Source organism: Eschrichtius robustus, chromosome 1 (assembly GCF_028021215.1).
Source record: "Eschrichtius robustus isolate mEscRob2 chromosome 1, mEscRob2.pri, whole genome shotgun sequence".
Taxonomy (NCBI): Eukaryota; Metazoa; Chordata; class Mammalia; order Artiodactyla; family Eschrichtiidae; genus Eschrichtius; species Eschrichtius robustus.
Genome location: NC_090824.1, coordinates 156,499,216 through 156,643,394, shown reverse-complemented (window position 1 = coordinate 156,643,394; position 144,179 = coordinate 156,499,216). Strand labels below are relative to the sequence as shown.

Here is a 144,179-nt window from a genome sequence, read left to right as displayed (position 1 = left end):
GATAAAGAAGCTGTGGTATATATATACAATGGAATATTACTCAGCCATTAAAAAGAACAAAATAATGCCATTTGCAGCGATATGGATGGACCTAGAGATTGTCATACTGAGTGAAGTAAGTCAGACAAAGACAAATATCTTTCTTTCATATCAAATATGATATTGCTTATATGTGGAATCTAAAAAAAAATGATATAAATGAACCTATTTACAAAACAGAAATAGAGTCACAGGTGTAAAAACAAGCTTATGGTTACCAAGGGGGAAATGTGGGAGGAGGGATAAATTGGGAGATTGGGATTGACATATACACATTACTATATATAAAATAGATAACTAATAAGAACCTACTGTATTGCACAAGGAACTCTACTCAGTACTCTGTAATGACCTTTGTGGGAATAGAATCTAAAAAGGAGTGGATATATGTATACGTATAGCTGATTCACTTTGCTGTACACCTGAAACTAACACAACATTGTAAATCAACTATACTCCAGTAAAAAACAGAACTTGTTATAAATGTGGACAGCTAACCTTGGACAGGTTAGCTGGTATTCAGAGCAATAAAAATACATGAACTCTCCCCTACTGAAAACTCCCCTTGCCAAAAAATAAAACATGACCCAGATTCTTACAGTGGGTATCTGTTCCCTATCATTTTGGCCACACAAACCTGGGGAGGAAGGCAGTGTTTGCACAGTATTTTTTATAATGACATCTCTTGGTTTGCTGGTTCAGAATCCATTCCTCCTCTTTTTGGTAGTAGCAACTCGATTTTATTTCCCCCTCACAAGTTTGTGGTGCCCATCTCAGAACTCCAGAGCAATGACAGATCTGGCCAGCCAGCCAGCCACTGCTTCAGAGATGGGCATGTGACACAGGCTGAGCCAATCATCAAACATGCTAAGAGCTTTTTGTGCAGAGGTCAATGGAAGGTTTAGGACCAAGGCTTGATTTCCTGGTGGTCATCTTGCCACCACGTGGGAAGGGCCTTCCTGAAAGAAGCCGACAGAGTAGAGGGCAGAGCTGAGAGGTGGGGAGAGTCCTGATGACTTACCTGTACCCATTCATGATTGTTCCCTCTCCCTGCCAGAGGTTACCCATTCTCCTGAGTTTTGACTTCATTTGAGTTAATCATTCTCTTTCTTTTTAAATATAGTTTTGAAAAAACCCACCTAGATAGGTCTCCCTGAACAGTTATCATTTAATTTTGAAAATCTGAGTTGCAAGTACACACCTAGCTATCATGAGATATTGCCAGAGTTAGATGAATTCTCCCAGGAGAAGACAAAGAAAACGGTCTGCAGGTTGTAGTCTGACTGCGGCTTCCCTGGGAATTTACCAGAACCTCTCCTAGGCAATGTCATGAGTGAACCCTGGAGAAGACATGGTGGCAGCATAGTCGGAGAATTGGTAGGACAAGCGTAGGAGGCAGGTGTGAGACGTGTGGCAGTTATGTGGTCGGGGAGTACACTGCTCTCTTTTTATCTGCTTTTCACCTCAGCCTAGGAGTAGATCAAATCAGACCATGTCTGTGGGGGAAGAAATGAGTCTTCAGCTGGTCTAGGTGACCAGCCTTACAGAGGAGAGGGGAACTTTATCAATACATGGTCCAAGATAGGTCATGTACAGATTAGAATCTGGGTCAGGTTCACCTGGTTATGAACAATGGCAGGCAGCATTGGATGAAGCCATCGTCATGTCTGTCTCTTGGGTTACACTGCTTCAGTTCTGACTGGTGGGCATCTGGAGCACAGTAGACAGCCTGGAATCTCCCTGTACCATCCACCCAAGGATTCTGTTTGCCTGCCTTTTGCAATAAATCTCCTCTGTCCTCTATCTTATGACTTCCTCTTTCTTGGTTTGCTCCCTTGTGGAATCCATTTTCCAATAGCTCCTTGAGAAAGCGTGCATGGGAGGTAAAATTTTTTGAAATTTTTCATGAAAATTGTCTTCCTCCTATCCTCCTATTTACTAGATGATTTGGCTAAGTATAGAATTTTAAGTTGAAATTCATTTTCCCTCAGCATTTTAAAGATGTTGCTTCACTGTCTTCTTGATTCCAGTGATGTTACTGAGATGCCTGAAGCTGTTGATTCCTGGTCCTTTGTATGTGGCTTTTTTCCCCCTTGAAGCTTGTAGAATCTTTTCTTTGCCTCCTATGTTCTGGAATTTCACAATGATGGGCCTCAGTGTGTGTAATTCATCTGTTGGTCTTGTTTGTTGATCAGCCTTTCCATCTGGAAATTGTGTTCTTCAAGTCTGGGGAATCTTGAATTATTTAGTCGATAATTCTTTCCAATTCCTTATCTTTGTTTTCTTTTTCTGGAGTTTCTATTATTCAAATGTTGAACCTACATGGCTTGTCCTCTAATTATCTCTACTAGTGTCCATCTCTGTCCTTTATGCTTTGTTTTCTGTGAGTTTTCTCCAATTTTATTATTCTTTCTATTGAGTTTTCCATTTCTGTCATAATGTTTTTGATTTCCAAGAGTTCTTTTTGGTTCTTTGAATTATTTCTTTCCTTGTTTCATGGATGCAATGTCATCTCTTTTTGAAATACTAATGATGATTAAGAAATTTTATTTTTTGATGTCTTTTCCCTTCACGGTCTGTTTTTCCTTCAGGTTATTATTATTTTTTTCCCTGTTGGTTTTGGTCTTTATCTTTCACGTGAGAATTTTTCTTTAGTTGTTTGCCATTAACCATTTGTTCCTGATTAAGAGCACAGATTAAAAGGCTGTTTGGAAGCTCTGAGTGTGGTATTGGGCCTTGCTGTGTCTTAGCCAAGGTTTCCCCCAAAGCAGAGCCCAAGAATTACACAGAGGAAGCTCATTTAGGAAGTGATCCAAAGAAGCAGAAATGAGGGATAGTGGGAGGGAAAAAAGCAGAGAGAAAGCCAGTATAAGTGTTAGATATGTCACCCAGCTGGCCATTGCTGCGGTGACTGGTGCTGCATTCCATGGGATATCCTGAGCCTTGTGGGATGTGTCTCAGAACTGTCCACTCAGGGGATGAAAGAGGGAAGCCTTTGTCCTCAAAGGTAGCCCCACAGATGTTATCGTCCCTGAATTTCTGGGTTCACATGCCTGAATGCTGATACTGATTGGTTCTGCAGACCCACATAGACATTAAAGCTGCTTTGGGACAGAAAGCAAGATTCAGGGAGGAGATAGGTGTAGATATAGATATTATAAGGAATTGGCTCATGTGATTATGCTGAGAAGTCCCATGATCTGCCATCTGCAAACTGGAGACCAGAAGAGCCAATTGTGTCGTTCTAGTCCAAGTCCAAAGGCCTAAGAACCAGGAGAGCCAATGGTGTATGTTTCAGTCTGAGTGTAGGAGAAGACCAGTGACCCAGCTCAAAAACTATAAGATGAAGGGAGTGAATTCTCTCGTCTTCTGCCTTTTTTGTTCTATTCAGGCTCTCAACAGATTGGATGAAGCCCAATATCTGCTCTACTCAGTCTACCAATTCAAATGCTAATCTCATCCAGAAATACCCTCACAGTCACACCTAGAAATAATGGTTAATATCTGGGCATCCTGTGGCCAGTCAAACTGACACATGAAACCAACCATCACACTTGCTCTGGGAAGCTGTATGGAACTTGATGGAACAGTGGCTGCAACTCTGGGTAGAGTAAGAGGTGAGGCCAAGAGGATTAGGAGCAGTGCACAAAAGGTGTCTGATACATTGATCCTGAGCGTCACTGAAAGGTGACCTGGTTGGACCATTGTTAGGAGTTAGGAGGTCCCCCTGTGTCAGATGCTGTGGGCCTTCCTCATAGACTGAGTAGATTCCTCATAAAGAGTCTTCCAATCTCCGACTGAAAGGTGAGTGTCACATTGCCAGCATCCTAAGAGCCAAATGGGGCAAGACAATTGGAGTCGCCGAATTTGCTGTGCATCTGGCCTCTGGTTCCCCTCATCTCCAGTGTGGTACCTATGCCCTCCGTGTGCCTGGCATCCTTCAGACCAGAGACTCTCCTTGCAGGATAAATCTCCAATCTTCTGCTGGGATCAGGGATAGGATGTGGGATCTAACTGCTTCTCAAACTGCTTTCACTCAGCTCTCCTTATTTTAGCCTTCCCCTCCACCCTCAGTCCCAGTGGTCCCCAGTTCTGGTTTCTGAGCCTTCTGAGTGTAAGTCAGGTTGGATCTCAGCTTTCTCAGGCCTGCTAAATTTTTTTTTTTTCCTGAGTTGTACACTTTTTTTAAAATTTTATTTTTAACATCTTTATTGGAGTATAATTGCTTTACAATGTTGTGTTAGTTTCTGCTGTATAACAAAGTGAATCAGCTATATGTATACATATCTCCCCATGTCCCCTCCCTCTTGCGTCTCCCTCCCACCCTCCCTATCCCACCCCTCTAGGGTGGTCACAAAGCACCGAGCTGATCTCCCTGTGCTATGCAGCTGCTTCCCACTAGCTATCTATTTTACATTTGGTAGTGTATATATGTCAGCGTTACTCTCTCACTTCGTCCCAGCTTGCTCTTCCCCCTGCCCGTGTCCTCAGGTCCATTCTCTACGTCTGTATCTTTATTCCTATCCTGCCCCTATGTTCATCAGAACCTTTTTTTTTTTTTTAGATTCCATATACATGTGTTAGCATAAGGTATTTGTTTTTCTCTTTCTGACTTACTTCACTCTGTATGATGGACTCTAAGCCCATCCACCTCACTATAAATAACTCAATTTCGTTTCTTTTTATGGCTGAGTAATATTCCATTGTATATATGTGCCACACCTTCTTTATCCATTCATCTGTCGATGGACAGTTAGGTTGTTTCCATGTCCTGGCTATTGTAAATAGAGCTGCAGTGAACATTGTGGTATATGTCTCTTTTTGAATTATGGTTTTCTCAGGATATATGCCCAGTAGTGGGATTGCTGGATCATATGGTAATTCTGTTTTTAGTTTTTTAAGGAACCTCCATACTGTTCTCCATAGTGGCTGTATCAATTTACCTTCCCACCCACAGTGCAAGAGGGTTCCCTTTTGTCCACACCCTCTCCAGCATTTATTGTTTGTAGATTTTTTGATGATGGCCATTCTGACCGGTGTGAGGTGATACCTCATTGTAGTTTTGATTTGCATTTCTCTAATGATTAGTGATGTTGAGTATCCTTTCGTGTGTTTGTTGGCAACCTGTATATCTTCTTTGGAGAAATGTCTATTTAGGTCTTCCGCCCATTTTTGGATTGGGTTGTTTGTTTTTTTGATATTGAGCTGCATGAGCTCCTTGTATATTTTGGAGATTAATCCTTTGTCAGTTGCTTCATTTGCAAATATTTTCTCCCATTCTGAGGGTTGTCTTTTTGTCTTATTTATGGTTTCCTTTGCTGTGCAAAAGCTTTTAAGTTTCCTTAGGTCCCATTTGTTTATTTTTGTTTTTATTTCCATTTCTCTAGGAGGTGGGTCAAAAAGGATCTTGCTGTGATTTATGTCATAGAGTGTTCTGCCTATGTTTTCCTCTAAGAGTTTTATATTGTCTAGGCCTGCTAAATTTTAAGTTACCATTCATCCATCTATTTTCCAGCTTCTGAAACTGTGTTGCTCTTTTCTCTTGCTTTGCTTTCCTAATGAGTTTATGAAAAGAAAGAAAGAAAGAAAGGAAGGAAGGAAGGAAGGAAGGAAAGAAGGAAGGAAGGGAGAACGAAAGGAAGGAAGGAAGGGAGAAAGAAAGGGAAAAGAAATCTGTTTAGTGCAGTTTTGGGATGGAGCAAAATTAGTTGCATGCATACCATCTGCCACCTTTAGCCTGGAACTGGCGTGCACATATACACATAGCTGCCTCCTTTGTGTCTTTCCTGCTTTATGTTAAATGTCACCTCCTCAGAGAGGCCTTCCCTGACCACTCAACCTGAAATTAGGCCTTCATCGTCATAGCACTTATCACTACCTGGTATTTTCTTAGGTATGGTCTTCTGCCCCATTAGAATATAAGCCCCACAAGAGCAGACACCTCAGTCCATGTAGCATTCCCCAGCTTCTAAAATAGTACCTGGAACATGGAAGAAACTCAATAACTCTGTTTGGAAATATTTTGAATATCCAATGAGTTTCAACCCTGTGTGTGATGTACCCTGGGAAAAAGAAAGAAAGACTGCCATGTGTGAAGAAGGAGCAGGGTGTATCCAGAAATAAGAGAGAGGCTGCATGTAAGTCATGTGAGTACGAGCAGCAAGAGAAACTGCAAAGCGCAGGAGCAGAGCTGCTGGAATCTGAAAAGGCCTGTATTTGAAAACTGTGTCTCTGACTTGAGTCAAGGTCATCCTGGGTTTCGGCTGGGCCTCCGCGATGAGTTGGGCTGAACCTCTAAGGGAGACACCCTAGGCAAAGGTGGACACGTGGGACAGGAAACAGGGAGGAAAGCATATCCTCCTCACTCTTCTTTAATTACTACAGGAGGGGAGGAGGACAGAAATGGGAAACAGACCTGGGGAGCTGCAGGGAAGCAGGGAGCACGGCAGGAAGCTCTGTTCTGCAGTGTGTGAGGCCACACAGTACATGGGAAATGGGAGCTGCTGCCCATTTTATGTACCAGGGATCCTTACCATCAACCAGGGACATTTCGGGGGCCGTTCACATCCCTGTAGGTACTGAGTGTTGTGTGACCTTTATTTCAAAAAAAAAAAAAAAAAGTTACAGGTGTTCAGTGTAGCAAATGCAGATGACACAATAAAAAAAAATTTTAAAGTTACCTTTCTAATTAGTGTCAGCTTTTAGCTTAGGAGATTTAGTTTATGTTTTTTCTTTTCTTTCTTTCTTCATTAAAAAGGTAATACATTCACATGGTTCAAAATTCAAAAGTCACAAAGCGGTATAGAGTGAAAAGTGCCCTTCTCACCCGATTCTCCAGCCTCCTCTGCGGTCTCCTCAGAGGTGAGGCGTGTAAACAGATCCTAGTATCCTTCCAGAAATATTCTCTGCCCATCCAGGTTTTCTTTTGGGCACGATTAAATAGGAACAGAAATACTCAAGAGTGGGACTTCCCTGTTAGTCCAGTGGTTGAGACTTCGCCTTCCAGTGCGGGGACGGGGGCGGGGGCCGGGGAGCCGGCGGGGGTCAGGTTCGATCCCTAGTCGGAGAGCTGGGATCCCTCGAGCCTCGTGGCCAAAAAGCCAAAACAGAAAACAGAAGCAGTATTGTAACAAATTCAATAAAGACTTTAAAAATGATCCACATCAAAAAGATCTTAAAAAAAAAAAAAAAAAGAACTACTCAAAGCACACATACGCAGAGGCCTTTCCTCTAAGTCAAGGCTAAGGGCTGGGCTCTTCATTTTCGCTGGTAAAGAGACAGCAGTAATAGGACCCAGCGGGGACTGGGGGAGGGAGGGATCTCTTCTCGGTTCATTGGCAGATCACTTAGCATGAAAAGGAACTGTGGTGGAGATAGAATGTGGTCCGCCAGGTGTCAGGTGCTTTTTATTTATTTTTATTTAGGACGGAGCTAGTCTAGGTTTAACGAGGATGGCTAAAGACATGGTGTAGATGTGGCAAAAGAAATTATGACTGTCATGTGTGATAGGGAAAAAAGTTTCAATGTGGCAGAGAACGGCGTTCTCTGAAGAAGGCGCTGTGTGGGATGTAAGCTTGGGAGAAGAAAGCTGTTTTCTGTAAGACACCCAAGGTGTATCTTCTTAAAGGGGAGTCACTCCACAGTTGAACTGTGGAGGTCCGCAATCAAACAAGGAGTAAAACAAGAGAGCTAGATGGTTCCCAGGTGGCATGCCAGGAGGTTGACAGCAATCGGGTGGGACCCAGGTCTGGGGATTAAGTTAGTATGGGTCTGATATTCCCCAATTGGAGGGAGGCCTGATTCTGAAGGTGAAGCACTTCCGTGAAGTCGGGGAGGGAGCAGCTGGCAAATCAGACAGCTCCCCACAACAGGAGATCCAACTGAACCAACTGAACCTATCTGGCAAGGGGGCAGTCTTCAAAAAAAAAAAAAAAAAAAAAACTGGGAGAGGCAGAAAGAACGGTTCTGGAGTCAGACAACTGGGTTCAATCCTGGTTCTAATACTTCTTAGCAGTGTGAACCTGGGCAAGTTAAACTCCTTGTGCCTCCGCTTCCTAATAGAGCTAATACACAGAGATAATAATAGTCTCTCACAGGGATGTTGCGTGATCACCTGAGTTAACCACCAATGAGGGCTTAGAACAATGCCTGGCTCATAGCTAACTCAATATTTTTCAGCCATACCTATTTTTAATAAAGACCTGTTCAGGCCAGTTTTGCTGGCACAGAGGTACTTGGTGATGAATCTGGACAAGCAGAATCATAGATGGATTTCAGGTAGTGATAGGAGGGGAAAAGGGGGGTGAACAATAGCATAGCAAGAACACATCAGGAAGAATGAGGAAAAAGGGTTCAGGGTGGGGCTGTTTCAGAGAAAACAGCCTGTTGCAGGTCTACAATGTTCAAAGCTACATTGTATAAGGGAATTCTCTTGGAAGTTAAATGGAGAAAGTTTAATTTCAGTTCAAGGAGCATTCTTTCTGTGTGTCCACTTGGAGCTCAAATTATATTGCTAAGGAGGATGGCCAGTCTGCACAGAAGGAACCCAAGATCTATGAGTCAGGAGACTTGGGTTCTAGTTCTGGTTCTGCCCTAAGTAGCTGATGCCGTATTGAATCAAGTTAATTAACAACTGTGTCATTTTGAAAAGAAGGGGCCAGACCTAGTTCCTAGGCCTCATGAGTATTTAACACTCTCTTATTCTAATCCAAGAACAGGGTCTCAAGAGAATTTCAGAGTTGCTCACCTTTCCCCAAGACTCCTTCCCTCAAATAAATCCGTTAAGACTAAGAGCATCTAGCGTTCCTTTCCTTTCTACCAGGTCCCAAAAGGAGCAAGATTTCTAAAATGCTGGTATTGGGAGAGAGCCACTTTTTCTTTTCCCATCCATTTCAGGAAGGTTTAGGTTTTCAGTTATTCCTTCGTCTGCCAAGAGTTGCTTCTAGATTGAAGTAGGAAGAAGTAATGAAAACAGCAACAGAAAAAAGGTGAGATTTGCTTAAAAGAAGCGAAGCTTGTTTTGCCTGATTCTCTGGGAGAAGGTGGTTGGCAGGTAGACTATGATTGTTCAGGTTCAAACTATCCCTTTAACAAACACTCCCTAAAGGGTGGACTCTGGCCCAACCAGGATTATGAGATACTGATTCATAATGCCGATGGACACCGTACATACTAATAGCCTGCCTCTCACAAACGGGCAACAAGAAGCTTACAAACCCTCAAATAAATGGCATCTCAATTCGGATACTGGGCTAGGGGGATGCGCTGGTTTAAAAAAACTGGCCCTAACTCTGTGACCCTTAGGGAAGGACTGGTTGTTTAGAAGAAAAATCTTGAGTTCTATAGCTCCTCAGATATGGCTGCTTGGCCAAGGGCTATGAACCTGCATCTTGTTTGCTCGTCATCCTGTCAATCATTTTCCTTTTTTTAAAAAAAGAAGACAAAAATCTTAAGTCGAAAACACCGAATTCCAAGCTTTTTCCAGGGGCGAAGCCCGTATCTCTAGGGCACTGTACTAATAATACTGGCCTGGCCTACCCCGCTCCAGGAACCCCCCACTAGCCTTCCCCGAGGGGTCCGCACTGCGGGGCGCAAACCAACAGCCCTGCTCCAAACCCAAAGGTTCCACCACCACCAGCCAATCGCCAGCTGGGATCCCTCAAGAAAACCAGAAACACCTACGGAAGGTGAATGGCATTAAGACCAACCTATCCGCGGGGATGCAGCTGAAGGGGTGGGGTCAGAATTAGCTAATAGCATTGAAGTGGTTGTTGTTAGGCGGGAGGAAGACGCCTGCAAGCGTGCGTGGGGCCGCTCCCGGGAAGGGGTGGAAGGAAGCTCGCAGAACCAATGGCCGCGGCGGGCGGGCGGTAGTGCGCCTGCGTACTGCGACCTGGGGCTGCGGGCGGGAGGCGGGGAGGGTGGGGGAGGGAAGCCGGCAGGAACGCGGCGGAGGCTGCTGCCGTCGCAGCAGCCGCCGCCGCCGCAGCAAAGAGGCCATGTTGTGTGGTGTGTGGGGTGGGGGGGGGGGAGGCCCGGGCGGGGGGGAGGAGGAGGAGGGAGTAAAGCCGAGAGAGGAGACGAGAGAGAGACACCACACACACACGGCACAAGATGGCCGGAGAGGCAGGAGCACCGCGAGCTGTCAGGCGTTTCGCCGCGGCCGCGGGGCCCGCCGGCTGGCGGGGACTCGCGCCCGGGCGGCCCGCAGGCCCGCGGGAGCGAAGCGGCCGCGGCTGGGGCGAGGCGGGCCGCGCGCCGGGGTCGGAGCCCGCGGCAGAGGCGCCCGGGGCGGCCGGGCCCACGACGCGGAAAGCGCCGCTGCGGCAGCGGCCGCGGAGGCTCCCCGGGGCCCGGGCGGCTCGACCCGGTACGGGCGGAAGGCTCGGGCGGGCGGCCGGCGCGGGACTCGGGTGCGGGCGACCAGGAGGTGCTGACCGCGGCGCTCGGACCTGGTGAGTGGCTCCCCGGTTCTTTTTATTGTCCTTTGTCCTTGGGAGGAAAAGCAAAATGTCCTTGAGCGCGCGAGCAGGAGGGGGCGGCGGGCCGGGCCTCGCCGGCCGGCTCTAGACCCCTAGCGGCCCCACAGGCGCCGCTCTCTGGCTCTCCGGGCGGGAAGCGCCGCGGGGCCCGGGGCTGGGGGCGCGGGGGCCCCCGCTGAAGACCAGGCGGGGGGTGGCCTCGTTGCCGGGACCGGCCCCTCCGGGAAAGGGGCGGCGGCGGTGACCGCGGGCGGGAGCCTGAAGGGGACTGCGCGAGGAGAGCCCTTTTCTGTCCTGGTGAGTTATTTTGATATTTAGGATAAAAAAAAAAAAAATCCTTTTCAGGTTCTCCGACGGGGGAGCTTTTTAACCCCTTTCCGGTGAGGTGGGAACTCATCTTCGTTTTCGAATTTAAAAGAACAATGGAATCCTGACTACGTTTCAACAAAAATAAAACTTGTTTTTTTTTTTTTCTTTTGGGTGTTGGCTTTTAACTCTTTCAAAGCCGATTTTGAAAACGGCTGCAGTGTTGCAGATGAGAAGGTACTTGCTGCTTGTTCAAACCTTTATTGACGTTAAGGTTGTCTTTTAAAAATGCAAGTTGGAGGAGTGCTTCTGGTATTTCAGAAATTACGAAGACAAGTTTACTATGTCGTCAAGGTTGTTTAATGGAAATAGATTTTAATTACGGTGCTAGACGATGACGTTTGATTAAGGTAGTTTATTTTACTGAGTAATTACGCCAAGAATATTTGACATTCTTATGTTTGAACAATGATTAAATCTACTGTTCGTTACTTTTAAAAAGGTCATAAGGAGCCGTTATCTGTAACTTATCACACCTGAATGTTAGACCGTACTTGGGTCAGTTCCTAGAGTTTTAAAAGTTTAAGTTCATCATTTGATGATTTTAAAAAATAATGTGTATTGTCACAAGCCATGGTCGACAGAACTTTTACAAAGGAATATTCTGACACCAAATCTCTTTGTGAAGTTACTTTCTCGTAGCGTAAATATTAAAGTAGGACTGCTCGGTAATGGGCGATGAAGAGGAGCCATATTTGTTGCATTTGTTGCATGCATAAAAATCCAGATATGCTCAAAACGGAACAGTATTTTAATAGTGTATTTTGGTTTTTAAAAAATTTGCAGAGTCCTCTGTATAGTCTAGGAATTTAAAAACTTGTCTGAGAGGGAATTTGAGTTTAGTGATTTGAAGAACAAACCACAAATGCACAAACCTTTGTGTATTTTAGAATATATTTGTCTTCATCCTGCGGTAACTCTGGTGTTGTAGAGGTGCAGATCTATGTAAAAATAGTGTTGGGCAGATTTACGTAGTACTTATAAAATCAAACATACTGGTGTAATGGACTGTGTATCTGAGGGTATTTTTGTCAGTGACATTGTTTTATTTTCCTAATAGCATTCATATAGTGCTATACGTTACATCAGTTGCGCATATCTTGATTTTAGAGACTCTGTTGTTTAAGTAACAATTTTCGTTTTTCAAATCAACATTTCTGAAAATTTTGAACACTGCAAGTCGTTTTAAATTAATATTCTGAATCTAGTTTTTTTTAATAGCGAAATGCAGAATAATTACTAAGCAGTTTAACCTCATAAGATCTTTTTACATGAGAAATGGGGGAAGGGAGAGACTGAAAATGTTCTGGACCCCAGTTTGAAATTGAATAAAGGTCGTAGATACTACATGTTTTAGATTTGCTTTAAAGACAAAGCTAATATCCCACTTGGTGAGATCAGATAACTTGTGGTTTAAAAATTTAAAGTAACCAGTGGCCATTTTAACTTCACTAATTTTTCCTGGAGGAGTTAATTTTTAATTGCTCATAATTGTAAAAGGTATTTCTAGATGGTAGAGAAAATTTTAAGTTGATTTCAGTCTTTAAAAATGGTAAACTTTTCCTGTTTTTGTGTATTGCTTGCCATCAAAAGAAGAATAAAAATGAAAACAAGGTCATAATCTTAAATCTGTCCAGAGATGTGAATTTTTTGTTTTTAATCTCAATGCCTTAATCTTTAGTGTTTGTCCATACAACCAAAAGATGAGGAAAATAAAGATTGATAGATATTAAGATAAATAACTGCAACCTTAAAATGTACAGGTAGCGTGTCGATGAGCCATTTCTTGAATTTGTCCAATGATCGTTGTCTCTGGAATATTTTCTCATTGTTTCATCACACTGAAACTTTGGCCAAGAAGTGTTTAAAAATCAAAACATTGATAATCATCTTCCTTTTTTTTTTTTTAAGGTAACTTACAAGATTAAAATTAAATTTGGTTGATGATGGTTCTGAACAAATACAGCTCTTATTTGAGGTAAGAGTGGGTAAATTTTTATTACTTTGACATAAAAGTAAACTTACTAGGTTTTTATTTTCTTTGATAATATATATTTTTAGTGAATAGTGATTATGAGTATGAGTAAATATCTGAAATAATTTTACAATATCTTTAAACCTTTTCATTGTATGAAAAGTGTATCTGCATAGCCATTGTAACTTAATGTGCCTTTTGAATAGTTTAAAATACTGAAGGTCCTTTAAGCCTTTGTTTAGTTTTGGGAACAAGAAAAGACTGATTATACTTTGAGGAAAACCATAACCCAAAGATATGCTTTTTCTTTTTTGCTATCTAATATACTGTGCAAACAATTTAAATCTTTTAAATATTTAAAGAAATAAATTTTTTGGGAAATTTAAGCTGTTATTATTCATACTAATGGATTTTAGGAAAGAATGCTTTAAAAATCGGGTTTTGTGAGCATAGATGTTATTTTTTCTTTTATGTAATAAAAAGTTTTAAAACACGTATTAGTACTTGGCTATTGGTGGTTCCATCAATAAATTGTTTAGAATATTGTTTTTTTTCCCCCAAAAGGTATGCCATTTTGAAGACTGAGACCGTGGAATTTTATCCTTGAGGATAAAGGAAATCTTTGCGATAGTCTGTGTTTTATATAGCAAGTAAGTAAATGTTTTTATCCAACATCTGAAATCTAATAGCTACCAACAGGAGAGTATCACTAAAGTTTGTCAGTGCGACATAAACTGTAGACCTTATCTCGAAAAAGGGATGAGAAAAAGCCCATTAAATTTTTTTCCTTACGTCAAAACAGTTTTGTGTTAATGTTAAAATAGTTGATAAATATAATTTATGTCAGCAGTGAGACATTCAGTATTTTTTAATTAAATGGTGCTTTAGAATTATGGTTAAATCAGTAGTTGAGTCATCAGAATTACGTATCTTTACAATCTGAAGTGTACATTCTTTAGCCATTGTTTTGGTGATGCAGATTACGTTTTAGAAATGGCCTAGAATTTTGTATTTGCAGATCTTATGATTTATCTTAAAAGAACTATATTTCAAAAACTTAATAGACCCTTTCATATTCTAGTTATTATGTAATGGATTTAAAATACTCATTTTACCTGTTTTTATGAGTCTTTTTTCCAAACAGGTGCAAAAATAAGTTATCTTACAGGAAACTAGAATGTGACTAAAGAGACCTCTAATCTATAGCTTAGTCTTTTTAAAGCATAAAAGAAAGAAATAATTTCAACATGTGTATGGTATTTTGACATCTTAAAATTAGATACATGAATGAAAAAAATATGTACAGAATTTTCAGGAATTACTTCTTACTCTTAAGTTAACACTGAAAGGGCAAGTTACCGTCAAGCAGTATATATTAGGAAGGGATTTATCAGAGGAAATATATAATGAGATATCTTGGGAAGTGTTAGGAATAGCCAAATAACCAATTAATTAATGTAAGGGCAGGTTTACCTTTGTCCTTGTAGTTTTTGTGGAAAATTCATCGTTGGTGTTGGCTTATTCTGTTGACTCAAATAGGTGATAAAGGTAATATTTTTATTGCTTTTGCTTTAGCTTAATTTTTGCTTTTCAGCCCTTTTGCAGTTTGATCAGATTTGTGTTTATTATAGTGTACAAAAGAAAACCAAATGTTAGACCTTTAACAATTATGTTTTAAAGATATACATAAAAAAGTTAAGACATCTTTCATCCCAAGGTCATTTAACATAAATGCCAAGGTTAGGGTTTCCTCTTTGTAAATGATCGGATATTAGGTTGGCATTCAGATGTAGTTGGGCACTGTTATAAAAATTGAGAATTGGGCCTCTTAAGACACAAATGTATGTGAAGTTTAACCTAAGTTTAAGTATAAATTGGCAGTAATTTATAATGGCCTACCAAAGGCGTAATTTGAACCCATAGAATAAAAAATGAATGGTTAAAGATTAGAAACGTTAAATGAAAATTTTTATCTTTTTTAGTCAGGTATTAATAATTATAAAAATAACTTAGGTGTTGTAGTAACTCCTAAGTTAATGTAATGGAGTATAGTTTTCCTTTTATCACCAACAAGATAAAGGATTATAATAAGTCACATTTTAAAAAGACCTATATGTACTTCGACCTTCATGATAATATTTAGAGTCAGTGTTTTGAAATCTGCTGAGCCAAGCCTGTAAAATTGGCAATATTTTTGGTGGACAGAAATAATGGACACATGGGGGCAAATATAACCGAAGATACTATTGTTTTAAATTACTGTATTTCATAAATACATTGTTTAGTTTACTACTATTTTCTGCTTAAGAACTGAAGTGATAAATACTTAAATACTTGTTTTTATTTTAGCATTTTGAATTCTTGAATCATAAAAGTCACCTGATCAAGTTGGTGATTGGCTTGCATTGCGTTTGTTATTATTGGTAATAACTGTTCAAAAAATGCCCTGGAGTTCCACAGAAGTGAAAGAAGCCATGCCCCATAGTTAACAAAAGGTTTTCATGAACTACGACATAATAATTAGAGGTTGGATTATGTGGAATAGGTAATTTTGAATATAAATTTTCTTTAAAGTTTCGTCTACTGTTCACAGTTTCTTGATTATTTAAAAATTTGGACTGCGGACAACCAATTATTTTACCTTTTCTCCTCTGATTTTCTTCTTTGTTGAGAGGCATAAGGGGAGAAATGTAATTTGAGGACATCTCCATCTTCTGCATTAATGAGAGGTGTGTGATAGAGTGGAAAATATAACTGATTCAGCAGTCAGGAGACCCAGCTTCTAATGTAAATTAGCCCTGTAATCTGGACGTTTTATTCACTGTGGACCTTAGTCTCCTAATTTGTATAAAATATTTGGAGTTTCCAATCTCTTAAGATACATTTTTGCTCCTAAATTGTGTGGTAAAAATAATTAGTGTCTAGTTCTCTTAAACTGGAAGGTAGTTTTTGTAATTTTTGCATTGCAAATCATGGATGTTATTTCTTTGTTGAAGTTATTTGAATAACATGAAACCTGGGCGATAGAGTACCTGACTTTCCTAATTTTAGGCGTTCTAAAATATTAATAAATAGTATAAATGCAGGCGTAATGGAAAGCTGATCTTAAAAAGCAGTTAAGGTGTGAAATTGTCTTTTAAAAAGATTTAGAATGCTGCAATGAAAGCATTGTTTTGAATTTTTTTCCTAATAATTTTATTAAATAATTTAAAGATTAGTGTATTTAATGTAACATTTGCAGGTGACCATCGTGATTATAAATGATGATTTATAGCTTACATGCTTGACGTAAGCTATGTAATTTCCCTTAAATCTATATTTCAAAGATAAATATCCTCATCTTACCCACTGCCTTTCCCTTCCAGATTGAGCGGGTCAGTACAAACTTTTAATTTTCAAATTGACTTATTTCTGAATATAATTAACCTTTTACAACTTAAATTCAAGGATATTCTGAACTTTATAAATACAAACTATGTGATTTGATTGTTTACATAGCTTTCAAGTAGCATGTTTCCTACAATGATTTGATTTATACATTGTGTAAAGCTAGATAATCCAGTGTTTTGGAAAACAGTCTTTGTTTTTTTGAAACTATACCACTTATTTGAAATTGAATATTTCCCAAACAAGCAATTATATTCTTAATGTGTGTATTACATGGTAGTCAAAATCATTTTAATTTAGGTTATCAAGCTAAATATTTTGCTTAACTTTAATGGTTTATGAGTTGTGACAGAGTTTTCTTATGACTGTTAATGACTTTATCACTAGTACCTTATTTTTGTGGACGGTTTCTTGTATTTCACAGTGCTCTCGGATTTTATTCTTAATTAAAATGTAAAAATTGTTTTAAGGACTTTAAAAGGTGACAAAACCAAATCTAAGAAGAGCACAAATGGGCTAGTAATGATAATATTAAGACTTGACTAAAGCTGTCTATGCCTTTTATTATAAAATGACCAGCAATCAAAGTTGTTATTTATATTATACCTATAATTTCATACTACATGAGGATCCTTGATACTGCAAAATATTAAAGATAGATAGGAGTATGAGCAAAATTACCAACTTTTGTAATCTACTTAAGGTGAACTTGGCTTACCCCCCTTTAAAGGAAGGCAGAGTACTACTTTGTCAATTTTTGGGAAGGAGATCGAGTGGTAGATTACATTGGTGTCAGTAATTTTTGTGGTGGTGCAAAGTGTGATCCAAGTCCTCCTCTGGTTTTGATGCAGTGAGCACCCCGAGCCACATACTTGTACTGGTAGGTAGCCTTTTTATAAGCCTGTTGTCAGACTAATGTGATGGGTTTCCCTCAGACATTTCTTTCATGGGTATTCCTTAAGTCATTTCTGCCCTTCTCTTAGGGGTTAAATTAATTTATTTTACTTGATTGATTTAGGTTTTGTCATTGTTCAGTATAACTGTCTTCTTTATAAGATCAGATTAAATTTGGAAGCTTAATAATAATGCTGTGTTTCTTGTAAATTGCTTCGTTTTATCAACTTGTTGGGAGGATATTTTAGCACCTTGCTCTTAAAATAAATTTTGAAGCAGATCTTACAATTTCTTGGTTATGACTAGTCAAAATGATTAAAGGGATTTAGATTTGGTAAGATAATCAGGAACTTGTTTTATAATTTGAAAAATTGGAAACCTTGGTCATGGAAAAAGCATTTAGGTAGCTTAGTTTTAGCTTAAATCCTAAACTTCTTTTGCTTTCTAAAAATCCTTAAATTGATACACTTTAATATTGAACTATTGAACAAAGCTTTTTGGGTAGTTCTACCTATTATTGTGATTATTATAATCATACTTTGGCACAGGAGTGACTGGAAAAAGTATATACCTGTATTTTCAAAAATTTATTTGAGATACAGGACACATTTTCCATGTTTATGAGGTATTTCAGTCTAACCAGTGAAGAGTAATGGTTATCAGTAACCAGATAAAAGTAATTTTTATCATGCATATATTTTAGAAAGGGTTAGTGTTGTGTAGGTCAATATAATAAGTAGAGGAAAAAATTTGAAATTAGGCTTAAGGTTTCTGTCCTAGAATAGAGTTGATTAAAGTACATGATATTATGAAATAATATAGTAATATTGAAGAGTGAGAAACATGGCCTTGCCAGGTTGGTAATGGAAGCATTCCTTTAGAAGTCTGGAAAGCAGATTAGCTGAAGGACCAGAAGATAAAATAGTTCTGTACTGTTAAGGAAGGAGTGATGTTGGCTCTGTTAAACAGCTATTTTGCAGCCATGGCTGCCTGTTAGGGAGCCCGGATTTTTATCTAGGAAGTTCTTGGGGCCTGAGACATAATGTGTTTTTATAGTAACTTTATTCTACAGGTGAGCCCTGTGAACAGCCAAACTTAAGATCCTCTGGATCAGAACTTTTGATTTTCTGCTTGGACTGTATTTATAAATACATGTATATCTCGGTCTTCTGGCTAGTGATCCTGATAAAATGTTGAAGTTTCCAAATCTGTTTTTGTCTTTTTCTGTACATACAATTATATTCTTTTTGATTTCTACAGAAATATGAATCCTGAGGCTGAATTATCTAAGGGGCCAGTACAACGAAATAGATGTTGGTGGAAGAATTTAGTAAGTTTTACTCAATTTACATGTTTAATTTGTTTTTTAATTTTAAATATGACTTTGGAAATTTTGAGTAACTGAGTCAGAGTCTGTAAAAATATAGAGGGATTTAGTGAGGCTCAAAGCAGTACAAAAATAAATCAACATGGTTAGATGTATGTGAAGTTTATTATTAAAATCTTGCACGTTAATTTACTCCAACCTTTTATTATTTTCTACTTTTTTTTACTTAAGCTCAGGCAAAGTTAAAATGGAAAAAACCCCACATTTGAACATGCTTTTAATACTGCACCCTAGGACTTCCCTGGTGGTCCAGTGGTCAAGACTCCACGTTTCCACTGCAGGGAGCGTGGGTTCGATCCCTGGTAGGGGAACTAAGATTGCGCATGCGCTGTGTGGCCAAAAAAACCACAAAACCCTGCACCCTAGATCTGGGTGTTGGTAAACTCCCCCCTATTTTTATAAGTAAAGTTTTATTGGAACACAGCTATGCGCTTTCATTTACACATTATCTGTGTTTGCTTTCCAACTACAGCTACAGAGTTGAGAGTAGCTGTAGCTAATGGCCACAAACCCTATAAAATACTTAGTATTTTTTCCTGTTAGGCAACCTTGCCTACTCTTTCCCTGGATCCTTCCTTTTTGTCAACTTCACATGTGTAAAACTCAGAAGCCCTTAGGTTCTCTTGGTAATAGAGCATACTTTTTAATGGATTTCATTGTTAGTAGTTCAAATAAATGAAGTAATTATGAGCTTTCCTTAAATTTGAAAGCCCAACAAAGTTTTTTTCACACTGGGGTTTTTGCCTTGATATTAGAAGGTTTGGTTATTACTACTACCGTGGAATTTCTAATTCCCCATCTGAGAAATAGTGGGAAAAGAGTTAGTGGTAAGACTGTAGAAATGAATTTGGATGAATTCTCAAAAGGATTTATTATTGACAAAACTTTTTAGGTATGATAATTATTTAGTAGTTTCATAAAAGTAATTTTTTGAATCACATTCGGGAATCTAGATTCTAGATGATAATCTTTGCTTCTAATTACTACTTCAACTTCTATTGTATAAATGGCTACTAGGGCCTGTAAAATAGTGAAGGTTTTTTTTCGATGGGGGATGGTGAGAGCAGAGATGAAAACTTTCCTAATGTAGTGTAATTTACTGACTTCATGCCTTATATTTTAAAACGATTGCCTGGCACATAGTGGATGCTCAATAAATACTTGTTGATTTATTGTATATACTTGCTATTAAACATTATCAACTAGTGTTTTGGGTCTAATCTAGTAAAAAGTGAAATTCATTATTTATAATGCTTTAAATACTAATTTTTAGGTATGCTTGAATGCCAAAACTTTGACTCAGTAAAAACTTTAAAGTTACAAGAAACCACAACTTTCAATCTTTCATAGACATGTAGTCAAGTTTTAAACTAAATGGGATAATGGGGAAGATTTGATTTGATTGTAAAAACCTTAAGTAAGATGACTCTTTCTTAGCATAGTTGAACAACATAGTTTAACAACGTTGTGAACAACAGCTGGCTGGGTTTTTTGTAGTTAGTTTTTATGCCCACTGTATTTAGGACCCAGACTTGTTAATACATTTTAATCCTGTTGAGGAGTCAAGCTATTTTTGGTAATAAGACAAAATATGTGAATTAACTATTAAATGTTTTCAAATTTAAAAACAATATGAAGAAGATTGAAATTATGTCTTAAGTACCAAGAAGCTTAATTACATGATGAGAATCATCATGTAAACATCAATTTCTGCTTCTTATTGTAATTTTGTTCCCATTTGTCCCACTGGTTTTACAGTAACAAATTGTAGTATTTATTAGAGCCACTCGTTTAAAAAATTAAGAATCATTAATCTTTTTCCTTCTACTCTTTCCCTGTCCCGCACATTTTTTGTTGCTATTAAAAATGGGGGTTTGCTGGGAAGTAGAGGTAAGGAAATTGAACCCCTCTTAAACACATCCAGTAATGAATCACTTGCTTGCATTTCAAATAACAACTTATTTTACAATATCCCAGTGTTTCTTTGAACAAATTTACTGAATTAGAATTTAAGACCTCCTTGCTCAATTTTATGTTTTTAATTTCTGGATGTACAGTATTTGGGGATTTTAAGCAGTAGCAGGTACTTATTACCTTCTTACCATAGAAGTCTTTTCTTCCTGGAAATTATCTTAGGACAAGCAATTTGTTCTGAAAAACAGAGGGTATAAAATAGTGAACATCATAGTGGAAAAATTCTCCTAACTTTTCATAGTATTAGCTTGAAGCTTGTATGTTTGATGATGGAATTCTAGATCAGACCATCATCTCTTCAGTATGTTTCCAGTGATTCACAAATCTGGAAAGATGTGGAGTAGTAGGGCTTAGATACTAAACCCTACTCAGTTTTCTGTACTGATCTTATTTTAATGCAAAATCAAATTCTCTTTAAAGCAGAAAGTGTTTTGTCTTTTACAAGTTGACCCCATGATCCTATAGAGTTTTCAGAGATATCATGGCCGTTGGAATATAAATTATTTTGATTCATTAAGGTTAGTTTGTAGGTCCTCAGGTACTTTGGTTACTGTGGTATATTGGAGGTCTATTTATTGAGGTCTTTCTATATGCCAGGTAATGTAAAAGCTATAAATGTACTAACTCATTTAATCCTCACTACTACTGCCACGTAAGGTAGGTACTACTGTTACTTCTATTTTACAGATGAAGAACTGGATTTTGTTACCCAGAAAATTTCCAAGCTCAAAGAACTCATGCCTGCTTTCTTTTTCACTTTTTAACTTTGCTTATTTGCAAGAAATTGGAATTCCATGAAAATAAATGGATTTATTCCTAAATCCTTTACTGTTTTAGGTGCTTTGATATTTGACTGAGCACTTTTGCTTATTAACAGAATTCTCACTTCTGGGTTTTTATTGGCTTTATAGGAGTGCAGATTGATCATAGCTTTCTTGTAGCATTCTTTTTCTTCTCCCCCTGCTTTTTTTTTTTTTACCATGTTAAATATATGACAGTATATGTGATAGCGCGACCAATATGCTAGTATTTTTTAATCTCTATTTTTGCCACACAAGCTTGTGCATTTTATTAATTAGTTTTGATATGGTTTTAATATCATTGGGCTTTCTTTTGAAATTTTTTTTAAAAATGTGGTTTTAAAAAGAAATTTCTTACAGTGTCTGCGATGAGTTTTCTACCTCTTACCTTGTGGCAGAAGAATATAAAGCACGGAGTTTATCACTTAATGTACTAGATTGAATAAATTGCACCTATAGCCATTGAAATGACTGTAGCTTGATATGAATGCATTAATGTCACCGTTCATCATAATAGTATTTACATTCCCAACTTCATTGAGAGCTTGATCCTGCATTGTAACAGTAGAGATCGGGGAGAAATTGGTTTATAATTAACTCTGCAAGAGGAATGATGGTATTTTTATTTTTATACTTTTATATAGAAATATGTCCCTTAATTGTAAGGAATGAACAAGTGGAAGATATTTTACTGATATGGGGAATAAATGAGTTATTTTTAGTTCTCCTTTTAAGCTGGAGAGAAATCGGCAAAAAATGTTTTGGGAGAAATAGCTTTCGTTTGATGTTCATTACTAATGTTGTGACGCTCATTTTCAGTATTTTTTTTAATGAGTGGTGGTGTCTCTTGGTTAATCAAATGGTTTATTTAGTAGATTTTTGTATTGTATATAATAGACAAATCCTCATTGTAGTTTTAGAATCAAGGTACTAACTATCTAATGAGCAAAAAATGCCCTTATATTTAATAATCTCCTAGTCAGTCACTCAGACTTTATTGCTATAAATTTAGTTGGAGAGCTGCAAAATTTATAAAGAAGATGACCAGGGTTAAAATTTATTTTTCTAATTATGTTTTATCATGATGAATCAGGACCATTTATTTAATGGTAAAATATCCTGGCTTCCCTTAATCTCCTTACTTCAAATTATTTAAGCAATGAATTTTTTTTAAAAAATGAGGAACATTTGATGTTTTTGCAATGAGAATATTTTATTTGTATTGAATTTGAAATCTGATAGCATTTTATGGCAAATATCAAATTAAGGCAGGGAGATCATTTTGTTTTCTAGTGGCTACCTATTTCCTGCATTCTCATATATGTAGCTAAAGATGCTGACATCTGTATTGGCCATTTGTGTGATCTATGCAAAATTAATTAAGATCTGTTGGACTGGAAAACTGTTATATGATCCACTGCTTCGGTTTTTTTTTAATCCTTTAAGATTCTTTTCCATATTTAGTTTTATTTGAAGAAGCTTGGAAAGTTTTCTGCATTGAGATTTAGAATCCATAGTGTTGCTGTAATTTAGCTTTCCAGAATTTTTGAATTTGAATTTTTGTTTTCACTTCTCATGTAGACAGTATAACAACATTACATTTAACTATTAAAAATTTGACTCTTCAGTGCCACATTTTTATGGTTACTGTGTATCTGTGACAGTAAAAGAACTTTGTTACTGGTGTGCAGTTTTGCCATGATTCTCTTATTGAGAAGTTGTATGTGCAGCACATACTCAGTTTTATAGTTTAAAGCTGTTATAAAATTATTAAAGCTTTGTGTATGGTAAGAGTATCTTCAAGGTGGGTGGATGTTCTCTGAAGGAATAAGATTATTGATATTCCAACAGCATTTTTTTTCTTTTAATGTTTTCATCAAGCACCCAGTCAGCTTGAAGAGTCTCAAATGGACCCTACCACTGAGAAATCAAGATGGCAGTCCACTATGGGGAATTGAGAAAAATGGATTAATACAAGAGTGCTGTGATAATATACAACCAAGACAGGGTTCTTTTAACATGGATTTCATGAAATGAATGAAGATATAGGTTTCTTACCCAGCACAAATGGACAGTGAATTTGACTTTCTAGAGACTTTGTATCATTAAGAACATTTTTGACATTTGGAGAAGAAAGATGGCACATTAACAGATGATAGTTTGTATGCCTGGAATTTTTTGCAGTTTGATTTGTATGAGTATGATCTTGTGGAATGTTAACTTTAATAAAATTTCTAACACTTTAAAATTTCTCAGTTTGGGCTTTTTTTTTTTAAGCTGAAGCTTCATTAAATACTTGGTGTCACCTTAAATAACACTTTGACCTTTACAGTTGCCCAGCAGTAAAGTGTACTGAATAAAGCTGGTAAAATGGAAATGGTGTACTGGAAAATGTTTTACTTGGTTAATATTTGTCTTTTTACAAAGTTGTGGAAATTTATTTGTGCTTTAAAAGATGGTTGTCCAGTTAAAATGCTATTTTATGCTTTCTTGAAACATCTTACAAAATAGGTTAACCAGTGGGTAATAATAGTATGTTTAATTTGCTGTGCGATTTTAATGAACTTTTAAAACAAAATGCCTTTTGCCTCAAAATTCAGCATGAGTGATACAGTATTTTTCTGACTTATTTTGTTTTGATGGAAAAGGTCCCTTTTACCTATGCTTATTAAGTATTATAAATAAAACATCTTGAAGAATATCTGAACATTTAAATTAAACTGAATCCTCCTATTGTCTTAATATTAGGTGAAGAGGTGTTGGATTTATAAGGGAAGATAGGGAGGTCCTTAGAGTATTCACAAAAGGACTTAAAATTTTGGTGGCAATAATGTCTGCAATAGATTTTATAAAATAGGATTGATAATTGTATTTTTCTTACTCTGTACATTTAGGAATTTAGAGTAAATGAACCACACTATGTCATAGATAACTTACGTTTGAATCCTAGGTAAATACTGGTTTCATTCATTGATGACTAGATTCAGTTTCAGTTACTATTATGGGGTGTAGTAGGCTTTATTTTGATAAACCAAATGAATTGTTGATTATATTTTCCCATTATACAGAGAACAAGTAATAGTGCAGCTTTAATTTTCTTTTGGTGAGAAAGTGTTAATCATACCATGTTTGTGATTAATGTCAAATACCAGGGTATACACGTCGATGATCAATATATATGCAGTATTTGTTCTCATTGGCTGATTTGAGTTGGTTGGTTTGTATAAATCAAAAGAATTTGGATTTTGATTTTGGTAGAGAATTATCTTGTAGAAAGTATGGGATTGAAGCTGGGTTTTGATTATGGATTTTACATTTACCTAGGTGCGACGTTGTTGCTTTTGTTGGGTATAGATCTAAAATGGATTTCTCAGTGAGGGAAGGACATTGTTCTGGCAGATAACAATGTTGAGTAAGGAAAGTTGATTTGAGTTTTTTTGGATGTGTAAATGTTTTCTTGGGGTGCTTGTTGAGAAAGTGTTGAATAATTTGGTTTTGGCATTAGTAAATTTGTTTCCTTAGATCTCACGGTTTTGATATTTAGGAGAATTTGCCCTGTGACATTACTTTGATAACTTTCCATCAGATATGACAGATTGTTATTAGTTTACCATTGTTGAAATGGGTATATACTTAGAATTTGATTTGAAATACAAGGGAATGGTTGAGATATATGTGTTGTGTTGGTTTTGGAAGTGGAGTTTCTTGGTTTTTTTTCATGGTAGTTCCATGCTCTTGAATTTAAGAACATTGTTTTGCCCAAATCAGTGTGATATGAGAATTTTTTGGGTAAGGTTTTGGCAAGGTTATATAATGGGTTAAAGAATTTTGTTAAAGTACGAAGAAAATTTGAGATTCTTGAATAAAAACTAGTTGCATTAATTTTTGCCCTAATGCAACTGAACACTAGGGAGGCGCTCTTGAGTTGTACCCCTTTCTTCCAGTTGGGATGGAAAATTCCCCCTTAAACTTAGTCCTTAGATAATTTTTGGGCTTCCTAAAGAAGGCAAGACTTGAATTTAATTTATTAAGTTGAGGTTTTGCTTTTATTTAGAAACCATTTTACCCATGGTGGGGGGTAGTTTTTAAAAAGATTAATACTTAAGCTGAGCTTTATATTCTCTAAGAATTATCCCTCTTTCAAAATGGCTTGATAAAATACCACTTCCTGTCCAGAGAGGAAGTTATTTTAGCTCAAGGACTGAAATATTTAGCAGATTTTTAGACAAAAGGAACAAATTACATTTCTCTCTGGCTTAAAAAGGGTGCTTGAGCCAGAGGGGGTTAAGAAACCCTCCCCCCTCCCCCTGATGGGGTGGTCTGGAGGGGCAGGGAGGGGTGGGGGTAGGGGTCCTTAGGCTCCCTGGGATGGAGGATCTTTTTTTTTTTTTTTTTTTTTTTTGGTGGAGATGAAGGGGTGGGTCTATGGTACATCACCTGAGTTGTGGGGTAAATGTAGAGAGTGTCAATCAAAGGCAGAGCTCTCAGAGCTGGGAAGGAGGCTCTAGATGGCGGCTGTGCCTTAGAGAGAGCGCGCTCTGCTCCCTGCCTTCGCCTCACTTTACGCAACTTTCCCTAACTTTCAGGCAGCCTCAGGGGGCCCCCGCAGCCCCCTGCCTGTCCTAGTGACTTACTGGGGTCGATTCGAACCTTTTTTAGGGAGAAAAGCAGCTTTAGGGAGCTTTCTTTTCGTGCCTTGTTGGAAAGAAGCAGCCGTACTGAGAGCCCAGGTCGTTGTTTTTTCCAGCTTAGAAGCCATGGCGCACCTCCATTTTTGTGCGCTCTCCTAATGAGGTTTTTTTTCTTCCGGACCCGTTTTAGGATTAATTGTTGCTGTATTTTTTTGACCAGTTAACATATTTGAGGATAATTTTATTTATTTTTTGTTTTTTAACGAGAATTTTGTTTTTATTTTTAATTATTTGGATCTGATATTTTTCTACTACTAGATAGGACTCTTGCTTTGGACCTACTACATGGATCAGGTAAGTCCATGATCATTAGTGATAATTTAAAAGATTTATATGTTTATGTTTGCTTTATTTTCTGTAAATATGAGAAATTCCTGGATGACGCAATAAGATACAGAGATTGTTATTTGTATCCAGTGTGTTACTTTGAGAAACTTTCCTTATTGATAGTGATGATTCTCCCTGTTCGGTTTAGCCTGTTTTTATGTGGTTTTTTTTTAAAGAAAAAATAGAAATATTTTGCTTTTTGGTGCTTACCGCTGTTGTGTTATAACAATATCGTTACATCGTCAGGACTTTGTTCCTGATAATAAAAACCATCGATAGAAGCTGGGACCTTACCTTTCTTTCAACTTTTGACAGTAAATACCTGGGCACAGGACTTCAAAGCAAACACAGATTCCCCCTCCCCCTTAATATTTAAGAATTAAAAGATGATGAGAAATAAGGACAAAAGCCAAGAGGAGGACAGTTCGCTACACAGCAATGCATCGAGGTATGAGCTATCAACTTTCTTCCTTTTTTCTTTTTTTTTGGGGGAAACCTCAGCTTACATTGTTCACCTTGACAGACAAGGATAGCTATCTGTTTTATTTTAAGTATTTTACTAATTTGGATTCGTTTTTTAAAGCGTGACCTTGAGATTGCTAATATGCCACACCCTAATTTTTTGGTAGCAATTTATGAAAGTTAAGTTGTGACTTAAGGCCTCTTACAGCAGTCAAAAGGTAAGGTACCTTTATTCAAGGGGGCCTTTCCTGTAAACTACAGTTTTTTTGTCAATAAATTTCAGTTTTTAGGTTTTCGTGCTGTAGGAAAATGACCTTGTCGGTTTAGCCATTGCTGCATTGCACCATTTTACATACAAGGCAAATTTTTTCTTTGAAGAATCTAGGATACCCAAACTTGTAACTGAAGGCCATAGAGGAGCCTTGTGGTAGTAAATTATAGTAAATAGACATTTGAGAAAGTTATATGAATGAAAAAATGTACATTTTAAAATGAAATTGCAAAAAGGACCCTTTGACTGATGCCTCTCAGTTTATATTTTTATTTGACTCTATTTCTTTTGATACTCTTGACATTTTAGGAAATTTTGATAAGATTTATCAAAACCTTTACTCTCGATGATTACAGTTCCTGAATTTATGAGATCAGACCTGTGATCACAGAAATCTTGGAATACTATTAATATGCTTCTATTTTGTGTTTGCTACTGATTATAATTGTATATTTTATATTTAAAATACTTTATGGTTTGCATTTGTATGCTTATATTCAGACAATACTCTCTGGTTTGTAGATGTAGTATTTTATCCTTGCATTTTAGTTGTAGTTGCTTTAAATTTATTGATTTATTTCGACAGAGTCGCCTGGAATGCTTTATCTCCTGAAGCTTACAAATGTACTGTTTGTTCAAATCATGATTTGTTTCACATTTGTTGGAGTTCACCATATTAGTGACTAAGTAATAAAGCCTCTAAGATGTTTTGTTGTATGAAAAGCCTCTAAGATGTTTTGTATGATCTGTATATTAATTTTTTAAAGTATATATGAATGCATTTCTTGATGTGTGTTCTATGAATTGTCATGTTATAAATTTTAAATCATGCATTTAACAAGAATTTGGTTATATGATTTTCTCCCCAGCTTTGCTCTTTTATAATTTTATATAAACAATATGCTTTATTATTAGGTTAGTGATTTGAAAGTTTTGAAAATGGTTTATTAATAATGTTAAATTTTTATGTTTTATAAGACTTAAAATATTTTGACCCTTGCTTTTTTAAAAATACCTTTCCAAATTCTTTTGCAAATTGAGTTGTCACATAGTTTGGATTACTGTCTTTGGAATTGAATTGCCCATGTAATTACCTAGGTTAGATTTAGGACAGAAAACTTCTCTACTGATTCTAAACTGATTTTTCTGGAAAGTGATGGTGATTTGAACAAATAGGAATCCCCAGGTATCTTTGACAAATTATTAAAGATTCAATACCTAAAATTGGTACTCCCTTGAGTGTATGATTTGCATATCTCACATGGGTTTTGGCTTTCTCAGGCAAGGTTTGTGGTTAACATCGTTGATCAGACTCTGCTTTCTAATTTAAAAAAATTAAGCGGTGTTGTTATTCTTTCTTTTAATGATACTCTGACCTGGAAAACTACATGGAAGTTGCAGTGCATTTGTCTCCTGGTAATGAGGTTGCAGCTTAACTAGAGGCATGCACTGTACTTTCGAATGTGTTTTTTTGTCACGTATATTTTGATTCATATAACTGATGAGTGTCAAAAAATATTTGAGAGACTCCTTGAAAATAAGATGGAGTGTTAAATTACTGTTACCCTAAATTGCATACCTTAATACATGCACATAATTATGACATCACTTCCTTTTTAAAATTGTAAAGCTATATAGAATGTTAGTGGTGTTTTATTGTAGTAGATTAATGTTATTTTTAAGTGAGCTAAAATTAAGGTGACTGTTAACAGTAGCTAGAACTTGGTTCTTTAATCCATCAGACTTTCTCCATAAGGACCTAGTTTCTATGGCATAAAGTCTAGTGTTTAGGGAATACTACAGAAATCAACTTTTGCAGCCTGAGCCACAGGAGAGGAAGGGAGGAGTTTGCAGGTCAAGTAAACTTTTTGGTCTGAGATTTACTTTAGGACCTGAAAGAATTGAGTGTAAATTTAGGTATGGCTGGTATTCTCCTGTTTTTGGAAATAATGGCAATACTTAATAGTCATTATGTAAGTTTGTTGTTCTTTTGAAGTTAATGCTTAAGTATAATGTTATACTTTGTATGTCATGATTTTTGAAGGTTAAAAAGTTCACTTTCAAAAACATGATTTTAAAGATACTTGGTATCTGTAAATTTTTAAATATTTGAAACAAAGTTTTTGTGATGGACATATATAGAAATGCATACCACACACACTTATCTAAAATAATTTGTGGTTTGGGGTAACTTCAGTAATATCACAAAATGGAAAGAGAAGGAAATGTGAATGGAACTCTGCACACAAAGAGCTCTGTGTGTTCTAGGACGCTGCGTTTTCAATTTATCATAAGGACTGAAACAGTTTATTAAATTTATCTCCAAAACGTCTGCCTCTGAACCAGATTTTATTTTGATAACCTGAGGTGCGGGCAAAATCTTTTTAATCAGCCTTTTAGTTGTTACTCTAAAAGGCTGGGGATAGTTAGAAATTGGCATAATGCAGTTGCTTGTGGAGTGGAACAGGGGGTTTTTTAAGTGGCAGCCATTTTATGATGCTGATAATTCTTAGGAATCGGGATTTTTTGAGAAGATTGAAAATAAAGCGAATTGAAACCTGAAATACCGAAGTATCTCCCCCCTCCCCCTTTTTTTGTTCTTTGGTACTGAAATAAAGGGCAGCTTGGTAGTTAGCGCCGGCAGCAGCTCTCTGAGCCCCTGGCATCTTGGTGCAGGTCCAGCTCAGTCACAAAATGGCTGTTCCTTTGTGCCGCAGCGCTGACAGACATACTGCATTGCACTGTGTACTCGCCAAACAGCAGGAAGTTGCCGTGCCGAGTTCAAAGGCCGGCCGGCGCCGGCGCCGACTGCTGATTGGCTGTGCGCGCGCTTGGTAACAGCGGGTCAACAGCGGCGGCCTTTGGGCAGGCTCCGCCCTGCGACGTCAGGCGCCTCGCCGCCGGGAGGAGCGAACGCAGTGACGTTCGGCTGCGTGCGCAGCCTACGTCGTTCCTCTTCTCTGCCTAGCCGGCCGCACGCCAAGGGGCACGGGGCGGAGGCAGGGGGCGGAGGCAGGGGGCGGGGGCGGGGGCTGAGGGAGGGGAAGGGAATGCTGTCTGGGGCTTTCCGGTGGGCGACCTCTCCTGCGCGATTTCGCCCCTGGCGGCGCCCTCCGCCCAGCCCTGTGGCCGTCTCCACCCTGCAGCGTCTATTTTTTGCCCATCCCTAAGAATGGTTTTCCTCTTTTAGAAGCGGCTTCTGCTTTTGGAGAAAGTGAAAGGCATTAATCGGAAACCTTCAAGTCGAAAACCTGCCAGTTTTTATCATTTTCGCTTTCCTTTCTCATATCCTAGCGGGTCTTTTTTTTTTTTCTTTTTTCTTTTTTGTGTTCACTGTGAAGAGATTAGTGAGTTTGTTACCATTGACCAAAAGCGTTTCACTATCAAGAGGAGATATTTTTATTTTAATTGAAACTTGTTAACGGTGTTACAGCTGTTGTTTAATACATGGCTCATAAACAAAGGGAAGATTATTTGAACTTGTCCCCGTGCATTTTTACTTGGTACCAAACATTTTCTCAATTGGCATTTGATGGAGAAAAACTCAGGTCAGTATGTGCAAAGTGATTTATTTTTAAGATTAACAACGGGATAGTTAAGTAGAAAATAGATTTTCACCTGATCAGTAACTATTAGATTACTAATATTAGGTTAACTTAAACAACAGAATACAGCAATAGGTATCCATAACTACGCAAACAAGTGTTAGAAAACAACTCTTCTTAAGTGTTAAAGCACTTGTTGAAGAATAGTGACTCCCAAAGCTTGGCCAGTAGTGGAATTACTTGGCAAAATCTGAGGAAACTTCTCAGATCCCCCATTCTGGAAATTTTAATTCAATCCTGGTAAACTTGTTAAAATGCTGTAATGATGCTCATGGTCTGCCTTGTTTGGAAACCCTTGCAAGGATTTCTGGTTAAAAAAAAATCATAGCTTGCCAACGGTGACTGTAATTTGGTCACAAGTAATGAATTTAAGTAAGAAGGAAAGACTGTATTGGTGTTTTCGTAATCGTACCCTGGTGAAAAGTTTTTTCTAAGCTTTTGGAGTGTTTTTAGCAATAACTGGAATGATCTGTCATATAATTGGCAATAGTTCAGAAATTTTTTATTGAGTAAAGTATGATACTTTGAAAGAGATGTTTACCTGGGCATATCGTGAGTTTCTGAATAAAGTTTATAGAAGATAAAATTCACTACATTATTAATTGGTTTTGTAGGTTCACATAGTCTTGGTTCTTTACGAAGAATTCTTTGTGGAAACTAGGTGAAATTGGGTTTTCAGTTTGTTTTATAGACTCGTTCATCAGAGCTTCTGTAAGTGATTTTTAAAGTATATCCTCATATATATATGATGAAATTTTTAACAGCTTAGGGACAAATACTTAAGAATTTGATGATCATTAACATATTAACAACTTCTGAAGGTGGATATAAAGCAAGAAGAAGAAAGGTTCTTTCTGTGTATTGAGATTGAATTCTGGTTAGTTGTATTAAAATTTTATTTGCTAAATACCCTAAATTAAAAGATAGAATTGAGTAACACTGCAGTCGTGTTCCAGGATATAAACTGCTCTGTTGTAGATGTAATAAATATTGTTACTATGTGAGTTAAAATGAATGTTATGATATAGCAGTATATCTGTGAACAATTTGCATGCCACTTGGAGCCAATTAACTTTTTAAAGAACCAGAGTATTAGGTCTGTTCATTGAGCTTTCTATGGGTTTTCCTCCTGTGTGCAGAATGTAATGAAATGGCAAGAAAAGTGCTGATTAATCTTTCCTCTTTCTTTTGGATTCTTGTTTTGAAAACCTGCAGTTTCCAATTGATATTTGGCTCTTTGGAGAGTAACATCTTTTGTAAAGGTTAAGTGGTTGCAGGAAGGTGGGCAAACAGTATTTCATAAGAAGCTTTAGTTATAAAAAGTTTTAGCAAGTTATTGTTTGAGAGATGAATCTGGAAGTTTAGTTGAATTTTACCTGACAGTATGTGAAACTCACAGATTTTATAATTGATTGGTTTACTTACCCCCTCCCATATACAGCAAACCCCTGACAATTGTGAGAGATACCTCCTAAAACCACCTATTTCCAGACTCCTATCATTTCTCCCATAAAATGTGGCACAGTCAACTTGCTCCTGACATAAAAATTAAGTGACTGCTCTGTGTGACATTTGGTAAGTTTACCCTGGGCATGAGCATCATTTTTTTAAGGTCTTTTAGCTTTTTTTTTGTTTGTTTTGAAAACCTTAGAACTCAGTTGACTTTCTTAAGGAGGGCGTTTTAGCGAAGAAACAGTGTTCTTTTTAATCACCCAAGAGTTATTTTATATACATATAAAAACAACTATGTTGGCCTACTTAGCTGATGTTTGGTACTATAGCTGAATAATCCCTCCTGCATTTCAACCTCATTGATTGGGCATTGAATTCAAATTCATACCTTACCAAAATTGCCTATTACTACTTCTTTGGAACTTTAGTGTTATTAGTATAAATCCAGAACAACAAAAGTTGACACAATTCACCAAATGCCCAGGGTCTGTTTTATGTTTATTTTGTTTTCAGTAATTTAGCACAGTGTTGGAGCACATATTTTATATGTTATGACCTTGCCCCTAATCAGTCTAAACTAATTGATAAGGGAAGTCTGGGGGGCAGAGGCCCTTTTATTAAAAGCTCCTATACTGGGTGTATTGGAGGTGGGGGGACAAGGCTTTGCTTGGTGAAATAAATCATGGAGAATGTAGGTGTATGGAAGGCACTCATGCTGCATTTCAAAACAGTTCCAATTTAGCATCTTAACTGTTAACATGTTTGGTTAAGTCACTTTTTTTTCTTCCAGTTTTATGAGATATAATTGACATACAGCACTGTATAAATTTAAGGTGTACAGCATAATGATTTGACATACATCATGAACTGATTACCACAATAGGTTTAGTGAACATACATCATCTGGTAGATACAGAATTTAAAAATTGTTTTCCTTGTGATGAGAACTTTCAGGATTTACTTTTTAAACAACTTTTCTATATAACATACAGCAGTGTTAATTATATTTATCGTGTTTTACCTTACATCCCTAGTACTTATTTGTCTTATACTGGAGGTTTGTACCTTTTAGCTATCTTCATTCAATTCCCCCTCCCCCCAGACCCCTCACTACCGCCCCCCCCATCCCCCAACCTTGCCTCTGGTCCACAAATCTGATCTCTTTTTCTGTAAGGTAGATTTTTTTTTTTTTTTAAATTTAGTGGGAGATTTTTGAATGAAATTGATATGGGCTAAAGTCTTTTTTTTCTTTTAACTATTAGCACCTTTAATTATTTATTTATTTATTTTTTGGGGCTGTATTGGGTCTTCGTTTCTGTGCGAGGGCTTCCTCTAGTTGCGGCAAGCGGGGGCCACTCTTCATTGCGGTGCGCGGGCCTCTCACTATGGCGGCCTCTCTTGTTGCGGAGCACAGGCTCCAGAGGCGCAGGCTCAGTAGCTGTGGCTCATGGGCCCAGTTGCTCTGCGGCATGTGGGATCTTCCTAGACCAGGGCTCAAACCCGTGTCCTCTGCATTAGCAGGCAGATTCTCAACCACTGCGCCACCAGGGAAGCCCCAGGTAGTTTGTTTTTGAAGTATACTTGACCTACAACATTATGTTACTGTGTTTGGCTGAGGTCACCATTTTTGTTATTTTAGTGATAGCTTCTGGAGAGTCTCCACAGTTTAGGGGAAAATGTGATTACTCTGATCTTGATGGGGAGAGTGTTGCAGAAGAGCAGCAGCTAAGGCATCATTCTGAAGATAGTCTTGATTTTATACTTAGGATTCAGTTCTGATGAGTTATTTTGTAATTTGTGAAGTCTTTAAGTGTTCCTTCCGTGCCGGGCAAGAGCTGTGTACAATGATGGGCACTAGTGCAGCATTTACTTTAGTACTGAAAACTTTTCTTCCCAATTTAGGCTAATGAAGTACACTGTTGGAATTTTCTCATTTCTAAAGTGTGGATATGGGACTTCCCTGGTGGTCCAGTGGTTAAGACTCCGAGTTTCCACTGCAGGGGGCTCGGGTTCGATCCCTGGTCGAGAACTAAGATCCCGCATGCCGCGCGGCACGGCCAAAAAAAAAAAAGTGTGGATAATGACAGTCTTCACTGGGTTATGAAGATTAAATCATACAATGCCTATAAAGTATTTAGCAAAGAGAGACTGTTACACTGAAAGTACTCAGTAACTGCAAGCTGCTAGTAATATTTTATTCCTAGTGCTTCATCTTTCTTTCTTTCTTTTTCTGTTCTTTTAAGTCCCTCTTTAAGAGCCAGGCTGCCTGTGAGGTTCTGTGGCTGGTGGCCTGGCCTCCCACAGGAGTCTGGTCTATTTAGGCAAGTTAGGAGAGAGGTTTGTTAAAATGATTTTAGGAGGCAGGTCCTCTTTTTTAGTTAGTTGAAACCTTGGGTGTATTTTGCAGTTAATCCTATAATTGTTTTTATTTTTTAAATTTATCCCCCTGAGAAACCCAGCCTTTTGAAGGGAGCATATGATTCTTTCTGGACTAGACCAGCTTGTGTGAGTCATAGCCCTCCTCTTGGCAGTAACTCTGAGTAGATGCCTTATTTCCTCCTTCTGGAGCTGGTAATTATTGCCCTGGTTTACCCTCTACCTCATTTCCCTCTCAAGCTGTACAAGAGTGAATAATTAATACCAAGGTGCAGTGCTGTTTGGATATAAATGTAACTGCAGTAATATTTACAACAAAATCTAATTGGCTGTAGCTTGCTTTTACTAATCAGTCTTCACCATAGTGGCATTTGATTTTAACATAATGCCTAATGTCCAGTTTATTCTGTTAGACCTATAGTCTTATGATTTGTGTTTTGGGTTTCCTCTACTTTCATTTCCTTTACTTTTGGTTTCTGAGTTCGTTGAATTCTATTTTTTGTTTCTACATCAGACCTTGGAGAGCTTCTAAAAATACCAATGTCCAGCCCAACCCCTGTGATTAATTTTTAAAAGCTCTCCATGTGTTTCCAATTTGCATGTGTTTCCATATGTTTGCATGTTTCCCCATGTGTTTCAAATCTTCTGATGGAGCACTTGTTACATTCTTTTCTAATCCTTTGTCTCTCCATTCCTTGTCCTATTTTCTCAGTTCCCTTTTTAGGGCAGCTTGAATTTGGAGGTCTGGAAGCAATGGGGGATGGGGTGCTGATAAAGGGGAGTTGTATGCTTGATGGAAGAGGAAAAGTTTCCGTTTCAATGTCATGCCAGATCCTGCTGTAGCATACCTTTGAAATGTTTATACTGATGGGATTTTTTTTTTACTTAATTAATTTATTTTTGGCTGCGTTGGGTCTTCGTTTCTGTGTGAGGGCTTTCTCTAGTTGCGGCGAGCGGGGGCCACTCTTCATCGCGGTGCGCGGGCCTCTCACTGTCGCGGCCTCTCATGTTGCGGAGCACAAGCTCCAGACGCACAGGCTCAGTAGTTGTGGCTCACGGGCCCAGTTGCTCCGCAGCATGTGGGATCTTCCCAGACCAGGGCTCGAACCCGTGTGCCCTGCATTAGCAGGCGGATTCTCAACCACTGCGCCACCAGGGAAGCCCCTTTTGGGATTTTTTCACCTCCAATTGCTTTAAATTCTAGTGCTATCTCTTCAGTTACTGTGATTGTCTACTTGAACCCATTTAGAGACCTCCAAAAGTTTGGATTCCAGAATTAACTTTGAATGTAGTTACATTCCATTCAGAATTCCTTTTCCCCCTAGCTGATAAAGGTAACTTAGGGCTAGAGCAGAGGCCCTGGATTGTGCTATGAATCAGTTATTTAGAGTGATATTTGTCACCCACTGGTGGGTTGTGAATTGTAACCAGCGTTAAAAACAGAGTAAGAGAATAGAATATAAAAATAAACCTCAGGGTATTGCATTTGTATGCGTTATTTCTCAGTCCAGTCGTGACTGGTAATCTTTCATTTGGATTTTGTCATGAAGGAAAATAACACGTGGTGAATACCAGAGTAGATTTGCATTTTATTGAGTGCTCACTGTGTCAGGCACTGTTTCAAGGAGTTTTGAACGTATATTTTATTTAGTGTGAGGGTTAGTGTAGCAGAAATGATAGTGACCTCCTTCCACTAGCATTCCCAGGTTAACTGTCACAGAGCTTTCTTTTGACCTTCTGTGGGTGGTCCTGCGTCCTGCTGAGCTCTTCCTATACCCATGTCATGCTGTTCCCTCAGTTGGGTTGTGTACTTACTGAGGATTTATAGTTACTTCTCCTGTCCGTTTATTCTGGTTCTGCTTACAGTTGTGCATTTCAATTAAGTATCAAACCAGTAGATGAAATGATTGTTGAGAGATGTTTCATTGAAAACTGCGTTGATTGTTCTGGAGAGATTCAATAATTGCTAACAATAGTGCCTACTATGAGCCTGCAACTTGTTCTAAGTCCTTGATATGTGTTAATTTGAGTTGTCCTCATATCAGGTCTGTGAGGTAGGTAGGATTATCACCCCTCTTTTGTAGATGAGAAAACTGAGGCACAAGGGGGAATAAAAAGGGTAGATAGAACTGGATTCAGACACAGGCAGTTTGGCTCCAGGATTAGATAGATAGGTAATGTAGGTGATTGGGGAAAATAGTAAAACTGTAGACTAATTCTGTACTTTGTTTGTCTTAAAAAACTTCACATTTTTAAAGAAACCAAAAGCTGAAAATCACTGGTGTGATTTATACCAGAGACTGATTGCTTTTCAAAAGGCGGTGATTTTACATGGAAAGATTCAAGTTAACTTGTATCCAGTGATTCGCCTGGGGGTAGTTTGGGTAGTTTGAGAAACCGCTGGGGAGTAGTGCAAGGAAAGGTGGTGGGTGGAGGGGTGCTGGAGAGGAGAACCTGGCCCTCGTCTGGTGGACAGACTCCAGCGCCACACATGCACTTTGGATTTGGCCACAGTTTGTAGAGACTGAGCTTTGCTTCTAATTTTTGTTTTTTGTTGTGGTAAACTTAGTTCCCACATAGGCTTTGCATCAGAATCACTTGTGAATTTAAAAAACCCAGGCCCATACCTGATTGGATTTGGGGGGTCTTGTAGTGGGAGGGGAGGGAGGGAAGAGGAGAGAGAGGAGGGGAAGGGAGGGGAGGGGAGGGGGGAGATAATCGGGATTGTCAGAAGTGCTCCAGGTGTGTCCATTGCAAAGCCAGCGTTGGGAACACTTGTCCTATAGACATGCCCTCTGGGGAAATGGTTCCTGAGTGTGGTGGCTGTCAAAAACCTTAATTAGAGGGCGCCTTCAGTTCCAGTTGATAATGCTGGTTGATTTGACATTAAAATGGAGGCAGTATATGGCTGGTAAGTTGTCATTTTGAGGGAAGGGGGTGACGGGTCAAATTCTTGCAGTGTTCCAGTTCCCTTGCTTGATTAAAAAGTTTGTTTCCTCTGAATTTAGCTTTATATAGGCATTTAAGTCCCCAGATTTACTTGCTAAGAATCACCTGGGGTGCTTGTTAAACATATTCCCAGGCTTCTCCCCTGGAAGTTTGAGTTCAGTCATTCTGGGGTGGTGCCCAGGAATCTGTATGTTGAACAACAGCCTCCCTTGATTCTTGCACTGAGGCAGGTTTGGGAAATAAGGGCTAATGGAACGGGACTTTGGGTCTCTTTTCTGTTTCTTTTTAGCTGTAGAATCTCGGGCAGGAACCTTTGAGCTTGTTTCTCTATCTTTAAAATAGGAGTAAGGGTATATAGTATGTCTCTCTTGGGGAAGTTAGAATTAAGTAAAATACTGTTTTTATAACACTAGTTTTCAGCTTGGGGACACCACCTCCTCCCCCAGCAAGACTTTTGGCAGTGTCTGGAGGTATTTTTGGTTCAGGTCGGGGTGCTGCTGGCATGTAGTGGGTAGAGGCCAGGGATGTTGCTCAACATCCTACAATACAAAGGACAGCCCCCCTATTCCCCCCCAACAAGAAAACATCAGTAATGCTGAGTGTGAGAAACTGGTCTAAAACACTAAAGTGCTTGCCACAGTGAGTGTTGGCTGTTATTAAGAAAGTTGGGAGCCCTCACTTTTCCTTTTCTGTGGCCTGATTCAGGGACTTCACTTACTTCCTATGACAGTGTGGTCGTAAGTTCCACATTTACTATTGAGGTTAGCAGCCAGGACTTTTAAATCTCCTTTGACCTTTGGAGTTGCTAACTTACAAAAGTCTAAAACTATAGCCTAAAAGTTGTTAATAAGGAAAGATAAGACTCAAAGGGCTGAAAGGAACTCCTGGTCAAACAAGTTCGTCCAACCTCAGGGTTCTAAATGGATGTAAATACATCAGTTGGTATGGTAGATTATAGGGAGAGTTCTTCTCTGTGTAACTGCCTTTCACCGCATGAAGGGTTAGTTTTCCATGTTGTTACCCGAGTAGAGAGCTTGCCTCGCCTTTTATGTTAATCCTTAGTGCTCTGCCAGACCCAGATTGGGATAGGTATTTGCGAAATGAATATTTTAATTTGTACCTTATTCAGGCTTCTTGTTATAATTCACTTTTCCCTAATGATATGTATGCCTGGGTTCCATTTGTTTAATGCTTCCTAAACTATTTAGGACTACTCAGATGTTTACTGGTTATTGGGGAACAGAAGTAGCATAATAGAGGTAAAGGTGACTTCTGCCTGGCACCAGTTGAGAATTTTAGAAATATGGTTATTAAAGGTAGATTTTTTTTCCTCCTTTACCATTGGGTTTCTTAATCTTGGGGTGGGGTGGGGTGGTTTACTGATGGGACTTAACCCTTTATCTTCTGAAACTGTACATAGCATTTTTGTATGCATTTTGTCTCATACATATATGTACCTTTTTCTGAAAAGAGGATCCTTAGTGTTTCCAGTGTTAAAGTAAGTTCCAAAAGAATTGCCAAATCCTAGGAAGGTCTACTCCGGAATACTGATCAGTTCTTCAATGTTAGAAACAGCTCTTTTTTGAGAAATTAAGAAAAATTCAGAGAAGTTCAAAGAATAAAATTAAAGTTTTCAACAAATTAGATATAGTTAAAATCCTATTCACCCCTTTTCCCTAGTCACTTTCATGAACTTGGCATATAAAAACCTTGGCATTTTTAAAACGCACATGGTTCATGTAATATATTTTGTTTAGAAAAATATGATAGTTTTGAAATTGTCATATTGATATTTATAGATCTGATTCATCCCTAGTCTTAACTGTTGTAGTTAATTGCATAGTATGAATGTTTCACATTTTATTTTTGCATTTTCGTACATGAACATTTAGGTTATTTCCTTTTTTTTAATCTTATGAGCAGAGCTCTGAACATTTTTATACTTTGCATCTCCTGCACACGTTTGATAATTTGTTTAGGTTATATACCCACTGATTGACTCACACGATTCATGCGTATTTCTAGGGTAATATAATGCCAAATAGCTTTCCAAAGCTTCTACTGATTACTTTTTCAATAATGGTATATGAGTACTATTTTCCCTACTTTCTCATCATACTTCAATGTTAACCAGACTTTAATTTCTGCCAAGCAGATGAGTGTAAAATAATATATTGTAAATACACTTCCCAAATTACCAGTGAGGTTTAATTACCTTTTTATATGTTTATGGGCTATTGCGGTTTGGGTTTTGTAATTGTCCATTTCCTTTGCCTAGTTTTTTATTGGATTTTTCTTTGCTATGTAATTCTTCATATGTTGTATGTATAAATCCTTTGTTGTGTATACATTGAACTTTCTTTTCTCAGTCTCTTACTTGTCTTTGAACCTGGTTTATAATGTAGCTTATTCTTCAGAATCATAGGACCTGAACCAGAGGTGGAGGAGGTCTTAAAGATACTGTTCAATTTATTTAAGGAACTACATCCAGTATTTTTTTCATCAGTAAGAAACTCGTGACTTAATCTTTGCCTTTCTATCCTGTTATGACACATAGAAGTGACTGAGAAGGACTTGTCCTGCACCACCCTTGGAATGATTCTGGCCTTAATCTCTTGTTGGGTGGTTTAATAATCTGTTTAACTGATTATGACAGGGGCAGCAACACCACTTAGAGGTTAATAGTAGTGTGGATTTCATAATTCAGGCTGTGGGGCTGGGGGATGACATACACACACTTGGGCTAGGCGTCTTATGTAAAATGAATAGAAGGATTAGAGGGGAATGTTTGCATATGGCACAGAAGTGCTCCACAAATGTTAGCTATTTTAATATTGATAGAACATAGTCTGGAGATAAACTTTATGGAATTCCAGTGTAGATGGCTTTGCGTTTTTACCAGATTTTGCTTTCACCACCACCAACAAAAAAAATCCAGCTCTGCCAAGCAGTTCAGCCATTTTGTGAGTTTAGGAAAATAAACAGTACCCAGTAAGTGCTGAAATGGCAGCTCTTGGGCCGAGAAACCACAGGCTTGCTCTGTAGTGAAGTGTTGCTGTGCTGCCCTCTTGTGGTTATTTGGGAAGCGGTGATTAAAAATTAAAAACGGAACAATAGCTGTTAATGCTGCTTGCTTTCAAAGTCCAGTTGTAAGAGGCACTTAATCACTCTATTTTTGCCACCTTCAAAAAGGATTTTGAAGAGGTGTCAAATCCTTTTTATCAGTGAGTGAAAAGAAGTGTTAAGCTTTTTTTTAAATAAGCATTTTTCTGTTGGAATCGAAAAACTCCCAATTTTGACTTGTCCCTTTTATTTATTTTTGCATTGTATTTCCCTTGTGATGATTGTTCAATCAAGAATTATAAAACTTGTTTGCAGCTTAGGTTTTGAGTAATTTTTAGGTAAACTTATTTTTCATGAGGATTCTGTATATATGGTGGTTAATCATTCCTGGAAATTCCATTTTTAATTGCCTTATAACTACTAATGCCTTTGGAAATCAGGTAATTTTATTACTTTAATTTAGGTGAAAGCTTAGCTAAAGGACTACTCACCCACTAACTTGATTTGTCCCTTTTTTCAGTCCTGTGGACTTCCCACATCTCTTACTCTAAATCAACATTACAAGCTACAACTTAATATTGATAGTGTTTAGTATTATCATTCGGCATTAATAGTGAATCTGCATAATATTTCAGGAAATATCCTGTCCTTTGAATGAATAATTAGACCGTCAGTGCCTTAAATGTGAAGGTATTTATAGTTTTTTCCTAAATACTCTTTTTCTGTTTCAACATTTAGAAACTTATTCTCCTAGGAGAAGTATGCAAATTAATTGAGTTATGGCTTTATTAAGGCTTATTTTTAGAAACGTTTTTTTCCCCTGAATATTATTTTAGGTCTCTTAATTCTGACTTGTTTCAGAAATGATGGAAGAAAAAAAAAAACACTTGGTCTCATTCTCATTCATATCTTCAGCTCATTTTGTATAGGATTGGGGATACTTAACATCCCTTGCCTTGAATTTGGCTCTTTTGGTTGGATTTTTTATGAACCATTTGAAACATTAAAAAGATTAATACTTAAATAATGAATGACTATGAACTCAACCACTCAGCCTCAGTCATAAAACCCACCAGTATCATTTTTTTTTCTTTGGTCTGCGTCAGCTCTTAGTTGAGGCGTGCAGGATCTTTTCTCGTTGCGGCTCGGGCTCTTCCTTGTGCGCAGGCTTCTCTCTAGTTGTGGCGTGCGGATTTTCTCTCTCTAGTCGTGGCGCGTGGGCTCTGTAGTTTGCGGCACGCGCTTAGTTGCCCTGTGGCATGTGGGATCTTAGTTCCCCCCGACCAGGGATCGAACCCACGTCCCCTGCATTGGAAGGTGGATTCTTTACCACTGGACGACCAGGGAAGTCCCCTACCAATATCATTTTCTGATTACATCTGCCTCCCTCAACACCCAGAGATAAATACAATTGTAAACTTGATGTTTATCTTTTCTTGGGTTTGACTTTCAGAGTTACTAATTTTTTTTTTTTTTAAATTGCACCAGTAAGTGGTTCACGGAATCCACTAGGTACTTCAAATAACCCATCCCATAGAGTAAACCACTGTTAGCAATTTGGTGATTAAAATGTATTTATGCACATAGACATAGATGTGTTTTTTACCTAAAAGGTGTTATATGTATTTTTATGTTTCCAGAGGTCACTTTCCTACACAAACACAAATACAGAGCTGCACATGAAGGCATATATACAAAGATATTTATAGTTTTATTGGTTATAGTGAACAATTTGGAAATCTACATACTCAGAAATATAGAGGTATGGAAGTGTATCATGGATATTTGTCGCTTGTTGGTTAAGAGAACAGTTTAAAAATAACCTAAATGTTCCATTAATAAGGGGGCAGTTTAAATAAATGTAGTGTATTCATCCTATGAGGCAGTTCAAAGAGAATGAGATATTCATATACACACATATACCCTGATGTGGGAATTGGCATTGGATGTTTCCTTCACATTTACAATGATTTATGTCACAGGTTAAAAGAGGGCACAGGCCTGAGATGATCTAGGACGGAGACCCAAGCCATGGAGGCCAGAGCCTACACCTTTTAACTGTACTTCCTCTCTTTTCCTCTTGCCTGGTGACCACCTTCTGAGTGGTCACAGGTGGAGAATAAGTGACTTAAGGTGCCTTAGTCAGCTGGACTAGTCAGCTTTACTGTGCAAAGGACCAAGGAGTCAGTAAGTATAATGAGGCCTTGTAGGTATTTAGTTGCTGTTACAGGGATGCCTGACTGGTTTTGGATGTTGTGTAAGAGGGATAAGGTTTATTTTCTGAGTCTCTAAGGCTTTGAACTCTTGTGGTAAAATAGAACATGAGCTTTTTAGAGCCACACTTGAGGTGGAATTCCTGCTCCCCTCCCCGACTCCCCCAGCACTTTCTAGTTTTGTCATTGACCAGGTTATTTAAAACTTCTCAATTTTTTCATCCTTCACATGGGAATAATAGTGTCTAAAAGCGTTGTTCTGGGAAATAAGCAAAATGAACATATAAGGTACTCAGCATATTGCCTGGCGCCTGTTAGATGATCAGGCAATTAATAAGTGGTCTTCCCCTTCTGCTCCCCTCCCCAAGGTAGGCATCCTCCCCCTCCATTTATTCTCATTGCTTTCTCATCTTAGCTAAAGTCCCCTCAACTGCATTGTGCTGGCTGTGGATCACACTGGGCATTTGGGTCAATTCCTGTTCCCAGTGTACTGTCCTGTTCATTCTGTGGACATGTTTGTCAAGTGATAGGGCCTCATTTCTAGTTTGGAAAGGAGTGGTGGTAAATAACAAAAATACAAAGCCTCTCTCTCTCTGTTTTTCTTTTTTTTTTGAGCCTTTCTGGCTTCATGCCGTGTGTCTTTTATCTCCGGGTTGCTAAACTCGGGGTTCTTTTCTGCTGATGTTACTCTAGGATGTGGGTTGCTACCTGCCTCCTCCTCTGCTCTGCCTCTCCTAAATGAAAAGATAGTTTTTAAGCAGAAGAGTTGAGTGAGCTGTCCACTTTTTTTCTGTAGAGTCCATCAACTTTAGATCTTTTCGCTTTAGAGTATCCTCATTCTTACCAGCATGCCCATGAATTACTTCTTAACTGTTGGAGAACAGGGGGTGGTATATTGCCTTCAGCCTTCCCTGGCTGCCTTTTTTTGTGTGTGTGTGGCTTCTGCTTTCATCTGCCTACTTACCATTGCTCTTTCCTGGGAGGGGTTTGGAATGAGGAAAGGGTGGGGGTGTGTGGAAGCCAATGGCAGTCTTTATTGGGTTAGGCTCTTTGTTTATTCTTTTCTGTTAAGTCTACCAGGTCTGGGACTCACTGCAGGAGATTTCAAGGCAGGAGTTCTGGTTTGGGGTTAGTGTGTATGTTTTAATTTGCACCTATTTTTGAGAACCACTGATTGGATAATTGCAACCAGATTGCATTTTTATTCTTTGGGTGACTCTGCCTTGGTTTTGTTTTGTTCTGAGTTGGTTCCTTTCTTGTTTGTTTGTTCGTTCGTTTCATTTTGGTTTGGTTTTGTCTTTGTCTTAAGGAGGGAGGGACTGAGGATGAACAAATAAGACTTAGAGGATTCAGACAGATGGACCTGGTTTCAAATCCTACCTGTGTCATCTTGGGAGAGTTATTTAACTACTTCTGAGCTTCAGTTTTTCCTCATATGAATGAAGGACAAAATAATATCCCCCTTTTAATTTTTTTTAAAAGAGCTAATCTATATAAATTAGGTGGCATATGGCATCATGTACATACTCAGGAAATGGTAGCTATTAGGGATGTTGAGAATGGGACTAATGACATTGTTTGCAAATAACACTATAAAAGTGAATTAGAAAATTTTGATCTTGTATTACCAAATTACTACCTGCTGTCATATTAACACTAGGATTTTTATTTTAGAACAGATTTATGTGGCAGTTCTTAAATTTTTATTTTATTTTATTTTTTTTTAACGAAGTCATTCGGCATCTGAAGAAGCTTCGGGTTCAGACTCAGGCAGCCAGTCGGAGAGTGAGCAGGGCAGCGATCCAGGAAGTGGACATGGCAGCGAGTCAAACAGTAGTTCTGAATCTTCGGAGAGTCAGTCAGAATCTGAAAGTGAATCGGGAGGTTCCAAATCCCAGCCAGTTCTTCCAGAAGCCAAAGAGAAGCCAGCCTCTAAGAAGGAACGGATAGCTGATGTGAAGAAGGTATCGGCTTTGCTGTACAGTACAAACGTGCTGTGAGCTAGGACCAGCTAGCGGACCTTTGTTTCCCACGGAAAACTCCTCAGTGTATCTTGATAATGAAAACTCACCTACAGCCACCTTTTCTAATAATATACTGTCTGTGGGTCTGAATGGGGAATGCTTTCTGCTGTACTCGTTAGACACAGGGCCATAAGGAAAATAATTACATGAACCATCAAATTATAGGGCAGAAAGGCCAGTTTTTGTTGTCTTGGTTTTTAACATTTAAAAAAGGTGGTTAAAATACATATTTTTTAGTACAGCACTGAATTATACCAGAGAAAGTCATTCACAGATGATTGTGGAATGCAGTTGTAGTGTGATGGATAATCCCAATCCAAGAATAAGGGTAGTTTTTGTTCTATTGAAGAATGGAAGGAGAAATACTCCTCACAGAAAAGAAATTGTCTGTACCTAGGCAAGGTAGGTATTCTTTGCTTAACGAGAATCTGCCAGCAGAGAATGCAAAAAGGCAAAAATTGAGTTGCATAGCATTTTTTCATTGATGTCCAAACTTTGGGATGCGTCCCTTTTGGGGAAGAATTAATGACTTGGTCTAGTTAGTCATGAGAAATGCAGCTGATCTTTTAAAATTCCCTTTTGAGAGAATTAAGTTAGAATCACTGAAAATATAAAAAAGATTGCTTTTAGAAATTTAAAAATAAAATGTCTTAAAGAAACTAAAAGCTTTATGCTAAATCAGTGTTTCTTCTAAAATACAAACCTACGTGTGCACACAAAGATTTTCGTAGCGGTACAAACAATTTAAAATTACCTGCAAGTTTTACAAAATAGCTTCAGCAATCCTGAAATTAAAAAACAAAAACTGCTTTTAACTTTTGAGACAGAATTGGGATTAACTGTGTTATTTCATTTCTTCTATTCCCAGCGTAGTCATTGCTTAATGGTAAGTGACGCTTAAGAGCTGGTGGGAGGTTGGGGAATGCTGTTAGTAGTGATAGGGATAGGAAAATGAAAGCTGTCCTTGCTAATTAACTCATCACCAGAGAAGTGACCTTCTAACACTCAAGTGTTGTGCTTTGTTGCCTGCTCAGTGTGTGGGGACCTTTCACAAGAGACATTTCAGGTGGTGACCTATTTCAGAAAGACCCTGAATGTAGAAGTACCACTTAGAGATCTTCTCTGAGTGTCATTCAACTCAGAAATTTACCTGCAGAAGGTCTTGCTTGGCCATCTTTTAACTTTCTTCTGTACAGGGGAGAGTTCTTTACTTGCAGAGAGTAAAGGAAGCCATAGAAAACACGACTTGCGTCAGGTGTTTAAAACTTTACCGAAATCATGCTCACTGTCTGGAATTCACAGTTTAACTGTAAGACCATATACATATATATACATATACATATATATGTATATATATATATATATATATATATATGTATATGTATATATATATGTGAAACTCCCTTTAAAGAGATAAAGGGGAATAAGACTGAATTTTAAGATAGAAGTACAGCTTTAGGCAGAAATGTTAAAGTTAAGGTGATAAGTTCCAAAAAGTTAATAAATACATGGATGAATGTACTAGCCAGTTAGAATGATTGGATTGTGACTTTAATAATTATTATTCTAAAATGAGCTTCTAAAGAAAGCTCTTTGTTTTCTGTACACACTTCCCTTTCACATGGTAGCTTTTTATTGAATAGTTGAATTAGATATCATTAGCCCTCAAAAGGACAAACAGGAACACAAGATGATTTTAGGATGTATGCATTACAGTATATACTGTGATAAAGTCCCAACAGGTGACCCTGAATGCCTTTCTAATATTTTTAAATGGTAAAACTAATTGATGTAGTGCCATTTAAAGCATTGAGCCACCCAGTTAATAAAAGCTCCATAAATACCTGTGCTGAGTCATTTCATAGCTCTAGGAGAGGTCCAAAAAAGGATGGGGGAGGGGTTGGCAGGCAGTGCTAGAGCAAAGCTCTTTGCTGCCTTCCTCTCTCTGCCCTATTTGTTCAGAGTGTTTGGCATGTGCTGCCTCTTTTGCCTAGATTTCCTTCTGCTTGGTTATTACTGACTCCTGGTTGGACCTTTTGTCCTCCAACTCATATTATTCTAAGGTTGTTAAGGATTTTTTACTTTTATAAACTGAATTTATGAACTGAGGATGCTGTATTACATGATTATATGGCTTCTAGTTCTAAAATGCCTGTTCCTAGAACATCATGCTTGTTACCTTTGGAGGCCTTGTTTTTCTTCAGCTTACTTCGCTTTTTTTTTTTTTTTAAAGGTACTGTTGATTATGTCCTTCCTTGGCTTAGTGACATTATGTGTTTTTGGATCGTCTTTCATCATTTTTGTCTTTTTGGGGGTCCACTTTCCACACATTTCATGATGAGCCTCAACCTGTGGCTTCTCCTCTTGCTTCACTCCAAATATTTTCATGACATTAGCTGTCACCCATGTTTCGATGACAAGCCCACATTTCTAATCTTGGCTTTCAAGCATCTCTTCTATATGTTTAACTCCTGTTGAGCATCTTCACTTCATTGTTCCACAATCCGTTTAAATTCATTCTGCCTATAGGTGATTGATTTCATTAAAAGAACACACAACATACCTGTTAATAGTTTTCTGTGGGAAGGAGAGTGAGGCTAGGTGTTAGACTAATTGTTAGAGGTGGAAGAATGGGGGCCTTTTATAATTTTTTATATTTATTGATTTGAGTCTTTTAATAAAATGGTGTTAGTATGTTGTGAAAAAAATGTTCTCTTCAACTGATTCCTCTTTAAACTTTGTTTGATCACTAGTGAGGATTGTTACTAAAAATCAGGTCTTAAAGGCAAAGGGTTAACTACTGTTAGAGAATAAAATGAAGTGTGCTAGAGCAAGGGTGCCAGTGGGTCTCATTCTGAGAACTTCTAGCTAATGTTAGAAATACCGAATTTGCCTGTATCTGGCATGTTACACATCCTGAAGAATTAAAAAAAATATGCAAATGCACTGATTCTTATTTAATGAGAGTTGGTGGTGGGGCCCTGCTGATTTTTTTGAGTTTCTCAGATGAGTCTTGTGCAGTCGAAGCTGAAACTGAAAGCATTAGGGACTTAAAATTCATCAGTAAATATTTTGTCTTCAGTGGAAGCAGTTGTTCTCCTATGTTGCCATATTATTCCACTGTAAGTTTATATTTTAACAGTGGGTAAGCAGTGCGACCTCTAGTTTAATGCCATTTAGTAATGAGGAGGCATCGTTAAAACTTTAATGAGTTCTCGGATAATATGCCTTATTCTTTTTAAAGATGGTCCTTCACTGTCTCATAAACAAAGCTAACAAAACAACCTTTTTGATATATAACCAAATAACTAATTGAATTCTCTTAAATTGACATACATGTTCCAGTAATGTAAATAGTAAATGGGGGTCAAGAAGAAACGATTCATGTGTGGTCTATTAATTTTACAGATGTGGGAAGAATATCCTGATGTTTATGGGGTTAGGCGGTCAAACCGAAGCAGACAAGAACCATCACGATTTAATATTAAGGAGGAGGTAAGAAAAAAAAATGTTTTAAGGTGATACATTCAGACTCCTTAATTATCTTATCCTTTTTGACTCTGATATGTATTACCATTAACGAGACTGAACTTCAGGCATGGGAGTTAAGTGACTCGAAAGTGAGCTTTCTCAATCTAATACAGAAGAAAAGCCACATGTGGCCTTTTAAAAAAATAAAATTACCAGAAAGATCATGTCATAGTGAATGCTCTAGTAGAGAGTTAAGAGTATTATATAGAACTGGCCTCGAATTCTCTTTTTTTTTTTTTTTTTTAATATTTCTCATAGTGCAGTTGATTATAGCAAGAAGTTTACTTTTTAAAATATCTAGTTTCTAAATCTTCTAGATTTTGTTACCTGGGTAACTAAGCAAATGTAACAGTGGAAGTAGTTTCAGATTTACTGCTGAGGAAAGGAAGGAGAGTTTGCTTAACTTAAGTATTTTATTTTACCCAAATGGTTTAAATTTGGTTTCCTAGTTCATTTTTAATGTGCAGTATAAAATGTTTAACACATATTTACTCTCTGATCAAATTGTCAGAGATTGAATAGATTGATGGTTTTTAAAGTTAGTGTTATATACTGGGTTCTGTTGTTTCTATAGAATCAGACCTTTTCTCAGTTTGTGTGATGCTTTTGTGGGAATCCTCTAAGTTTTACCTCTACGTTAGGTTTATAGACTGCATTCTGAAGACACGTTCTTTGGTCTCTCAGTGAAATGTCCCCTCTCTGCATTCTTAGGAGAACTTTGCTATTCTTAAATATATCTTTCTGATGAAAGTTACATATTAGTAGCCAAAGGTTAGTGAGTTTGGGGTAGTGATTGACTGTAACACCTGCATTGCATTTATGGTGTTTTATTTTCAGTGACCTCTGAGCTGGTTTACCTTAGCTACCTTTCTTTTTTCCATGTTTGTTATAACCAGCCACATCTTTTCTCTTTTGTGTATAAATTAACACATTCTCTGTAGGGCACAAGACTAACAGCAATGGGAGTAGTTTGCCAATTTGCTTAACTTGGGGGAAAAAGAGTTGTTCAGATGTCTGTAACTGCAAATTTCCTTGGCCTAGTGCTGTTAGCAGAGGGCTGCTGGCTCATGACTGACCATGCTCTTTAATGAGTCTGAAATGAAACAGGTCCGTAGGTACCGCCTTTAATGGCACACTAAATGTGTGGCATTTTTGTGTGACCGTCTATATCTGCAGCATCCAGTTTGGTCGCCATTAGACATGTGTCTTTTAAAATGTGTATTAATTAAATTTAGGTAAAATGAAAAATCCATTCCTTAGTCACACCAGCCACATTTCAGGGGCTCAGTTACATGTGGCTGCTGGCTGCTCTGTGGGCCACTGCAGATACAGGACATGTCCATCATCACAGAAAATTTTATTGGACTATGTTCTTTCAGAAGTCAAGCTGAAAAAAATATTTCCTGGCGTTAGAGGTAACTCAGCAGTAACAGACAAATTAATTTTCAAAGCAAAAGAAAAGTGAGCACCACCAATCAGATGCTTAGGTTTCTTTCTGTCTAAAAACTCATATTGAATAATGTTATATTGAGTAGATTGTTGAACCAGGGGGTAGTGTTGTCCCTAAGAACTGTGAATTAAAGTCTGTAATCATTTTTTCCCCCTCACACACTGAAGGCAAGTAGCGGGTCTGAGAGTGGGAGCCCAAAAAGAAGAGGCCAGAGGCAGCTGAAAAAACAGTAAGTCTTTCATGGGGGAGATTATTTAATTTGGTAGTTTGGAACATGTGAGCATTTCTGGGACTGCCTTCATTGTGTCTGTAGCGCACCCCGGGGCCCAGAGTCCGCTTCTGTCTCTTGCTATCTTGGATTCCTGTTCATCTGAATCTGCTGCAGCAGCAGTGGCATTTGAAACCCAGGATTCTTAGTTTTTCACATGTAGGTGTTGGGCTACTTTTTGGGGCAAACCCCAGCTATTCCATCTGATTTGCCCAGTTAGCCCAGTTATTTTTTTTTCTTAAAAATGTGCACGAATATCAAACATATAGGCATTTGGTATTCTATTCTAGATAAACAAGGAACACATTTAGATTGGCTGTTTTTCCTTTTCATTTGTTCTTTGTGTTGGCATGGCAAAGTTATATTGGTTGGACACCCATTTTAGTATGAAATTTCACATTGTCATTTCCGTTTAGTTTTACTATTGCAGTTCATAAGCCAGAAAATTTTAATTCATGGGCTTAATGTGAAATCCCTTTATGATATAGATTATATATTTGTTATTTTAAAACTTAAAAAATTCTACTTATGGTAAAAAAAAATTTGACTTTTTTTTGGGGGGGGAGAAATAATTAAAAAAATCTTTTTTGGGGGGATGTGTGGATCCCTTTGACAAACTAAATTCTACAGCCCGTCTCCTCAGAAGAATACTCAAAACTCTGCACACAAATTCAGGGGGTTCTCGTGGTAAACGATTGTCCTTGGCTCTCACTGAGAGCCCCAGTTATATATTCTCTGTTTTAAAGTATTAGTAATCCTTAATTTAAGTGTTTGGCCTAAAGCAAAGTAATGTGAGTTTTAAAAATCCATTTCCTCCTCTCCAAAATAGAGTAATACTTATTCTGCTGACCTAACAGGGTTATTAGAAACTATGCTAAGAAAAGTCAAGTAGTATTTAATATTGCCCTGCCCAAAGGGCATACGATTTTCATTTGTGTTTTAAATATTTCGTTAGAGTTGGAGAACATGATAACTGTAGGCAAGCCTGTACTTCTTGGTAGCTCAGAAGGCTCTTGTTCTTCCGCAGTCCCAGGGCCTGCTCGGGAGACTCTGTTCTCAGCTTCCCAGGCTTTTGGGGGCTTTTGGGAAGTCCATGCATGTGCTTTTTCCTCCACCGTCTGGCTACATTCTGCTGGTCTCTTGGCTGGAATCTAAATGGGCTGTACTTGAAAACGTGAACTCCTCATTTTTTTTCTTTCTTTTTTTTGGCCGTGCTGCGTTAATTCCCCAACCAGGGATCGAACGCGTGTCCCCTGCAGTGGAAGCGTGGAGTCTTACCTACTGGACCGCTGGGGAAGTCCCTGAACTCCTCATTTTAATGGCTTTATCTGGGTGTGGAGAAGCCTTCCATTTTTTCAGTCCCTGTGTAACACATCAGACTTACTCTTTTGACTGGCTTCTATATTTATTTTCCCTCTCCTGTCAATCCTGAGAGCTCTCCAAAGTTGGCAACTCAGTGGACTTCATGGACCTTTCTTCCCTTGAGTAGAACCTTTTCATTCCTTGTGGGGGGTTTGTGTCTTCTGTGATGCTGCTTTTCTACCCCTGGGTGCTTCCATAGGAAGTTAGCATAAGCTGAGGTTTTCCTCATGCTTGTTTATTTGGGTCCTGGGCTGGCCTCACTTCTTGTCATCCTCTGGGCAGCTGGAGAGTACTAGGGCTTATGGGGAGACCTCTTCCCTTCTAACATGAATTAGAGGAGGTCCTGCAACTGCTAAGGCTCAGGTTGCAAGGCACAGCACTACGGGGGCCTCTGTGATCTGAGCAAGGGTAACAGAACCCAGTGTGTGTGCACATGAATTTCAGAATTGAGAGACTCACTCAAAGGGAGTGGAAATTTTGAAATATTAGCACAGGGAAGTGTTTTTCTGAAACCCTGCCCTGCAGATTGTATCACAGATTTTAAAGTTTTTAAAAGGAGGCATTTTTAAACTTTTTTTTGGAATTAATTTCAAACTGTAGAAAAATTGTAAGAATAAGAGTAGTACAAAGAATGCCTGTACTTTACTGAGATTTACTGTTGGTTACCATTTTTGCCCCATTTGCTTTATCGTTGTGAGTGCTCTCCTTATATATTGCACACATGTTTCAGACTAAGATTCATACATCAAGGTCTTTCACCCCCAAGTACTAAGTGTGTATTTCCTAAGAATAAGGATGTTTTCTTTCATAAGCACAATACAGTTTTAACGTAAATAGATTTAACATTGCTACAACCCCTTGGTCTAATTTATATTCCCATTTTGTCAGTCAACCCAATAATGTCTTTCATAATATTTTTCCACCCCCAGGACAGGATCCAATCTAGGGTTAAATATGTGTTAGTTGTCAGGTTTCATTAATCTAGAGCACTTTCACAGACTTTCTTTGCTTTTATGACATTGACACTTCTGAAGGTAGAGTCTTGGAAGGGAGTAACTCCCCTTGAGTCATGTGAGTTAGCATTTTAAAAGCTTAGAAGAGGAAAACATTTTTTGAATTAGTTGGCAGTGTTGAAAATTGAGGGATGGTATGTACGAATCTAGATTTCTAGTTTTTGAGAAAAGCTGTCAATGCTGCCCCATGTAACACTGGTCTTTGTAACCTTTGGAGAGGCCGTGAGTTCTCCATTTGACCCCATTTACAGTCCTTACCTGGCCCCAGCGGGTATTTGAGATTGTAACCCCTGACTTAAAGTCATACAAACAAAATTTTGCGTTTTGCTTCACCCACTCATGCTGTTTTGATCATTGAACCCTTTTTTATGTAGTCCCTATGAATGTTACCCTAATTTGTGAAATGTTGTGTGGGATTTCTCCTGACTCGGGACGGTCCCAGTAGTGCTTAACCCCACTGGACAGTGGTTCCAAAACCCTCTCTCCCAACTGGAATTTTAAAAAGTATTTCAGCTGTAATCATTTGAAGCTATTCTCCTGGGATTATAGTTATTTCTCCCTTTCCACTGCTTTGAATTGAAAGTCTGTCACAGTCCTGTGACAGTGGAAGAGAATCCTCGTTAGCTCCAGATTTCCCCTCTTCACTGGGACTTGCTACTGAAAGGCATTCTCTTCGGGAAAATCTACTGAAAATCAGTGAAGTTAAAGCTACTCTTTCCCTCTTTTCCTTACCTGCCTTCTAAAGTGGAGGAGAAAGGAGTTCCCTTCTTTGAGCTCTTAGAGACAGTTAATAGGAAGCCTCAGTGGCTCTTGACCAGAGTTTAGGTCCATTTTATTTAAAAATGGCTTTTGTTCCTTCCCTCCTTTATAGTTCAGATTTGATTTGTGTCCTACCAACCACCTTTTCTTAACAAAGGAAGAAAACTATACCCAGTTAACTTGCATTCTGACTTTTTCCTATCTATTTATATTGCCTTGAGGCCTCAGTGGCCAAATCTTGATATTTTTCTCCCCAGTTCCCAAAATTTTGGCAAAAATTCCATTGATTCCCTTTTAGGGAATCCCATTGATGGCCTCTTAGAGCTGGATCTGGCAATTCAAGTCTCCTTTAATGTATGAAAAATATTTTAATCACGATCTCATATTCTAGACTTCTCTTCCTTGTAGCCCAGCATATAACGTACGGCTTAGTCAGGGAGTCTCCCTCATAAAATTTGCATTATATGAGAAGCTAGCAAACTAGAAGTGGACATCGGTTTCACCTGTTGGAGAGCCAGGGTTGGGCAGTAATCTTTTTGTAATTGATTGCCCTTTTCACCCCTTATACGGAATGACTTAGTATGGCTGGTTGTAACTTACTTTTTTTCCCCCCTCTATTCTGGAAAATTAAAATGAAATTTGAAGTAATCCAGCCAATTTCAAATACGCATACATAAAACTCATTTAGATCTTTTAGCCTCTGATTGTTCAGATCCTCCCAGAATGTGTAAGCCTGGCTTTAATGTTTGCAGATTCTATGGTCTTCAGTAGGTTATGGTTGAGAGTAGCAGGGCTGGGGATTTGACATGTACCCAAACAGCTTGTTCTCCCTGGGCTTGAGTTTCCCCCTACCTGGGAAGAGGCCTTTGGACCAGACGATTTGCTAATTTTTTGTACATTCTTACATTGGGAGATTCTAAGTCCTCCTGGTTGTCTGTAAGTCTACAAATCTGCAGTTTAACTGGAAAACTAGACTCAACATCCATTCTCTCAGTGTTTACTGCCAGTTTAGTCTCCTAAAGTTATGGAAGTGGACCTTATTAGCTACCCCGATATAGATTCTCAATTTCTGGCAGAGTTATGTAAATTACAAATAATACTTGACTGTGGATCTTTCTCATCTGATCTGCTCTCCCTTAGGTCTTACGTGCATGTTCTTTCAAGCTTGTTTCCTGTGAAACCACTTCTCTCCAGTTTGACTGTGTGAGTTCCTTCTAAAGGGTAAACTGTTCTGGACTTGGCCCAAGGGAGACTGTAGCCTTAGGTGCCAATCTCCCAATTGCTGGACATCTTCGTTTTTTCCTTCCTGGCCGTCACCATCTATTCCTTGGATTCCTTAGCAGACATTTATTGTACGAGGCTCTAGGCAAGGAGAATAAAGCAGGTGCCCAGAGTATAGTTTGCTTTAAAGAGAGAGTGAAGGGTATTAGGTGACAATAGTAGGCCTTAATATCTTACCAGTCTGCTTCCAAAAGCACCCTACCTGTCTGACAGTCTGATAGGACTCATTCTTTAATTATTTCTTTATTTAACAAAGTTGTATCTCCATTTGCCTGCTGCCTTTGTGCTAAGCTCTGGTACGAGGATACCCTGCCCACGTAGAGTGTGACCTACTATTAGGTAAATGGATATGAAATGGTAGTGCCAGTAGAACTTGAGTAATGTACGTGGAAGTGCTCCACTGCCTTTTCATGGAAGGCTTGAAAAACATTTTTTCCCGTAATGTTTCCACTAATTCAAGTGTAGGGTGGCTCCTGGACCTTTTAGGAAGGTTCTTCCACTATTACTTTGACTTACTCTCCCATGAAGAATATTGATTTGACTTTGCAACTTGGCAAGGGTTGTCTTTAGCATAACCTCATTTTCTATACACAGACCCAGAGGCACAATGGTAATTGTTTTGTTTAGAGAGAACCCCAGGTTCTTGCCTATTAAATTTTTTTTTTTTCCTCTAGATATTTCATGCCCAGTAGCTATTATATATGCTCCTTCCTTCTTCCCTGCAGGTGAGAAATGAGCTGAGTTTATGTGATGTCTTGTTTGGTAAACTTCAAAAACTGTTTGGGGATAGTAGGGCACCTATAGGGTATGGCTCTCCCAAGTCTTCTACGATCTCGAGGAGCAAAAGAACACCTACTGTATTTAATAATTATTAAAAGCTACTTCATTAGTTGAACAGGTTATTTAGTAGGTGGTAGGTTTATCACTGAAAAATAATTTTGGGGATTGTTTTCTCAGTATATTCTAAAGATGTTAAAATAACTAGTATAGTAGTTCTCAAGTCTCTCACTAGTATCAGCACCATCTGAATTTGTTAACATTCAAATTTTTAGGCCTCACATTACACCGACTGAATCAGAAACTGGCTGTGGCCCAAAAATCTCTTTTAATAAGCCCTTGAGGTATTTCTGATCCATGCTAAAATTTGAGAACCTCTGATCTAGTATATATTATGGCTTCAATCTGGTCAATGATAGTAGTAAATAAAAATAGAATATTAGAGATTTAGCAGCATTTTTTTTTTTTCAGAACAAATGGTTTAAAAAATAACAGCCTTAGCTTCCATTTTCATTTATTTTTGATACCAGATATAAAATAGGAATAGATATTACACAGCCCAGGAAGGAACACAACCAAAATTTAAATGGAGCTAGAACAAATCTTTTAGCATAATATCTAAAATATACATGTTCTGCCTTTTTGGCTAATCAGATTGTCAGATTTGTCAGATTCTTCAAGCTAAACAATCTTGAAGAATTCTTTCAGAAAAAAAAATTTTGCTTTGCTTTTGATCACAGAGAAAAATGGAAACGGGAACCCTCAGAAGATGAACAGGAACAAGGCACCAGTGCAGAGAGCGAACCAGAGCAAAAAAAAGTGAAAGCCAGAAGACCTGTCCCCAGAAGGTGCAGTGTTTGCTTGAACGTCTCTGCTTCTGGTCGAGCTTAGTTTGTGTTAGATTGAGAAGGACGATGTAGTGCTAGCCCGAGGGCCTTAATTGATGGGGTACAGTGTGTTGTGATTCCGGATTTTGAATGCCTGGTTAACTTCTTGCCAGCCTGCATCATTAGCAAGTAATTAGATTACTGAGCTACTTATATTGATTTTGTGTGTTTGCATGGTACGTAGCTCAGAGTGGATCTTACTGTTCATACTCCAGGCAGACTAGTTATGAGGAGCGAATGTGTCTTCCACTCTTAAAAAAAGCTCCCTGTGTATTTAACTAGTGTACAAGTTTTTTTTTGGGAGAACTAATTGTTAAGTTTAATTGGCGGGTTCAAAGCATACTTTACTGTTTATTATCCTGTTCTCATAATCTTTATAACGTTAAGCAGAGAATCTGTGCAGAGAAGGAAGCAGGTGGAGATGAGAGGAAACTGGTAATTTTTGATCAGACATATGGCATTGAAAGATATTGGTGATGGGGAACGGAAGGCAGGAGGCAGAGAGGCCCCAGGAAAATTTACCTCCTTGGCAGTGTTGCTTAGGATGAGTTTGGCAAATAATTGACTTTGGGCCAGATCCCACTCACCACCTATTTTTGTATGGCCTGTGAACTCAATATAGCTTTTATAGGTGAACATTTGTAGTTTGGTGATGGGGAACACTAAATTTGAACCCTAGTGAAGTGAAATGTTATCCCTTCAAAAAGAATTCTATTCTTCTCGTTAGTAGATGTTGTATCACACAAAAAAGTACTCAATGATTATTATTTTATTTTGACTTTCGTCAATAAAATATTTGTTAAAATTTATTTTCTCTTGTTATATAAGTACCTATGTAGTGGCCTCAACTTTGCCTCTTGTCTGAGAAAGTAAAAAATACTTATCCTCTGGCCATTTACAGCAAACCTGTGTCTATCCCTGGCTTAGGACGTTGTACCTGACCCCTCACCTCCCACCCCAGCAGGGAAATTCATCAATGAGTTTTGTCTCCTTTCTTCTCAGTTTCAGTTCTCAGGGCTGGAATCCACTCCAGTTCTGTCTTCTAGATTTTACCCATCATTTATTGAATCTCTGATCATCTGTCTGTGTAGTGTTGGTTATGGCAGGTATGAGAGAAACAGGTGACTATGATTGTGAGTTTCCGTCTCCCTCTCTCTCCTTTCACCTTTTTACCACTGATGGAGAACTTGGGGATTTCCTTTTGAGAGCTCCTCGTCTGTGGCTCTCAGTCCTGGCTGCAGGGGAGTCACTAGAGGGGCCACCTCCTCAGCCCGTTCCATTGGTCTGTGGCAGGGCACAGTCTCTCAGGTAGCCTTCCTGGTATATTTTATGTAGATAGGAGAAAAATATATGTGTCTTTATTTCTTGTCCTTTACTTCCTTTATACAGATGATAGCATTCCATGCATCTTTCTCTGCATTTTTCTTTCATTATCTTGGAAATCTTTCCTTATCAATGCACAGAAAACTCCCTTTTTTTATGGTTGCGTAGTATTCTGTTTATTGAACTAGTTCCCAGTTGGTGAATGTTTAGTTTTTCTAATCTTTTGTTATTGCAAATACCACAGTGAATACCTTACTGTGCCTGTATCAGTCTATATCTGTAAAGTCGATTCCCAGAAATAAAATTGTAATTTTGATAGATATTTCCAAATTGCCCACCAGAGAGATGCCATCAGCAACGTGCTGCATGTGTATTTTTTTATGTCAGGTGATCCTGAGGAACAGTTGAGAACCATTGCCTCAGAACCCACAGTACAGTTGTCCCTTCGTCCCCTGCGGGGAATTGGTTCCAGGACCCTTGTAGATACCGGAATCTGCAGATGCTCAAGTCGCTTCCTTATGTAAAGTGCTGTAGTATTTTCGTATAATCTATGCATCTCCTTCTGTATACTTTTAATCATCTGTTGATTACTTATAATACCTAATACAATGTAAATGCTATGTAAGTAGCTGCTAATGCGCAGCAAATTCAAATTTTACATTCTGGAACTCTGTGGAATTTTTTTTTGCAAATACATTTTTGATCCATGGTTGGTTGAATATGCGGATGTGGAACCTGCAGATACAGAGGGCTGACTGTATTCCTATAAATGACTGAAGGGTATCAGCAGTAGAATCGCTTTCATGTTTCTAGTGAAGCAGATCTCTAGTGAATTAGAATCTCAGGGACTGGGACCTGGGACTATTCATGTCTAACATTCCCCTGGTTAATCCCTATATATGAACCCTGCTCTGGGAAATAACAATTATATAGATTTGAAGTATAGACAGCAGATGATAAAGTAAGGACTTTGCCATTTTTTCTTTTCTCATTTTAGAGCAATGCCCAAACCTCGTGTTAAAAAGCAACCTAAGGCTCAGCGTGGAAAGAGGAAAAAGCAAGATTCTTCTGATGATGAGGATGAAGATGATGAAGCTCCCAAAAGGCAGACTCGCCGCAGAGCGGCTAAAAATGTTAGGTAGGTGATGCCCCAGAAGGTTTTCATTAGCGTGAAGGGAAGGTGATAGTGTAGTTGGCTAGAGCTTGGTTCTGGTAAGTCCAGGATTAGGCATTTGATAGGTAAAAATAATGACCTGTGTCTTGAGGTTGTATTCGGAAATCTGGTCAGGGTTCTTGCAAAAAGAATGGTTCTGGCCAATAGGAATATGGAAAGAATAGTGATAACTCATTTCAAGCCTTCATTCCTATGAAGAGAACTGCTTTATTTCAAGTTCATGTTTCGTTGAGGTGGTAGTGATGTTATCTTCATTCCATAACATCCTTTTTTAGGAAGGACATTAGGATTGTATTTTCACTTTTGAATTGCTCTTTGAATCAGACAAATTCTTTTAAGTTTCAGCTTATGTATTGTTATTTGGATATAATAATCTTATCAAGCTTACGATACACTATGAAGCATTAATAGAAAATGAAATAAAGGAATAGAATATGCAAACATAAATATTTTACTTTATATGAATCAAAGGGTATTTAATTTCCTTTTAGAAGATATGCAGGTTTCTTTTGGTCTACTTAAAGATGGTGAAGCTGAGTCCTGCAGTTATTAATAACCTGTTCAATGTATCCAGTTAATACTTTGAAAGCTGGGACTAGGTTTTGAGTATGTTAATGTGTAGCTTAGCACTTTTTCCTCCTATAGCTGTACTGCATCCAGAATTGTGTTTTTCTCTTCTGTAACTCCCAAACCATTTGTTGTTAATATATGGCGGAAGGTTACATTTTAATATTTTATTACCAGGAAGTATGCTCAGTAACTTGAGAATACTTAAATTTCATATTCTTGTTATTGGGAGACAAAATGCAGGGTCGATATATTCAACCTTAGACCTACTTATCTAATGGAATACTAGTAATTTTTTTCATTTATCATGCATTTTCTTTCTTTGTAGTTGTTTCCTTGTTTATACATAGTAATGATCTCATTAAAAAGTGAAAACATAGGAGTGTCTTTGTAGTAGTTTTCTATGTCTTGCTTACAGAAATCACTGTAGTCAGTTTTTATTTTGCAATATGAGTTAGCCTTCCTGCAGTTATCTGTGAACATGCATTAATACTTTAAGCAGGAAAAAAAAATGAACTTCGAGCCCACTTTATCGTGGCTGATCTGCACAACAGCATGTTGGAGCCAAAAGGGTATGGTTCCTTGTCCTAATGATATTATGTATGGTGGTGTTTGAATCTGAAAAGATAGTTTCTCATTTATGCGGCATTATTCCTCATGCAGTTATAAAGAAGACGATGACTTTGAGACTGACTCAGATGACCTCATTGAAATGACTGGAGAAGGAGTTGATGAACAGCAGGATAATAGTGAAACTATTGAAAAGGTCTTAGATTCAAGGCTGGGAAAGAAAGGAGGTATGTGAAGACAACACTTCATTCTTGCCATAGGTGGCAACAGATGTTATGGTAGGGAATCCAGATGTTTATAAACAGGAATAGAATTAAAGATCATCATTGCCTCAGGCACAAGGAACAGCTTACTTTTTGCCAGATTTCTTAATTCCACCTGTGGCCAGGGACCCTTCCCCTTGGCTTTTACCTCCTTGAGTTACTTCTGCTCCTCTTTCTGTTTCTGCTTGAATGCTTCACCTTCCTCGTCCATCTCCTTAGCCTGATTCTTGGGTTGCTTCAGGGGCTTCTTGCCGCCTTTGCGGCCAGACATGACACCTGCTGCCCCTTCCCTGCCATTGGAAGCTAGCAAATTATTTTTTATATCTGCTCAGTAAGGCCCAAATTTTATGTATTCAGCTCTGAAGTGATGAATTTCAGTCCATGCCTGTATTTGTTGTGAAATGTGGAAGTTTTTCTGACCCACAGAAAAACTGACCTGAGACTGTAGGGCTGTGTCCCATATGTCTTTGAGGTTTTAAAATTGAGCTGGTTAAAGATGTTTTAATATCTTAAAAACCAGTGATGCAGCAGAGATTCTTGATTATTAACATTAAGTAAATCTACCTTTAGTTACTTGTTTTTGAATCTCCTTGTGATAAGTATCAAACGGGTTAAATACATATTTGGACAGTAGTGAAGAATTTTTGTATCCAAATTGAGATATCTCACAACTCAGTTTTTTAAAGTAAACTTTCCATATAGGAAATATCAAAATAATACCTAATTCATTTTTCTTTGTCTTTTTTTTTTTCATCCAGACTTACTTGAGGTTAAGAGAGTTAACAGGGAGTTTTGGGTGGATGAGTAATTGGGGAGATTTTAAATTCTCTTACCTTGTTCTTAATATTCCTGGAGAGACAGATTTGTTTTCTGAGTTAGTAGGGACCAAAACAAAAGGATATTGCTGTTCCATTTTTATTGTGTTTGGATACAGAGATTTCTTTGATTTCACCAGCAAATTTTGGAATGTTCTAAGTAGTAAAAATTGGGTTTGCATCATGAAAATATTTGAAATTGTTGATCACGTTCATTCTGTATTGTTTGTGAATTTCTGCTTATTTCAAGTCAAAGGATTTTGGTGCTTCATCCATAAAGAGACTCTTTAGACATTTGTGTATTTGGGAAGCTTTTCAATGTCTGGTTTAATATACTTTAAAAAATTTAACTGAATCCTTTTTCAGCCACTGGAGCTTCTACTACTGTATATGCAGTTGAAGCTAACGGAGACCCTAGTGGCGACTTTGAACCTGAAAAGGATGAAGGCGAAGTCCAGTACCTCATCAAGTGGAAGGGCTGGTCGTATATCCATAGCACGTGGGAGAGTGAAGAGTCCTTACAGCAGCAGAAAGTGAAGGGCCTAAAAAAACTAGAGAACTTCAAGAAGAAAGAGGATGAAATCAAGCAATGGTACATTATCCATCTTGGATAAAAAAAATACATTTGCAGCCTGGAGGAAGGGAAGGTTTTTAACTAGTCCATGGAGAACACAGCTATCTAGAAAATCAAATTTTGCCTTTAGCATCTTGTGGAGGCATCCACGATTATGTTTTATAAAACTGTGAGCTGAAGATAGTATATATTTTTGTGTATAGCCACCAAGTGTGTAGAGTTTAATAATAACTAGCTTATGGAGCATTTTTCAGACATGATCTCATTAATCCTCACAGTAATCCTACGAGATTTGTACTGTTGAACAAAATGTTTTTTGTGGGAAGAGTGAGGTACAGAGCAACTCTGTGAGAGGGCCCAGGATTGGAATTCTGGCAGCCAGAGTCCAAGGCTAACGTACTTAAGCACCTTGTTACTTTCTGTGGTTGTGCTGGGGTAGCTTGGATGTCAGGTGTTAATATTCTAGAACTCTCTGGGTTATGATATACTTTAATCTTGGTTTTACGCAGTTTACAGAAATGATGTGACAGAAATGTTCTGAAACTGTGATAGCCTGTTGTTTGTAGTTTACTTACAGCTTTGAACATGTTAGGTTGCATCTGAGACATACGTGGGGTCACAGCATACACACACCTAAACTGACGAAAAGAAGCATAAGTTCCCCCCGAAGACATATGTGTCAGTGTCATGTGATGAGGTTATTTTGTGTTAGGAATAGGGACAAATGGGTTCCAATTCCTGTTTTGTTACTATGCAAAATATGCTACTTCAGTAAATCAGAAATTTTTTCTTTGAGTCAAAAACAAAAATATGTATCCTTAAGATGTGGGTAGTTTGTAAAGCGATTAGAATTTTAAAAATCCTTGAAAGCTATAGCAGTATTCAATTTCAAGTTGCTGGTGTTGTCGTTTTATAAGTATGAATAACTGGTTTTCTAAAAAAGCCACATTTAATCACGCCTAAAGCCCATACATATTTGAAAAAAGGCAGGTTTTCTTGTAAATCTGGAAGAGTTTTATTGTCCTTGTCTATTAAGATATATGAATTTATCACATGAATTCATCACACAGAATAGTTATTTTTAGGTTTCTTTATTAATGGGCCACATCAGAGAGAACAACTGGTATGTCCTATAAGTGTAAGGTTTTTAGTGTTTTCTGTAAGTCTTACATGTTTTTCTTAAAATCTCTGGCCTAATTATTAGTAAAAGATTACTAAGGGACATATGAAAGTAAAGACTATGCTTCCTTTCCTACCTTGACTTTGCATTGATAGATGTATATGGATCCCCCAAATCTAATAAGTATTTATTTTTTCTGTCTGTCTTCTGTCCAGGTTAGGGAAGGTTACTCCTGAAGATGTGGAATATTTCAGCTGCCAACAAGAGCTGGCCTCAGAGCTGAACAAACAGTATCAGATAGTAGAAAGAGTAATAGGTAAGTACATGGAAACTCATTTAAGCGGTGTTTGAGCTCCAGGAATAATAGAACTTTTTCTTTTGGGAGTAATGTATATATATTAAAAAAAATGCGGGACTTCGTTGGTGGCACAGCGGTTAAGACTCTGCGCTCCCAATGCAGGGGGCCCGGGTTCGTTCCCTGATCAGGGAACTAGATTCCACATGCATGCCACAACTAAGGAGGCTGCCTGCCGCAACTAAGATCCAGTGCAACCAAATAAATAAATATTTTTAAAAAATGCATTTTTGTAGGTATACTTTTGGAGAATAGACAGATGCCTAGATTTATGTTGAAGGAAAGGCAAACAGGCTTTGCCGGTAGATTTGGAGATGGGGGGAAAAGAGGCGGCAAGGATGGTGCCAAGATTCTTGACCTGAGCAAATAGGAGACTAGAGGTACCATTTACTGAAATAGAAAGATTAAGGGAAGAGCTGATTTTTGGAACGGAAATCAAGAGCTTATTTTGATATTTGTCAGTTTGATATACTTCTCAGTCATCTAAGTGGATAGTATTGTGAAGGCTGTAGCATATGTGAGTCTGGAGTTTAGAACTCAGTCTGGGCTGGAGATTTAAATTTGAGAATGTAATCCGTATGTAGATAGTATTTAAAGCCTAAGGTTTAATGAGATCATCAAGAATGTGTATGGGGTGAGAGTAGAAGTCTGAGGGCGTTCTAGCTTTTGGAAGTCAGGAAGAAACCAGCAGAGGAGAGTGAGAAAGGACAGCCAGTGAGATAGGGGGAGAGCCAGGAGAGGGAGGTGTGCTGGGAGCCAGGTGAGTCACACGGCTCGGGTAGGAGGAGGCGCTGCCAGTCACAGAGGACTGGGACTTGATCCTTCAGCTTTGCAGCAGGCCTGGCCCTGGGGAGATGGACCCATGTGGTGGTGGGGCTACAGGCCTGATGGGGTGGCTTCAGGAGAGAGTGAGGGGACAGTATGAAGAAAGCTCCCCAGGGGAGCCTTGTTGTAAAGGGGGAACAGAGAGATGGGGTAAGTGCTAGATAGGCTGCTTTTTCTTTTCTTTTTTTAAGACGTGAGATAGTAGAGTATATTTGTACTCTTATTCATAGGACCTAACATGTCACCGTTTTCTTGGTTATGGTGATAACTTACCCAGCTTTCCATTTATTTAGCTGTGAAGACGAGCAAATCTACGCTGGGTCAAACAGATTTTCCAGGTAAGCAAGACATCTTGTTTATAAATACTGTTTAGCATTTAAGAGCAGTTCATGTTTTGCAGAATATTTACAGCTTTGCCACATGGTGTTTCCATGGTTATACGTAAAACAGAATGTCACTCCTCTCCTTTAATTGACAGTTGCTGATCTGTAAATTTTTATATGTGAAATAGCTCACAGTCGGAAGCCGGCACCTTCCAATGAACCTGAATATCTATGCAAATGGATGGGACTGCCCTATTCAGAGTGCAGCTGGGAAGATGAAGCCTTGATTGGAAAGAAATTCCAGAGCTGCATCGACAGCTTCCATAGTCGGAACAACTCAAAAACCATCCCAACAAGAGAATGCAAGGTGTGGTGACTGCTGGCTTTTGAGTTTTCAGGGGAAAGGTGTATTGCTACAAAGGGTTGGCCACATAGGTAGATGTTGGGAAGAGAAAATACTACAAAAGTAAGTGATAATTCCTATTTTGAAGTGAAAGAAAATGACTTAACCTTGACATCAAAGGAAAATAATTAAAACAAAAGGAGAGGATGAGTTGTATAATGGCTTTGCTGACTTCTTTAATCTTATTTACACAATTAGATATATCTAATTTGGAGATATTGTGGAGAATACTGGAAAGAATTAAAGCACTTTAAAGAGAAGTGACGGGAAAGGGGAGTGTCTGAATTCTAGGTTATAAACTAAATATGTAGGCTCTTTTATTTGCTAGATTGGTTGTACAGTTCCTTTTCTTCCGTTGGAATTCATTCCCTGTGTAAATTGGTACGCTTGGGTCCATAGTAATAAAAGTTTATGTAAAACATGGCCTCTTTCTCCAAGAGGTTGACATTCAAATTCATGGCACCAAACCTCTATCTGTGAAAAGCAGTGTGTAAGTGAAGGTCAATGAGTGTGATAAAGACTATTCCAGAAGTAGGAGTCACTGAGCCACAGGGATCGTTGAAGGGGTTTTAAAACGAGGAAATTGTGGTGCTTGAAGTGCCCTGTCCTTGAAGAATTGATTGGAGCTGGTTAGACAGACAGAAGGGGGCCCAGGTTATTGGCCTCCCGTGAAAGATATTAAGAGAAAGATGTTCTTACAGTCAGTAGGAGGACCACCAGACCTCAGGGTAGGGTAGGAGGAGAGGGAGGTGATGTTGGCGAGTCAAAGTGTGTATGTCTTGAATGCCTTGGAGGGTATTTGGATTTTATTCTGTGGGTATTCTTAAGCCTACCCTCCTGAGCAGAGCAGCAGGCAGGAAACAGTATTTCATTTAGAAAGTTTCATCTAACGGCCGTTTGTTGGAGACCAGAGTAAGCAGTTGTTAAAGCCAGAAGGTCCCACCAGGAAGGGGTCGTAGAAGCCCACGGAGGGAGAATTAGTGTGAGGACGAGGGAAGTGGCAGCAGCTGGGGGGTCGGATGGGAGAAGCACTGTGGGGCAGACGTGGCAGAAGCGGGCAGCCAGAGGCGTCTGATTCCGCTTACTGCCAGCTGCTCACAAAGGAGGGCTGCAGCTAACAATAATTACCTTATCAAATATGTTATTAGGACGACACTTTCTCATGATGGGGCACTATTCCAGAGAGTGCTAATCTTCAGAGAAATGCTCCCTGAAAAAAACACTATTGTGGCCAAATAACTTTGGGAAGCATTCCTGAATGAGTTTCTCCTGTAAGTTCACAGCATACACAAGAATGTTAGACTTTGAAAAGTCATGAGCCATGAAATTTATATAACTTTTTAATCCATTGTTTCCCAAACTGATTTGGCCACAGAGTCCACATTTTGTGCACACCATAGAGACATGGCTTTACTAGACTGCCAATTCTTCACACCTCTGGAGGTGAGAGCAGCATCCTTTCCTTCAGAAAACCAAACTCACACAGTTGGGGGTTCAAGGTAGGTGGGCTGCAATTCAGAATTTACAAATGCTGTTATGGTAAAAAGTTCCGCTGCATTTAGCATATACAGACTTTCCCAGAGGCATTGTTTAGAGTAAGCTAATGCCAAGATGAAAATAGGAGACTCACTGCTGTACTGTAAAGATGATGTAAAGTAAGTGCTATTTAATGGTGTTCGCAAACTTACTTCAGGAAAGGAGCCATAACTAAAAAATATTTCGGGATGCAATCTGGCTTTGGGAACGCAGACCACAATGCAAGAGCTCGTGGTGGGTTGGGTGTGGTTGGTGATTCAGATGTGAAATGTAAATTCTTATGCTTTGGTGTAGAGCACAGAAATCATGGCTAGCATTTTAACATAGGAACAGGAAGAAGGTTTTTTTCAAACCTGGGCTTTGTTAAATTTTGCATTTCAGGCCCTGAAGCAGAGACCACGATTTGTGGCTTTAAAGAAACAGCCGGCATATTTAGGAGGAGAGAACCTGGAGCTCCGAGATTATCAGCTAGAAGGTCTCAACTGGCTTGCTCATTCTTGGTGCAAGTAGGTAGAAAAATATGTTTGATGTTTTCTCTACTGTTTCTGGCTTTTTAAAACTGTTAGGTGTAAAGAATTACTTCCTTTTCTTGTACATTATAGAAATAAAAAAATTATGTGATTGAGAGGAGCCACTTCTGGGAGTTTTTATGTATGTATCATTACCAATTTAGTCTGAAGTAAAAAGTACTTTGTTATTTAGTTATTTGGGGGTTAATTTCTCATAGCCAGAGACCTATGTCTTACTATGTTATTTATGAGTATAAATAGCAAGGTAATTTGCCCAGATCTTTAGTGGGGAAGGAGTTATTCTCAGAAGAAAGAAGAAAATGTCTTTTTTCCATTCAGTTGTCTTTCTGAGCCAGGAAACCTTTAATTTTACATAGTGGTGCTGAAGAGTAATGTGACCCCCCCCCCGCCCCCACACCCCCGATTGCTGTGCAGGCCATCCCTTGTAGAGAAAGTTCTCTGACGGTTGGACTTGTGAAATTATCCTTTACCTTTTTGTAACAAGATCGATCAGCATAGTCTTGGAAAAAAAGAAGAAAGAGAGATAAGACAACGTGGTTTTAAAGGTACTTTGAGGCTGTACTCATAAATTTCATTCACCAAATTCAATTGCAAATTCAAGTAGTCCCTAATTACTGTGTATTAGGGACTTAGGTAGTCCTGGAGAATTTTTTTTTTAAAGATTTTATTTATTATTTATTTATTTATCTTTGGCTGCGTTGGGGCTTCGTTGCGGCACGTGGGATCTCTGTTGAGGCATGTGGGATCTTGCATTGCGGCGTGCGGGCTCTTCGTTGTGGTGTGCGGGCTTCTCTCTAGTTGTGGCATGCGGGTTTTCCCTTCTCTAGTTGTGGCGCGTGGGCTCTGTGGTTGTGGTGCACGGGTTCCAGACCACGCGGGCTCTATAGTTTGCAGCACGCGGGCTCTAATTGAGGTGCGTGAGCTCAGTAGTTGTGGCGCGCGGGTTGCCCCGAGGCATGTTGGATCTTAGTTCCCTGACCAGGGATCGAACCCCACGTCCCCTGCATTGTAAGGCGGATTCTTTACCACCGGACCACCAGGGAAGTCCCAGGCCTTGAGAATTTAATAGTGAACCAAGACAAGACAGGATTTCCCTGTCTTCATGGAACATACAGTGTGAGAAGTACCTTTAATGTCTGTCTCCAAATTCCTTCCCCCACATGTAAACTCTTAATTTCTTCAGTGTTTTATGGCAAAGCAAGAATTCTTATTTCAGAATTAGACTACAGCCTGAAAACAAAAACATGCCAGCTTCTTTTCTCAATGCTGAAAAGATGGTTTTTAAGTTACAGAGGTGCATTTACAATGACTTTCCCAATTGAACCATGTACTACTCATTGTCTTGTAAAAATTTATGTAATATTTAACATTCAATATGAGAATCAGAGATCTTGAGGAGATTCAATTTCTGTGACTGAGAATGGAGGTCTGATGTTCGTAATTCCTTGAAAATTATTTTTGTTTCGGAGAATAGTGAGACCTGATCTTCCTAAAGGACGGTTATAAGCTAGGTGCAGCCTTCAGGAGTTGTGTAACTAACCCTTTTGTTTTATAGTTGAGGGCTCTTAGGAGCCCTTGTCCAAAGTCACACCATGTAGAGTCCTGAGCCAGCATTTTCTACTTTAAACTGGCTAATTCAGAATCAGCTGAAAAGGGCCCAGGCAGCTACTAGGCCCTGGTCACGGGAACCTTGCGTTAAGTAACATGCTGTTTTGGTCTAGTGCCAGAAAAGCAGGCAAATCAATCCAAACTTCCTTTCATGTGTATAAATGGACAGTGGCAGTTTGCTAGGGAGAGGAAATGTTGGAGAAGATTAACCCTGTTTCCTCCCCAGTGGTGTGAAAAGGTGAGAGAAATATGAGGAAAATTACTCAAAGGAATCTCTTCTCGGTGAATTAAATGTCTTGTTTTTCTAATTGATTAAGTTGTCTTTAACTTGAATATTGGTTTTAGTTCTCTCCGGTCCACTGATTAAGCATGTATTATATATGTGTAAACCTCCCATGGCCTGATTTTCCAGAACCTTTTAATATTTTCAAACTTATGGCATACACGCAGTCCTGGTTTCCTGCCAAATGGGCTCTTTTCTATTTCTGGAACATACTTTCCTAACTCTGGCTATTTCTTTCAGTTTAAATTAACTTAATTTACTTAAAGGTTTTTTCTTAATATCTTTACAATCCTTTTCTATTAGCGTCCTGTTGAAATCCTGCCTCCTGCCTGTCTCCTAGAGCCTTGTTTCTCAAAGTGAGGTCCAAGCCATATACCCACAGCACAATATCCAGAAGTACTTGTTAAGCAATACAGATTCTTGAGCCCTTCCGCAGATACTCTGATTCAGTAGGTCTGGGGTGGGATTCAGAGATCTGATCTGCATCCTACCCCTGCTGTAGAGTAGTGTATTTGAAACAAGCTCTGTGTACCTGCAGCATGTAGGTCTAGGGAGTAGTGTATGTAGCATTAAACAACCCAGTGGCCTGCAGTGGAATGGGTGGGCACTTTGAACAAAGGCACATGACTGTCAGCCTGTAGGGTTCATCAGCAGTGGGGATAGCCCATCTGCCCTTGCTTTCTGTACTGATGGAACCCAAGGTCATGTGCTTGCATACACCAATATAACAAAACCTGCCTTCTCTGTTACAGGGGATAGATGTAAAAGACCAAAATGCAAGATAAAGAACATACAGTCTGAATAGGCTCTTGTAGTAATCCAGACCTTGATTATACTTAGATTACTTGTTACTCGACTGTCTTAATGTAGGAGAGTTAATTGCAGAGGAGAGGAAAGACATTAGAGGCTCACAACCCATGTCTTGCTTGGTGACATTGTGAGGCATTGATGCCTTTGCTGTTTGTGCACATACTGTTTTTTTGTGAACTAATGATCTTTTTGTTTTTATCTTTTTCTTTCTGCAGAAGTAACAGTGTAATCCTTGCTGATGAAATGGGCCTAGGAAAGACCATCCAGACCATATCATTCCTCTCCTACCTGTTTCACCAACACCAGCTGTATGGCCCCTTTCTTATAGTCGTCCCTTTATCCACCCTCACCTCATGGCAGAGGGAGTTTGAAATCTGGGCACCAGAGATTAACGTAGTGGTTTACATAGGTGACCTGATGAGCAGAAATACGGTGTGTAAACAAAAAGAATTGGGATAGAATCTGTGTTATAAATGTATTTTTGGAAATTGACCTAAAGCCATTATAGTCTTTAGTAAAATTGTGATTCTGACACGGTGCTATGCCCCTGATATTGGGAGACTGATGTATCACAAAAATACAATTCAGATAGTCTTAAAAGCATATGCTTACTTTGTGAAGAACAGCAACAGCAGTACTTGAATGGGAATCTCTCTTAGTTGGATTGCAGTATTAAGTTTTTCTTCTTTCTTTCCGCTGTGCTTTCAAGACCACTTTATTTATAAAGGATTATAAGATAGAGTTAATGCCTTGTGGAATGTTAATATTATTTTTGCTATTTGAGCAGAGAGATATTACTGAAAATAATTGAGTTCTTAGAGTTGGTTTCCTAACCTTTTAAACTAGTGAGGTGGCATAACTTACAAGAAAGGAATAAAAGGACAGTGAGCCATTTCAGAGCTGCAGAAATGAGAATTATCTGTCTGATATCAAAGTTAACTTGAGCATCAGGAACTTAGGGCACATGGGCTTAAGTTTGTCTTTGTTTGGCAAATCTTTTCTTGATAACAACTTTTTTTAAGGTACTTACTATGTGCCAGGCCCTGTGCTGGGTGCTTTACATATGTTACCTATAATCCTTATGATAGTCTTCAAAGTAGATGATATTCTTTCCAATCTACTGTTGAAGAAATTGACTCAGAGAGTTTAACACTTGTCCCCCGGCCAGCTGGAATGTGGCAGAGCTGGGACTGGGACAAAGACACGTCTGGTCCCAGACCTTTGCTTTTTCCCACTGTGTGTATGTTGGAATAAACTGTTTCTAGGGGATTGCTTATATATAATAAGAGCAAGCCATCAGGAATCCTCAACCTTTGAGAGAGATGTTACAACCATATATTACCATGGTAATGCAAATTCATTTTTATTAAATATTTTCATTAAAATTTTCTAACCTAAACTCTGGCAGACTTCATTGCTCTAATTTTGAGTTTCTAAGTCTATAGTAGTTCTTAAGTTTGTTAATCCATTCGTTAACCATTAAAAAAGAAAAAGAAGTTCTAGATTATGCAGAATTGCTTCAAGCACTACTGCATTGAAAGGTGAAGACAAAGAAAGTGAACCCTAAAAAACTGTGGAATCAGGGACATTTTCTTTTCTTTCCAGTACTCCTTTTCTTTGTTCTTCTTCCCACTTCATGGTGATGCCCTGCAGCTCTCCTTGACTTGTCCTCCGGTTCTTAACTTGACAACCAAACTGTAGGAACTCTGTCATGGACCATTGTGCTTGCTGGGTGTCCAGTTAAATACATTATATTATACTTCAGTACGAATGTGTTAGTTTTTGTTTTCCTTTGCACTGACGTTATTTTCATTCATATTAAATTGTATTTTCATCCTGTAAGCCTCCCTTTCTTTTTTCTTGGGGGCCACACCTTTCTGCTATATGATTAATGAAATTTCTGACCAAGCCAGAGGTTGGAATTTGTTTTATTTACTAGTAAAAGTATGCCCTACCCAAAGAATGATCAAATTGTATTTCCTTAAGAAAGTTCTCATTCTGGGAGATCCCTAGATAAGTTCAAGTTACCAGGGTTTAATTGCTGATGAAATGCATTTTTTGTGGTCAAATATATGGGGGGTGGAGGGGGGCAGAGGGAGATGACAATTTATTTGAATTCTGGCAATAAAGTTTTTGCTGCTCCACAATAGATCTTTTAATTCTAACTCATATTGCTCTATACTTTGGTTGCTTAGGTCAGTTTAGAATGTATAGGGTATTCATTAAATTCTAATCAGATTTATTTTTTATTTGGTATATTTATTGCATCTGTCATAAGACTTGCTGGTGATATAGAAAGGTAAAGGTAGAAATTGTATCTTAATGATCGTTTTCTCTTACAGATACGAGAATATGAATGGATTCACTGTCAGACCAAAAGGCTGAAGTTCAATGCACTTATAACAACATATGAGATCCTCTTAAAAGATAAGGTGTGTAATTGGTAACCAAAAGGCTAAATTTTGGAGTGTGACTTGTCCAAATGATGGGGTCTTTGCCTCCCCCTTGCCATGTTACTTTTCTTTTTTTATTTAAAAAAGCAAACAAATGAACAAGCAAACAAAAAAATCCATGAAGAGTATTAAGGTTATTAAAAAATAAACAGAACCTTACAGTTGAAGGGGACCTTGGGTCACCTAAGCCAATTGAATTAAATAGGTGAAAAGGGTATTGAGGCCAGTAACTTACTGGAGATTCTAGTCAGTCATTGGAAGCTGGTCTTGAGTGCCCTCTCAGGTATTCCCCATCTTATTGTTAAGCGTTTCTCCAGAACAGATGTTGTGTAAGGGTCTCTGTGAGGAGGACAGAAAAATGAAGCTCTTTAAATTATCTCCTTCCCACAGTTACTAAGAAATGTATGTGCCAGGTGATCCCACTGGTGATAATAAGCATAAACAAGTTCAATTTGGTGGCTCTTGGTGTTTCTGTGCTTCAGGGTTGGGGTGGAGAATAGGCAGAGAAGAATCTTAATTAAGGAGAGACTGCAAAATCATGTATTTTTTGTTTTTGTGTTGTTTTTGCCCAGCATACCGGTTTTTGTTTTTTCACTTTGAGGCATGCAGCAAAACCTGGCCTAAAAGACCCCCCTATAGCTTTTAGAGGATGACTTGCTCTTTTGAGTAGACACCAATCTGTCAACTAACAGAATAAACAGAAGAGTCCTGATATACTTTCAGTCAGTGAAGAATAAATGTTTCTATGTATACCTTTGTGATGGTATTTGTACAGAGATAATTAACACTTGAAAGTACTTTTGGGTTCCCTTCTGACCTGGTGGCTCGTTCTGTTTTGTTTTTACTTTAGACTGTGCTGGGCAGTATTAACTGGGCCTTTCTGGGAGTGGACGAAGCCCATCGGTTGAAGAATGATGACTCTTTATTGTATAAAACTCTGATTGATTTCAAGTCCAACCATAGGCTCCTGATTACGGGGACCCCTCTTCAGAATTCCCTCAAAGAGCTCTGGTCCTTGCTGCACTTTATTATGCCGGAGAAGTAAGCTCCTTCCTATGTGTTTCGAAAGATGCTAGAATGTCTGAAATGCCAATGCTCTTTAACTTTTTTAGTAAACGTTAGGGAAAACAGGTGGCATGGTTTGGGGAAAGCAAAGCATTGAAGCAGCAACAAAAGTAGTAAAATGTTTCATAACAAATGATAGAAAGCTCAGAAATCAGTCTGTTAAGAAAGAAAGCATATTGTCTACCAAACATTTGAATCATTTAATGCTCTGGGGGAAATAATTGATAAATAGGAAACATCAGACCTTCTCCCTGTTGTTATAAGGTGACCAATATAATTGGAAAAAAGTATACAAGGTACACAGTCTGACAAGTATTAAAAAATATCTTAAATCTAAACTTCTGATAACAGTAGCACTGGATTTAGGTCTTATTAAAATCTAACTTAGTAAAGAATTGCGGAATGTCTTTACTGAAAAGATTTTTGTGGGAAAGATGGTATGCACATTTCATAAAACTTAAAATTATCCATTGGTGTTCGATGATACCTAAAATGAAATCTAAATTCTTTACCCTGATTTGGAATACCCTACTTAGTCTGACCCATCTCATACCACTTTCTCCATTACTAATTGTGCTCCAGCCATTCTGGCCATCCTTCTGTTCCTTTAACATGCCAAGCATTGCTATTCTTTTTGTCTGGAATGTTTTTTCTCCTCCTTATCTTCATATGGCCAGTCACTTATTAACATCTTTGCCTCAGCTTATATGACCACCTCCTTTTAGAGGTCTCCTCAGACCACTGAACCTCAAGTTCCTTATCAGACATGCTTATCATCCATACCCCGTTTTATTTTCTATATGGCACCTCTCTCTTTTTCATTTATTTCCTCATTCATACCATGTCATTAAATTATGCATTCATAAGTAGCAGAGATCTTATTTACTTTATTCATCCATGGTCCACATTGCCTAGAATAGTACCTGACATGCAGTAAACAGTTAAATTGAGAGTTGTCAAATTGACAGGTAAACGCTCCACAGTTTTGTTGTTTTTTTTTTTAATTTAGAAAAGACTTGAGTGCCTACTGTATGCCATAAACTGAACAAGGCATTTTGGATGGCCTAAGGAACAATAGAGAAATGGTCCCTTTCCCCATGTGTTGTTACCTTTTTTTTAAACAGCCTATTGGGATATAATTTACATACCATAAAATGTACCATTGTAAATATACAAATTAATATTTTTTTTTAGTAAATTTATAGAATTGTGCAACCATCACCATTATCTACTTTTAGAATATTTTCCTCACTGAAAAAAGTTCCCTCTCGTCTGTTTGTAGTTAATCTCTGCCTCAACTTCTAGCCATAGGCAATCACTAATCAGCTTTCATCTCTAGAGATTTACCTTTTCTAGAAATTTCATCTAAATTGAATCCTAATAAGTAGTCTTTTGTTTTTGGCTGCTTTTATTTAGCATAATAATTTTGAGATTCGCCCATGTTATAGAGTTTATTAGGAGTTATTCTCTTATTATGGAGTGATATTCCATTGTATGCACATCCAGTCACCAGTTGATGGATGTTCGGATTGCTTCACTTTTGGGTTATTTTGTCTTTGTGTGGACGTATGACTAGATCTATAGGAGTGAAATTGCCAGGTTGTTCAGAAAGTGTATATTTAACTTAAACTACCGGCTGTTTTCCAAGGAGACTGTACCATTTTATATTCTCAGCAGAAATGTTTGAATTTTCTAGTTTCTCTGTATCATCACCAGTACTTGGTGTATTGTCAATCTTTTGGATTCTAGCTCTTCTGGTGGGTGTGTAGTAGTATCTCATTGTGTTCTGACTTGCATTTGTGTAATGACTAATAATGTTGCATATCTTTTCCTGTGTTCATTAGCCGTTTGTATATCTTTGGTGAAATATCTGTTCAAACCTTCTACCCATTTTTCAATTGGATTGTTTGCCTTATGAGTTGAAGAGGTTTTTAATTTTTTTTTTTAAGTAGTCTATATTGAAATGCTTTATATTAGACTCAGATCTTCTCTAAGTAAAGGCTGTAATACTTCATTTCTCCAATGCAGCTGGATGCCTTTTATCTTTTGCCTTATTGTACTGGCTAGAACCTCCACGTTGAGTAGAATTGGTGGGAGTAGGGTGTTACAGAATTTTTGTTAGGTACCCTTTATAAGGTTGAGGAAGTTTTCTTGTAATTCCTAGTGAGTGATGGATTGAGTGTTGGATTTTGTCATGTGCGGTTCTTCTTTTACCCATTGAGGTGACCATGTGGTTTTTGTTCTTTATTCTACCAATATGGTGTGTAACATTAGTTCCTTTTTAGATTAAGCCAACCTTTTATTCCTGGGATAAATCCGAGTTGGTCAGAATGTTTAAGATTTATTATGTTACTTCTTTTTAAAATATTTGATAGGATTCACCAGTGTTGCCTTGTGAGCTTTAGCTTCTGTTTGTGGGAAAATTTTTAATGACTATTTCTGTTTCAAGTTATAGGTCTGTTCAGGTTTTCTATTGCATCTTGACTTAGTTTTGTTAATTTGTGTCTTTCTGACAATTTGTTTATTTCATCTAAGTTGTCTAATTTGTTGGCATAAAGCTGTAGTATTTCCTCATAATCCTTTTAATTTTTGAAGGATCAATACTGATCTAAATAATTTTTTGATTATGGCAATTTTGTGTCTCGTCTCTTGGTCTTTTTCAGGTAAAGCTTTTAACAATTTTGGGGATGTTTTCAAAGACACCAGCTTTGGATGTTATTTTGGTTTTTTCTCTATTTTAGAATTTCGTTTATTTCTACTCTCATTTTTATTATTGCCTTCCTTTATTTTTCATTTAATTTTCTTGTTTTCTGTTTTCTTAAGATGGAAGCTTAGATTATTGATTTAAGTCTCTTCCTTTTCGCAATATGGGTACTTAAAGGTATAGGTTCCCCCCTATGTCCTGCTTTAGCTGCATCCCATAAATGTTGATATCCTGTGTTTTTGTTTTCATTCAGTTTCACCTATTTTTGAATATCTCTTTTGATTTTTTCTTTCATGCATGGTGGTTTTTTGTTTTTTGAGAAGTGTGTTATTTAACTTCCAAATATTTAATTATTTCCCAAATGATTTGTAGTTTACTTTTATCTTAGAGAACATGCTTTAAATGAATCGTTACTTGTTATATGGTCTAGTATGTTTTCTGTCTTGGAGAATATATTCCATGTGTACTTGAAAAGAATAATGTTTATTCTGCTTTCGTTGGGTAGAATTCTATGTGTCCATTAAGTCAACTTGGTTAATAGTCTTCCTTCTGTATCTTTGCTGACTTCATGTCTAGTTGTTCTATCAGTAATTGAGAGTGAAGTATTTTAATATTTAACTACAGTTGTTGAATGACCTACTTCTTTCAGTTCTGTCAGTTTGGGGGTTCTGTTGTTAGGTATGTGCACATCTGTATTTGTTACATATTCCTGATTTATTGACCTTTTTATCATTATAAAATGTCCCTCTTTGTCTTTAGTAATATTTCTTGTTCCTTAGGTCTATCTTGATTTTCTTATAGCTTCTCAGCTCTCTTCTGGTATCTGTTTGCATGGAATACTATTTTCCACTGTTTTACTTTGAACCTGTTTATTTGGGTCTAAAATGTGTCTCTTGTAGACAGCATACAGTTGGATCTTCCTTTTTTCTCTAGTTAGACAATCTCTGCCTTTTGGTTGGAGTATTTAGTTCATTCACATTTAATGTATTTATTGATATGGTTGGATTTATGTCTGCTATTTTGCTTTTTCCCTCTGTATGTCATATTTCTTTTTTGTTTGTTTCTGTTTTACTGCCTTCTTTTGTTTCAACAAGTAGTTTTTAGTTTGCCATTTAGATTCTTCTGTTAATTGATTTTTTTAAGTTTTATTTTGTAGTGGTTGCTCTAAGGTTTTTAGTATATACATCTTATCACAATCTTCTTAAAATTAATACTGATTTAATTTTGGTAAAATATAGCAACTTTTCTGCATCATAGTTCCATTTTCACCTCCTTCCTTGTGTTGTAAGCCTAAGAATACAGTGATATAATTATTGCTTTATTCAGGCTTGTGTTTTAAGGAAATTAAGAAAAGGGAAAAATATATTTATACAATCTTTTATATTTACCCATTTTATGTTATCATTTCCAGTGATCTTCATTTCTTCCTGTGGATTCAAGTTGCCATCTGGTGTCACTTACTTTTAGCCTTAAGGGCCCCCTTTAGTATTTCTTGTAAGGCAGGCCTACTGACCACAAATTCTGTCTTCATTTGTCTGTGGCTGTTCTTTTTTGGCTGCATTGGGTCTTCGTTGCTGCGCGCGGGCTTTCTCTAGTTGGGGCGAGTGGGGGCTACTCCTTGTTGTGGTGCGTGGGCTTCTCATTGTAGTGGCTTCTCTTGTTGCGGAGCATGGGCTCTAGGGCATCTGAGCTTCAGTAGTTGTGGCTTGCAGGCTCAGTAGTTGTGGCGCATGGGCTTAGTTGCTCTGAGGCACGTGGGATCTTCCTGGACCAGGGATCGAACCCATATCCCCTGCCTTGGAAGGCGGATTCTTAACCACTGTACCACCAGAGAAGTCCCTTCACCTTTATTTTTGAAGAATAGTTTAAGACTCTTCAGAAGATGGATAAAGAAACTTGACCACTCTGATGATACATATGCTCACTATAGCTGTGAGTAGAACAGGCCTAGACTGTTTCGTTTTTTGCAGGTATCCTCACTATAGTATGCTTCTGAGAGAGGAGGCCCCTCTGCACCCCTCCTTCCTATGCCTTCTCTTAGAACAGGGTTTCTCAACCTTAGCACTATTGACATTTTGGGCTGGATACTTCTTTTTTACAGTGGGGGCTCTCCTTTGCATTATATGATGTTTAACAGCATCCTTGTCCACTACCCACTACATGCCAGGAATGACTCAGTTGTGACAACCAAAAGTGTCTCCCAGCATTGCCAAGTGTGCCCCAGAGGGACAAAATTACCACCAGTTGAGAAGCACTACGTGAGTGGGTTCCTCAGGTCTCCCCACATTGCTCATTCTGTCATCCTCCACCCTCCCCACCCCGTCTCACTGCTAATCTTTTGCCTGTCCTATTTGCTGCTCACCTGGATCCTCTGTTCCTTCCATACAGCTCTGTAAGTCACTAGTAGTCACCTTTCTGAGGAGGGAGGCAGTTGCCCCCTTCTCTTTTTAAACATTCTGTCCATTCTGTAATGAATACCTTGTCCATCATGTATTAGCAGAAGCCCATGTTTTTATAAAGTGTGCTTTTCAAAGGTTATATGTGCTGTAAAACAGTTAATGTATAAAAGTTTAGAGACAGTGGGGGTATCAATTATTAGTTATTAATCTTTGTTTTCTGAAATGGTTAAGAGAATTTTCATGTATATTACTTTATAGTTTTTATATTGTTTTCTTATATCTAATTTTTGATACACTATATATGTTTAGCCTCAGGTTGTAATAAGAATATGCTGTCGTAGAGAGATGATGAAAATGTGTCTCATATCACATGGTTAATAAGTGGGTGGACTGAGTTCAGTTTTTGGTCTTCTGTGACCGAGACCAATGTCCTTTAAACTTCAAATTCTAAGAGAAATAGTACATCCTTCATAGCACCACTGAGATGAAGTAAAAGCATTCTACATAGTAGGGATCTTGAGGCACTGTGGGAACATATGTGCTTGATATTTAGAAAAAGAAATGTGATGCCTAGTTTCCTCCAATGAATGATTAGCTAAGATTTGCCCTTCTGTACTTGGCTACTGAAGTGGATGGTAGGGACTTTGGCTCCTAAATGGCCATAATTCGTTTTTTGTTGCTGTTAAGCACCTGTGGCTTTCCACCCAGCATGGGCTACGTTTTGGAAAGAGAGGAACTTTGAATTACTTTTTCCATTAGAGATGATCATTCAGATAGTGTCTGCCAAAGTTTTCCATATGGCCAGTTGGATTACTTATTGAAGGATGGATTGGAGTTAGAGATGCACTGTGTGTGTGTGTGTAAGAGAGCCTTTTCTCTTTGCAAACTTTGTTTTTAAAACATTACTATTTTCAAACATTTTTAAAAAAACAGTATTTTTCACAAAGATGCGTGTATAAGGAGGAAACCCATTAGTTAAGGAGTGGAGATTTTCCTTTATTTCTGCCTGAGCTTACTGTGTGGATGACAAATCCTGTGAAGTATTTTCCCCACCCTTAGCGGTAGTTCCTGAGGTTCATTATGGCTCTATACAACCATTTGTTCATTTTAAGGAAATGATCCACTGAAGAATTGTTATTGTACAGAAGAGAATTAAGTCTGCTCAGGTAACTTCTGGACTCTCCCCTACTCAACTGTGATAGGCCATTGTTCTCAACATCCAAAAGTTAGTCGTCTTTTTAACCAACTAAAATGCTGTTTCCTTTGTGCAGAGTCAGTCCGAGCACCTTTCCTGCATGGCGGCTCTGGCCAGGAGCCTACCCTTACTGTATGTTATTACTACCCTTATTATAGGTATATATCAGTGAGCCACTTTGTTTTGTATGTAGTATTTTGCAAAGCATCGCGCTTGGTGTTAAAGGTAGAGCTATGACTACATCAAAGAGTCCAGCTTATAAAGATAATCATGTGCAAATATGTACTTCATGCCCACCCTACAAAATAACTCAGTTTGATAGAGTATTTTCAGAGATCTTACCTCTTAGTGTTGAAATCTTTTTTTACTTTTGCTTCTGCTGTCTAGGCCAGTCTGTGAATTTTTTTGCACTTTTCCTTTCACATATTTATCTCGCGACTCTAGTGTACCATTCTCACTGCTTTGATTTAATTTTCTTCTTTGTTATTCCTCAGTAGAGTGAGCTTCTGTTTTTTTAAAATCCCAAGGTCTGGAAAATTTAAATAATCAAAATTGTTTCTACTTTGGTGAGAGACATGTTAAATACAGAAGTTGATTAACAGGGAAATAACTAAAATAATGACTCTCTAGGCTGTGGTGTGGTATCATTATATCATTATAAGTTCACCACGATGACCATATACCTTTTATATATGTGGTGTTATAAATTGACGGTTGTCTATTGCAGGAAACAGCAAACTTTTTCTTAAAGGACCTGGTAGTAAACGTTTTCAACTTGTAGGCATTATGGTCTCTGTCACAGCTACTCATCTGCTGTATAGACAGAAAGCAGCCACAGGTAGTTCATAAACAATTCAATGTGTATATAAAGAAATAGTATCTCATATTAACTCCTTTAACGTAGTAAGAGTACATACTAGGTGTGTGAAAATATTTGTTCCCTAAAACGTAGGGGAAGTAAGTCTTGTAAAAAAAAAAGTTTATTAGTTAAGTTTTTAGACTAGTAAAGTTTTAATTAATTATAATATGTGTTACATAAATTAAAACATTCTCTTGAAATTATCTCCCAGTTCTTCAAAAAATGGCCTGATGTATAGTGATGGTCCCTCATTTCCAGTTGCCTCTCATACATTTTGTGTGTGAGATGGTATTGAGATAGCTTAGTTTACATTGTTCCTTTTAATCCTCTTATCAGTTTTAACTCCTCATTTTATTTTATGTTCTTAGAGTATCTTCATAGCAGTGTGGCAAAATACAGTTTACTCTAGTTTTGTTGAGCTAGAAGCATTAATTATGTTTTTAGATCTCTACCCCAAAAGATCGTTTTGTCTGCTTCTCCGAACACGGTTGTTCCAGGCATTACCAGCTGTCACTAGGGCTGATACTGATGCTCCTAGTGCCTGATGAAATGCTTGGCCGTTCATGAGTTCAGAAATGGCAATGGCAGCAGACTCTGTTGACATCCTTGCGCCCGGTGACAGTGCTGGCATTTGCTGTCTTTGACTTTCTGTCTTATCAGAGAGCGTATTACATAGCTCTTGGTCATGTCGAGTCACTGAGTTTATTATTCTGGGACTTCACTGGCCTCAGCAGAGCTGGACCTCCTGGTGTCAGAAAGCAGACCATGGGGCAGCACCTCACCCACTGAGCTTCAGTCTGCACACAAAACCAAGCAACTTCTTCCAAGTGCTTTGTTGGCTTTCTAGTAGCAAGTCAGAGCATATTTTCCTAAGCCTCATGAAATAAATTTCTTCCAGTTTTTATTTTTGAAAGAAATTTGATCGTAATGTCCCATACTGGATTTCTGCCACAAATCCTTTAGTGAACCAAAGACGGTTAAGATTTAAACAGGAGAAACTTTTATCTGTAGAGTTCAGGCAAAATTATTACGGGTGATAACATTTTAAAATTCATTAATAAATTTTGTGTCCCCAAGTTCTATTAGCATTAAGTTTGTATCACGTATATTGCTCTTCTTGTCTGGAGGCTGTCACTTGTTTACTGTCATTATAATCCATTGACTTTTTAATCTATGAGCAGTGAGGATTACTGATGGAAACTGTATAACTTTTACCTCTGACTAGTGATAGCTGTAATATCACCGCTAATTATTCTTTGACCTCTGAATTTTGTTTTCCCAGTAAATTGCAGCTTATTAAAAGACACCTTATGATTAATTTTTCTGCCTAACATTTTATCACAGTAACTTATTATGTTACTTACGTACTAATTGCATGATATACTGAAATATTTTGTGAACTCTAGATCCAGTCTCAGAATTGGAAACCTGCTGTTATCCAGTGTAGACTGATGGAATTGATTCAGTTGGTTTTCCCTTGCCTTTTTGTTTTCCCCTCTCTTGTATTCAAGAGCTAGTGACTGATAAAATTTATTTTTCCTTATAGGGAAGACTCATTTTTTTTTAACAGATTTTTTTTTTTTCCTATTTGGTTCCTTAAAAAAGAAATTTTAGTTGGAAAAATGCTTTTTTTCCTTCTTTGTAATTAAGTAACACTATACTGTGTCATCTCTAGGTTTGAGTTCTGGGAAGATTTTGAGGAAGACCATGGGAAAGGGAGAGAGAATGGCTATCAGAGTCTTCATAAGGTGCTAGAGCCTTTCCTTCTCCGGAGAGTGAAAAAAGATGTGGAGAAATCCCTTCCTGCCAAAGTGGAACAGATTCTCAGGGTGGAGATGTCAGCCCTTCAGAAACAGTATTACAAGTAAGTTATCGGCTGGGTTAAGCCTGAATGGGATTAAGATCAGTACCGGGGGCTTCCCTGGTGGCGCAGTGGTTAAAAATCTGCCTGCCAGTGCAGGGAAACATGGGTTCAAGCCCTGGTCTGGGAAGATCCCACATGCCACGGAGCAGCTAAGCCCGTGGGCCACAACTACTGAGCCTGTGCTCTAGAGCCCGCGTGCCACAACTACTGAAGCCCGCACGCCTAGAGCCTGTGCTCCGCAGCAAGAGAAGCCACTGCAATGAGAAGCCCGCGCACTGCAACGATGAGTAGCCCCCGCTTGCCGCAACTAGAGAAAGCCTGCGCACAGCAACAAAGACCCAGTGCAGCCAAAAATAAATAATAATAAATTAATTAACTAATTAAAAAAAAAAGATCAGTACCAGGAAGCCCTGAGATATATAACTGACAAATAAACTGCCTTTTCCAGTGAAGCCTCAAGACAGATTTAAGTAGCAGTTTATTTATGGTCAGAAAGAGGAAGATTTACTGTTCTTTCTTTTTTAGGTGAGAATTTGCACAGTCTTTTTCATTATCTAAGTGGTCTGAAATATATGTTCTTAGTGCTTATCCCCCTACTAATAAACAGGCATGTTTTATTCATTCATATATTTCTTCTCTGCCATTCATTCAGTCATTTGCTTCAAGTTCTGCAACATGCCAGGCATTCTGCTAGATACTGGAAATATGAAGGTGAATGGAATGCGTTCCTGCCAGAAGCCTCTTGTTTAGTAGAGAAGACAGACTAGAGACAAATAATACAAAGTGTTGTTTATAACTGAGGCATATGCAGGGGAGTGTGGAAGTTCAGAAGGAAAAGCACTCACCTCTGTACCAACGGTGAAGACTCTTTTCTTCTAGCACTCCAAGTGGCATGGGCAGGTTATGGACTTGGTCTAGGTTATAATATGTTAAAGGTAAAACGGTGGGTTTGGGACAGAGGGTGGTATATAAGGTACTTGTCATGGGCTTTCAGTTTTGGTGATTTAAAGTTGGATCTGGAATGACTGGAAATAATTGTATTGCCATGAAAATTACAGTCTTTTAAAGTTAGAGGTCTGGTAATCTTTCTAATGATATTCCTTGCTTGTTTTTTTTTTTTAACATCATTACTGGAGTATAATTGCTTTATAATGTTGTGTTAGTTGCTGCTGTATAACAAAGTGAGTCAGCTGTATGTATACATATATCCCCATATCCCCTCCCTCTTGTGTCTGCTTTCCACCCTCCCTATCCCAGCCCTCTAGGTGGACACAAAACACTGAGCTGAGCTGATCTCCCTGTGTTATGCGGCTGCTTCCCACTAGCTATCTGTTTTACATTTGGTAGTGTATATATGTCCATGCCACTCTCTCACTTCGTCCCAACTTACCCTTCCCCCTTCCCGTGTCCTCAAGTCCATTCTCTATGTCTGCATCTTTAGTCCTGTCCTGCCCCTAGGTTCTTCAGAATCACCCCCCCCCCTTTCTTTTTAGATTCCATATATATGTGTTAGCATACGATATTTGTTTTTCTCTTTCTGACTTAACTTCACTTTGTATGACAGTCTCTAGGTCCATCCACCTCACTACAAATAACTCAATTTCGTTTCTTTTTATGGCTGAGTAATATTCGATTGTATATATGTGCCACATCTTCTTTATCCATTCCTCTGTCGATGGGCACTTAGGTTGCTTCCATGTCCTGGCTATTGTAAGTAGAGCTGCAATGAACATTGTGGTACATGACTCTTTTTGAATTATGGTTTTCTCTGGGTATATGCCCAGTAGTGGGCTTGCTGGGTCGTATGGTAGTTCTGTTTTTAGTTTTTTAAGGACGCTCCATACTGTTCTCCGTAGTGGCTGTATCAGTTTACTCCCTGCTTGTTATTAATTAATACAACCGAATAAAAACAAGAATTTAATTTTCAGAAATTACTATCTGACGTTTTTGCCTAACACGGCCTTGATTTTTAAAAATCTTTTTATTATGGGAAATCTCAAATACATACAAAAATAGAATGGTGTGTACCCATAATCCAGCTTTTATATTTCCTGACTCCTGGCCAGTCTTAGTTCATCTGTATCTTCTTTTGCATCCCCATTTCCACCCCCAGGTCATACGAAACATATTCCAGGTCCAAATCATAAGTGTTTCTATATATCTCTAAAAGATAAGGACTCTTAAGAGTTAAGCAAAAAGCCCCCAAAACCCCACAAGCTCATGGAACAGATGGGTGGTTGCCAGAGGCAGGGGTTGAGGATGGTGAGAGAAATGGGTGAAGGGAGTCAAAAGGCTGCAGACTTAAGCTATGAAGTATATGTCACGGGGATGAAATGTGCAGCATGGTGACAATAATTAATAACTTCTGAATTGCATTTTGAAATTTGCAAGAGAGTAGATCATAAAATTCCTGATCACAAGGGAAAAAAACTTGTAGCTATTTATGGTGATGGATGGTAACTAGACATTGCGGTGATCATTCTGCATTGTATACAAATATCTCATTATCATGTTTTATGCATCTGAAACGAATATGATGTTATATGTCTATACCTCAATTAAAAAAAAGTTAAGCATAATTTCAATACTATTTTTATTATGCCTAAAAAAAACCCCCAGTAATTCCTTACTATTTTTATAATATACAGTGAGTGTTTACATTTTCCTGGTTGTCCTAGACACACACACACACACACACACACATTTTGCTTGTTTGCATTGGGTTCTAAGTAAGCTCCATACATTATGATTGGTTGACATATCTCTTAAGTTTATTTTAAGTCATTTTCCCCTCCATCCTTGTAAATTTTTGAGTGAAGAAACTGAGTCTGTGTTCCATAGGTTTTTTTCACAGCCTGGATTTTGCTGATTCCAGCTCCGTGGCATCATTTAGTATTTTCCTGAGAACACATTGTTTCCTTTACATTCACAGATAGGTGTAGAAGGTTGGTTAGACCCAGATTCAGTGTGAATATTTCACAGAATGCAATCTATCATAGGAGGTTGTCTTTTTGTGATATTAGCAAATGTTGATGAGCATTGCCTAGATCATTAATTCATTAGGGATTACAAAGTGGTAATATTCAACTTTTGTTACTCCTTTGTTTATTAGCTGGAATACTTCTGTAAAAAGAAACTTCCCCACATCAATGAGGAACAGTTCGTATAGGAAAGACAGAATAAATGCATGGTTCTTTCTGATTTTCGAATTTAAAATTTTTTATTTCTTTACTGTTTTTTTAAATTGAAATACAGTTGTCCCTTGGTAACTACAGGGGTTTGGTTCCAGGGATCCCCCCCCGCCCCCCGCTCGGATACCAAAATCTATGGATCCTTAAGTTCCTTACATAAAATGGCAAAGTATAGTTGGCTCTCCGTATTTGCAGATGTGGAACCTGTGGATGCGGATGGCTGACTATACACTTGACATATAATGTTGTACAGTTTAAGGTGTGTAGCATGTTAATCTAATGCATTTATATATTGTAATCTGATGGCCATTGTAGTGATAATTAGCACCTCTATCACAGTACATGATGATCCTTTCTTTTTAGTGGTTAGGATTGTTAAATCTAGTCTCTTAGCAAGGTTGATGATTATAATACATTGTTGTTGTCTATATTTACTATACTGTGCATTAGATCTCTAGGGATTATTTACTACCCATTCCAGGTTTGTACCCTTAAACAACATCTGTCCTATCCCCCACTCCCCACCCCCTGGTAACCACTATTTTACTTTCTGTTGTTACAAGTTTGGCTTTTTTAGATTCCACATATACATGATATCATACGTTACTTGTCTATCTCTGTCTGACTTATCTCACTCAACATGATGTGTTCAAGGTTCATCCATGTTGAATTTTTGACGTTTTCAAAAGAAAAAATGGATTATCTATCTTCCTTCAAAGATTTGACCAATGAGACTTATTGGTATGATTATGAATATTTTTGTATGATTATTGACTCATCAATAAACATATTTGTGTTTTATTCTGTTGCAGTTATTATCTATACTCATGGTCTATTGGTCCCAGTTTTAGCCAGTGGGAGCTTGTTCAAGTTCTTTTGACAAAATCCAAGTTGTAGTTGATAGCTTCTTTGCTTTCTGGAATGATAAAATGCTCAGATTCGTTCCGTTCATTTCCTGCCCCAGAACTAGAGTCAGCCAAAAAGCTTCACGTACTGTTTCGTTGGAAAATGGTATTTGGAGGTCATAAACGGCACTGGGGGTGCTCTTTGCAACTGCAGTGGACCTTATTCACTGGTCTTTAAAGTGGACAGATTTAGGAAATTTGTTTGTTTTTAAAGATAAAAATACATCATGAGTTTTGTCCAGTTAAATAGTACGACAGAAATTTTATTTGACCTTAATGAACTTATACCCATACCAAAAATTCGACTTCTCAAGTGCACCAGCCTAATTCACACTATGCACACAGTCTTAAAATAATGGTGCGAGGATTACCACTAGCAAGATGAAGAACAAAAACAGGTTAAGGTTTTTTAAAATAGTATTTTTTTGTTTGTTTTTAAAGGTATATCCCACTAGAAATGGGTAAGAGGCTTAAAGCACTTGAGATAGTTTTCCTTCTCTTTGGTTAGGTACTGACTGGATACAATAATTTATTTACTTCATTTTAGTGTTTTTTTTTTTTTTTTTTAGGGATTGCTTTGTTTAATTTTGTTCATGATTATTTATAATATTTATAGAGTTCCGAAGGCAAAGCTGCCATGCCTGGCATGTTCAGAGATATCTGGCTTCTATCCTTGTCTCCTCCATTCTAGTCCCTCTTTTCCTTAGGTAATAATTACTTTTATATTTAAAAATCTTAATGTTTATCTTTCCTTTATTTCTTAATTTTTAAAATATAAGCAGATACATGTTAACTTTTTTATTGCCTCCTTCTTATGCAAGTGGTAGCATACTGTATGCATTTTTCTGTACCTTACTTTTTTCACTTAGTGATGGGAATCGGCTGTGCTGGAGGGCACTCCATAGTAGTTTATAGAGACAGTCCTTTCTTTTTACAACTGCATAGTGGATCTGTAGCATAGTTTATTCAACTAGTCTCCTAGTGATGGACATTTGGATAGTTTCAAATGCTTTCCTTTTATAAATAGTGCTACAGTGAGAATCCTTGAGAATTCCTCTTTGAGATGGATTCCTTAAAAGTGTGATTGCTGAAAGCGTAAAGAAATTTCACTACTCAGAAAAAAAGCAGTTCTAATATTTTCAAACTGGGATATAAAACATACTCGTTATGAACACTGTATTATGTAAAATACCCTTCTACAACAGTTTAAATGGGTATGTAGCTTCTATCTTTTTTTTTTTTTTTTAAACATTTATTTATGTATTTATTTGGCTTAGTTGCAGCATGAGGGATCTTTTAGTTGCGGCATGTGGGATCTTTTAGATGTGGCACGCAGGCTCTTAGTTGAGGCATGCAAGATCTAGTTCCCTCACCAGGGATGGAACCCAGCCCGCCTACATTGGGAGCGTGGAGTCTTAACCGCTGAACCACCAGGGAAGTCCCTGTAGCTTCTATCTTTGGTATATCTCATTTATTTAACTGATTTTCTAATTTGAGCCAGCTTAACTTCCACATTTATACTACAATAAAGACTGCTTCAGTGACAGTCATTGTTTATATAAAATACATATATGTAATATATGTTCTATGAATATATATATTTTGTTGCTGTTATTTTCTTTTAATATTCCTGTGTTCAGCCAGGTTGAAATAGCCAATAGAATGATTAATGGTCTGAATCTGACTGGAGATGTGTGAGGGTGCCTGGTTAGGCGGCAGGAGATATAAAATAAAGCATCCCTCCCTGCCTTTTTAACTCCCCCCGCCGCCTCCCACCGTGCCTCAGTAACACTATTTCCTTGTATAATCTGCTGGTATCCCCAACTCTCTCTTTCTTTGAATCTAATAATATCATTATTATCTTAATTTGCAGATGGATTCTGACTAGGAATTACAAGGCTCTTGCCAAAGGAACAAGAGGCAGCACATCTGGTTTCCTTAATATTGTGATGGAACTGAAAAAGTGCTGCAACCACTGTTATCTCATTAAACCTCCCGAAGAAAATGAAAGGGAAAATGGACAGGAGATTCTTCTGGTGTGTGCTTACCTTGTTTGTAATTACTTTCTTAAAGGCACTTTAGTTTCTATAGATGCTTTTTATCAAAACGCTTCTTTTCCTCCTTGATAACTTCAAGGAGCATCAAAAGAAGCTTGAAAAACAGGTGAGAGAAGTCAAATAGCTAGGAAAAATCTGGAAAGTATATTGTCACAGATACTAGGTAAAGAGCATTTTAAGAATTGCTTGTCAGCTAGATTGCAGAAAGCTTCCAAAAGCTTAAGGATGATTTTAAAAATATGAACTCTTACTAGAGAGGAAGGGCAGATTGAAGTATGCTTTTGAACATGATGATTAGAATGTCTTTTTAATCTTCAGTCCTTGATCAGGAGCAGTGGGAAGCTGATTCTGTTAGATAAACTGTTGACAAGACTTCGAGAAAGAGGGAACAGAGTCCTTATCTTCTCTCAGATGGTGAGAATGTTGGATATCCTGGCTGAGTACCTGACTATTAAGCACTATCCTTTCCAGGTGAGGATGCTTGGTACTTGGGGTCTCTCCCTTCCTCCTCTCCTCCCTCCCTCCCTCTAGGTTGTAGGCTTTGCTTGCTAAATTGTCCTAAAGGAGAAAACAAGAGTTTTCTTGTTTGAAACAGATTGAGATTAAGGTTCCAGGCGGGTCTTAATTTTTACTTCCATGCCTTTAGGCTACCCGGTAATGAACAAGATCGTGGGAAGATTCTTCTTTTTTGGTGGGTGAGGGATGGGGATTAGAGAAAGGAAAATTGGGCAAGAGAAGTGTTGTTAAATGGTATCTTACATCTCTAAGCCTGTGGTAAAAGTAGCGAGGAAGGAAGTGTGAACCTGATGACAGAAGCCCAAATCCTAAGAAAGAAAGAAAAAGAGAGGTGACAGTGTTTTATATTTCACCCCAAAGGAAGTTGACCCTGGCTGTGAGGCTGGGCAACTCAGGAGAACAGTATACTTGAAACCTTGCTCGTCCCCGAATATACTTTGCAGAATTATAATTTTGGGTTTTTGTCTTCATTCATTAATCTCTTGTAAGATAAGGAGAAAAATAAGGGGGGAGAAGAGTTTCTTCAGCATAATAATATTTTTCTATGTGTTAGACAATGGGAAACTTATCTCTGATTTATTTATAGATGTGTGCAATTTACCTTGACTTTTGGCCTAATATTTTTATAATGCCTTGATTTTTTTTTTTAATTAATTAATTTTATTTTCGGCTGTGTTGGGTCTTTGTTGCTGCATGCGGGCTTTCTCTAGTTGCAGCGAGCGGGGGCTACTCTTCGTTGCGGTGCGTAGGCCTCTCATTGCAGTGGCTTCTCTTGTTGCGGAGCACAGGCTCTAGGTGCACAGGTTTCAGTAGTTATGGCACATGGGCTCAGTAGTTGTGGCCTGCGGGCTCTAGAGTGCAGGCTCAGTAGTTGTGGCGCACGGGCTTAGTTGCTCTGCAGCATGTGGGATCTTCCCGGACCAGGGCTGGAACCCGGTGGATTCTTAACCACTGTGCCACCAGGGAAGCCCTGCCTTGCATTAAATAAATTTTTTCTTTAATTTTGGATGGACTCATGCAGTTACGCTGATACTGAAGATACTTGAAGGCAGTGATTCTCTCTAAGAAGGCCAAACTTTAAAACTCAGTAACAGGTTTTCTTTCAGCATACCCTGAAAGGCATTGTTATATCCATAATACCTTGTGTGGTCTTTCAGCAGTTGTCTTAGAGTATAGTTAAATACCGCAGTTGTTATCAAAAATAGCACAGTACAGAGAGTCAGTGATCTCTCAGTACATCTGACCCCTGGGAGCTTTCAGGTCTAGCTCATCATTTGGTATCAAGTAAAATAAGAATACATTACTTTTCTCTCTAGGGAATGAGTAGTCTGGTGTCCACTAAGGTTATCATGCCTAATGTCTTCTCTTAGAATATTGAAAAGAGGGCATTTGGGTTTTCTCATTTCAAATACTGGTTGTGAACCTGCCATTTAAACTTATCTTTGGGTCAAGGCTCTCAGTAGAGTTGGTAGTCAGAAAGAAGAAAGGGGGTTCCCATGTGTGATTCTGTCTGTGATCAGGTGGCTCTGGGTTTGGTGGACAGAGCGCTGAGCTGGAGGTCCTTCCACAGACTCCGCTCCTCCCCTGTCACTGGTCAGCTGACAACATCTGCCTGGTCAGTTTTGCCTTTGGTAAAATGAGGTAGTTTATCTCAAGTGGTGATTAAGGGGAAGTAATGTGAAAATGATTTTAAAGAGTGAGAAATGCTTTATATATAGCATACAAGTAGTAATTCTTCAGTATTTACATATTACATGGTTTCTCTATGGTGACATTGTTTTGGACCTAGAATTGATATATAGTCTAATGTAAGAATTGTATGTGCTAGTAAATGCCAGAGGCTCTCCTGAAGATACATTTTGGCTGTTTGAACACTTTGCTCTGATTTTAGAGTGTAATTTTCAGAAAAGCTGGGATATATGACTCACTTAATTTTAACATTTTCAATATTATGGGAAAATATTTTCCTAACAAAATTATGTAAATGATTTTTTGGTTTATGGAGCACTTAATAACAGGGCAACTTTTAGCCATGTAGCTAAGGAGCACCATTTTTTGCAGGAGCTAATTATGAGGTGACCAGTGGTACTATTTCCTAATCTCTTTGGTACCCACAGATGTAGAAGCAGACAAAGCCTCTAAGCACAGCTTGGGTTGCCACCTTTCTCCTTATGTCCTGGTGGCCATTCTGATCCTTGGATAAGCCTAGATGGCCCTTAGAATCAGAAGCTTCTGACCTTGAGTTTGTAACCGGAGAGCTTGGGGCAAGTCGGGTGTGCTGCTGAAGCACAGCCCCTGGACAGCACTTTGCCAGTGTGTTCCGGTTATTTTTACTCGGTGGGTGTTGGAGTGATGAAGGTTACAAGTCTGGTGTTCTATTTTGAGTGTAGCTGATCTTCCTGCCTTATGATTTTCATGTGGTTTATTTTTACAGCGTCTGGATGGTTCCATCAAGGGAGAAATCCGAAAACAGGCACTGGACCACTTCAATGCAGATGGGTCTGAGGTATACCATGCATGGCTTTGTTATTTGGGCAGCTTGGGCTCTGTATCAAGGGGAAAGCCTTTCTAGCTTAATATATTCTGTTTCAGGAACATTTCACAGTGCAACTCTCTCCTACCTCATAAGGGAAGGAGAAATCACTAAAGATGCCTCTTAATTTTGTTGTTTGTCAATCCAGAAAAGCATATGCATGCTTATCTCCCCTGGTCTGGATTAATGACAGAGTAGTTCCGGTATCAACTGAGGGTTCTCTGGCGGCTTTCAGATGCCAAATTTCTGGGCCTAGAAGAACCACAAGGCAAGGGTTGGGGAGGGCTGGCTGGTAGGATTAATTTTGACATGTATGTTACATCAGAAGGTTCTGATCGATACTTTTTTTGGTGACTTGAGTCTTGAAAAGTATGTTTGCTGTGTCTCAGATTTGTTGGACCCCGGTAGGATGTGGCTTAATTCCCTTGCTTGGGCTAATAGCAACATTGGTTAATCTGTTAAGTATCCAACTTGAATTTGGCATTATAAAGTATTTTGTTTTTAAGGTACATGTGGAAGAGCACTTAGGACAAGTTAGAAACTGTGGTAACCTTGTAATTTGTGCATATCAAACTATTAAATACCATGGGATGTGAGAGAAGAGGGGAAAAGAAGTTTAGTGTAAGTAAGGCTATAGTGGTGTGAGGAGTTAAGAAAGCCATGGTGAGGGCCAGAGGTAGAACTAAAAGTGTTTTGGAGAGAACATTAGAACTTCCGAAGTCTGGGCCACTATTCTTTATAGATAGACCAGGCTTAACTTTCTGCTTTCTCAAGAGCTTTGAACACTCTTAATGTCTGTCTGTCACTCCAGAATGGTATGACTCCTGCCCCTTGAATAGCACATAAGCCTAGTTAGACTGTGGTATTCTGACTATTTCTCCAGCCTAAAATTTTAGTTCTCCTTGAGGAATTTTGGGCACTAATCTCTTCAGAACCAAGGCTCTGAATGGTCAAGGAGAAGAGAAATGTAATTACTAAAAACATTGATTACCATCTAATTCCCATCCTCCTCTCTCTCCTCCCTATTTCCTCAACTGTAAAAGCACCATGATGCCCTACTTCATAACCCTGCTGTGACGACTAAGTGCAATACCCCACACACAGCACTGAGCGCAGGGCCTGGTTCATCGCAGGCACCCCATCAGTGTTACCTGTTTCTCTTCTTCAGTATTTGTTGAGATTGGTTTTGTGGTCCCTACCGTTAGTTTAAAACACAGTGTGAGTTGAATGTTTCATATCGCCCTTTCTCAAAAAAAAGCTAAAGTGGCTTTCTTTGTAGTTCTCTGTTGACTCCCCTGTCCGATGGCTAGATATAGAATAGAGATTCTTTACCATTTTCTGCAACTCTGAGTCTTTTTTAAATTAATTTTAAAAATTACTTTATTACTGGGGGAAAGTATTATAAACACATTTAGAAATTTTGGAAGATGGTGAAGAGTACAAAGAAGAAATACTGTACAAAGAAGAAAACTTCCATCCCAGAGAAAGCTTGCTATTCACATTATTTGGGTGCATTTCCATTCATCCTGGAAGAAACCCTTTGTTTCTTTCTATGTTTGCCCAGTTGGGATCATGCTGCACATAGTTTTGTGCTTGCCCTTCATTCAGAATTCTACTCTGAGCATTTTCCCATGTCATTAAAGATTTAAAAGAACTGTAATTTCTAATATTTTCTCATGCCTGTTCCATCATTTATTTGACCATTTTATTGTTGTCAGATGTTTAGCTAGGATATGAGCATGTAAAAAAGATTTTTGATACATTTTGCTAAATCACTCTTCCCAAACAATTTATATTCATAATGTTTATGTATGAATATTTCCATTTTACCATTTGATAATAGGCACAAATAATATCTTAATATAATTCATATTGTCTTTGATAAAGAGTGACATTGAAAATATTTCTTATGATCATTCAGACCCCAGATTTCATTTAAGTTTTAGGTGTCTCATTCTCAAGTGTTCACCTGCAGGCTTCTCTTCAGAGTGTGGTGTTGCTTGGCATCTCTGCCAGGGCTCACAGACTATGCTTCAACATCCCTGTTAATCAGTTCTTTATTGGAATTGTTTAAAGCTCTTGTGAGACAGCTCTCTCCATTTTTATTTCTATGGCATAATGTTGGTGATTGTGACTGTTATTTAGAATGTGGAGATCTTTTCATTGCATCTGTGTATATGTATTAAATATACCCATTTATCAAAAAGTAACTCAGAACTACCAGTTTTTGAGTGCCATTTCCATGCCAGAAAGGTGTCAGTCTTTGATACATGACCAAATTCCCTGGAAATAGAAATCTGTTTGGCTTTGGTTTTCTCTGGCTCATAGAGTTTATTCTCTGCCTCCTGCCCATTTTTTTTCTGAGCACTCAGATGCAGGTAGGTGTACTGTGCCTGCCCAGTCTCTATTATCATTGCTGTGGAAACTGGAATATGTCAGTGCCTGGGTCTTTCCCACACACTGCTGTTCGGCCATACCTGCTCTGGTTTTCTTTGTGCATGTTCCGTGGTGATTGAGGATCCTGTGCTGTCCAGTGTGGTTCAGTCATGTGATAAGTTAGTACAGTGTTTCTGTATTCCTCACCAGCCTAACAAATGAATGGACATTTACCCGATAAAGTCTCCTTGCTCATACTGACTGCCTTACATGGCATAATCCACCTTTACCCAGGAAATAAGTATCTAAGCAACTTGCTGAAACGATCCTCATGATAATTAAGTTTGTCTGGTTTCTGTTAACTGCTTGTGTACTAGTTTTAGCCAGGAGAGACCACCAATTCTTTTGCTCCTGTTGCCTTATCAGATTCTACTTTACTCCTTAGTTCATTGCACTGACTCTTACCTCTTAATCAAATGAAAATTCACTCTGCCATCAAGTCCCTGACATTCTTGTAGCCTCCATAAAGTTTGTCCATCATATCTCACTTTTCTTCGCACCTGCAGGGGTTTCCAGGTATAAGGGCTTATTGGACTGTGAAACTGTTTCTGAGAAGGCCACTGCATAAAGTAGTATATTGCATTGTGTACAGGACTTCTGTTTCCTGCTCTCGACAAGGGCTGGTGGCCTGGGAATCAATTTGGCTTCAGCGGACACAGTCGTCATCTTTGATTCTGACTGGAACCCCCAGAACGACTTGCAGGCACAAGCCCGAGCCCACAGAATTGGTCAGAAGAAGCAGGTCGGTGGAGAGGGGCCTCTAGATATGGCTTGGAGGGGAGGGGGCGGGGGAGGTTATTCAGCCCTTTCAGGATGTTTATAAAATGCTTTTTTTTTTTTTTTTTTTTCCTGTTTCGTCTTCATCTCCCCAAGGGTAGATGTCTGTTTGTTAATTAGTACAGAGAAGCTGTCTTTGGGGCTGAGATGAGCTTATAGATATGAAACTATTCTTTTTCGCTGTTTGAAAAGTATATCACCAGTAACTTTCTGGCTTACTCAAGGATATATGATGAATAGACTTAGAATTGAAATTTTCCATCTATTTTATTATGGAAAAGTTGTTAAAATATTCTAATATTGTTCAAGATGGTCTACTTTTATTACACATGACCAGTATTAACTCTGTGATATGTTGGAAACGTACACACTTGTTTCCTTTGTAGATGAATTTCAAAGTCTGCTCTAGTACTGGGTACCTCTTAAGTTTCATTTGTGGCCAAAGATTCAGTTTTCAATGAGACAGAACATTCTTTAGCAGCATTTTTATTGTTAGAACAAGGCTATAATAACAATTCCTTAGAGGCTATTTTATTTAAGAATGTAATGTGCTGCAAATAGTAAAAATATTGCATGTACAATACTTAAGTTGTCTGCTTGGATGGATGGCTTACAAGTGGTATGCCATACCAGAGAACAAATATTTTTTTATTTTCCCCCTTGGTTTTAGACAGAGGTAACTTTTTTGTATGTGTGATCAGGCATAAGCATAACATTTCCTTTTCCTACAGGTAAATATTTACCGCTTGGTTACAAAGGGGACCGTGGAGGAAGAGATCATAGAACGGGCCAAAAAGAAGATGGTATTGGACCATCTGGTGATTCAGCGCATGGATACCACTGGCCGGACAGTTCTGGAAAACAACTCTGGAAGGTCCAAGTAAGTGCCGGAAAGATGGGAGAGGTAGCAGAGTCAATTTTATGTCAACATTTGGTATAATTCATTTTTCTAATAGGATGCTTTACAACAGACATTAATCCATTAATTACCTGGAAAAGGCCAAGCCAAAACTGCAAGAAGATGGCATTTTCATTTAATTTTTGCTCTCCCTGTTTCTCCTTCTTCTTCGGGTTCTTTTTTTTTTTTTTTTTTTTCCATATCAGCCGTTTTCTTATGTGCCCTCTCTCTTCCTTTCCTGCCCTCCTCTCTTGCCTTTTGCTTTTGGCTCTGCCTGTGACATATGACACAGCAGCAGCAGTGGCAGCTGTGTGCTCCTCATTGGGCTTTCATCCTGGCACAATGTTGCCTTGGACTTTTCAGCAGTGAGAATGCACCAGATTGAATTGGTATCTATTTCTTACTGTTGGTAAAAATGTTTGTGTGGAGATTATCTTTCCTATTGAAAACAGAAGGCTATAAAAGGAAAGTAGTTACGTTTCAGTTGGCTTTATTTGGAAACACAACTATTTCTCTTGGAGAGTTTACATTTTGACCAAATTGTTGAGTATCTTCTGAGGCAGTCCTACAACTTGTGTTACAGGTGAGATCAAATGAGCCCTTCCTAATTAGATGATGATAATTTTCCATTAAAGAGGAAACTAGGCAGAAAAAGCTTGCTCTTTTATTTTGGACCAGAGATGAGGAGTTTGAAAATTCTTGGTGAATGGTAACTTTCTGAGTCAAAGGACAAAGAGAGAACTCCCTTCTCTCATGTTGCTAATTATCTTTCTTGCTTAACCATGTAACAGATGAATCAACAGGAAAATAATTGATTTCTTAGTCTTTTGTTAGGTTAGATTTACCACCGCAGACTCATCCTGTGGATTAAAAAACATGAAATATTTGTGAGCTCTTTTTTCTTGTGGCAGAATTTATATCTTCACCAGTAATTTGACCTCTTTATGAAGAATAGATATTTAGAACTCCACAGAGGTTATTTGACATTCCTAAAAGATTACAACTACATTTTATTTCTGCAGTTCAAATCCTTTTAATAAAGAAGAGCTGACAGCGATTTTGAAATTTGGAGCAGAGGATCTCTTCAAAGAACTGGAAGGGGAGGAATCAGAGCCTCAGGTAGTCAACAATAAGGGAAAAAACTTTCTTGATAAGTATCATCTGTGAGAGTCTGAATTTTTCTGGAAGTGATTCTGAGTCTGAGACTTTTATAAAGAAACGGTAGTTACTTGCAGAACATAGTTTCTCTTTATTTTCTTACAGAGCTAAAAGCTCTTACTAAATTGACTAGGAAAGAATGAGAAAAGCATTTGAGGATTTTGTCTTTGGTCTTTTTTGTTCCAATTTTATTTCTCGTAATTTCTGAGGTTTCATCTTGTCATTTGTATAAATAAATAGTAGTTTGAAACGTTAGATATAAAGGACATGAAACTGGGAGTGTAAAAGAAAATGGAATATCAGAGAAGAGAGTTGGTTTATTTGCACCAGTCATTTTCAGTAGATGCGTACCACTGTTGCCTTTTTACCATGTTTGTGTTGCTCTTGTTCTTTTAGGAAATGGATATAGATGAAATTTTGCGCTTGGCTGAAACCAGAGAGAATGAAGTCTCAACAAGTGCAACAGATGAGCTTCTGTCACAATTTAAGGTAATGAAAATCATTGTCTGAGAAAGTCTTTAGCATTGATTCATGAACCAGTAATAAGTAATGCCTGTCAGTACTTTCTGGGTGCAAGGGACTCTGCTTTTCTCTTTACCTAAGTTGACTCATATCCCTCAAAATCATTCTCTAGAGTTCCAAGTATGATGTGGGTATAGACTGTATAGTCCTCCCCATGAGGGTCACCACTGAAGTGGTCCATCCTGCCCAGATTCAGTGGGTAGAGGAAAAGAAGCCGGTGTGACAAGGGCTGAGAATAAGCTGTCAGTGGGATAGGTGGAGAACTTGATAGTGTGGAGCTCTGGGAGGGGTGGAGAGGTTGTGGGAGAGACATTAATAGAATCATAAGAAAGAGAGGTCAAAGGTATGAAAATAGAAGGTGACAGTTGGGAAGCTCTTGACTTGGTGGGATTTTTTTTTAAGGACAGTTATGGGGTAGTTAGTGGTGTTTGATAGAAAATTAAATGAGATCAGGACTAAATGCAGAAGCTGGGCACCTGATGAGTAGGAGGTGACAGCATTGAGTATAGACATTAATAAAAAGCTTAGTGAAGAGATCAGTGAAAGTAATTTATGAGGATAGAAGGATCAAGCAAGGCAAAGTTTTTTAAAGGTGTTACCACGTTTCTAGGTTGAGGAAAGAAATTGAGAATAGGGAAATACTGAAGGTTCTAAGGAAAAAAGGAAAATTTGATTGCACATTGCCCAGGAGGAGACTGGAACAGATAAAATCAAAAGCACAGATGGAGGAACTGGCCTTTGAAAGAAAAAGGAAAGTATACACTTCAGGGACTAGAGGGGAGAGAAGATGTAGGAGTTCCAACTGGTGACCTTAATAACCAGTAAATTAAGTGAGGTGTTTGCTGAGAAGTGGAAAAGATTTGGGATAGTCCCATCCAGGGGCCAGGAGTTGCCAGGAGGAACTTGATTTAGGGTGTAGAGCTGAATTTAGAAGATGGGGCTTCACATTAGAGCCAGTCAGCAGGATCATATGACTTGCTCCAGAAATACTTGAGGTCAGAGAAGTTGAATCAGTTGGCCATCCCAAGGTGGAAGATTGGCTTGGGAGGCATAGAGGAGTCATCAAAGTGGCAGAAGTTTCCCAGATTCCAGTGAGAACGTGGTTGAATGGATTCATCATGGTTTGGTTCCATGCATGTTAGAGAAGTAGGGAAGACCTGGAGGTTACGTTACATTGATGGTTATGTGTGGTAGACCCATAAGGGTTGAGGAAGAAGTGTTTGAAAGGAAGCATTATTTTGTGATGAAGTCCAAGGTTGGCCACAGGTAGAAGTTGTCTTAGTGGAAGAAAAAGGAAGGAGTTGAGTGGATCACAGAGCTCTAGGATCAGAGTTAATGTGTCTGCGGATGCAGAGGATGGAGGTGAATTGTTAGTGTTTCAACTGGATTTCACTTCTATGGGTACTGCTCCCTTTTTTTTTTTTTTTTTAATTTTATATATATATTTTTTTATTGGTTTTTTTTTTTTTTTTTTAATTTTGGCTGTGTTGGGTCTTCGTTTCTGTGCGAGGGCTTTCTCCAGTTGCAGTGGGCGGGGGCCACTCTTCATCGCGGTGTGCGGGCCTCTCACTGTCACGGCCTCTCCCGTTGCGGAGCACAGGGTCCAGACGCACAGGCTCAGTAGTTGTGGCTCACGGGCTTAGTTGCTCCGCGGCATGTGGGATCTTCCCGGACCAGGGCTCGAACCCGTGTCCCCTGCATTGGCAGGCAGATTCTTAACCACTGCGCCACTAGGGAAGCCCCTGCTCCCTTCTTAAACAGAAGTAATGTTCATGATGGTGCCCTGGTCTAAATATATTAAATATTTGATATGAAATAAATGGAAGATTCTTCCAGGTTTGTTTCAGTTTTTTGCATTTTGTGTTCTTGTTTTTATTCCTAAGACTAACATGCAGTTTTGAGCATATGAAATTCTTACATACCTTTAACTTCTATACTTTTGATAAAAATGAATACGGTAACCAATAGCTACTGCTTTGAGTTATGGGTTGTTTCAAATGAGCTCTCTTCAGTGGCGATTTATAATGTATCGGACTGTAAGTTTGTAATGGATTAGTATTAGGTTTTCAAATGTTATAATCTAAACAAATCTAAAATTTCTAATTAGTACATTAGAAAATGTGTATGATTTAACAGCAAATCTTTCAATAAAACTTATAATAAGACAGTTTGTAGCTTTATATCTTTCCCTGTTTTTCAGTAAAATTTCTGATGAACTTTAGGATTTGGCAAGTAGATTTTGTCGGGGGGGGGGCGATAAGGGAGAGATGAGTAGAAAATTGATTATTTGATTATGTAATATCGCAGGAGTCCTATTATCATTCATAGCATGTTAGATTAAAAACAGTGCTTGAGTTGGTGTGTTAGTAGATGGTGTTTGGGAAATAGGGAAATGTCAGTCAATGAGTTGTCCATTGTTTTAAGGTTGCCAACTTCGCAACAATGGAGGATGAAGAAGAACTAGAAGAGCGTCCTCACAAGGACTGGGATGAGATCATTCCAGAGGAACAAAGGAAGAAAGTAGAGGAGGAAGAGCGGCAGAAAGAACTGGAAGAAATTTATATGTTGCCTCGAATTCGGAGTTCCACTAAAAAGGTGATCAAGTAATATGAAAGATATGGAAGTATTGATACTTCTTATTTTGTTCACCTTATGTTGTTGTCTGGACGTGGAGGGTTCCAGGGCAGAGTTATAGGAAACCTAGCAGAGGGAAATGGAAAAATGCACAAGGCTCATGCGCATACCTATGAGCCATTTGATCTTTGCAGATTGGCTCTTTGTGAGATGGCTGGACAGGACTTTGAGTTTGACAGAAGTTTGCATTTTGCCCTTGAGATTAGAACCAGTAAATCTAAGAGTTTGGTTCTAATTGGCAAGGGCTTTGACTTTCAGAGTCAAACCTCTTTTCACCTTTAAGAGTTTGTTCATAGCACTTGGCATAAATACTTAGTAAGAGATTATATAAAGGTGCTTTAGTTTACAAAGCTCTATCATAGGCACTATCTAATTTGATTTTTGCAACCACATTTAAGTAGATAGACTGTTTTATTACCCAGTTGTTGGAGTTAACAGACTCAGGTTTGTCTGAGATCCTAGTAAATCAGTATTAGCTAATAGTAGCTATCATTGAGTATTTCCTGTATGTCAGGCATAAGTTAGTGCTTTTCCACTTACTGACTCATTTATTTAATTCTTAATGAAAACCCTGTATTATAGGTGCTATTGTCCCCATTTTACAAATGGAAAACAAAGGCATGAAGAAGTAAAGTAATTTGCCCAAGGAAGTAAACATGAAGCCACAATCGAAATATTTTTATTCCAGTTTACTTAATGACATTACATTATGTCTCTGGCAGAGTGACTATCCCAAGCAGGTCTTCTTTCATCACATGCCATCTGCCTCCTTCTTTCTTAAAGGGAAATTGACTTGCCTGATACGATGGGAAGTTCTGAGTATTAAGGGGTTAAGGTGGGCTGGTCTTAGTCCTTAGATCTCTTGGACCTGGCACTTGTTACAACGTGACTTTGCCTTTTCAGGCTCAGACAAATGACAGTGACTCTGATACTGAGTCTAAGAGGCAGGCCCAGAGATCCTCTGCCTCTGAGAGTGAGACAGATGACTCTGATGATGACAAGAAGCCCAAGCGCAGAGGGCGCCCCCGAAGTGTGCGGAAGGACCTCGTGGAGGGATTCACTGATGCCGAGATCCGGAGGTTAGTAGGGGCTCTGCTCTCCTTCCCCCTCACATTTGGAAGGACATGCTGTAAGCCTCAGGTTGATGGATCCCTGACATTGATGACAGGGAGGTCAGAGGAAGGCAAGGGGGACTGAGTCATGCTCCAGGGCCCCAGGATGATTCTCCCTTCTCCAAGGTTTTCCTCAGTTGAGCTCTTTCTTTTTGTTTACTTCTTGTTCTGGGTTCTGAACATTTCACAAAGAAAGTCCAGCCAAGAGGAAAGAGGCTGTTGGAGGTAAACTTGGGCTGAAACTTTCTCTTTTGTTTTTTTTGAAGAATATGAATAAATACATACATACATATGTATCAATGTATATAAAAGAAATGGTATAAATATAAAAATTAAAGTAGTACAGATAACCCCAGTTTACTTTCCATCAGTGTTAGTGCTGATACCAGTTTGGTTTATTGGTATATACAACATACTGTTCTGCAGCTTCTTGTCACTTATAATCAATTTTAGGCATCTTTCTATGTCAGTACTTATTACACATTTGTTGGTGTCTGATTCACACCCCCTCTTCCCTCCAGAAAAATCTAAAATTATTGCTTCCAAACCACTTTTCCCCTAGCTTCCATGTTATTTTTTTTAAAAGCTGAAGAAAGTAGAAAATATGAAAATGATTAACTTTATGGTCTAACCCAAATTTTAGCTATTATCAAATAGTCCTTTTAGGTCAGTATTTGAAATCACAAGGTCTTTGTTTCCCACTAAATGTTATACCTGTTCTTTTATTCTTTCTTTGTTTAATTTATTATGGAAAAATGTAAATGTATACAGACATTGATAGAATATTAACACACCCCTCCCCGGGTATTATTTTAACCATTATGAGTTTGCAGTCAATCTTGTGTGTGTACCATATTTCTATTTTCCCCTACTCTCAGTGTTATTTTGAGAAGAATGTATATTCTGCTGCAGTTGAGTGGAGTGTTGTATAGATGTTTTTAAAGTCTATTTGGTTTACTGTTGTTCAGATCTTCCATTTCCTTATTGATCTTCTGCCTGATCTGTCCATTATTGGAAATGGGGTATTGAAGGCCCTATTGTTGCTGTATTGTTTATTTCTCCCTTCTATTCTGTCAGTTTTTGCTTCATATGTTTTGGGCCTCTGCTGTTAGGTGTGTATGCTTTATAATATGTTGTCTTGATGAATTGACCGTTTTCTCATTATAAAATGTCCTTCTTTGTCTCTAGTAACAATTTATGTTTTAAAGTTTACAACTTGGTTAGATATTAGTGCAGACACTCCAACTCTCTTTTGGTATTGTATGTGCAGTATCTTTTTCCTTTTTTATTTCAATCTGTTTGTGTCTTTGAATCTAGCTTGCAACTCTTATAGGTAGTATATAGTTAGATGTTTTTTAAAAATCCATTCTATTGATCTCTTCCTTTTGATTGAAGTCTTTAAACCATTTACATTTAATGCAGTTACTTATAAGATAGAATTTATGTCTGCATTTTGCTGTCCGTTTTTTACGTCTTGGGTCTTTTTTGTTCCTTTATTCCCCCATTACTGCCTTCTTTTGTATTACATATTTTTTAGTATACTATTTTAATTCTCTTGTTTCTTTTATATTTTAAAAGTTATTTTCTTAGTGGTTTCCCTGGAGATTATAATTTGATGTTTTAACTTAGAACAATTCAGTTTAGACTAATACCACCTTAATTTCAGTGGTGTTCTAAAACTTTACTCCAGTTTAGGTACATTTCTTCCCCCTCTTTTGTGCTTTTATTGTCACACAGATTACATCTTTATACTTTATAAGCCCACCAACACAGTTTTATAATTATCGCCTTATGCAGTTGATAGTTAAAATCATTTAGGAGAAGAAAAGAGTTACTGACAAAAATACATATACACTGTCTTTTTATCTACTTACTCAGGTATCCTCCTGAGGCTCTTATTTATTCATGTGGATTTGAGTTATTGTTTCATGTCTTTTCATTTCTGCCCAGAGTACTCTCTTTAGTATTTCTTTCAGGGCAGGTCTGCTAGCAACAAATTCTTTCTTTTTATTTATCTAGGAATGTCTTAATTTCTCCTTTGTTTTTTAATAAATTTATTTATTTATTTATTTATTTTTGGCTGTGTTGGGTCTTCGTTTCTGTGCGAGGGCTTTCTCCAGCTGTGGCGAGCGGGGGCCACTCTTCATCGCGGTGCGTGGGCTTCTCACTGTCACGACCTCTCCAGTTGCGGAGCACAGGCTCCAGACGCGCAGGCTCAGTAGTTGTGGCTCACGGGCTTAGTTGCTCCGCGGCATGTGGGATCTTCCCAGACCAGGGCTCGAACCCGTGTCCCCTGCATTGGCAGGCAGATTCTTGACCACTGCGCCACCAGGGAAGCCCTCTCCTTTGTTTTTGAAGGCTAGTCTTGATTCTTTTTCTGTCTTTCACATTGGATAATCTCAGTTGACCTATCTTTTTTTTTTTTCTTTTTAATTTATTTTTGGCTGCGTTGTGTCTTCGTTGCAGCAAGCGAGGGCTACTCTTCATTGCAGTGTGTGGGCTTCTCATTGCGGTGGCTTGTTGCAGAGCACGGGCTCTAGGTGCGCAGGCTTCAGTAGTTGCAGCATGTGGGCTCAGTAGTTGTGGCACACGGGCCCTAGAGCACATGGGCTTCAGTAGTTGTGGCGCACGGGCTCAGTAGTTGCGGCGCACGAGCTTTGTTGTTCCTCGGCATGCGGGATCTTCCCAGACCAGGGATCAAACCTGTGTCCCCTCTATTGTCAGGCGGATTCTTAACCACTGTGCCACCAGAGAAGTAAGTCCCTCAGTTGACCTATCTTTTAACTGATTTTTTTTTCTTCTGTCAATTCATATCTAATCCTGAGCCTCTCTAGTGATTATTTTCATCTTAGTTATTGTACTTTTCAACTCCAGAATTTATATTTGACTCCTTTATATAATTTCTGTCTCTGTTGATATTCTCCATTTGGTGATATATTATTCTCAAATTTTCTTTTAATTCGTCAGACACGGATTCCTTTAGTTCTTGTATATGTTTATAATAGTTGATTAAAACCTTTGTCTAAGAAGTTCAACTTCTGGACTTCCTCAGGGTCTATTTCCATTGAAAACCATCTTCCTTCCCTGTATAGGGACCATACTTTTTTTGTTTTCTGTAATTTTTTGTTGAAAACTAGACATTTTAAGTAATACAATGTGGCAAGTCTGGAAATCAGATTCCCCCTGCCAGCAAGAGGTTTTTGTATTTGCTGTTTGTTGTTGTTGCTGTTTGTTTAGTAACTTTTCTGGACTAGTTCTGTGAAGTCTGTCTTCTCTGTCTTTTGAAGTCTCTGCTCATGTAGGTTAGTGGTCAGCTAATGATTGGACAGAGACTTCCTTAAACACCTTAAGTCTACCAACCAGTAAATCTACCAGCCTTTGCTGAAGGGCTACTTGTGTATTTTGGGGATGTCTTCAATGTTCTGGTAGGCAGTTTACAGCTCTGCCTTAACCTTCAGTTCCTGTTTGTGCAGAGCCTCAATGCCAGTCAGAGGTGAGAGATTCACAGCTCCTCAGGTCTTCTCTGTGCCTGCACATAGCCCTGCATATATGCAGCCTTCTAGATACCCAGGAAGATGCCTGAGCTTTTCAAAGACCCCAAGACTTGTGGACATCTTTTCCCCCAAGTTTTTCCATTGCAGTTTTTGGTCAGCCTGTTCATATCACCAACTTATAATGCTGCCTCAGGCAGCTGTGGTGTTAAACCTTTGCCTCTAATTGTTTTTTGACCAATGAACTACAGAGTGTTCTTCATACAGAGTCAGGTCGAATGAAGGCAAGTCTGAGAATGGAGCTTCTCAGGGTGCTGTCAGTCAGGTCAAATAGCACTGTTCTCTGGGGAAAGAGCTTTTGGGGAGCTCTAGGCCTGTTCTGCTCCCTCTAGTGGCTGCTGTGTTGCTTCTCTGCACAGCTGCAGTAGTTGGGAAGGTGTAGTTTTCAAGGCAGTCATGGAGCTGGGGAGAGGGCATGGGAAATAGAGCAAGTCAAAATGCCAGAGAGCTCACTGTTCATACTGAGATTCAGCCATTTTCTTGAATAAATGCTCATAAGATGGCTGCAAGCCTTTGGTTAATTTCCAGCATTCTAACAAAGTTGATTTTGACAATTTTGCCAGTGTTCTTGTTGCTTTTATGGAGGAGTGGATTTTCAGAGGTCCTTACTCCTCCACCATTCCTGGAATGCTTCTCTGTCTCAATATTATTTTGAAGTAATCCCAAATGGCATATTATTGCAGATGTAAAATATTTCAGTATATATCAAGAAGAAGAAATGTAGAGTGGAGGAATAATCCTCAGGTTTGCTTTCACATATAGTACTTTCCTAATCCATGCTGTTCTTAGCTATTGTTATATTCATCCCCATTTTCTTTAATTGCTGTGCCCTCTCTTTTCATTTTTTTTCTCCATAGTATCTCTCCCTTCACTTTTATCTAATCGGGTAGTTTGGCATGTTACAGTGATGCCCTTGATATATCATGGCATCTTGCCTTTTTAGTGAAAGTGCTAGTGGTTGGCTCTAGGGAGGGGAGTGGATTACACATGGATTGGCATGTAGCATGGTTTAGGCTAGAGACTTGTGGAAGGATAGATTAGATTTTTGGCTGGAGACAATGTTTGGCAGAAGGAGTCAGAGTTTCCAAAATAGTTTTGCCTAAAAAGTTTAAAATCATATGTTTATTTTACTTTGCCTCATTACAAAAAGTATTTGAGGCAGTCCTAAAAACCTTATATTTGTATTGTTGACCAGAAAGTAATGGAAAATATTGTAGTGTGGAATTGAAAGTAACAATAGTGGACTAAATAGACCACTTAACTGTACTGGATTTTATTGTAAGAGGTTGTGGTTTTTAAATCATTTATTATCTGTTGAACTCCATAAACTTCTAAAAATGATAGTACTAGAGTTAAGTCACCATTCTCAATTATGTCCCTAAGCAGTTTCGTGACCAGTCACTGAGAATAAAGTTAATCTTTGAATAGATTTTTAGCATTCATTATTTTAAGCTGGCCGCTTTCAAAGGCCAACTTTAGTTCATTTAGTGGCAGTCGCAAGGATTGGGCCCGGTCTCCTGTTGACAGTTTTTATGGCTCATATTTCATCACAGGATGTGTTTGCATTAACATAGCTGAAGTCTGTTTTTCTAATGTGATTTATTGATTATTTTCTTAGGTTCATCAAGGCGTATAAGAAGTTTGGTCTCCCTCTTGAACGGTAAGCTTAGTAATATAATAGTTCCTTATCCACCTCTTTTTCACTTCTGTGTTGTAGAGGTTTCTTTGTTTGGTTCTACTTTCCATTTTTAAGGTCTGGCACCTTTTGACAGCCTGGTTTTTAGACATTAATTTACTCACCTGCTCCAGATGACTTGGAGATCAACGAAACATACTGTACATGTAACTGTACTTCGCTTCTAGGAACACTGCAGTGAATGAAAGTAGGCTAGAGAAAGGAAAGTGAGCACAAAGAAACAAACCAGTGCAAATAGCTTTGGGGCACTTCACCTGCTACTGTTATCAGACAGCGCATTTAGTTAATAAAGAAAGCTGAACCCTTTCCCCTCTGTTTTTTGAAATTAGTCTGTTTTTGTGGACTATTCCAAGTCAGATTCTTTATGATGGAAAGTAAGTCGTCAGTCACTGTCCGAGGGTTCTTGTTGGAACGATCAATTAAGGCGTGTAGAGAAAAGTGTCTTTGCAGGAGTAAGCTTATGTGAAACCAAGTGGTAGCTCACCTGACATTAGAAACGTGGGCACAGGGCCTTGAGGTATCCCCGTATTTGTCTTCCCTCAGGCTGGAGTGCATAGCACGTGATGCTGAGTTGGTAGATAAGTCTGTGGCAGATCTGAAGCGCCTAGGGGAATTGATTCACAACAGCTGTGTGTCAGCAATGCAAGAATACGAAGAACAGCTGAAAGAAAATGCCAGCGAGGGTAAGTCAGCATGTCTCCCTTAGTGATTCTCAAAGACCTGGCACTTGTGGATTGGGATCTCTGCTGCTAAGGGTCTTTTTTTTTTTTTTTTTTTTTTTTTAAAAAAAAGATGAACACACTTATATCCCATGCATCCCTAATTTTTTGAGGTGTGTATTCTCACCTGCCTTTACGTGAGCTCAGTTTTAAGATTCTAAAGATTTACTCACAAATGAAGTTGATTTGCAGAAGGTGCAAAGTAATGAACAAGATGAATGATTTCTTTTAATGTTACTGTAGAAAGTTTAGATTGGTTTGAATGATGTAAAGACCTGAGTGGGTAAAGCTGAGTGGACACATTTGTATTTTGGCTGTGAGGACATTACAGACCACAAACATCAGTAATTATCTTGGATATACATACATGTATTGTTTTGTTGTGATAAACTTAAAGGATTTAGAGAATTAGTTAGAATAAAAATAGTAGATGAATATTGTAAACCTTTTTGTTGCAGTGAGACTCTCTTGGCACTAGAATTTGTTGCAATTTGATTCGACCTGTAGTGTGTTTTGCCTTATACACCAAGAGTGCTTTTGCCTGTCCTTTAAAAGCAGGAGGTGTCAGGAGAGAGCTGAGGTCCTTGTTGTTAAAGGACACCCTTATAGTTGAACCTCAAACAAAAAGATGAGGGTGTGGTCATTCCACAGTTCACTGGACTTGTGGTTTATCTGTGCCAGTGCCCCCATTCTTTTGTCACCCTTCACTGATGTTACTCACAGGAGGCTCTGTCATCTGTGGTTAAGTATTCAGGCCCTGGAGGCAGCCAGTTTACCTGGAATCTTGGTCCTGCCATTTCTTAGCTGTAAGACCTGAGACAAGTGATAGCCTCTTAACAGTCTCATGTGCAAAATAGAGTAGTAGTCCGTGCCTCAAAGGGTTTGGATGGTCCCTTGAATAATTCCGTACATGTGAAGTGCTTGTCATCACGTCTGGCTTGCAGTGTTAGCTATTTCATTAAGTAAAGAAGTATTTATGCTTTGAAATTTTCTTCTTAAGGCTGTTACTAAAAGTAATAGAATTTTAAAATATCTTGAATACAGTCAAAAACATTTTTGTTTTTTTTTTTTTTTTCCGTGAAAGAAACTTAAATAACTTGAGTGGTTTGGACAGTGATCCAAATATGTGCTTTTATAGCACCAAGAATACATCCAAAAGTAAATCTTAACTTTACAGTGTTTTTGTTTTTTCCTTGTAATTGTTTTGAATAAGTATTACATTCACATGGCTCAAAAATGAAAAACAGGTATCCCTATTATTTCTTGTCTCCTTCTAGAAATATAAGAATAAATATGTTCAAAAAATGAATAGACACTGTTTTAACACAGTTGGTGCTGTAGCATGCACACTGTTCTGTACCTTGCTTTGTCCATCTCACAGCATATTTGGAGATATTTCCTTGTAACGGTTCCTTCCTTTCCACATGTTTCTTTTCTCTGCATGTTCACATTCTGCATCTGGTCGATTGCTTCCTTCTGGCATTGCTTAACTTGTTTCCATATATACTTTCTATAAACCAGCATTTAGCATATTCCTGAGTCCAGGTTAACATTTCCAATGCTAATGTTAAGATTATCGATATCTCTTTGCTTAAGTTGAAAATTTTGTTCCTAAAAATGTTAACATAATCATGTATTTGTCTTATACATTATACACGTTTCCAAATATTAATACCAATTTTACTGTTTTTGTTTGCTTTTTTTCTTCTTTCTTTCTTTGGCTGTGCTGTGCGGCTTGTGTGATCTTAGTTCCCTGCCCAGGGATTGAACCTGGGCCATGGCAGTGAAAGCGCCGAGTCCTAACCACTGGACTGCCAGGGAATCCCCCTAATTTTACTGTTAACAATAAGACTTCTTAATGCGGAGTTTGATTTCTTTGTGTTTCTTTTTGTCCTTAAAATACACCTCACTAGCAGTACACAGAGTACTGTGTTTTAAAATTATTTGAAATTGTTCTTTTCTCTGTGTGGTTATGCCACCAACTTAATATATAGTTTAGTATCTTTTGTTTTCTTTTCTTTTCAGTTTCTAGGGACTACTTTTCTCCTTTTGATGAAACTTTGCTTCTTTAATTATGTAAAACATTTGCATGGCCCAAAGTCAGAACAAAACCAGGAACACGATGAGAGAATCTTGCCTTCATTCCTGTCCCCCCAGTACTGTTCTCTTCCTCCCCTGTAGGTAATCATTTCTGTTAGTTTTGGGCTTATCTTTCCGTTGTTTCTTTTTAAAATTTTAAGTCTGTGTGTGTGTATTTTCGCTATTATACAGGAGATATCATACATTATATTCTGTTCTGCACCTACTTATTTTCACATACGGTGTTCACTCCATCTTACTGTGTAGAGTTCATACCTTCTTCCTTTTACAATTGCACAGTATTCCGCTGTGTAGATAGATGTTAATTCACACTTTAATATCCCCTAGTAATAAATATTTGGGTTGTTTTCAGTCTTCTGCCACTATAAATAAAGCCACAATGAATAAATAGTTTAATGAATATGCTGTTTCATATCTCTGCCAGCATATCTTTGGGATAAATTTCTGGAAGTGGGATTATTGAGTCCTGGGAAAAATGCATATGTAATTTGGTTAGATACTGCCAAATTCTTCATAAATCTGGTACCATTTACATTGCCACCTACAATGTATATTCATACACAACAGAATGTATTGTCAAATGTTTGGATTTTTGCCAAACTGACAGTTGGGAAATGGCATCTCATTTTTCTTTCAATGAGCAAGGTTGTGCATCTTTTCTGAGGGCCACTTGTGAACTGTCTGTACATATATTATGCCCATTTTCTATTGAGCTGTTGGTCTTAATTTTTAGGATCTCTTTTTCTTTTTTTTTTTTTTTAAGAAGATATTTAATACAGGGAATTTTTAAAAAATTTTATTTATTTTATTTTTGGCTGTGTTGGGTCTTCGTTGCTGCGCGCGGGCTTTCCCTAGTTGCGGCGAGCGGGAGCTACTCTCCTTTGCAGTGCGTGGGCTTCTCACTGCGGTGGCTTCTCTTGTCGCGGAGCACAGGCTCTAGGCACGTGGGCTTCAGTAGTTGTGGCACACGGGCTCAGTAGTTGTGGCTCACGGGCTCTAGAGCGCAGGCTCAGTAGTTGTGGCTCACAGGCTTAGTTGCTCCACGGCATGTGGGATCTTCCCGGACCAGGGATCGAACCTGTGTCCCCTGCATTGGCAGGTGGAATCCTAACCGCTGCACCACCAGGGAAGTCCCAGGATCTCTTTTTCTGAGAAAAGTTGCCAGTGTTCTCCTCCAGTTTGTGATTTGTCCTCTCACTTTGCTATGGTATTTTGTACAGAAAACTTAAAAAAATTTTATATAGTCAAATTTATCAATCTTTTACCCTATTTTTGTTTTGGATTTTGATCAGTTAAAAACATTTCTCTACAAAACGGAAACAGACTCACAGACATAGAAAGCAGATTTATGGTTACCAAAGGGGAAAGGGATAAATTGGGAGTATGGGATTAGCAGATGCACACTACTATATATAAAAGAGGTAAACAACAGGGATTTAATATAGCACAAGGAACTATTATATTCAATATCTTGTAACAAACTAAAAAAAAATTTTTTTTTTCTACTCTGAGGATATAAGGGAAGTCATTAAGATCACCACCCCCCACCACTACCAATACCTATGTGATTTCATTTACTTTTATATCTCTGATTCACTTGGAGTCTTTCCTGGTATTGCATCCAGGTTTTTTGGATTTTGGATTTTTCCTATATGGCTACTATATGTCTCAACACCATTCATTAAAGATGGTTGATCTTTTCTCCACTGCCTGAATTTTTTTTTTTTTGAAGAGCTACACAATCTGTTATGGATTTACAATATTAGTATCCTGTTAATGGGCGTTTAGCTTTCCAATCTTTTGCTTTACGGTGTTGTGGTAAATAATCTTGTGTGTATGCCATTTGCGCCGTATCCTCCCACCAGCATTGACTAGAATGGCAGTGTCTGTTTCCTCTTAATCGCACCAACATATTTTCAAATCTTTGAATTTTCCCAACCTGAGGTTAAAAAGGCTATGTCTATATATTTAATTTGCATTTCTCTTACCATGAATGAGGTTGAGTATTTTTCACATGGAACCATTTGTATTTCCTTTTCTGTGAATTGTCTCTTTATCCTTTGCCCATTTTTCTGTTGCAATCTTTTTATTTTACAGATGAGGAAACACAGACCCAGAGAGGTTAATAACTAGAAGTGAGAGGGGAAAGGGGACAGGGGGTAGTTTGTGCAGGTCCGGGAATAAATCCAGATTTCTGATCTTCAGAGGAGGTGCCTTTCCCATTTTGCCACATTCTGTTCCAGAACTCATCAGTATTGTTGGGAATAGCATTTGCAAGTGAAATTCTAGTGGATTATATGAGAATCCCTAAATAATTGTTTATAATTGTAGTGCCATTTCATCGACTTGAATGTTAAAAAAAGAAATCTTTTCTCAGGCTCTGAGCCATCTTCTCCCTCACAGACAAGTGTCATTATCATGCATTTCGATTTGGACTCTTTGGTTAGAATTGACTGCTTTGTTTTTACCTCTAGGATTACTTTAATTGGAAACTCGGGCTAGGGTAACCTTTCCATGACTTCTTTTGTTCATCATTTCAAATGTGTTAGTTATTAACTTGATCTCACACTTTTTTAGTAGAGAAGATCATCTTTTAAAGCACTTAAAAATCTGTTGATGGGTTAGAAAAACAAAGAAAAAACTTCAGCATTAATATTATTCCTTTAAAATCTTCTTTCATAAATTTTAGTGATTTTAGAGCCAAAGTATAAAACAAATAGGAAGATTAAAATACAATTATAAACACTACTGGATTAAAAAATTCTAAATCTTAAAAAACTGAATTGTTTAGAGATTATTTTACAAACATTAATTGAGAAAATTTTTTGCCTTACTTGATTATACCTTTGAATTAACGATAAACCAGAAATATACGCTGAGGGAATAAGAGTTCAGGATTTGTTGACCTATGTTTTCTGTGAAACTTCAGCGAATTCTCACTTAACGAATACGAAATTGGTGTTCTTTAGGGAAAGGACCAGGGAAAAAGAGAGGCCCAACTATCAAGATATCTGGGGTTCAGGTTAATGTGAAATCTATTATCCAACATGAAGAAGAGTTTGAGATGCTGCATAAATCTATCCCTGTAGACCCTGAAGAAAAAAAAAAGTGAGTGTAATACATGCTCGTGCGTGGGTGGTTGTGCCATTAGAAAACAGATTTGAAGTTACAGATATGTGTAGTTATGTAGTATTTTCATTGTCTTTTCTCTAACATACCAGAGTGCTTTTGCTCATTGGTGTTTATTCCCAAATCAGAAAGACCCCTCCTCTAATGTCCTCCTGCTTTGGAAATCTTTTCAGATACTGCTTAACCTGTCGTGTCAAAGCTGCACATTTTGATGTCGAGTGGGGAGTAGAGGATGATTCTCGCCTATTGCTGGGAATTTATGAACACGGCTATGGAAACTGGGAGCTAATTAAAACGGATCCAGAGCTTAAGTTAACTGACAAAGTAAGTATTTCTGTGATGCTGGAGATGTCTAGAAGATTTGTTGTATAATATTTTTATATTGATTACTTGCTTTTAACTATTTTCTGGGGGGTGGGGATCAAATTGGAAATTAGAACGATAGTAAATTCCTGGGATTTCTTTATCCTTGGAAACATTACCATCTTTAGTGGACTGTGGCACTATTTCAGAGATGACGATAATAGCCGGTGAAATTTTTGGGAAATTATAGGAGAAGTCTTCAAATTCTGATTTTTATTGTAGGTCAAATCTCATTGCAACAAATACCAGGGTAAGATTATTAATAATAAGAGCATTTCTCGGCCTTAGTTGTTGGCACTTTCTTTAACAATATTTGAAACAGCCATATTTCATTTCTACACATGAAGAAAGAATGAGCCATACCTTGGTATTTTTTGTAATGGAATTAAACACTGGCTGTACTTCTCCCACAAAATCGAGCCTCCCACCCTATCCGTTGCACATCAGGCTACCAAGTATAGTAAGGCCGTGCTCAGAGCTGTAAGCAGGGAAAGCTGGCTCAAATTTTAGTAGGATGCGCTCCATGTTGTGCTCCTGGCAGGGCTTTTCCTGGCACGTCAAACAATGCTCATCCCAGGTGCAATGTTCTCAGAGGGTGACAGCACCCTGCCATAAGCACTGAGACCAAATCCAGTCTGGCCTGAGAGGTCCAGCTGTGTCCTGGCATAGCTCAGTGCTCTCCAGCAATGCTCTAAGAAGCATTTTCAATCTAAAATGAAGCTTTAACCTAGCTCCAGGGATTCCCTGCTCCTGGAAGGAGGAAATCCACGACGGCTGGGATGCTCTAGCAGATGAAGCCAACAAGCCCCTCCTACCTGAGTTGTTCTACCCTGTTAACAGCACAGGTAGGAGCCAGTGGGAGAGCTGGATTTCTCCATCCCATTTTGTAAAACGAGAACGGCTCATAAGGGATTTTCAGTGACTGGGAGCCATGGATATGAGATAGGATCTGAGGCTTTATCTGTATTTTGGGTGGTGGGGAGGGAAAGGACTGCTCAGTTGTTTGTCATCTCTGTTTATCCTGATCCACTAACCGGGCCGTGGGCCGTGGCGGGTACTTCTCTTCCTTTCCTGTTGAAGATCCTGCCAGTGGAGACAGATAAAAAGCCCCAGGGAAAGCAGCTGCAGACCCGAGCGGACTACTTGCTGAAGCTGCTCAGGAAGAGTCTGGAGAAGGAGGGGGCCGTGACGGGCGGGGAAGAGGTGAGTGCAGCTGCCAGCCGGGCACCGCCCAGGGGTCTGAGGCTCCAGCCCTGCAGGTTTAGGTCGGGGCAGAGATGCCCTCTCCAGGCACCTCCACAGAACGCTAACCCTCTCCTTGTCAGGTGTTGCTATTGAGGTTCCAGTAATGATGGTTTGGTTGGGTAATGATAGGAATGTTCATTTAGTAATTGACCTAAACATCTTGGCATTCTCCTCAAATATTGCCTCAAAATAGTCCTCATTTCTCCCAGTGCCACTGGTCTAGACATACTGTTGCTGTGTCTTTATGCTCCTTCCTCAATTTTGGAATATAGTTCTCAGTACTGCGTGAATGTCACTGGGTTTGCCCGTTGTTACAGCTAACACTCGGCTACTTGTAATCATGAGTCCCAGGGATAAAATGGGTAATTAGGATACACAGTTAATTCAGAAACTGGACTTCAGTTACAGTTGCCTGACTTGCTCAGTGAAAAATTTCAACCGAGTTACTAATGGACTCATCTGAGCTTTAGCTTTTATTTCCCCAACTTTTCATTTCAATTCAGGCCTAAAAAGATGAGAATCACAGTTAGGAGATACTATAAGTTACAGCCAGTAGTAGCAGCCTTTGTGTGTGCATGTTCCTTAAGTGCTCTTAGAGCCATGCCATTTGTATTAATTTCCCTATATTATAAAGAAAGCAAGTTTTAGAAAAAAATCCTGTCCCATACCTTGTCCTTTTCTGTGTAGTAGTGTCATAATTAATGTCATTGTTCACATAATATGTTGAGGATATTCTATAAGTTAGGTTAGGTTCTGGGGAGATAGATTGCATCATGTTTTTACTTGTTTAAATTACTGTATCTGTTTGAGTAGATGAACACCTTTTCATTATTTTTAGATATAACATGCTTCTAGTTTTTTTTAATGTTACTCTTATCTTATATATTATCTTTATTTATATCTTTGTACGTAAGGTATTTTTTCTTCTTTTGAATTTTATCTTTAGATTGAATTCCAAAAAATGGAATCAGTAGGTTCAAGGATATGGATGTTTTTGTGTGGCATAGGAGATTTATAAGGCCTATAGTTTCTTTTTTTCTCCTTCAGGTAAAATTGGTTGCACTCCTTTGAATTTTCTCTGAGTTTCCTTGTTCGAATTGTATGGCTGCTGCTGTTCCAAAGAATTATGATGTTATTTGGTCATGCTTTTGAGGGACTTGCTTTATCATCATTTTCTTACCCTTTCCAGGCCAAATTAAAGAAGCGGAAGCCTCGAGTAAAGAAGGAAAACAAAGCACCGAGGCTGAAAGAGGAGCATGGAATTGAGTTTTCATCTCCTAGACACTCAGATAATCCATCAGAAGAGGGAGAAGTAAAGGTATGAGGCTGGATTTCAGTTGAGATTATTTTTAAGTTACATTTATTGTGCCAACTGGTATAAAATCATTTGAAATGTGTTTGGTTTACATGCCAGAGTAGATAAAATAAAAATAGAAACTATGTTATGTCTTTGCTTAACCTGTGAGAGAGGAATATAGTTGTTCATTTAAAATCAGCAATTGAAAATTCATAATAGAAGTGAATTCGTAATGGAAGGAAATGAAGGGAACCATGCAAATGGCAGTTGACACTCAGCCTCATTGTTGGGAGCGATAGGGAGTGGTGGAGACTGTGGTTAACCAGGGAGCTCATGCCTAATGTATAGGGGCAGCTGTTATGCAGTTCATTGTTGGGTGGGCCAAACAAAACTCATCTGTGGGTCAGGTTTGGCCCAAGGCCTGTCAATTTTTCACCTCTGGTCTAAGCAAAATGAAAAACAACTTGCTAGCGTTCAGTCTGTTGTTTCAGTGACTGAAAACTTTATGGGATTTTATTTTGTTACTCTTCAAGTGTAATTGCCCTTTGAGGTTATTTCCAGGAGGATCAGCAGTGGGTATGTGAACTAGCATGGATTTGAGTCAAGCATGCATGAATTCAAATACTAGCAACCTTACCAATTACTACCTGGCAGGTATATAATCTCTTTGTTCCTCAGTTTTTTCCATCTGTGAAATGGGAATGATAATGCCTGTGTTGAAGGGTTGCTGTGAGAAATAAAGAGAAGATGTAAGTGAAGAGCATCTGCCTCTACAGGCTTCACTTTAAGCAGATAGCTTTAAGGCTGTATGCTTGAGAACATACTTCTGTGGACACAATGATGAACCATTGGGGCAGTGCTTTTTTTTCTAGAAAGTAAACGAGGAAATGTAAAGTTTGTGGCAAAAGCTCATAGCCTTGTTTGTTTTCTAGGATGATGGCTTAGAAAAAAGTCCAATGAAAAAGAAACAGAAGAAGAAAGAGAACAAGGAGAACAAGGAGAAACAAATGAGTTCTAGGAAAGACAAGGAAGGGGACAAGGAAAGGAAGAAATCAAAAGATAAGAAAGAGAAGGTATCGATGTCATTCTACTTACTGAGATGCCTGCAGCCTTTGAAATTCCCTTCTAGGATTTAGAAGTAGAATGGGGTTTGAGGGACCCTGAAGTAATTGTCATTTTATGAGTATATCCCAGAAGGAAGGATGGGGCTGTCAGGGGGATGCCTGCACCTCTTCCTGCAGAGAGAGGGGAGTGTGTGAGTTGTGGTGTTCTTTAATATAGAAGCCTTTATTTGCTCTTTTATTACACATTTCAGAGAGGGTGTTGGAATGAGACAGGACAGGTAACTACTTGATACATGTTCTCAGACTCATGGTAGAAAAGCACAGTCCACAGATGAATCTGAATACATGAAATACTATGAAATACTATCAAGAGTTAAGCTTTTGGAGTAGAAATGGGTGAAAGCCCTACTATTATTATATAATCTTCATGTTGGGGTTTTATGAAGTTCACTCCAAACCACAGAATTCTGGTACAGTGTTGCATCTTGCTGACTTATGATGAAATTATTTTGCAATTAATCTTTAATCATTGTTAAAACATACAAACAAATAACTGCCTTAATTCTACCATCCAGTCATAGCTCTAACAGATTCCTTGATGAGCACCTTTGGAACTTTTTATTATGCGTATAAGAACAAATATAAAATAAAAATCAGACCAGACTGTTTGGATAGCCTTTTCTCCCCACTTAGCAATATATCACAAACAGCTTTCCAAGTGAATAAATAAAAGTTAAAATCATTTTTAATAGATAAGGAAGATTTTGTTTGATTATAACATTTTGGAAACAATTTAAGTTTCCCATATTGAAATTGCTTTCAAATTTCTAATGTTATGAACTGTACCGTAACAGATACCTTTCTTGGCATCTGTGTTTCTGTAGAAAGGTATTCTTCTCTTAGGGTGAAATATTTAAAAAATAAAAGCACAAAGAATGATTTAGCCAGCATCCACGTGTCCACTACCCAGATATTGCAGCTGTTGTTAACATTTTTCATGTTTACTTCAAGTGGGTTTTTTTTGGGCTACTGTATTTGGTATCCATGCACTCATTACTGGGACTCCCCTCTGTTTCTTCTCCCAGTTTCATTGCTCTCCTCCCTCTTCTCTCCTCTGTAACACTGCCCTGAAGTTCGTGTGAAACCTTCCTGCCCATGTTTTTATACTTTTACTACATATTACATAATCGTAATCAAAGCATAGTATTGTTTTATGTTTTTAAATGTTCATACATAAAGTTATTTTTTATATGTATTTCTGTCTCCATCCTTCTGCACCCTTTCATGGATAAATGATCTTTACCCATGTGGATTTATGTAAATTTCAATCACTTGAAATATTTTGGTTAATACAGTTTCCAAGATCAAAGTGTACTTTCATTTTTAAGTTGCTACATGCTACTCTGTGAGGGCTCTGCCAATTCACAACCTTAAGCTCTTGATGACATTTTTATGCATTTTATGGATTAGGGAATAGAAGCCAGAATAGCATTGATGAAGCTAAAATTATAATTGGCTCTGTTTAGAGACAGAAGTGGGAATGACATATGATTAAAATGCTAATCAAATAGGTTTGGCTTCATGATGTCTCAAAACTGAGGCCATCCTATGTACCCACTTGTAGTGATGTGACATAGCTGAGAAGTCCAAATTGCAAGACAGGAGTACACAAATGACAATGATTCCTTGTAACTCTTTTTTAAAAGCCTAAAGGTGGTGATGCCAAATCTTCAAGTAAATCAAAGCGATCTCAGGGTCCTGTCCATATTACAGCAGGAAGTGAACCTGTCCCCATTGGAGAGGATGAGGATGATGATCTGGACCAGGAGACATTCAGCATAGTAAGTCCTGAAGTTGAGGAATTCTGGGGTCTGCAGCCACAGTGCTTGCTGCGGCTTTGCCTTTCGTAGTTCCCGCCACTCAGCCTCAGTCGGTCTAAGCAGCATGACCTGAGACGAGGCTGGGGTCCTGGCTGCGTGAGCTGGAGCGGTGGCGAGCACGGCCTATCTTGTGTGTTCCCGTGTTGTGGGGCTAGGAGCCAAGACGTGGCCTAGGATGTGGTCCATCTCCTCATAGGAGACAGGGCAGGTGAGGGGAGGAGTCATGGACCAAGCCTTGTATGGGATGGAAACAACAGGCCAGTGCGTCCTCCGGGACTTAGGCCCTTACCGGAGCTGCACGTGTATATTTCATTGTGTTGCACTCGCTTCCCTTCCCCTCCTCCCTTGAGGTCTTTTCCTTTCCCCAAACTTCCACACATCACTGTTCACTTGAATAGTTAATTTAGTTTCAGAGAGAAAGTGATCTTCCAAATCTCAAAATATTCCTGCTCTGGGGAAGCAAAGCATAGAATTTTGACCTCATCCTGTAAGGCAGTCTTCTCTCTTTTTACCCTTTTTTTCCCATGTTCCCAGAAACCTGTATGCATACGTGTATTTTTTTCTTCTCTTCGCACTTATCTCATTTTTCTTAAATCTCTTTACTCTTCTTCCTGTGAGCTCTCTGAGGGCAAATACTGTGTCTTATATAAAGTATGTGTAGATGCTAGAAGTAGCTCAATAAATGAGTAAATGAATAAATTCATTACACAACCAGCTCTCTGATCTGTTTCCTGCTTCTTAGCCCAGTGTTTATAAGAGAAAATCATAACTAACGCTTCTGTGGTACCATACTATTTAAAAAATTGCTCTTATCCAACATTGTAAATCAATTATACTTGAAGTAAAAAAAAAAAAAAAGAAAGAAAGAAAAGAAATTGCATTTACATACTGGCTCATTTACTCTTGTTTTTATATTATGATATCTTCTAAAAATACAGAAAAATTTCAGGAATGTAATAGGCATTGATAGAGGTACCATCAAGTTTTGTCAGGTCTGAACTTTTTAAGGCTCAGGCTATAAAGTTGAAGCTTCTGGTCATGGTTTGTTACCTCCCTAGAAGTGGCCACAATTCTAAATTCAGTATAGATCAAATCGTAATTCTCATGCCTGGTTCTAGAGTTTACTTAATGTCTCTAAAGACAGTAAGTAATAGCTCATATAAACAGCCAGGCGCTATTAGTGTGCTTTTTGTGTATTTTCTCCACAACAACCTATGAGGTAGGTAATTATCTCTATTTTACCCCTTAAAAAATAAGGTGAGGAGAGTTAAGTAACTTGTCCAAGATGTAGAGCAAAGATTTGGAACCTATCAATAAATGCCACACTGTGTGTATCCTGTAACTTGCGTTTCCTCCCTCAGCATGTACACTTTCGAGATTTATCCATGTTGATAATTATGTCTCTGATTTCAGTGTTTCATATTATTCTGTTTTATGACTTCCACAATTCATTCTTTCTCCTATTGATGGACATTGGGGTTTTCCAAATGTTTACTACTACAAATTGGCTGCAGTGAAATTGTAAATATTTTCTTATACACATGTGTAAGAGCTTCGCTAGTGTGTAGCTTGAGCAGAAAAGCTGGGTGTTTCTTTGGGTCTGCACATCTACTGCTTTTAGATGTTGTGGAATTAGTCTTCAAAGTGATTGTAGAGATTTGCACTCTTTCCAGCAACGAATGTGAGTTCCAGCTGCTTCCCAGTCTCGGAAACACTTGGTAATTTCTAACTTCTTAATTTTTGCCAATCTAAGAGGCATGAAATATTGACCAGTGGTGCTGTTGAACATTTACTTTCATATTTATTGGGCATTCATGTTTCTGGTGAATTGCCTTTTCATATCCTTTGCCTGTTCCAGGTAATTTTTCTCTTTTTACCTTTTCTATAGGAATCCTATATCCATTCGCAATACTAATCTTTTATCTGTTACAGTCATGTATCTTCCAGTTTATTTTGTGTCCTTTTAAAAAATTTAAGTACAATACTGGAAAATAAATTGTAAGTATATAGCTATGGAAATTATCACAAAGTGATGGAAGTTTGTCAGATTTTCACTCTCCTGAAGTTACATGGACACGTGCCTTAATAGTTCCTTATATTAGATACTTTAGTGGCTGACAACCATGCCCTACAGGTCAGAGAAATTTTCTTAAATTATTTTGTGATAATTTCCTCCTCAGTTCTTAATTTTATCCTACTTTTTGGATATTGGACTTTGGGAGTGGTCCCTAATATTATCTTAAACTTTCTTCCATTTCTTCTTTTTTAACTCTGCTTTCTTGGAGATCTCCTCAGCTTTATCTGCCATTATTTTTTTTTTGAGGTTTTCATTTCTCTCGTCATGTGTTATTTCCAAGATCTTTTTTCCCCACATGGTTCTCTGAATGTTTTTATATTTCTCTTAGATTTGTTTTCTGTCACCCATGTTAGATATTTTTCAAATGGCTTGGTAATCCTTGGTTGTCTGCTCGTATTTAAGAGTAGGGACTAAACATCTTGATTGGAAGCTCTGAACATGTGGGTGGGGCTTGATCGACTTTGAGAGTGTTCTCTGTAGGGTGATCTGGCTGGGCTGCTTCCTTGGAAAACTTCCAGTGGGGAATCAGCATCATTTGGTTCTTCCTCTTGGGTGGTCGGATTTTGGGGATGAGAATCCTCCAGTCTCCTGACTGGAGGGTTAAGGCCTGGCTTTCTTCGTTCTAGAATCTGAGAGGCAAAAAATAAACAAATAAATAAAAAGACTGGACGGTGGCTTATCTAATATGCATATATTCATACAATGCTATTCTCAGTGTAGTAGCCTTGCCTCTCAACTATGCCTGTGTAGCCCAGTTCAGAGACTTTTCTTTTATCCTCTCCAGAGAATAAACCTCCATATCTTTTGTCGGGCAGAGTTGGAAGTCTGGGCGTCTATTATAAATCTGTTCCTCTTAGGCAGTCTTAACAAAACAAAACAAAACAAAATCCTTATTTTTAGCCCTCATCGCTACTTCCAGAGATACTTAGCTAGCCTTTGCAGGAATTGCAGTATAAATCAGGTTGGTTCTCAGCTCTCTCCACTGCTGGGTTAGGATTTCATTGTCTCAGGTCTATTAAGTCATTTCACTTGCTGCCAATATTTTGTTGCTGTTGCTTCCTCTCATTTTCCCTGTCTTTGTGGGCTTATCTCTTCTTACGGCGATTCCTTTACTGTTGTTTTAGTGGATGGGGAGGGGGAGAAAAAGATTCTTGTGTTCAGTCTACTATCTTTATCTGGAAACCTTTCCCTCAGTTTCTTACAAGTCTAAAGGACTTGTAAATATTTTATCCTGTAGTTTTAGATAGTTTGTGATGGGACGTTTTCAGGTTAGGTCTATAATTTTGCTTCTCATTATATCTTCATAATGGCCTTGGGAGATTATCATGCCCCTCTTGCAGATGAGGAAACAGAGCAGCATTTTGAGAGGCCAGGTAAGCTGTAAAGGTCATCGCCCTGAGTGATGGAGCTGGGACTTGAACCTCAGGTTTTTCCGACTCTAACATTTATACTTGTTCCCTTGCCATTACCTGCTTCTCCTCTAGTGATTATGTGGCCTGGGGGGCGCTGTGTGTTCTCTGGGAATTTAGGGCACAGTAAGCACAGCTGAAGCTGTCTTTGCTGCAGATGTTTTATGTCTCTACTCTTGGTCTGTTCCAGTGTAAGGAGAGGATGAGGCCTGTGAAAAAGGCACTGAAACAGTTGGATAAACCTGACAAGGGGCTCAGTGTACAGGAACAGCTGGAGCACACCCGGAACTGCCTGCTGAAAATCGGGGACCGGATAGCCGAGTGCCTTAAAGCTTACTCAGACCAGGAGCACATCAAACTGTGGAGGAGGTAAGCAGCTGCAGCCTCAAATTGCCTGGTTTGATTTGATGACAAAGTGTGTGTTAGGGGTTCTGTTTTGTTTTATGCAACATGACATAGCCACCTAATGAACAATTGTTTTCCCAGCAAAAGCAGTCTGTTAGCAACATACCTGCAGGCTTCAGTTTCCTTTTCCTGAAATAGGCCATTCCTCTGAGACCAATCTTTTGAATGGGTAGGATGATGTCATTACTTTATGCGAGAAATACCGTGAGACTGGATTTGCTGGCCTGTCCTCAGAATAAAGACTCAGTCTTTAGACCTGGAAGGGGTAGAAACCATCTATAATTTCACTACTTTACCCATCTCAGGTTAATACTCAGAGATAATATAATAACTAATTGGTTAGTTCTCTGCTAACCTCATGCAAGGAAGCAAAGGCTAAAACCACCAGAGCTATGAGTTCTCTTCTCTTTAATAATTGGAGAACTGTGGAAGTAATTTGGATTAATGCAGTTAATCCAGAACTTCAGTTTGTAAGGCATTATGACTTACATATATTCATTTATACATTGACTTTTGATGTTTTAAGAAAACATGACTGGAATTTCTCAAGGACAGTTGTAACATTAAGTCTCTTTCCATACTCCACAGTTACGTTGAACTCATATGTTGATACTTCATGGTTAATGTAATTATCTTTGTATGATATACCTAATATCAGTGGATTGGCTTTTGAGTGAAAAAGAGATTTAAGAAAACCTTCTGTCATGATGCTATCCATAGCATGCTTCACACCCATTAAAAAAAGAAGATCTAAGTTTTGAAATGTGACTTTACTTCCGTTTTACACTGTTACCAAACCAGATCCCTGTATCTAGCCATCTGGCTTTCTGTATACTGAGCTTAGTCCCTATTGGAAGATAACGAAAATGCATCATCTTAACGTATAGATCCGCGAAGCTGGGCTGGATACTGTGCACTGGGGCCAGTCTTTGTTTAGATGTGCCAGGTACTATGGTCCTGGCCTGCTGTGGTTCATAAGGAGTTCCTTGCCCACTTGTGAGAAACTGTCCATGATGAAGTGGTGATTGGAAGATCAACTATAGTAGGAATTCCAAGAAGGAATAAGCACATGCAGAGGAGTAGTGAGGGAGGGAAGTCTTCTGAGGGCGGGGCATGTACACTCGAGCCGGCATGGAAGAGCAGAGTGGACCTGCTTAGATGAGGAGAGGTCTCAGGCTTCAGCAAAGCCTTGAAAGTGGGACAGTGAGGGGACTGGGAGGGTCTTAGGGTTTAAAGGCAGTTCGTTAAGATGACTGAAGCCCTATTACAGAAGGCTTTAGAAAGGAAGGCAATGGTTTTCCACACTATGCAGCAGGTTTACTTGTCAGGAGCCAGGGCAGTGTCCTCTGAGTGGCATGGCACGGTGTGGTGTGACTGCTCTCCAGGAAGTGTGCGAGGATGTGAGCCTTCCCTTCCAGCTCACGGAGGGTACCTGTGCCTCCTTGTTCTACACACCCGTTTTACCAGTCACTCCCCTGTTGACAGTAATGCCATGCTAGAGTGAGTGCAATGGAATTGGAGGAGAAGAGCCCCTTGGAGTTTTAAGGTAGAAATGACAGGCCTTGGTGGTGAACGACTGGGAGGCAAGAAGGGGCAGCAATGCAGAGATGCCCAGCCGTACATAGGTCCCCACCTGGGATATGGCGGTAATGACAGATTGCCCGGCAGAGTCCAGGGAGTGCAGAAGGTGTGGAGGAAGACGTTAGGTCCGGAGTCCTAGGTGCCAGTGAAATAAATTAGAGGGGTTTTAGCTGTGAGACAGAACCCTCGTCTCCAGACCCCTAGGTCAAATTCTATTGACAGTAGCATTTAAAGGTGTATTTATTATTGATGCCAAGACCTGAAAGATTATTTCTGTAACTTATTTTCTATGCTTGGAGAGTATTCCACAGCAAAATTCAATAACTTGCCATCTATAAAGAGAATAGTTATTTTTAAAATTCTGTAATTCACCAGAACAAATTCTTTTTTTTTTTTTAAGGAACCTCTGGATTTTTGTTTCCAAGTTTACAGAATTTGATGCTCGAAAATTGCATAAGTTATACAAGATGGCTCACAAGAAAAGGTCTCAAGAAGAAGAGGTAAAATACAAATTTAATTCTAATTCATACAAACAGATAAAAACCATTTCCACAGAAAAATTCCTAATTACTGTTTTTTTCCTGAGGAGATGATCATAGACTCATAGGTTGTTGGTGCTAGAAAGGGCACGGGTTCTCTGCCTTTACTTTGCAGATGGAGGTCTAGGTCCAAGAGGGGGTGCAGTAGCCCACCACAGCCCAGCCTGTCTTGGATGGTGGGCTCTTTCACTGTGTTAGCTGTGCAGTTTCTCCACATGTTCCACAAGTAGACAAACTAACACCTAAGACCCGATGGGTAAAATAGCCAATGTATTGGAACCAGACAGTGTGGAAATTCTGACAAGGAGTTGTTCCTCTGTGTTCTTATATCCTGGAATCATTTATTCACCAGGGCTTTTCTTCCATATGCACATGTCTTATGGTAGCTTATAAACGTGGCTCCTGAAAGATAACAGTTATGGGCAGCACATAATTTTTCTGTTCTTTTCTGGTCCACGTGTACTTGGTGTCCTTCTAGCTTTTGTACGTAGGGTCCCAACCGCTCATGTAAAGGAGCAAACATGAGAAGGTGCCCAGAAGCTGCCTCCCCTTCTTTGGTGGAGGGGCATGGGCATGAAGTGATTTGGCCGATGCTGCAGGGGCAGCGTTCCTTGTTCAGCCATGTCCGTTTGCAGATCTGGTGACTTGCCACGTGGGCCCTACCCCAATTAGCCATGTAGCTCCAGTCTAGGAACATTTAATACCTCCTTCACTGCCATGTCAAGGCTGAGGTCTTATGTCTCTCATCCTCTCCCGTATCCTCAGCACCTGGAATGGTGCCAGGCGCAGGGCAGGTGCTCAGAAGTATTTGTTGCATAAGCATATCCTGTGCCCAGCACTGTGCTGAGCTGTGGAGTAGCACCCTCAAGTGGTTTATAATTTAATTCTACATGGAAGAATATGGTAGAACAGTAATATACAGGAATAGTATAGTAATACTGCTAAATGTTACTGTGAATTTTATACATTGTAAAAAGTCTCTGAAAGAATAGTCAGGAAAAGCCCCAGGAGGGAATGCAATGGTTGGGGAAAGGCCCTCTAGGAAAGAGTGAAAGTTAGGATGAGTGAGGTTGGACAAATGATGTAAAGGGTAAAGGGCTTCATTAGTCTAGGTATCAGAAGTTAGGATAAGGTGAATAATCAAAGTAGTGATCCCACTAGTTGGGGTTATAGTATACATTCACAACCTTTCTGGAGGACAGTTTAGTAAGATTTACCAAAAGACTGAAACATGCAATTCTCCTTCTAAGAATTTAGTCGAAAGAGATAATTAAGGGTTTAAACATGATTATATGGAAATGACTCGATATATCCATATCAGGGAATATTCAACTATAAATATAATATTGTGGAAGTAAGTATTCACATAAGATTTTTACAATACATTAAGTAAAAAAAAGAATATCAAATAATATTTTTGTTTAAAAAACGCACACGCACTCATGCGCACACACACAGACAGCAGTTCCCCCCACTGTGGTTTGCTTTCCACAGTTTCAGTTACCTGCAGTCAGTCATGGTCTGAAAATATTAAATGGAAAATTCCAGAAATAAACAATTCATAAGTTTTAAATTGCGCACTGGTCTGAGTAGCGTGATGAAATCTCGTGCCGTCCTGCTCTCTCCCACGTGGGACGTGAATCATCCCTTTGTCCAGCGTATCCACGCTATACGCTACTTGCCCACTAGTAACTTGGTAGCTCTCTTGGCTATCAGATCGACTGTTGTGGTATTGCAGTGCTTGAGTTCAGGTAATCCTTATTTTACTAAATAGTAGCCCCAAAGCACAAGAGTAGTGATGCTGGCAATTCGGATAGTCTCTTACTGTGCCTGATTCATAAATTAAACTCTCATAGGCATGTATGTATTGGAAAAAACATAGTACATATAGGGTTCAGTACTATCTGCAGTTTCAGGCGTCCACTGGAGGTCCTGAAGTGTATCTCCCGTGGATTAGGGGGGTGTACTGTATTATGTATGAACACACAAAATGGCTCAGAAACACGTGGACCAAATTATTAACAGTAATTCCCTTGGTGGTGAGATTTTAGGTCACTTCACAGTTCTTATTTTTTCCTTATTGTATTTTCTGATGTTTTTATGTCAAATATTTCACTTGTGTGGTAAAGATATGTTGTTACTTAAACGTTTAGACGTTTAGCTTGATGACTTTGGCATGGGAACTAGTTCCCACTGGGCCAGTCAGGGGTTGTTTGTTCAAGTTAGCCTGAAGAAGTTGGTGGTCCCAGTTTTACATGGCCTGAGAGCAATTTCCGAGAGTGCTGACAGCCTGGCCCCTGTTCCTCGCCCCGTGCAGTGACATCCAGCGGCCTGGGCCCTTGTTCTGACAGCTGCAGGTCACTGGAGATTGGCTTCTTTGTAGTGGCCTAGCAGGTTGAGCAGCAGGTGGAGCTCTGTGAGGCTGTCCATGCCCTGGGAGCTCAGTGGAATTTATGAGCATTTTTTCCTAAGAAGGTAGTAAACAGCAGGGAAGCCGAGAGGGACTTGTCAAAAGTCAAGAGGGAAATATTTAAAGGTGGTGATCTTTATACTGTTCTTGGGAATTCCACCTGGGATCCTGAGGGTCTTTGGTTTCCTTTTACTCTACAGGAGCAGAAGAAGAAAGATGATGCGATTGGTGGTAAGAAACCATTTCGACCAGAGGCCTCGGGTTCAAGCCGGGATTCCCTGATGTCTCAGTCCCACACCCCGCACAACCCTCACCCTCAGAAGCCTCATTTGCCTGCCTCTCATGGCCCACAGATGCATGGACACCCAAGAGATAACTATAGTCACCCCAACAAGAGACACTTCAGTAATGCAGGTGAGTCATTCAGTGAAGTCTTAAAAACAGGTGCCATGGGGACTTCCCTGGTGGTCCAGTGGTAAAGAATCCGACTTCCAGTGCAGGGGATGTGGGTTCGATCCCTGGTCGGGGAACTAAGATCCCACATGCCGCGGGGCAGCTAAACCCAGGCACCTCAACTGGACAGCCTATGTGCCGCAAACTGCAGAGCCCACGCACTCTGGAGCCCGCGCGCCACAACTAGAGAGAGAAAACCTGCACGCCACAGCTAGAGAGAAACCTGCACGCCACAACTATAGAGAGTGTGCGACTCAGCGAAGGGCCCACACCCCGCAACTAAGACCTGACGCAGCCAAAAATAAATAAATAAAAATAAATAAATAAATAGATATACCAAAAAACAAAACAAAACTCAGTTGTTTAAGAAAAAAAAAAAAAAAAAAAGGTGCCGAAAGAAGAATCATTTTTTTTTCCCAAAGACAGTAGCTGGACCTTTGTGCTTTATTCTCTTCCATCACTTTATTGTCCTCTTTTTTCTCAGTGAGATAAAGCATGAGACAAAGATCCAAAAGGCTGTTAATTCAACTCTAAGAAGAACATAACCAACATAAATAAGCAAAAGGCAAATGAACGACTCAGGGAAACAATTTACATTATATATGACAGTCAAATGATTAAAACTGCTAATATTGAAAAACTCCTTATGAATTGATAACAGAAGGATAACCAAATAGAAAAATGGACAAAGGTTAGGAATAGGGAATTCATTTGGAAGAGGAGATGCAAATGGCCAGTAGGACAAGATGAACAGTTGCTGCTGGGGAAATGTACATTAAAGTAAGAATAAATTAACCAATTTCTTACCCATTCAGATCTGCAAAAATTAAAGGGTGAAATGCACACAAGTTGCTAGGAGTGTGAATTGCTACAGTCTTTCCAGAAAATAATCTGAAATATCTAAATACGTAGGCCCTTTTTCTGGGAGTCTGTCCTGTAGTAATGCAAACACATACATGTATGGGGATGCTGTTACAGCCTTATAATGGCAAAAAGCTGGAAATAAATTGCCCATTAATAGAAAAATGGTTAGATGAATAATAGGACATTTGTACTCTATATTATTAGCAGTTGTTAAAAAAATGAGTTGGCTTTATAGTTAAAAAAAAAAATTGGAGGGAAAAAAAAGCAACAACAACAGACTCTCTGTTGTGTGTGTGTTTAACTTTATTGAATAAACGTAACCATTTTAAATGAACAGTTCAGTGGCATTTAGTACATTCACAATGTTGTGCAACCACCACCTAAATCAAGTGCCAAAACACTTTGCTCACCCCAAAGAAAAAACAGTTTTCATTCTCCCCTCTCCCCAGCTTCCGACTACCACCAGTCTGTCTTCTGTCTCTATAGGTTTACTTATTCTGGATTCTTTGTATTAAAGGAATCACATGGAATCATACAATATGTGTCTGACTTCTTTCACTTGGCACCCGGTTTTCAAGGTCCATCCGTGTTGTAGCACGTATCAGTATTTCATTCCTTTTTGTGGCTGAATAATATCCCATTGTATGGTTAGACTAGAATTTGTTTGTCTTTTCATTAGTTGACGGATATTTGGGTTGTTTCTGCTTTTTGGCTATTGTGAATCGTACTGTTGTGCACATTTGCATGCAACTATTTGAGTACCTATTTTCAGTTCTTTTAGATGTTTACCTAGGAGTGTGGAATTGTTTGGTCATGTGATAATTCTACGTTTAACTTTTTGAGGAACCACCAAGCTGTTTTCTATGGTATATATTTGAATAATATATTTGTATAAGCATAGAGAAGGATGTGAAAACATAGACATACCAGTTACCTTAGGCTGGTAAAAATGTGGACGGATTGGAGGAAATTAATAATTTCTCCATTGTCTGTTACTTCACTGGTTACAATGAGCATGAATTACTTTTAAAGATAAAAGTAGTAAAAAGAATAAAGCATATAGAACAAAACCTTAAAAGAATATAGTATATATAGAAGCACAGTATAAAATTTTACAGAGAGTCAAGTGTTCCATAATCAAAATGAAGTATACATTTTTTTCTAAACTTCAGTGTTAGGATTTCTTTTTTTTTTTTTTTTTTAAGTACATTCTAATCTTCCAGTAGAATTCTCAAGTTTCTAGGAAAATTGATTTTCTCCATCTCTTCCTCTTTTTTGGAACACATTAATGATAGGTATTTAAAAATTCTTGACTGTTATTTCTAATATCTGAATTATTGTGAACCATTTGTATTGTATGCTTTTTTTTTTTTTTTCCCTTGGTTTTCAGTCATAACAGCCCTATCTTTTAGCATGTCTGGTTATTTTTGATTAGATGGTAGGCACTGTGTTTTAAAAATTGTAGAAGCCCCAGATGATGTCACTCTGCCCCAGAGAGGATTTACGCTTTCCTCCCCAGGCACATGGAGTGGGAGTCGATCATCTTAATCTAGTTCTCGTTTGGTCCCCCTGTTCCTGGGGTTTGGCTCTCCAGGGTACGGACGGAGGGCCTGCTGCACTCTCTGCCCCACCCCACTGGCAGGTCTTAAACTAGGATCTTGGTTTCCTCGGCACCGGGAGACAGCCCTGAACGGCTCTGCTTTTCAGAAGGTATCTAGCTTAGCTTTTTAGCCTCCTGCTCCCTGCAGATTCAGCAAATGTTCTAAGGGAAAACTGGCTGTGTGTTTGCAGTCCCTCAAGTGTCCAGTGTCCCTCTAGCTTAGAAAGACCGCCAAAAGCTCTGCCGGTGTCTCTGTTTCTCCAGCAGTGGTTCTCGGCTGGGAAAAGCCCAGATATTCAGCTTCGTGCCCAGGCTCAGAGTCACAGATCTCCCCAGTGGCTGCAGAAGTCAAGTCAACTGTTATTACCTCTGAGGGTTTTTTTGCTCTTCGGAATCTTAGTCCTTCTAGTCTTCATTGCTTTGGCTGCTCTTTGATGTCTTTAAGCGGATTATCTTCTGTTTATCTGGTGTTTCGTATTGTTCTTGGCAGAGTGTGATTCTGTGGCAGCTACTCTGAATTACCTGGAAGCAGAGGTTCCATGTCTTTCAATCTTAAAAATCTTAGTTCAATTAATTGAACACCATTTTATTAGTGGGGGGAGGTAATGACTGTACAAAAAGATGGTTGGGAAATGTTTCCATGTTCTTAGATGTAGTTGTATCAGTTGTATTGATTTTTCTCCTGGGATTAGACTGGTTTTATGTCATTCATGTGATGTCACTGATTTTATATTCTGATCCTTTGAAAGGACTCTTCTTACTAAGCTAACTGTCGTCTTTTATGTAAACTTTGGATTTCTCATCCCTCTCCTTAATAGTCAGTACTTCCTAACCAGTTATCTACCCCATGGAGGGTTCAAGAAGAAAGAAAAGCACCGTTTACTTTCTCTGGAAATAAATGACTTGGCCATCTCCATAGTACCACAGACCTTGACACCCTGTTTGAAACCTACCTTTCTATTTAGTTTGAAGCCATCTTCAGATGATCCTTTCATGTTGTGAAGGTGTCTCTTTTTGCTGTTTGTTAATTTTTAGGTTGAATAGTCAAAAGTTTTTTACTTCTTGGTTCCCTGGCCTGCTCCACCCTGGGTCAGCAATGAATTTAAGCCGCTGGTCGACTATATATTGTTTTGACGGTATAAATTTCTAAGCTACACAGGTTCCTTTATGGTATTATTCTTTGGCTCTGTAAAAAATGCTAGAAAGCCAACAAAATGAGTAGAGATATATTTGGTGGCACGTCTTTGATCGTAACGAATTGTAGCTGGAAGATGGATTTCCCATGAGGCCACATGGTTCCTACTAGTTAAGCCTCTGTATTAGTTTCCTGAGACTGTTGTAACAAAGTGTACTACAAACTGGGCGGCTTCAAAGAACAGAAGTGTATTCTGTCATAGTTTTGGAGGCAGAACTCGATAATCAAGGTGTCAGCAGAGTTGGTTCCTTTTGGAGGATCTGAGGGTGAATCTGTTGCACGCCTCTATCCTGGCTTATACTGCTTACCAGCAAGCCTTGGTGTTGTGGCTGCACTGCTCCAATCTCTTTTTTTTTTTTTTTAAATTTTATTTTATTTACTTTTTTACGCAGCAGGTTCTTAATTAGTTATCCATTATATACATATTAGTGTATATATGTCAATCCCAGTCTCCCAATTCATCCCCCCCAACCCCGCCACTTTCCCCCCTTGTGTCCATACATTTGTTCTCTACATCTGTGTCTCAATTTCTGCCCTGTAAACCGGTTAATTTGTACCATTTTTCTAGGTTCTAACGTATATGCGTTAGTATACGATATTTGTTTTTCTCTTCCTGACTTACTTCACTCTGTATGACAGTCTCTGGATCCATCCACGTCTCTACAAATGACCCATTTTCGTTCCTTCTTAAGGCTGAGTAATACTCCATTGTATATATGTACCACATCTTCTTTATCCATTTGTCTGTTGATGGGCATTTAGGTTGCTTCCGTGTCCTGGCTATTGTAAATAGTGCTGCAGTGAACATTGGGGTGCATGTGTCTTTTTGAATTATGGTTTTCTCTGGGTATATGCCCAGTAGTGGGATTGCTGGATCATATGGTAATTCTGTTTTTAGTTTTTTAAGGAACCTCCATACTGTTCTCCATAGTGGCTGTATCAATTTACATCCCCACCAACAGTGCAAGAGGGTTCCCTTTTCTCCACACCCTCTCCAGAGTTTGTTGTTTGTAGATTTTCTGATGATGCCCATTCTAACTGGTGTGAGGTGATACCTCATTGTAGTTTTGATTTGCATTTCTCTAATAATTAGTGATGTTGAGCAGCTTTTCATGTGCTTCTTGGCCATCTGTATGTCTTCTTTGGAGAAATGTCTATTTAGGTCTTCTGCCCGTTTTTGGATTGGGTTGTTTGTTCTTTTAATAATGAGCTGCATGAACTGTTCATGTATTTTGGAGATTAATCCTTTGTCCTTTGGTTTGTTTGCAAATATTTTCTCCCATTCTGCGGGTAGTCTTTTCATCGTGTTTGTAGTTTCCTTTGCTTTGCAAAAGCTTTTAAGTTTCATTAGGTCCCATTTGTTTACTTTTGTTTTTATTTCCATTACTCTAGGAGGTGGATCAAAAAATATCTTGCTGTGGTTTATGTCAAAGAGTATTCTTCTATGTTTTTCTCTAAGAGCTTTATAGTGTCCGGTCTTACATAGGTCTGTAATCCATTTTGAGTTTATTTTTGTGTATGGTGTTAGGGAGTGTTCTAATTTCATTCTTTTACATGTAGCTGTCCAGTTTTCCCAGGACCACTTATTGAAGAGACTGTCTTTTTCTCCATTGTATATCCTTGCCACCTTTGTCATAGATTAGTTGACCATAGGTGTGTGGGTTTATCTCTGGGCTTTCTATCCTGTTCCATTGATCTATATTTCTGTTTTTGTGCCAGTACCATATTGTCTTGATTGCTATAGCTTTGTAGTATAGTCTGAAGTCAGGGAGTCTGAGTCCTCCAGCTCCGTTTTTTTCCCTCAAGACTGCTTTGGCTATTCGGGGTCTTTTGTGTCTCCATACAAATTTTAAGATTTTGGGTTCTAGTTCTGTAAAAAAATGCCACTGGTAATTTGATAGGGATTGCATTGAATATGTAGATTGCTTTGGGTAGTAGAATCATTTTCACAGTATTGATTCTTTCAATCCAAGAACCTGGTATATCTCTCCATCTGTTTGTGTTATCTTTGATTTCTTTCATCAGTGTCTTATAGTTTTCGGCATACAGGTCTTTTACCTCCTTAGGTAGGTTAATTCCTGGGTATTTTATTCTTTTTGTTGCAGTGGTGAATGGGATTGTTTCCTTAATTTCTCTTTCTGATCTTTCGTTGTTAATGTATAGGAATGCAAGAGATTTCTGTGCATTAATTTTGTATCCTGCAACTTTACCAAATTCATTGATTAGCTCTAGTAGTTTTCTGGTGGCATCTTTAGGATTCTCTATATATAGTATCATGTCATCTGCAAACAGTGACAGTTTTACTTCTTCTTTTCCAATTTGTATTCCTTTTATTTCTTTTTCTTCTCTGATTGCCGTGGCCAGGACTTCCAAAATTATGTTGACTAATAGTGGCGAGAGTGGACATCCTTGTCTTGTTCCTGATCTTAGAGGAGATGCCTTCAGTTTTTCACTATTGAGAATGATGTTTGCTGTGGGTTTGTCATATATGGCCTTTATTATGTTGAGGTAGGTTCCCTCTATGCCCAGTTTTGGAGAGTTTTTATCATAAATGGGTGTTAAATTTTGTCAAAAGCTTTTTCTGCATCTATTGAGATGATCATATGATTTTTATTCTTCAGTTTGTTAATATGGTGTATCACATTGATTGATTTGCATATATTGAAGAATCCTTGCATCCCTGGGATAAATCCCACTTGATTGTGGTGTATGATCCTTTTAATGTGTTGTTGGATTCTGTTTACTAGTATTTTGTTGAGGATTTTTGCATCTATATTCATCAGTGTTACTGGTCTGTAGTTTTCTTTTTTTGTAGTATCTTTGTCTGGTTTTGGTATCAGGGTGATGGTGGCCTCATAGAATGAGTTTGGGAGTGTTCATTCCTCTGCAATGTTTTGGGAGTTTGAGAAGGGTGGGTGTTAGCTCTTCTCTAAATGTTTGATAGAATTCACCTGTGAAGCCATCTGGTCCTGGACTTTTGTTTGTTGGAAGATTTTTAATCACAGTTTCAATTTCTTTACTTGTGATTGGTCTGTTCATAATTTCTGTTTTTCCTGGTTCAGTCTCGGAAGTTTATACCTTTCTAAGAATTTGTCCATTTCTTCCAGGTTGTCCATTTTATTGGCGTAGAGTTCCTTGTCTCTTAGGATGCTTTGTATTTCTGTGGTGTCTGTTGTAACTTCTCCTTTTTCATTTCTAATTTTATTGATTTGAGTTCTCTCCCTCTTTTTCTTGTTGAGTTTGGCTAATGGTTTATCAATTTTATCTTCTCAAAGAACCAGCTTTTAGTTTTATTGATCTTTGCTATTTTCTTTGTTTCTATTTCACTTATTTCTGCTCTGATCTTTATGATTTCTTTCCTTCTGCTAACTTTGGGTGTTGTTTGTTCTTCTTTCTTTAGTTCCTTTAGGTGTAAGGTTAGATTGTTTATTTGAGATTTTTCTTGTTTCTTGAGGTAGGCTTGTGTTGCTATAAACATCCCTCTTAGAACTGCTTTTGCTGCATCCCATAGGTTTTGGATCATCCTGTTTTTGTTGTCATTTGTTTCTAGGTATTTTTTTATTTCCTCTTTGATTTCTTCAGTGATCTCTTGCTTATTTAGTAACGTATTGTTTAGCCTCCATGTGTTTGTGTTTTTTACGTTTTTTTCCCTGTAATTGATTTCTAATCTCATAGCGTTGTGGTCAGAAAAGATGCTTGATATGATTTCAGTTTTCTTAAATTTACTGAGGCTTGATTTGTGACCCAGGATGTGATCTATTCTGGAGACAGTTCTGTGCACACTTGAGAAGAAAGTGCCATCTGCTGTTTTTGGATGGAATGTCCTATAAATATCAATTAAATCTATCTGGTCTGTTGTGTCATTTAAAGCTTGTGTTTCCTTATTAATTTTCTGTTTGGATGATTTGTCCATTGGTGTAAGTGAGGTGTAAAGTCCCCCACTATTCTTGTGTTACTGTCCATTTCCTCTTTTATAGTGATGTTAGCAGTTTTATAACTGCTGTTAGCAGTTGCCTTATGTATTGAGGTGCTCCTATGTTGGGTGCATATATATTTACAATTGTTATATCTTCTTCTTGGATTGATCCCTGGATCATTATGTAGTGTCCTTCCTTGTCTCTTGTAACAGTCTTTATTTTAAAGTCTATTTTATCTGATATGAGTATAGCTACTCCAGCTTTCTCTTGATTTCCATTTGCATGGAATATCTTTTTCCATCCCCTCACTTTCAGTCTGTACGTGTCCCTAGGTCTGAAGTGGGTCTCTTATAGACAGCATATATATGGGTCTTGTTTTTGTATTCATTCAGCGAGCCTGTGTCTTTTGGTTGGAGCATTTAATGCATTCACGTTTAAGGTAATTATCGATATGTATGTTCCTATGACCATTTTCTTAATTGTTTTGGGTTTGTTTTTGTAGGTCCTTTTCTTCTCTTGTGTTTCCCACTTAGAGAAGTTCCTTTATCATTTGTTGTAGAGTTGGTCTCATGGTGCTGAATTCTCTTAGCTGTTGCTTGTCTGTAAAGCTTTTGATTTCTCCATCAAATCTGAATGAGATCCTTGCTGGGTAGAGTAATTTTGGTTGGAGGTTCTTCCCTTTCATCACTTTAAATATGTCATGCCACTCCCTTCTGGCTTGTAGAGTTTCCACTGAGAAATCAGCTGTTAACCTTATGGGAGTTCCCTTGTATGTTATTTGTCGTTTTTCCCTTGCTGCTTTCAATAATTTTTCTTTGTCTTTAATTTTTGCCAATTTGATTACTATGTGTCTCGGTGTGTTCCTCCTCGGGTTTATCCTGTATGGGACTCTCTGCGCTTCCTGGACTTGGGTGGCTATTTCCTTTCCCATGTTAGGGAAGTTTTCGACTATAATCTCTTCAAATATTTTCTTGGGTCCTTTCTCTCTCTCTTCTCCTTCTGGGACCCCTATAATGTGAATGTTGTTGCATTTAGTGCTGTCCCAGTGGTCTCAGGCTGTCTGCATTTCTTTTCATTCTTTCTTCTTTATTCTGTTCTGCAGCAGTGAATTCCACCATTCTGTCTTCCAGGTCACTTATCCGTTCTTCTGCCTCAGTTATTCTGCTATTGATTCCTTCTAGTGTATTTTCATTTCAGTTATTGTGTTGTTCATCTCTGTTTGTTTGTTCTTTAATTCTTCTAGGTCTTTTTTAAACATTTCTTGCATCTTCTCGATCTTTGCCTCCATTCTTTTTCCAAGGTCCTGGATCATCTTCACTATCATTATTCTGGATTCTTTTTCTGGAAGGCTGCCTATCTCCACTTCATTTAGTTGTTTTTTCTGGGGTTTTATCTTGTTCCTTCATCTGGTACATAGCCCTCTGCCTTTTCATCTTGTCTATCTTTGTGTGAATATCTCTCCATTCTCTGTCTTCATCTCTCCATGGCCTTCCTCTCTGTGTCTCTTTGTCCCAAATCTCCCTACGCCTTTCTCTTAACAGGATATCTATCATTGGATTTAGGGCCCACTGTAAATCCAAGATGATCTCAACTCGAGATCCGTCATTACAACTTCAGAGACCCTATTTTCAAGTAAAGTCACAGTCAGAGGTTCTAAGTGGACATACATTTTGGAGACCGCGTTTCAACCCAGTATAGCCTCCTTTCCTCTACTTCTGTGTCTTCACTGCCTTTTCGGATTCAGATAAGTGTGATTCTTCTCCTCAGGGGAAAAGGGAGGCTTACTGAAGCCAAAACAGATTTCAGTTTGTCTCTATCCTTGACAGTTACAGAATCCAGAGTTAGAGCAATCACTTTTTACAGGAGGAGTGCCATTCTTTTGGTGTGGGCTAAGGAAGAAGAGTAGGATCAGTAGGTATAGTCTGGAAAGATTTTCAGTGACCAGGCACAGCTGATGGTACCAGCAGGTAAATAAACCTTAGATGTGTAAATGGAGGGTATTACCTTGTGGCTGTGAAACTCAGCAGTGCCTTTTTCCAAATTAATGTTTGGTGTTGGGTTTTTGTTGTTGTTGTTGTTGTTGTTTGTTTTAATGAAGTCTCATTTTAAGGGTGAGCCCCAGGTTGGAAGGTAAGCAGGTGTAGAAAATGAAAAGCAGAAAAGAAAGGAAGAAAGAAAATGAAAACAGTGGTTCTTAAATTTCAGAAGGAGAAAGGTGAATTTTCTTTTGCCTTAATATTTTGGGGAAAGAATTTTGGACTCATTACTTGTATGATAACCAGCAGCAAAAAGGCCAAGAAGGAAGAAATGTAGTGTTTGTAACATGTGTCAGGCCTTTTCAGTTTAAACTGTAGTGGAAGTGAAATGCAGCCAGTTCTTGGAATCATGAGATCACTACTTCTTTTTCTGCAGATCGAGGCGACTGGCAGAGGGAAAGAAAGTTCAACTATGGTGGTGGCAATAGCAATCCACCCTGGGGTGGTGACAGGCACCATCAGTACGAGCAGCACTGGTACAAGGACCACCATTATGGGGACCGGCGACACATGGACGCCCACCGTTCAGGGAGCTACCGACCCAACAACCTGTCCAGAAAGAGACCTTATGACCAGTACAGCAGCGACCGAGACCACCGGGGACACAGGGATTATTATGACCGGTATGCAGAGGGCCCTCAGACACCAGGCACTGACCTCTGCCAGGGGCTTACTATTTATAGGTGGAGAGACAAGCAACAGAAACTTAATGTGTTTATCCATCCGATGCTCATTCTTACCATGTGCCAGGCATGGTCCCAAGTCTGGTGCTGTGTTTCTGCCATCAAGGCATCTTCAGAGTGTTGGGGGAAAATCATGATGTAGGCAGTTGACATTGTGTGCTGAGTGGACGGTTGAAAGAATGGATTTTTGAGTTTTTCCTGAGGGCTGAGGAAGAGGGGAGGCTGGTGATTCTTGGTTTGGGCCCTGAAGAGTCAGCTAAGCAGAGAGAGATGGACTAGGCATCACAGGCCCAGGCCAAGGATAGGCCCCCAGGAAGGGATGCCCAGAAGATGAACAGGTTGGATGGTGGGGGTGGGGCTTGAATGCCAAGTTACAGGTTTTAAGTTTTATTCTCTGGGCCAAGGAACCATTTATGGTTTCATCATCACACTTGTGCAGGGGGAGTTTTCTGCCGTCCTCTGAGGAAATCTAGAGAAGTGGTAGCCATAAAATATTAGGGTCTGCAACCAAAATGATTAAGCTCTGCGCTACGCTGTCGGCCACACTAGGTGGGTCCCAGCCTGTGGTCCTGTCGTGCTAGGAGCCCACAGTTTAGCAGTCCAGAGTCTTTTGAAGTTGTCCCTTCTCTACAACTATATAATATCATGATATGATGGGCCAGGGTTTTGTGAGAGTAGTTGTGAGAGTTAGCAAATATAGGAAGGGCTGAAGAGGTTTTATCTATTCTTCTTAATTTCAGGACTTAGCTGTATTTTAACTTCCTAGCAACTTTGGTTTCCCCTAGGCTGAAGACATGCTTTGACTGCACCTTGAATTTAACATAGGAAAATTTCATATAAACATCTCCATGTCCTGCCTTCTTTTGGAGGATCTGGTAACACCAGGCTGCTTTAGCACAGCAGCTGTGGCCGAGTAGCAGAAGCCTCTGTTAGGAGGGGTCTGTACCCCTCACCCCCCACCCTTCTGTACCATCTTATCTGACTCCAGTGGGCATTTGCCCTACATTCTTTTGTGTAGATCTGTATTTCCATTTTGTATCATTTCTCTTCTGCCCGGAGGACTTCTGTTTTAGTGTGGGTCTGCTGGTGATAAATTCTTTTAGCATTTGTATGTCTGAGGAAATCTTTGTTTTGTCTTCACTTATGAAAGATATTTTCTTTTGGGTATAAATTTATAGATTGACACTTCCTTTCAGTACTTTAAAGATGTTCCTCTGTTCTCTACTTTTATTGTTTCTGAAAAAATCTGTCATCTTTATCTTTACTCCTCTTTACATAATATGTCTTTTTCTTCATCACTGGTTTTTAGCAATTTGATTATAATGTGCCATGGTATATTTTTCCTTATGTTTCTTGTGCTTGGGAATTCTTGGATCTGCACCTTTATCATTATATCAGATTTGGAAAATTTTTTACCATTATTTCTTCAAATACTTTTTTCTGTTCCCCCACTCTCCTTTGAAGATTTCAGTTACACCTATGGTAGGCTGCTTGAATTTGTCTCACAGCTCACTGATGCTAGGTTTATTTTTTTTAATTATGTTTTCTCTGTTTCATTTGGAAAGTTTCTATTGCTTTGTCTTCAAGTTCACTAACATTGTCTCTTTCAATGTCTAATCTGCCTCGAGGCCCATTTATTGATAGTATATTTTGTATTTCTTAACATTGTAGTTTTATCTCTAGAAGTTGCATTTGGGTCCTTTTTTTTTTTTTTTTTTTTTTTTAATCTTCCATGTCTCTCTTTGACCTTTTGAAATCTGGTATACAGTTTCAAAATGGTATTTCTATCCTTGTCTGCTAATTCTGTGATTTGGGTCACTTTCGATTGATTGATTTATTGCCTCATTATGGGTCTTATTTTCCTGGTTCTCTTCTTTTTCATATTCTTCTCCATTACGGTTTATTACAGGATATTGAATATAGTTCCTTGTGCTATACAGAAGGACCTTCTTGTTTATCTATTTCATATATGGTAGTTTGTATCTGCTAATCCCAAACTCCTAATTTATTCCTCCCCCACATATTTTCCCCTTTGGTAACCATAAGTTTGTTTTCTGTGTCTGTGAGTCTCTGTCTGCTTTGTAAATGAGTTCCTTTGAATCATTTTTTTAGATTCCACATATGAATGATACGGTATTTGTCTTTCTCTTTCTGACTTACCTTCACCTAGTATGATCTCTAGGTCCATCCATGTTGCAGCAAATGACATTATTTCATTCTTTTTTATGGCTGAGTAGTATTTCATCGTGTGTATGTACCACATCTTCTTTGTCCATTCATCTGTCAATGGACATTTAGGTTGTTTCCATGTCCTGGCTGTTGTAAATAGTCCTGCTATGAACATAGAGGTGCATGTTTCTTTCTGAATTACAGTTTTGTCCAGATATATGCGCAGGAGTGAGATTGCTGGATCACATGGCAACTCTTATATTTAGTTTTTTAAGGAACCTCCTCCGTACTGTTTTCCATAGTGGCTGCACCAACTTAAATTCCCACCAACAGTTGCAGGAGGATTCCCTTTTCTCCACCCCTCTCCAGCATTTGTTACTTGTAGACTTTATTGATGGCCATTCTGACCGGTGTAAGGTGATACCTTATTATAGTTTTGATTTGCATTTCTCTGATAATTAGCGGTGTTGAGCATCTTTGCATGTGCCTATTGGCCATCTGTATGTCTTCTTTGGAGAAATGTCTGTTTGGTTCTTCTGCCCATTTTTTGATTGGGTTGTTTGTTTTTTTTGTTATTGAGTTGTATGAGCTGTTTGTATATTTTGGAAGTTAACCCCTTGTCAGTTGCATTGTTTGCTAATATTTTTCTCCCATTCCATAGGTTGTCTTTTCGTTTTGTTTATGGTTTCCTTTGCTATGCAAAAGCTTATAAGTTTGATTAGGTCCCATTTGTTTATTTTTGCTATTATTTCTCTATGCTGGGTAGTTTTTGATTAGATACCTAGTTAAGTGCTGGGCAGTTTTGTATTCCTATAAACGTTCTGGAGCTTTGTATGAAACACAGTTAGGTTACTTGGGAACAGTTTGATGCTTTCAGATCTTGTTGTTAGGATTTGTTAGGCAGAACTGGAGCAGTGCTCAGGCAAAGGCTCATGATTTCCCACCACCGAGGCAAGGACCCTCATGGTACTCTACCGGTGCCCTTGGATCTTGAGGTTTTCCCATCTGGCTGGTGAGAAGAGAACAGGCACTGTTCCACCTCTGTGCGAGCACAGAGCACTGGCATCTCATCCTTCACAGTGTTTTTTTCTCCTAGCCTTTGGGTAGTTTCCTCACATATACACCCTGAGCGGTATCCAGCTGAGCACTTGAGGGGGAACCTTTGCTGCTCTTTGAACTTCTTTCTCTTTGTAGAACTTGCTTCTCTTGCACTCTACACTTTGAACACCCCCACCCCAACTCAGGAAGTCTGGGCTTCTCCTGATCTGGTGCTTGTAAGGCTTATCTCATTAGTTTCTCATCCCATAGGGATCGCGGTTCTTTGTTACGTGACATCTGGTGTCTTGAAAACCATTGTTCCATACATTTTGTCCCTTTCTGATTGTTTCAGCAGGAGAGTAAGTGTAGCCCCTGTTACTCCATCTTGGCTGGAATATGGACAGTCTCTCTCTTTCCCTCCCTCCCTCCCTCCCTTCCCCTCCCTCCCTCCCTCCCTTCCCCTCCCTCTCCCGCTCCCTCTCCCTCCCTCTCTTTTATTCAGGTGAAATTCACATAACATAAATTAATTATTTTAAAGTGAACAATTCAGAGGCATTTAGTACATTCACTGTGTTGTGCAAGCACCACCTCTGTCAAGTTCCAAAACACTTTCGTCACCCCAAAGAAAACTCTGTAACCACTAAGTAGTCACTCTCCATTCTTCTCTCTCCCTAGCTCCTGGCAACCACCAGTCTTCTGCATTCTGTTTCTGTGGACTGACTTAGTCTTGATAGTTTGCATAAATGGAATCATACAGTATGTGGCCTTTTGTGACTGGCATTTTTGACGTTTACCATAATGTTTTAGAGGTTCATCCACATTGTAGCATGTATCAGTGCTTCATTTCTTTTCATGGGTGAATAATGTTCCAGTGTATGTACATGCTACATTTTGTTTATCCATCCATCCATTGATAGGCATTAGAGTTTTTCCACCTTTTGGCTCCTGTGAATAGTGCTGCTGTGAACATGGTATATAAGTGTTTGTTTGAATATCTGTTTTCAGTGCTTTTGGGGTATATACCTAGGATTGGAATTGTTAGTCAGTGGCAGTCCTATGATTAACTTTTAAGGAACCACCAAAATGTTTTCTACTGCAGCTGACCTATTTTACATTCCAACCAGCTATGTGTGAGAATTGCAATTTTCCCACATTTTCACCAACATTTATTTTTAGTGTTTTGAATGCAGCCATTCTAATGGGTATGACATGGTATCTCATGGTAGTTTTGATTTGCATTTCCCTGGTGATTAAGGTCCATTAAAGATGTTGAACATCTTTTCATGTGCTTAGTAGCCATTTGTCTATCTCCTTTGGAGAAATGTCTGTTCAGCTCCTTTGCCCATTTTTGAATTGCATTGTTTGTCTTTTTGTTGTCGACTTATACGGATTCTCTGTTAACAGTATAACAAGCAGTTTGCCATGGTCCTGACTAAAAATTTTAATATTCTTCGCATTGAGTACATTTTAAAATCATTTAATTAACCCTGCACTTATTGTTGCATATTTAGGTTATAATTTTTGCTGTTACTAATAACTTACAAAATAATTTCTGTGGCTCTTTTTCTCCTGGGCTGGGTCGAGGAACATGAGGATGCTTGTAGATCTTGCCAGTTTTCCTGAAGGGAATGTGAGTTTACAAAGCCATCAGTGATTCAAGTGTGTACTTGTTTCACTGCAGACTTGATGAAGCTTATGTCATTTCATAGGCTGTGTTTTGCCAATAAGTATAAAATAGCCCTTTGTTACTACTTTAGTTTTGTTTTTTTCGATTCCTAGTAATGTAAGTATTTGCCTCTGTGTTTCTGGAAGTGTCCTTAAATATGAGTGCATGAGGAAGAGCCAGTGGATGACGGAGGAGAGGTGGGAATCCGGCTTTGGTCTCCAGCTGATCCTTGCATCTCTGTTTCAGGCACCATCACGACTCCAAACGGAGGCGATCCGATGAATTCAGGCCTCAAAATTACCACCAGCAGGATTTCCGACGAATGTCTGATCACCGCCCGCCTATGGGCTACCACGGCCAGGGACCCTCGGACCATCACCGCTCTTTCCACACAGACAAACTGGGGGAGTATAAACAGCCCCTCCCCCCGCTGCACCCCGCAGTCTCAGATCCTCGCTCGCCCCCTTCTCAGAAATCTCCTCACGATTCCAAGTCACCCCTGGATCATCGGTCTCCTTTGGAGAGATCACTAGAACAGAAAAACAACCCAGATTATAACTGGAATGTTAGGAAAACATAAAGGACAGATTGGAAAGAAGGGGAGTGCAAGAGTCATTAAGCACCTGGATGTTTTCGGTCTGATCCACAGGAGCCAGTTATCTAGACCAGTGATGGCGTTTCTGGACACGCGGCTGCTGTCAGCTCGCCGCTGAAGGAGCACTGCCGGGAGTGGGGGGCCTTTCGCTCGGTCCAGCTTTGATTTGGGTCACCACTCCCGCACTTGGGCACCCCATCCCATTCCAGCCTCGTCCTGGCCTCCCACTTTGATGGGTGCTAGGAGGAAGAGGTGACGTTTTGTCTACCAGCTTCACGGGCTGTTCCCCAGTGAAGGAAGAAAGGATCTTAAGAGTCGTGAATGCTTTATCACCAGGGCTGGCGCGCCCTGGACCTCCGCGCGTGGTCGGGGAAGGCGCGTGTGCATGAAGGCTGCTGGGACCTGCTGGACAGCACGGGGTTTGGTTCACCATGACGTGACCGATGCTGCTGATGGGGAGCGGGGCGCGGGGGCGAGCGGGTGGGGTCTCGCATCATAGGACTTGAAGGGGAGCAGGTACCCCCCCTCAAACGTGTTCTTGGGAGAAGTGACACTCGGCCTCATCATGTGACACCTGTGGTGCTGGGGGCGTGGGGGACAGGGGGAAACACTTCCACAGCGGCTGCTTCCCCACCAACACTAAGTTTTCCCCACACTGTACATTTCAAAGGTTTGGTCTCCCAGGTGGGCCTCGTTTGCCCCCTGTGCCAGGGAAAGTAGGGCCTGTGCAGCTGACTTCTGAGGACTGAGTTGGGCAGCATTGAAGTGGGCGGGGGTCTTGTTTGGTTGGCAGCGGTTGGCTGAACGCAGGGCAGGCGGGGCGAGGGGTGGGTGTGTGTGGCCAGGGCACTGGAATCCCCGGTGGATTCCGATTGCTGGGATGAGCGGTAACGGTCCTGGGCCTGGCGAGGAGGGGGCCGAGGGAGCAGGCCTGCTTGATGAGCTGGGGTGCTGGGCAGGGGTGGACGGGTTTCCCAGCCCGGGGGTTGGTAGTGCGGCAAATGGGGGAGGCGCCAGTGTGGCAGCCGGTCACCATCCGCAGCTGCGTCTGAGTTCCCTTCGCCCAGCTTGAAGAAGTAAGAGTCCACAGAGTCACACATCTCCTGCCGCTCATGTGGTGGGTGGACAGACACAGATAAGTTGCCTGTGGTGAGCACGTTTCCACTGCTAGTTGGAGATCATTAGAATTGAACTCAGTATCTTTTAGAGTGAAACCACGTTAAGTGTAAACCTAAGTTCATTTTTTTTTTTTTTTCCAAAACAGGAAGCATCCAAGGACAGGGTAAACTGAGCTGTAGATAGTGAGAGTCAGACTAGAGTTGAATTGAGTCAGGATGGGAGGCAAGTTGGTTACATTCGTTAAGGAGGCTTCTTTCATTTTACTGGTCCTGGGGCCTTCCGTTCTTTTCACTTTAAATATAACTTGCCAGTAATTGTTAGAACAGCCAAAGGCCTTTCTACATGGAGACAGAATAACTGACTTGAACATAACAGTGTGCCTATACGTGTCCAGGCTCAGAGCTGCTGGAAACCCTTCCATTGGGCATATACAGGGTTAAACTCCCCGCACTCACCCGAGGGGACTTCATAAAATCATTATCACTTACTTGCTGGTATCCTGGGCAGCACCATTAATGCCTTTACTGTTGCCTCACCAGTGAAGCAGAGGTGGCTTTGGGGGGCCGTCACACTCTGCTTCCCAGAGCGTCCTCGGGCTCGCCTGTGCTGAGGTCCACGTGAGAGTCTGGGTCTGCACAGCTCGTGAAGGGAGCTCCGTGGGCCCACCACCTCCTGATCTATTTCTTCTCCTGGTACTTGGGGTCGTTCACCCTGGGCTTGTACAACACGTGCCCGGAGCACAGCCCAAGGGACCACAGAGGAGCCCCCGGCCACCGTCACCCCAATGAGGACGTGTGAGACTGCTCTGTGGGGGAGGATAGGAAATCATGCCTCTGCTTTGGCCACAGGTTGGGCTCCTTGCCAACAGTACTGACACTACCTGTGTTTGTCTTGCTCAGGCCAAAGGGGAAGGACAGCCTGGCTTGCAGATCCTTGAGCCATCCACGGGCCCTGGAGG

The 144,179-nt window shown here is 39.0% G+C and overlaps 1 protein-coding gene across 6 annotated transcripts; it reads left to right on the top strand.

Annotated features, from left to right (window-relative positions):
* Window positions 1–25,787: 25,787 nt before the first annotated feature.
* CHD2 (chromodomain helicase DNA binding protein 2) lies at window positions 25,788–142,559 on the top strand. Of its 6 annotated transcripts, XM_068557165.1 has the most exons (41): window positions 25,788–26,288; window positions 26,637–26,769; window positions 44,445–44,676; window positions 48,145–48,231; window positions 49,885–49,946; window positions 54,260–54,322; window positions 55,075–55,125; window positions 55,918–56,025; window positions 58,385–58,525; window positions 59,792–59,925; window positions 61,143–61,368; window positions 62,686–62,786; window positions 63,944–63,988; window positions 64,162–64,340; window positions 66,294–66,418; window positions 69,359–69,575; window positions 71,486–71,575; window positions 72,447–72,637; window positions 81,494–81,682; window positions 87,652–87,814; window positions 88,154–88,306; window positions 90,786–90,857; window positions 93,913–94,062; window positions 94,829–94,977; window positions 96,018–96,114; window positions 96,550–96,642; window positions 99,100–99,270; window positions 100,213–100,388; window positions 105,591–105,632; window positions 106,212–106,351; window positions 111,457–111,595; window positions 111,790–111,940; window positions 113,060–113,182; window positions 114,414–114,542; window positions 115,454–115,594; window positions 117,292–117,426; window positions 121,142–121,320; window positions 123,338–123,437; window positions 126,087–126,300; window positions 136,328–136,574; window positions 141,754–142,559. In XM_068557165.1, the coding sequence occupies exons 2-41, from the start codon at window positions 26,708–26,710 to the stop codon at window positions 142,085–142,087; spliced, it is 5,601 nt and encodes a 1,866-aa protein (XP_068413266.1). In that variant the 5' UTR covers window positions 25,788–26,288; window positions 26,637–26,707; the 3' UTR covers window positions 142,088–142,559. The 6 variants fall into 6 exon arrangements, with proteins under 6 accessions (XP_068413266.1, XP_068413292.1, XP_068413283.1 ...); XM_068557191.1 differs by lacking the exon at window positions 117,292–117,426; XM_068557182.1 differs by lacking the exons at window positions 54,260–54,322; window positions 55,075–55,125.
* The last annotated feature ends 1,620 nt before the right edge of the window (window positions 142,560–144,179 follow it).

What these genes read in the sequence shown, in the direction of transcription:
- CHD2 (XM_068557165.1), top strand. Translation starts at nt 26,708, where the DNA reads ATGATGAGAAATAAGGACAAAAGCCAAGAGGAGGACAGTTCGCTACAC. An exon ending in AGATCCTCTTAAAAGATAAG is followed by an intron (nt 71,576 to 72,446) that starts GTGTGTAATTGG and finishes TTTTTACTTTAG; the next exon opens with ACTGTGCTGGGCAGTATTAA. An exon ending in GGGAGGAATCAGAGCCTCAG is followed by an intron (nt 96,115 to 96,549) that starts GTAGTCAACAAT and finishes TTGTTCTTTTAG; the next exon opens with GAAATGGATATAGATGAAAT.